We start from the raw sequence: 144,179 nt of genomic DNA on the forward strand, positions 1-144,179 counted from the left end.
TAGTTTTCCCAACCCCCTCCCCTAGTTTTCCCCTCACCTCCCTCCTTTCTTTTAAGGTTTGAGGGATAAATTAATGGGGGTCTACCCCTACTATATATGCTCATGTACTTCTTGAAAAACAAAAAACTTTCCTACACTTATGTGACTCCATTAGTTAACCATACTGAATTTCCCATTTTCATCGTTACATTGATCCCTTTGATCCTCTAGTTTCTTTAACATATCTTCAAATTCTTGTGCATGCCTTTGCAAGAGAGGCACAAAAGTTAAGAATCCTTTAATCAAGATATATTGGATATTCTTTGTTCAATTTTTGCATTTTTTATCAACGACATTTTAGCACTTGTAGCATTGACTTCCTTTGATCTCACTTAACAAACAGTTGCAAGTTGTGCTTCCAATTCATATACCCTATCTTCTAATTTTCCATTGGTGTTTCCCTCAACTATGGTTGCTATAATTGATAGTATAATGGCCTTGGATTGGAGCTAATGGGTGTTGAGATCACAAGCTCAATACATATGAATATTGATGATGGACCACCTGGTTAGATGGGTCCGCATGTCTACACTTAGTATGTTGGTGGTCATTACGATCCTCACATGGCTGTTGACTTATCACTTATTATATTTGGCTACTTACACCTACCTACAGCTAGCATAGTTATAGCGTTAGTCAATTAGTATAGTTAGTTATGCATTGTTTTGTTTAGTAGGTCACTTTCCGTTATATTTTATATTATCTATACTTTGTATACATTGCATTATCTAAGAAAGAAAAAAGAAAACTAGTAAGAAAATGTTTTGACCTCCATTTCTCTCCTTGTGTTCCTAAGTGAGCTTTCTCTTATGTGTATTGTGTGTGTTCAAGGTAGCACCAAACAAGCTCCCCGTCATGGGATTCTTGACATGGTATTAGAGAGATGCCACTGAGAGAGGCTAGTTTTGAAGACTAAAGTGAAGGATAAGGAGCAAGGATTCAAGCAAGCAAGCAATCAATAAGAATCTCTCCCATTCTCTCTCTATTTTTCCCTCAAATAATGCATGTCGAGGTATCGAAAGCAAGGAAGAGCAAAAATCTTAGATTATTGTGAGATTTAGTATGCAAAAAAAAGGCAGTTATACATTTTATAGATAAACCCTTTAGGACATACTCACTATATTTTTAGCCATTTTAGGCCATTTCAGGCCTCATTTTAGCTCTAGAGGGTTGTGGACATTAGCTTCAAGGAATAATGTATTTTCCATTGTTTCAACCATTCACTGGTACATAGGTTACAAATTTCAAATTTATAAGTTCTAATGTGTTTGTAAAGAAGCAAACACAAGTTTTATCTATAACCACATTGCAGATTGTATGTATTATTGAGCAATCAATGAAAAAGGTTGCTCAATTTATTGTTATTTACATTTTGTGAAAGAGTATACAAGACTTGCTTGCTAGCTAATACTCAGTTTTATCATAATGGTTGAGAACAATAGAAATCCTATCATCAAGAAGCTAGATAAAAACAATTACCTATCATGGAAGTTCCATTTGATGAACTTATTGAAAAAGGCCTCTACAATTTTGTTTTAGGTAAAGAAAAGGATCCAGAGCTAAATAATCTTGTGAGACTGCAAAAGAATTAAAGGCATGGAAAAAATGGAATGCAAAAAATAAAAAGGCAATGTATTGATACTAAAAATATTCCCTAAAAAAATAGAGGCATTGTAATTTTTTTTGCAAAATGATCTCCAAACTTGTCAGAGATTGCATTTTTAAAACCTACTTTTAAATAGCTTTCCATTGATATGTGGGTTGTTAGGGTTTAGATGTGGGACAATAAAGTTATACCTCAATTTCCTTTTTTCTTGTTCAAATATTCATTTTGTATAATTTCATTGCCCCATTTCCAAACCCTAACAACCCATATATCAACAAAAAGCTTTGGAACAATGAGTTCTAAAAATGCAATCTTCGACAAGTTTGGAATTCATTTGCAAAAAAAATTCTATGTTTCCCATTTTTTTGAAGGAATATTTTGGTTAAATTCCCTTACAATACCATTTTTTGACCTCATATTTCCCCTAATAGATTGCTTGGCACAGTGCACTGTACCACCACATATTGCACACATAGTAATATACACTCACACTACATTACCGTCTCCCAATGCACCATAATAGGGCATTCATTGCACTTTATCCTGCTGCACTACGCCTAGTGAAGTATCACACTCTTGCACACTAACCCTCGTGCACCAGCGCACTACACTAGTGCACATGTACATATATACAACCTAATGTAGAGCACACAACATAGTGCACTAACCCACCCTAGTGCACTACCTAGTTCATTATCCCATATATTGTACATTGCATCCTAGTGCACCACAAAGTGCACTAGCTTCATCCTTGCACACTAGCTCAATCCCCTAATGTAGCAATAACATTATTGCAGTATACCTACCTGCACTATGCACTAGCCTAGTGCACTAGCATACTCCATTAGTGCATACGAACATGCATCTTTCCCATCTTAGTGCACCATCCTAGTGTACTATACCTTGTACACATCCTCGCACCACCATAGTGCACACACAACTACACCCCACTTGCATACCATCTTGCACATAGCTTTGCACCCAAGCACACACATCTCATTGCTAGGTCAACTCCACCATAGTATATTAAGCACTAGTGCATGTGTATTGTGCACCCATTATGCACTAATGAGCCCTAGTGCACATGCACTATGCACAACTCTTTGTACATAGACTAACACATGTGTACACTCATTATTCTCTCTCTCTCTCTCTCTCTCTCTCTCTCTCTCTCTCTCTCACCTTGACACCCACTTTGTTCACAAAGGAGGGTCAAGTAGAAGGAGGAAAGAGGAAGGTGACAACTTGCCATATGCTTGTTCACTATCCCATAATCCATTGTAGATCCACCACACATAACCCTTGCATATAGAGAATATTGCACTAGTACACTATTCTAGTGTACATACTATATGTGTTAACCCCACCCTAGAGCACTACACCTAGTGCGCTAGACCCCTATATACCCACATGTACCATGCACTAAACTAGTGCACCAGTGCATCTTAGCACACATACCCACTATGCATTGACCCCACCCTAGTGCAATGCACCTAGTGAACTACACCACCCACATGCACCATAAAGTCACCAACATTGCCAAGAGGGTCTTATAGTTGTTCTAGGAGTTGTTTGTGGCTTTTATATGTCTACTTGTGTATCTAAAAAGCCCTTTTCAACTAGCATTGAGGTTAAACTTAGGCCTTTTACTTGGAGGGTATTTTTGGATAGATTTTGATATCTAGCTAGACAAAAAGGTCTATGTTGATGACTAAGAGTGTTCTATGACACATGCAAGTACTGCCACTCAAGTTTTGGTTTACACACACTGACCTTCCTTTCCCCATGACATTGTTTATCAACTCAAGTTCTATCTTTTTCATGACCAATTAACCCTTTAGTTGAACCCAAGCTACCAATGTATTAATTGATAGGAGATTCCTTCAAAAGTTAGTAATTACCACTTTCACCTCTTTCCATGTTTTAACTTTGGGTAATGATCACATAGGGCTCCGGAATCTCTATATGGTACTTTTACATTTTTAAGCTAGTGAGATCTAGTTTTATCTCTTGCTAAGAGGTAACTTGGGATTATGTTAAGATGGTTTTTAATTGGTTTCAAGGAATTTATATGGAACTTTTGGGTTTGCCCTCAAGTATGTCTCCCAATAGTAATTAACATTTTATTGAATCCTATCTGCCAATTTATTCATTGATAGAAGATAGATTTAAAAGTTAGTTTAATCCAGTATCACACCTTGCCAATCGGCGCCTTTGGGGGTCACATTTGGATGGTTTTCTTACTACGTTGAAGGTCCATGCAAAGGTAGAACTACAAGGATATAACTACAACAATGGGTACATTTGAGGCTTGATTGCACAGAAAATTCCAATCAAATCACGAATAGAAACAACTCCTCAAGTGGAGACTTTAAGTAGTTCTCATTTGTCTTAAGGGCCTTAGCAATTTCCTCAATTGTGGGATGGCCTATAGATTAAGCCCAAGTTAGTAAGAGGAGAGAGGGTAGAATATGCTTTCACCTAGAGATGTTTGCATCCAATTTCAAGTTTTTTCACTTTTCTTGAGGTAAAACCCAAGTTTTTACCTAAGGGGTTCTTTTATGAGTGGTCTTTCCTTACAATTCACTAAATTGTGCAATGCACACCTTGACAACTCATGCATCACACTTCTTGATGACATTATGCACACACATGCAAGATTTATGTGTGTTAAGATCAAATCCTTATAAGAGTCACTTATGTAAAGATTGAACTTTCTCCATAATGATCTTGAGGATTTGTATTTTTGGGGTTTTTATATAGTCAAACACGCAATGTATGCAAAATGACTGCTATTGAACTCATCAAAGTGGGTAATTTTTAAGCACCAGGCCTTTCAAACATGAAAATATATCATATTAAAGAATATAGCTAATTAGAAAACATGAACCCTATGTAAGAAGCCTTAGCACTATTGCTAGTTCCTTTTTGCTAATTTCCCCCCAAGTACCAAATATGCTAAGAAGCCATTCCACCTTGGGCAAAATGCTATCCCACTTGATCTCAAGATCCAAGCTTGCAGACATGATACTATTCATGGCTTCCCATAAGGCTTCCGTGATGAAGATAAAGTCTCATTTTGGTTTTCCTTGATTTTGCTACCATGTCAACCTTTATCTTCCTCCTTCTTAAGGCATGACATAGCTATAGGTGGCATGTACCTCTCTGCACCTCCTTTCTTCTATAAAAACCTTCCCATTGACCATCCCAAGTCTTTTGCAGGTCAGTGCTCCATTTGAGTACAGGAAGATAAAACCTCACATTTGCATAGAAAATAAAGATTTGCAAGATTTGAAGTTTGAAATATAAGAGCCAAGACGTGGTGTTCCAATCATTTTTCTTCTTCCAGACTTTTTCCAACATCCAATTGGTCCTACAAGCTTCAATTATCTCGATTCAAATAGGATACCCAATGTGTCTAAAGAGATGGCTTTTGTTAATCACTTGTCCTTTCCATCCTAACCCAACCATGATGTCCTATGTGACACTGATCATGTAGGATTTGAGCATATTAATATTTAAGCCAATAGCCTTCTCATACTAGCTTAGGACCTCCATGGCATTGTCCACATTGTCTTTACATGCATTCAAGCTCATAAAAAGGCCATCAACATGACCCTGAACTAAGAGCTATTTGCCATAGTATTGTAGCATGTGAAGCTTTCCTTTCTTTGCAAGAGAATGAATCTATCATGTAGAAGAAAGGATGTGTACCAATGGAAAAAACCATTCGACTAAGTGGGAAACCTTGCCTCACCCCTCTTCATCTAACCACCGACTTAGTAATTGCACCATTAAACTGATATTCTAGCATTGCCAAGTGTTAAAGGAAGATTTGAAATATTGTTGTCAAATTCAATCTGCAACATAACTCACCTGAGATAATCCCAACTTACCTAGTCAAAGGCTTTTTCAATGCCCATCTTCAAAAATATGAATTGTTGATGGGATTTTCCAAGATGGTGTTCAATACATTCTCAATCAAATATCTCTATTTTAGGAACCCATATTGACATCAATTAATAATTCCTTGCATAATTAGGCCCAAACTCAAAGCTAGGGCTTTAGTGAATATTTTATAAGCAACACCTAACAAAGAAATTGCTCTCCAATGTGAGAGCTCCATACATTGATTTTTCTAAGTTGGGTAGCAAAGAAATTATGCTCTCCTTCCATGAGGCAAGTTAGTGACCTTTATCCTAGCATTCTTTGATCATCTTCATCATGGCTCCTTTCAAGTTATCACCAGAATGTGAGTGTCATTTCATTTATGATGCATCATGCCCCAAGGATTTCCGCTTGCCTAAGCAAGTTAGAGCCTTGGTAAGCTCTTCAATGGAGAATTCTTAGAGCAAAGATTCATTAATATCCAGGGTAATGACTCTATCAACTAGAGACTAAAGAAGCTCTATGGTGCATCATCACATGAGTGTGATTCACTATAAATTTTCTCAAAATACGACTTGTAAAGTGAATGAATATTTGATTGTTCTATAATCCATCCTTCATTGGTGCTAAGTGCAAATAGACCTTCTTCCATCTTTTTCCTCTTTACGCTTTGTATATGAATTCTAGGGAAGTACATTTGGGGTGTAACATAACCCTCCTACTAAATTATAGACTGATCTTTTCAAGCTCTTTGAGACCTGATGCTTCCTTGACCGATTGAGCTCTTTGTATCAACCTTACTTCCTCCATATCCAAGTGTCTGACCATTACTAGCTTAGAAGTTCTTACCATGATCTTGTCTGCTCAATTCAAATCAGCATGCTCCTGTTCACAAAGCTAAACTCCTTGAAGTGTTATGCAATGTTGGATTTTTGGATGAAGGTCCCCCATGGATCCTCTTTCCTTTTTTGATGATTTTCTTCAAGCATTGCTATAGCACCTTCAACCATGTATTGAAATCCAACCTAATTAAAGTGTCGAGCATTGGCAGTGCATATGCAATACAATTGGGAGATAATCAGATAACAAACATGCATGGTCTCACCTTTAGTTCTACCACAGCAAGCAGCCAAATACCATCCTTTGAACTATACCATGTATCCAATCTTGCCCAATATTTGGCAAGAGAACAATTATAACCACAATGAACATAATATTGAAAGGGATGGTACCTTCGAGAGAGATTATGGTGTAACATGAGAGTAGATTATTGTTTTTTTAATAAGGAGGTAAAAGAGAGAGAAAGACAGAGGATAGTTTCATCCTTAAAAAACTATGATAGTCAATAAACTTTGATTTTAAGAAACATTATAAAAGTAAGTTATTGAAAAGTTTCTTGAAATTTATAAGAATTAGGGGTTCCTTATATCCATTGCTAGCATATTAAAAGTACTATATTTAATTTAGATTGAAATGTGTATGGTGAGGGGTTACGTAAGATTGGAGATGAGAAACAAGAGTGCTACTATTGCTCGAATCATGTTTTGTAAGAGACAATGTAGAAATTAAGTATATGTGGGGTAGAAAAAACTCTTAGGAGTTAGTGTTTTGATGGGTTAGGGTTACAGGCCTTCACTATATTTAGAAGAAGCATAGTACTAGTAACCAAGTGCTCTTCATACCCTATGATCCTTAACTTATATTTTCCTTTTGATGGCTTGCTAGGCTGTTGATCCCATAATAGAAATCCCATCATAACATACATGCTAATGTCTTCAAAGATGGTTAAGCACTCTTTTTTCACAAATGTATTATGTGTTACATCCTACATAAATGATTACATTGCACATGTATTATGATAGGCTAAGTATATGTTAGGCGCCTTGAGCTATAGGTCAAATATGTGGGATCATAGTGTAGGTTGGGAAAAAAAGGATGGTAGTTATAGTTAAGGAGGTTCCTACATCTATGTAACCTATGGTGTATATGCCCTTTTTGTGTAGTATTTCTTTCATTGGAGTTTTCGGATGAGTAGGCAATTATGTAGTATTGTGTAATATGCAACTTCTATGCAAGTTAGTCATTGAATTCTTTAGGCATTTACGGTTGTTAAACAATCAAAGTCTTGAGAAAAAAACCTCTCACTACAAGGCAATCCTTGCTCCAATATTAACTTGCGCATTAGTACTAGTGGGTTTTTGAAACCAACAAGTACTCACATGTTAGGGATGACCCTTGAGCTAATCCAAATACCAAAGTGGGATATCAGACATGAAACCCCTCAAGGGATGGAATGCTAGTACAAATCAAGAGCCTCAAGGTTTAAATATTAGTATAATTCTTGACTTGAGTGTTACCTTGGAGACATGAGGTAAAAATGTCCATGCATCAACTATCTACAACAAGAAATCTTTACACAACATTCAATGTGCAATAAATGAAAAACAAAATGTGCCTAGATCCTACTTGAAATTGATGTTTTCATCGTTTTTTTTTTCAATTTATATTTCCTAATGTACGAATCTCTACATACTCCTAATCTTTCCATAATGGTTTTCAAGATAGTGTGATCCCAATGTTGAATGGTAGACTGCTCAATCCAACATTAGAAATCACATCACATCCTAGCCCTCCAAAATGCTGGGGATTTAAATCACATTGAGTGCATAGATTTCCATCACTTTTGGAATTGGAACCAAAATGGTCGCTCTTTTAAGATCAACAGAGGGGACATTAATGGACTTCCTTTTTTTAAAAGAGACTTTTACACTATGCTCAACTAACCTCCTTGTCACTTATGTTGCTCTACTACCCATTCCCTTACTCTCATTTCCTACATCATTCCAAACCAAAAATACCATCAAACAAACACTGAGTTGAGGAAAAGATGCATAGACTATGTGTAAAGCCTCGATATCCTTCACTATATCTCACTTTATGGAAGAGAAGCCCCCCTGGGTCTTTTTAATCACTGATGTATAAACTAATAGATCTCTTGATCTTTTCGCTCTTGATCCAACCATCAAACTCCTACAAGAAAGAAAGACCAAAGAAGATCAATAAAGAAGGCTAAAGTGGCAAGAGGAGAAGTTCACTCTATGATACTCTCATGCTCTAGAACACTCATTCACATACGTAAGCTTACTTTCACTCAAGGTTTAGCTAAATAGAAGAAGCAAGGAGAAGAAAATAGCGAGAACTTGCTCCACAAATTTGGATACATCACAATGTTTTCTTCAATTTCTTTGAAGTTTAAATACGTGGGTTTTATGTGGACTTCCACCCTTCAAACCTTTTCCTTGTGTCATATTCATTGTAATGGCTAGCTCACATCATAGGCTTATCAAACATGCCCATGGAACCTTATAACTTACACTTGCATTTAGCCTTATCTTTTTTTTTTGTGCTCTTCTCTTTTCTTGCATCTTGTTTCTTACTATCCTACCTTTTAGGTTTCATAAATAGGTGTCAATTCAATGTTTGTCTAGACGCTTATTTTCTTGGTTTGGAGCAAACACTAATGAAGAGATGGAATGTAGAGAAACCTACATGAGAAGTACAAATGGCAAGGATAATGTGGAACCTCATGAAACCATAAGAGGTCCATTGAGTATCTCCTATTGTAGAATGTGATGCAAGCTACAAGACAAGCTTGAGGCACCCATAAAATGCCTTCACTAGTTTGTATAGCTTTGATTCATATTTTTTATTCAAATATCACTGAAAGAATAAAGAATGAAGGGACAGTGATGGTCGCCCGTTGATTGTAGTGTGCAGGTGTGGATACTGTCAGTGTAGTAATACACGGGCAGCTAGGCATAGGCACCTTTACCCCCAACAACCTCCCACTTAAAAGAAAATGTGCCTCGAGTGAAGAGGAAATAAGAAAAAAAAACAAATTACAATGTGTACGTAGAATACAATAGGATAAGGAATAGAGGTCATCTCATCCAACACCCATCAACTCCCAAGGAAGGAAAAATGCTTTGGTGAGAGACTTTTCGTGAGCAGATCTGCAAGATTTTGGTTAGTTGAGATATTGTGACAAGGTCAATAAACTTGTTCTCCATGATCTCTTTGATAAAGTGGTACCACAGCTCAATGTGCTTTCGTCTTCACATGAAAGATCAGATTCTTGGCTAATTGAATAACACTCATAAAATCCAAATGCAATGTAGGAACCATGTTAGTCATACCAAGGTCTGCCACCACTAGAGGTCCTAACTAGAGAGCCTCCTTGCAAGCCTCAATGGGGCTGCAACATACTCGGCCTCTGTTAGTAGTAGAGAGTGCCGTGCATTTCTACACCCTAGACATCCAAGAAACAACACCCCCAACAAAGGTAAACACATAGCTAGAGGTGGATTTTCTATTGTCTGCATGTCTTGCATAATCAGAGTCAATATATCCCATGACTCATGTATCCTAGCCACCATAACATATGCACATATCTGATGTTTCCTTCACGTACCTCATGATACCATTGATGGCATCCCAATGCTACCTGCCAGGTATAGCCATATAGCGTGCCACAACTCCCATTACAAAAGCTATGTCAAGACGAGTGGCTATCATGGCATACATTAAACTACCTACTACGAATGCATAAGGAATCTTAGCCATCTCGGTCTTTTGCTCATCAGATTGTGGACAATCGGCTTGGCTCACCTTCACATGAGAAGGCAAAGGACATCCAATAAGCTCAACATCTTGCATATGAAACCGCTTAAGGACCTTCTGGATATACTTCTTTTGTGACAAGTAAAGAAGCCCCTAAGAGTAGTCACGCGTGATGCACATCCCAAGAATATATGAGGCATGTCCCATGTCTTTCATTTCAAAGTTGTTCTTGAGTTGAATTTTCAGAGTATACAACTCATCATGAGCTCACCTAACAATAAATATGTCATCCACATAGAGTGCCAAAATCAAAAGGCTGCCTCCACCACAAGCCTTCTTCTGTATAAACATGGATCCATAGCACTCCATGTATAGCCATGTGAATGCATAAAAGCATCAAACTTGTGGTACCATTCCCTAGGTTCTTGCTTAAGGTTATAAATGCTCTTTCTCAATCTGGACACTAGGTGTTTCCTACATTTTTCCTCAAAAGCCCTTAGGCTACTACATATAAATCTCCTCATGCAAGTCCCCATATAAGAAAGCTTTCTTAACATCCATTTGATAAAGATCCAAATCTAAGTGAGCAACCAATACTAGTACCATGAATAGAGTAGCCATCTTGACTATAGGAGAAAAGACTTTCTCGAAGTCAACACCATGCTCCTGTTTAAAACCCTTAGCAACCAAACTAGTCTTATAGGTAGGCTTGGGGCATCCAGGGGTGCTCTTCAACTTGTGCATCCACTTGCATGGGAATGCATACTTTCCACTAGACAAAGGAGCAAACTTTCATGTATGATTTTTCTGTAAAGAGTCAAACTGTGACTATCATGGCCCTCTCCCAAGAGTGACTATTACCATAGCACATGGCCTCATCATAAGTGAAAAGCTCACCTGCATCTGTCACCATCACATAATCAACAGAGGACTCAAACCACTCAGGAGGACGTTTAGCACTAGTAGAGTGTCTCAGGTTGAGGAGCTTGCACATTATGTCTAACATTATGGTCACGTTCAATTGGAGCATTAGCTGCTACTGTAGGTTATCTAGCTGACTATATGAGAGCAAGAGGCTTTTCCTGAAATATAACCCTACGCATCTCAACTATCTGCTTAGGTTGCTTGTGTATCTTTTCCTCATGGAAAACTACATCATGGTTATGGATGACTTTTCGAGCCTGCGGATCCCATAGGCAATAGCCCATCTTACCTACATCCCCATAACCAAGAAAGATGCATTTCATGGACTTAGGATCCAGCTTTATGCACTTTTCCTTCAATACATGGCAAAAAGTCTCACAACCAAATACACAAATAATCGGCCTAGTTTGAGGTTTTTGCACCAAAACTTGTCGAAATTGGGTCTTCCAATAGTCATAATTGCTCCCATCCAACTTTTCAATGTTGAAGATGGACTATCATTTGAATTACCAGTCATACTGCAAGAAAAAGAGGCATAGTACAAACAAAATAGACTGTTGTAATATTTGCAAACAACCCCAAAACCATTGCCAAACCAAGCTAAAAATAAGAGATATGGACCAAATAATGAGCTGCTCACAAATTATGACCAAAATAGCATCAAATGAAGGAGACTGCCCTCATAAATAATACAATAGTCTACAATTATAGCATGTTGAAAATGAGGTACAACATACTCAAGCTCATTGCAAATAAAATCGAAAGCTCAATGTAACATCCAAGTGTCAAGTAAGCAACACCCATCCACTGGAACAAAAGTTAGATGCCACGACGAGCAAACAAAGCTCAAATCCTCCTACGAGTGGTATCCAAGCATCTAAGATACATCAAATACATAGCCAAGAGCATAAGACCCAATAAAAGCTTCAAGGCCATAAGGTCATAAACCTCTGAAGCATCGAATGAAGTGACGAACAACAAATGTCAAATGCCGTAAGATCAAATCAAAGCTCAAATGCATTCAATAGCATAACCAAGCATAGAGCTTCAATGTCATGCACCAATACATTTGATAAAATGTCCAAATAGCATGAAAGAGCATTAGACATAGACTTTCCATGTTAAAAGCTTGATGTCCACTATATGTACAATAGTAAAATGGCAGTCAAGACTGAGCAAAAGTGAGCTCAATGGAAGCTCAAAAGAATTCTGAGAGCATGTCCAAGCATGTGGCATAAACCATAGACATCAATGTATCATCTCAAGTAGCCGGGAAGCATCAACAACAAGCAATAGACAAATGCTTTCACTGATAAAATAACCTTCAACCCTACTTATTATAGCAATAAAAATGATAGTTAAATTGAGACAAATATGGGCTCAAATAAATCCAAAAGCATTCCAATACATTGGCCAACCATTCTCCAAGTGTCCAACATCAAATGAACGTCTCGAAAGCATCACATAAGCCAAAAGCATGATATTTTTCAAATAAATAACATTTATCCCTGTTATGACAGCAATGATATCTATGAGAAAATTGTGCTAAAAGAGTCCTCTAATCGGTCTAATAGTATCTCAAACCAATGACATCCGAAACCCCAAGCATCCGATAACAGAACATAGGTATATGGGCATCTCGAGAAGCATATACGAGCTCGAAACATTGAAGATATGGCTATCCCTATTTTATGACAACATGATGCCCTATTTGCACAATTAATAGTTGAAGCTCAATGACTCAAAACCAATACTCAATGGTAATGGTTAATGTCGGAAGAAGTAGTAAACAATGCCAAAGCCTTTGTCTAATGCCAAGGAGTGCTTGAAAGTGGCCACAATTGAAAAAACGTATTTGTATTTTTAGCCCTGAAAATTGAGCTGAATACTTCCTAAAATAAGCTCAATGTAGGCTCAAGATTGGCCTAACATTGGCCCAATAGGTCTTTGAGAAGTCCTAGAGCAATGAGAGCTTAATATGGACCTCAAGAGGTGAAGCTATGGCTGCTAATAATGAAATCATGTTATAGGTAACTCGAATGAGAGTTGAAGCAATGTCAAATTGAGCTTAAGCTCATGGAGAACATGGCTTTGATACCAATTGAAGAGAGAAGCCCAAGTGAAAGCATAAGCAAGCAGAAGTAAGAGATGTGTGAGCTATGGCAGATGGAGAGAGAGAGACTCAAGATGTGAAAACTTCAATAGTCACAATGCAAATGTGTGAGCTATGGCAAATGGAGAGAGAGAGACTCAAGATGTGGAAACTTCAATATTCACAATGTATGACCGACCTCATTATTCAAATGTCACTGAAAGAATAAAGAATGAAGTAACAATGATAGACACCCATTGCCTGTTGTGTGCAGGTGTGGATATTGTTAGTGTAGTAATACACAAGCAACTAAGCACAAGCACCTTTACCCCCAATATTTCCACAAAAAAAGTAACAAGAGAAATGCCATAAACAAATTAAGCATCCTCCCCTCTCCAAAAAAAACAACAAAGAACGTATAGATAGGTCACATAAAAAGAAATCCAACAATGATGGTCATTGCTCCACCATATTCAAGAAAAACCATTATGATTCAAAGTTCACATTATTCTCTTCAGAACCTTGTAATCACATGGAAGTGTTCTCCACTTGGAGAAAATCTTTTAATGTTTAATTACAAGAAAATGACTCGTTTGCTAGAGTAGATAAACATATAGCTAAGTACACCAATCTTTTCATTGTTCATTTGTATCTTACATGGCCCTCTTTGGGCTCGCTTAAGGGCTATTGCAATCCATTATATAATAATAATACTCACAATTGGTGTGATAAGTACTAAATGTAAGACCACTTTCCACTCCCAATGTCTTCTTCATTCACAACATTCATGCCAACCATGTCCAACTACAAAGGCTAGGTGTTATTTGTGGATATCAACAAATCATCTAGAAAGACTAGGTGTTATTCATGGATATAATAATAATACTCACAATTGGTATGATAAGTACTAAATGTAAGACTAACTCCCACTTCCAATGCCTTCTTCATTCGCAACATCCATGTCTGCCATGTCCAATTAGAAAGGCTAGGTGTTATTCTTGGATATCAACATGATGTTTCACCATAGATACATCGAGCACATATACCTATTTCATAAATAAAAAAGCTGTTGATACTTGCTAGCAATTCAATTTTCCATCATAATACATGGGCATGATGACACTATGGTCTTATTCACTTGGCTAGGTGATTCTCCACTTGTACCAATGGTAAGATACTCGCTTGCAATCAATGACATGATAAACACATGCCAAGTATTCAAGTACTTGTCATGGAATCCACATTCCGCAATAGCTTCAGTGTCACTTTCAGTTGCTACAAGCTTGTAAGAGACCCATGCCATAGCACTAACCAAATCTAAGTATTTATGATTAAAATAATATCTCAAGTTTCCCTAAAAAGTGATTGTCTACAACCACATTACTAGCATCTCCAATCCAAATTTGACAAGAGTGATACTAGACATTTTTAAAAGTCAAAAGTACAAGTGTCTTTAACTCGTAAAATGTACAATAATTGTATGCATATCCAAGCACCCATTAAAGTTGAGAAAATCTAAGTGTCTTAAATTAAAACCATTCACATTGACCCACCATGTAACCCTCAACAAATCATGGTTAGCATATCTTCATGATTTTGCCATCCACTCACATGACGCATAATCCAAAGGCTAGTAAACAGTAATCTGCTCTCCAACAATAAGAACAAATGGAAAGTTTGAAAGTGATGTGACAAAACAGATCAACACTTAACATAAGATTTTCAGGAGTTGTATCCAAAATAGGTTTTTTGTATTAGATGCACATACTTAAAGATTCATTGAACTATTCTAGGGAAAAAAACTACAAGGCCTACTTTTATACAAAAATACACAACACAACAAATAGAATTTAAGCAAGAAATAGAGTGTAGAGCAAATACTAAAAAAATAAAAATCTTTTTAATTCCAAATAAACTAATGAAAAGATAACTCTATCCATCCATGTGCTTCCACTATGAAGCTTAGATAGTGATGTAAATAAATGATAAGTAAAATGCTTAAGCTAACTTAAAAAACTCAAGCTAGCTAGGTAAAAGATATCAATGATGGCTTTGAAAGGGCATTTTTTTATTGGCCAAGAAGACAATCAAGTCAAGATATGAGCCTTTCCTAGTCGACCAAGGAAAAGTCATCAACTAAGAAATGTTACATTTACCATTGGGTTCCACTACACAATGCAATGTGGCTCAAATTGCTATCAACATAATTACTCTAACCCAAAGGTTAGACCCATAAAAGTCACCTTTTTGCCATCTGATCACATAGACCTCATCTGACATGCAAGTTAAAACACAAGCCAAGTTCGAGTCTCACATGGCTTCTCATAATGGAAGCCTTACAACTTTGAGCAAGATGGATCACTAGTGGCATCTTACGAGGGTGGGACATTGAGCATATCTAACCTATTACACCTACTGATGGATGAAGCTAAAGATCTACCTCTTGACAAGTAGTTGGAGCGTAGGAGAGAAGGAAAGCAAAGCTACAAAAGATGGCATATACAAGACTAATGTTTTAAAACTAGTGTAGGGGATGTTGGATCACTAAAGTGGGACATTGTATAGGTTCTTATTAATTTGTGACCCAAGCTATATGTTTTTTAATATGAAAATTTTCCATAAGCTTTAAAGCTGATTGAAATCCCATTAACTTTAAATAATGTAGTAGATAATGATAAATCATATATAACAAATGTTGTGTGTTAGAGCATGCATATCATTTCATTGTATCTTGAATTGGCCTTTCTCCATAACTAGTAGCAACACAATTCAAGAGATTTCCTTGCTTTGAAAGAATTGAGAACAGTTGGCATGAAACCATTAATTATTTTGATTTGACATTGTGAATCACGAACTTTTGTCTAATAATCCCTACATTAACAATTCTGTACAGGACTCATTAAATGGTAACATCACTGCATGAAGTTTTTCAAATTTTAAGTTTTATTAGTTCTAAAACCTTAACAAAAACCTTCCCAAAGAGAAAAGAAATGTGTAGAATAATGTCTTACAGAAGGAAATGCACAGACACCATGGAGCCTTCAGTGTTGGTACACATGCTGTCTCCTTAACAAGCACTCTTATTTAAATGAGTCTCTTGCATAGACCAACACTGGGTAATCTATGCATAACCTTATGACTATATTCAGAAAGGCAGTTATGATTCTATTCAGAAAGCCATTCACAATTTCATTGCAGGAATTATTTCCTTCAAGCTTTTTTCTTTCAAAACAAAAGTTTTAAAAACCTGAAAAACCAAGAAATTTTCCATCAAGAACTGAGTTTAACTCCACATTTAGTGTGAAATGTCTCTTTCTGAAACAGATGCACAAGTTTCTGGTATAACTTTTTCCACTTCATAAATGCATTCAACTTTAGTGTTGTCTTTTTGACTCAGAAATATAAGGTGCTGAATTGGCATCTTTAATGGATACAAAGCTGTCAACTTGGTGTCTCTTCTCATCTTGGCTTCAAAATTTGTTTTTAGTAATATATCTGAGCATCCTTTGCTCACAAATTGCATTGCCAACTATGGCTGCACTGCTGCCAGGAGCTTTTCATAAACTTCTCGTACGGTTAGATCTTCAACCTGGATGATGAATAGATCACTCACACGCACGAAGTCCAAAACACATGAAATTTACAAGTCAGAACCAGTTGTGTGAGCCCAAAAGAATATAGATTCAAAAAACATGGACAAACATAGAAATGTGTACTGATGCAGGGGAAATAATAAAATTGAAAACAATGCTTGCTACTTACGTAAGGAGACCAAGAATGCCCTTGGTGATTCCTATACTCTTGCCTTTTCGGCCATTGGAGTGTCATCTTCATGCTGGTGATAGAGTGAGTGAGCAAACATCAAAATATTGTACTCAATATCAGAGCAATCAAATTAGTGGGTTTGACCATAAACTCGATGTATCAACTCGAGTTTAAATGCAGCAAGTCACAGCAGCAATTGCTTCAGTCTACACATCCTTTCTAGAACTTCTCAAGAATCTCATTCAAGACGGCTCAAAACACAGACTTTGGGTGTAATGAGAGGTAGAGAAAAGTTTCATATGTTTGCCACTTCAAAGCACTTAGCTTACTTCTTGCAGCCAGCTTGAGCTGATTTTTGCTATTAAAGAAGTCACTTCTTTATCCCTTTGAACTTCAAGAAACAGTTGGACAGTGGACCCCTTTCTACTTTCTTCATCAGCTGGTACTCTTTCCGAGATTTCCTGCTGCTGGCCTGTGTTGACACTATACAGACCTAATACAGCTAGTTATCAACACTTCGAAAATTTTGTCCATTGCTCTTTTTTTTTTGGGAGTGCATATATTCTGAGCAGCTCTGTTGTTTGCAGCACTGAATTGCATGAGAACATCTCTCTCATACTCTGAGCTTTGGCAATTGTACTACTTTAAACCATTTGTGCCTCTCTATGAATCTTAAGCACATTGTTGTACCCATTCACCATATTAAGGATTCTCCCTTGCAATTCATCTTGTACACACTCTCTTTGATTACTTGTGGATCCAAAAAATCAGTCAATTCTTAGTATTATGAAAGGTGTCATTACCTCAAAAATGATATTAGAGCCAATCTATTGTGAGCATTCTTATTCAGGTTGCGCTTGATCTCCAGTTCTTTATGCATCTTAATCTCGCTATGCCTAGCTTAATGCAGTATACAGCCTTCAGAGGGGAGGTAGAGTCTGGCGGACTACAAATTTTCTCTACTTCCTAAAGCAGCACAGCAAGGGGTTCATCCCGGCAGCATTTGCACAAGGAAACCTCATATTGTTGGAGGCAACTCACTCTTTTACAAAGCTAGTTACATTCTTCATGCTTAATCATGGGAAATCAGCTTGGGGGTGTGGTTGGTTGTGTGTGTGTGTGTGTGTGTGTGTGTGTGTGTGTGTGTGTGTGAAGAAAGAAAGAAAGAAAGAAGTATTAACATCTTGTAAGGCCGAAAATCAGCCTATGAGACAAAACCGTATACAATGTTGATCATCACTAGACATCCAAGTGTGACGTGCTAAAAGATGGTCAGTGCTGTACTATGAAACTATGAAAAGAAGCTAAGCTGATGTACAAGACAAAATAGTGCCCATGTAGGGATACAATAGGAGAATCAAGCAACACATGTCTAGCTACATGGCTGAATGAGAGACAGATATCTAGTTCCACCCAGTCAAGATTGGTAGGTATAGTGTGTCATACATCCCCAATAAAATAGTACAAGGACGGATGGCATCTGAATTGATCCCCCAACTCTATCATGTGCCGCTCATGTTGCAGACAAATCTCCCTCACCTTTCTCTAGTGTAGCCTCTGTGTTTGGTACCCATGTGTCCGTGGTCAGAGTGCTACTCTGATCTATTGAGAAACCACTTCTTTAGTTTACATTCATTTAGGGTTTCACATTGACAGCCCCAAAAAGGGCCAGTGTCCACATTTTGGCCACTTTTTCAGTGGGTGCCCACACAATAATGCCCCACCCTAGACAACTTATGCCTATAAATAAACAATCACTTCATTCATTCTTTACACTCCTACCGCTCTCTCTTCAATCATTCTTCACCGAAGATCACCACCACTACCACTTCCCTTCTCTCACCAACCCCTTCCATTGCCCTCACACCCCTTCCAGAGGATATTGTGGTTAGTTGCTTGTGGTTGCCTTCACCCTTCCTCTTTTGCTTCAGGCAAATTGTTCCAACATCAAGCCTTGCATTTGGAGCATCTTCCACCTAGCGTCACCATCATCTGCTTGGCGTCAACACCCTTTTCCATCAAGCTCCACTTTCACCTGCATTTTTTAGTGTGGTGATCTTCCCCTTGCCTAGCGTCATCATCTCTAGCTTGGCATCAGCATCCTAGCCTTTGGTGACACTCTACATCACTGAGTGTCAATTATTTTATCAATCATCTATTATAGGGGTTGTTGGGACCTGCGTTCTTGCAGCCTGGCTTCTCCATCACCTGGTGTCACTCGTCTGACATAGAGGCTGTTAGGACCTACGTTTTTGCAGCCGGGCTCATCCTTCATCATTTGGCATCATCATTAATCACCTAGCGTCATCATCTGGCTTGCTCTCCCTGTCACTAGGTGCTGATACTCTTTACAGTTGCTTTCCTTATTTACTTATATAAATATTTTTCTTTTCTTTTCTTCGGAGTTCTCTTGGAATAAGCCGGGATCTTTCCATGGCCAGAAGAGGCAACCATTGGGACAAATTGGACTAATGGTTTGTCTAAGCCTTAGGACCGATTTCATGATTGAAGAATACAATGACAGTGGTTTGGGACTATGTGCTTAGCAACTGGAGATGGTGCAGGACAATGAGTCCAGCCAAGATAAAAGATGCACACGTGAGAATGCTCACGAAATGAAAGTCATTGTAATTGAGTCACATTACACTTTTTGATGTGGTTGCAATGATAAAAGTTGCTCAGAATAACTCGAGGAATGCAAGGGTCACCATTCCTAAAATTTAGGGAGTTACTATTTTTGGACCCTAGAATTTGTTCGCATCATTATCTTCATTTTTGCACGAGGATTAATTCTCTAGCTTGTGCCTAGATCAAATTTCACACCGATCATGGAAAAATTTAGACCGGAAGGTTTAAACTGAAAAATTGTTACATGTATGCCATGTGGCACAAATTCCCAAAAGAGAGAGAGAGCATTAAAAAAAACGTAGTAGACATAAGGCGCAAATCTAAGAATAAAGTTTTGAGGAGCTGAAGACAGATTGCTGCATTTTCATAAGCTATGGAGAGCACTTCTTCGTCTCTGACTCATGTACGAAGGTAGAGCTTTCTCCCTCGGGTCAACTCTCTCTCTATTCTCAAAGGAAATGCTCTGCATGATGGGTTGATTCCATCAAAGGTATAGTTCTCTATTTTCTTTGTACATTGGCTAAGGCAAGAGCCTCACTGTCCACGTTCAGGAGCAGTTGTTAGCTTCTCCAATGCAAGAACTAAAGGAAGTAATGACCATGCCACACAGGAATAGGGTTTTTCAGCTCTGATTTAGTGTTGTTCTGGAGATGCTGGACAATAAGAACAGTGTATTCAAAGATCTACAGACATTGAGTTTTGGTCACAGAAAATGCTTTCCTAAAAGGGATATTCTGGACGTGCTGGACAGTAAGAACTATCACGGGGACGTGAAATTTTGAGATGCTTTAATCTTGGTAATAACATTTGATTAAGTTATTAATAAAATGTGCAAGTTTGTTTAGCACATGTGATGCAAATGGCAGTTATTTCATGGGAACGGGCCAAGGATACTGAGGATGCAGTGGGTGTTAAAGGCAAAAGTTATGTTAAGTTATGCCAACTGGGTTTTGGTGGTCAATTGGTACCAGGTTGGACCCTAGGACAATTGTTTGGCCATTAAGTGTCAGTGGTGACACTAGGGACTAGCATTAATTAATTAATTAATGCGTCTAAGGGTCAACAGAGGTTGGAAACCACTCCAAGTTGCAAATGGCCTAGCCAATTTCATTATAGTTGGGCATGCTTAGTTTTGGGCAAAGTCAAAAAGACTGAAATTAATTTTCAGAATTAATTAATTCTGAAAATTTAATTTAATGGCTGAAAATGCATTAGGAAGGCTGCCACTTGGCAAAACTTTCCCATGCAACTAGGGAGAAGGCTGTTGGAGGGTGGTGGAAGCTGAATTGCAGCCGTTCCGAGCTTGGTAGAGGGAGAGGAGGTGATCAGATTTGGCTCTGAGAGGCGACGACGACTGACCGCGCGCCATGACATGACAGGGGCAGCAGGATTTCTCTGCCGCCTCAAGAGAGGCGGCAGTAGAAGAGGAGGGCTCGCCAGTTGAGCTTTTGTTTAACCCCCCTTTTGAAGATGTTGGTACCATCAGATTTGTCATCAGAGCTACGAATCAAAAGATACATTTTAGTTGATTTTCTCTCTTTCTACAGCATTCTCTCATCTCCTCCAGTCCATGCTCAAGCATTCTCAGCAATTCTCAGCCATTGGTAGCAGAGTAGCCAAATTTGGTGGACAACAAAGAGTTTACTGCTGTAAATCCTAAATTACAGCAGTAATTAGGGTTTAGCAACCACCTTGGGACCTATGCCATCTGTCAAAGGCATTGTACACTGAAATCAGCACCAGAAATTTATGGAATTGTGAGGATTTCAAATGCCAGCCCATCTATTGTGAATTTGGGGCAGCATTTGACCAGTTGGGGTTCCATTAGAGCAAGACCTAGGTGAAAATCGAGGGGCAATTTGCCCGAATGCTTTGTTGATTATTGGAACAGCAAGGGGCTTTTGAATCAACCAAGGAGATCGTGAAAATCTTGGCTTGTAATTTATCCATCAGCAATTGAAATTAAAGAAATATCGAAAGGGGCGCTAGTTTTGGAGCCAACAGGGTATCCACTGCCCAAGTTTATGAAGATAAAGTGAGCATTTCAGTTTATGTTCATTTGCTAATTGATGTAATTAAGTGCTTAATCAGGTTAAACCACCCTATCCGAGAAGGAAGGCTAGTTTCATGGTTCCATTGCCGGGACAATCACTCAATCTCTTGATTTGATGAGCTGGAGGCACTTGATTGCAAGCCAAAGCTTTGTGCTAGTGCTGATTTTTGTGCTCATCTGAGAAATTACAGCAACATGTTTTCATACAGTGAGATGAAATCAAGCAATGATGATGCTTCTCAGTATGAACATTCTCATGGGAATGAAGGAAATGCAATGCCTAATCTTGGACAAGGCTCTCATGATGGACAACAAGCTGAAAATGTTGCTGTTAGGCAAGATGCAGGGCCTTCGAGCTGTCGTGAGGTAGATGGCCAGCAAAGTGAAGAGGAATTTGATGATCAGCTCAAGAATCGGATGAGGACAGCAGCAAACATCTTTGCTGAATTGACAAAGGATCCTCAGTTCACCCGATTTTTAAATGCTCCGAAGAAGGACAGCAAGGGCAAGAAGAAGAAGTCAACTTCTACACCTTCGGGACAACAAGGTGCACCAAAGGTAGTGCCAAATCCTTCACTTGAAGCTCCTAAAGAAGCCAATGAAGCTAAACAGTCGGTACCTATGGAGCAAGGAATGCAAATGCAAGGCCATTATGGAAGTGCCAATCCAATGGATTTTGGGCAGCCGGGCATGCATGCTATGATGGGGCAGCCAAGACACTTTGGTGGTAGCACGATTTTTCATGCAATGGTTGGCCAAGGGCCAAATACGGGAATGCATGGCACAAATCCCTATGGTATGCAACAGCCAATGCATGGTATGCAAGGCCCATTGTTTTTGGGTATGGCTGGAAATGTGCAAAACCCTATGTATGGTAGCATTGGCTTGATGCTTGGGGCACAAAGTGAAATGTTTGGCAATGCATCTACACCCCCGAATGCTGATGGGGATCAAGGAATGACTGTTGGTCATCCAAATGTTTCATTTGGGCTTGGTCATGATATAAATACAGCAAATGCACCCTTTTTGCAGTAGCCAGTGTGTAACAACTTGACTCCCAAAGGGAAAGCAAAAGACTATGATGAGGGTGGAAAAGCAGTGAAGTTTGAATCCTTCAATGGTGCACAAGATAGGCTGAAAGCTTTGACCTTCATTCAGCACTTTAATGCAGCCTATTCAAGGGGAAACTTCACCGAATCCTCTAAGATTCGAAAGGCAGCCACTTTCTTGAAGGGGAATGCATTGCAGTGGTGGTCCACACTCTTGATGCAAGGTAGAGCACCGTCAACATGGGTATAATTCAAGCAAATGTTTGCATCGAATTGGTTGACTAGTACCTTTGAGGTGGACATCATGAAAGCTTGGAACAAGCTTGATGCAAAGGAATGCAAGAATTTAGAGCAATACAATAAGAAGTTTTGGGATGCATTGCTGCCCGTCACTTCTTATCGTACCGTACCCATTCATGAGCAAGTGGAAAAATATGTATGTGGGCTGCCCAAAGGAATCAGGGAATTTTGCATAAAATCCACTGTGTCTAGCATGTCTTAGCTCATAGAGACTGCTGCTACAGCCGATGCTTTGCTGCGTGGAAAGGATTCAGGCTTCCAAGAGAGCAGGGAGAAGCTGAATAAAAAGTTGTTTAAGACTGAGAAAAGGGGCACATCTGAAAACCAGTCTGAAAAGAGGCCAAAACAGCAAAGAAATGGCTCAAAAACATTGGCACAACATAGGGAATTGATGGCTGTAAATAAATGCTTTATTTGTGAACAGGAGAGTCATATTGCCAAGAACTGTCCCAATAGGCAGTAAGCTGCAAAATCAGAAAATCAAGGAGATCCTACGGGTAAAAGGCCCAAAACATCAGTGGGATTGGTGCCCGATGTTGTTAGCGATTAGCCCAATGATGATGCTACTGAGTTGTACAGAGCATGGGACAAAATTGGGGATCAGCATGCTTTGATCTTCTTTGATAATGGCGCATGAGCCAACTTCATTTCTACTGACATGGCAGCCCGTCTAGGCATCAAAGAGGATGAGATGGGAGCCATGGGGGAAGTTGGAATGGCATGTAAGGGTCATGCAGAACCTGTCACACCACTCATTCGAAAGCTTTGGTTGCACATACAAGGATATGTGGACAGCGAAGAGTTTTACATTGCTCTACTTGAGGGTTGTGATGTGTTGCTTGGTATGCCATGGTGCCACCGTATGCATACAGTGATTGATTCATATGCAAAAGAGATCACTATTCCATATAAGGGAAAGACACTCACACGTGATGTAAAGTTGAAAGGGGAATCTGTCTCTGTTGTATCCGCAACTACTATTTCCAAAGTAACGAAAAATCATCTTTCAGCGTATTTAGTTTTTGCTAAGGATAAGGATGATAGTGAGAATGTTGGGAATATGTCTAAATTAGAGAAGAATCGCATGTCATTTCTGAAAATGTATACTGATTGCTTCTCTCAGTCACTTCCAAGGCAGCTACCACCTCAAAGACCCAAAGATCATGGCATAAACCTTATCCTTGGAAGTATCCCTCCTAATAAACCACCCTATAGAGTCAGTGCAGCCCAACAAGAGAAGATTATGAGTTAGGTAAATGAGCTGTTAGAAAAAAGGTTGATTCAGCCCATCTCATCTCCTTTCTGTTCTCCAATGCTTTTGGTGCAAAAAAAGGATGGTTCATAGCATATGTGCATTGACTATCGTGCTCTGAACAAGATCACAATAAAGAACCGCTTTCCGATCCCTCGGATCGATGATGTTATGGATAGATTGCAAGGGGCAGCAATATTCAGCCGTATAGATTTGAAAAGTGGGTATCATCAGATACGCATTAGACCGGAGGTTGTGCCTAAGACAGCTTTCAGGACATCTTTTGGCTTATATGAATTTCTTGTCGTGTCTTTTGGACTTACGAATGCTCCTGTCACTTTTAATTGGATGATGGATGGCATCTTTCGGCCACATAGAGCATTTGTGGATACTTTCTTTGATGACATGATTGTCTATTCAAAGAATGGGACGGAGCATAGAAAGCACTTGGACATTGTTTTCAACGAGCTACGTAAGCATGGGCTGGTTATCAATGACAAGAAAAGTGAATTCTTTTTGCATGAAATCCACTTCTTGGGACATATTGTATCGGCTGATGGTATTCGTATAGACCCTGCTAAGATTGAAGCAATACATTCATGGCCAGCTTTGAAGAATGTTCATGAGATCTGCAACTTCTTGGCTTTATGTTCTTACTATAGGAAGTATGTACACGGGTTTGCTAAAATTGCATCTCCATTGCATGCTTTGCAAAAGAAAGATGTGCCATTTAAATGGACAGCAGTGAAAATTTCACTATTTGAAAAGTTGAAGAAAAAGATGACTTCAAATCCTATGCTTGTGTTGCCTGATCTAAGGAAGTCATTTGTGGTTCAGTGTGATGCATGTGGTAACAGCATTGGGGCTGTCCTTATGCAAGATGGCCGAGTTGTGGCTTATGAGAGCCGAATTCTCCACGGTGCAGAGAGGAATTTACAGGTTTATGAGAAAGAGCTCTTGGCTGTAATTCATGCACTGTCTATGTGGAAACATTATTTGTTGGGGACTAATTTTACAGTGTAGACAAATCATTAGACTTTGAGGTACTTTCTGGCGCAAACAAAGTTGTCAGAGAAGCATATGAGATGGGCAAATTTTCTCTCTATGTTTCATTTTCAGATTATACACATTGATGGTAAAAAGAATGTTGTGGCTGATGCACTGTCACGTAAGCCACAAATTTCAGTCGTCACTATGGTTTATCACACTGAGTTGGATGCTATGAAAGAGCAATATGCTGTTGATTCGGACTTTGCTAATATTTATGATCAGCTTTGCAATGGCCAAAGGCATGAGCATTTTATGCTAAGAGATGGATTTCTAATAATACATGGACGATTGTGTGTCACAAAGCAATTGAGGCCTAGAGTGATCATTGAAAGTCATGCTCCTCCGTATACAGGAGACAGAGGTATTGTTGCCACAATCAAGGCAGTGGAGCATTTCTTTTATTGGCCAGCTTTGAGGCATGATGTAGAGCAGTATGTTAGGGCATGCATCATATATCAGAAGGTAAACCATGATAGGCAAAAGATGCCGGGCTTATTGCAACCCTTGCCTATTCCAGATAGGCCTTGGCAAAGCATTGCTATGGACTTTATCTTTGAGCTTTCTAGGACACCTACATGGAATGATGGGATATGGACTATTATCTACAGATTTAGCAAATAAATCCATTTCATTCCGGTGAGGAAGAAGATAAAGGCTAATCATATGGCACGATTATTTATGCAATACATTTTCAAGTATCATGGTATGCCCGAGTCGATCATCAGTGATTGAGACCCTTGGATGACCAGCCTATTCTGGAAGGGATTGTTTGAAAATATGGGTATCACGCTGAAATTCTCATCATCATTCCATCCGCAGGTAGATGGTCACTCTGAGGAAGCAAATTCCACAATGTTGGATCTTTTGAGATGCTATGTTTCAAACCACAAGACACAGTGGAAGCAGTATTTGCCATTGGTTGAGTTTGCATACAACAATATGGTGCATAGTTCCACTGGCAAGGCTCCATTTGAGGTGGTTGAGGATGGCAAGAAGATTCCACCTATTTTGCACACTAAGGATAAGATCTTTGAGGCTGATCGCTTTGTGGAAAGCTTAGATGCAGCCTATGCAAAGATAAAGTATGCACTTCAGAGATCACAGGACAAGAAAAAGCGGACAGCTGATCGCCATAGACATGCTTTGCATTTTGCAGAGGGGAATTATGTATTGCTGCATTTCGAAAAGGCAAGGCTGAAAAAGATGAAGGGAAGAGAGAGGTTGTATCTGAAGTTAAGCATGACATACTATGGGCCCTTTCAAGTGTTGGAAAATATCAGTGATGTTGCATATCGGCTGAAATTACCTCCACATTGGCGGATACACAATGCCTTTCATGTCAATTTGTTGAGACCTTTTCGTGGTGATGTGCCAGAAGATATATCTGCTGAAATTCAGCCAGAGGTTGAGGAACTAGATGAGATTTTGGTACCCAAGCAGATTTTGGCACATAAAGAAAGGAAGGTCAAAGATAAAGTTTCCAAAAGATATTTGGTGAAGTTTCAAAACTATTCACCAATGGATGCAAAATGGATGAAAGAGGATGACTTGGCAGACCATCCTCAGTTGTTGCAACTTTATCTCGATGCCTTTCAGTTAGAGCCCCGGGCTTACTCAGGTTCAGCAGAACAAGGATCCAAAGCATTGCCTGATGCTCAAGGGGGAGGTAGCACTTCCACTCCACCAGTTTTGGACAGCTCTCGTATGTAGTGGATCTCAGATGTATTCAGCATGCATCCAAGGTACTGTGCTAACAATATGTCTGCCATGAGGTCACTACTCGTTGTACTAGTCACTATGAGATACATGTATATGAGTATAGTTGTCACCACGGCTCTGAGACTATACTTATGCATGAGTTTTTGGATGAGTTTGGCATGATTTTTTGCCTCAGTTTTGAGATCAATTTCTGATTGGTTTCAGCTCAATTTTTTATCAGTTTGAGAACCGTTTATGATCACTTTGGGATCAGCTTTGCATCAGTTTTTGCATCAGTTTCCGATCAATTTTTTTTACCATTAGCTTGTGATTAGTTTTGAGTCACATTTGCAGCCATTTGTGATCAGTTCTCATATCAGTCCATGATCAGTTTATGATCAGGTCATGCTCAGTTTTTAATGGTTTACAGCTGATTCCATGGACAGCCGCATGTAAACGAATGTCATTGACAGTTTCAGCCATGGTTGAAAGGAAGGATCTCAAATGGCAATGGACTGACAAAGAGAAATCAGCATTTAGATGTTTGAAGGGAAAAATGACTACAGATCCAATACTTATTTTGTCAGATCTGTCTAAGCCATTCGTAGTGCAATGTGATGCATGTGGAAATAGCATTGATGTTGTATTAATGCAAAATGGCCGATTTGTGGCATACGAGAGTAAAGTACTTTCTGTCGTTGAAAGAACTTACCAAATTTATGAGAAAGAGTTATTGGCTGTGATCCATGCACTTTCTAGTTGGAAACACTATTTGCTTGGTGCTGATTTTGTAGTGCAAACGGATCATCAAACACTTAGATACTTTCTCACACATGCTAAATTGTCAGAGAAACACATGCGCTGGGCAAATTTCCTATCTATGTTTCATTTTCAAATAGTGCATGTGGAAGGCAAGAAAAATGTAGTTGCAGATACTTTATCTCACAAACTACAGGTGTCAACTATTTCAATTTCTTATCACCATGAATTGGATGAGATGAAAGAGCAGTATGCTGATGACAAAGATTTCTCTGAAATCTATGAATAGTTGAACAAAGGCCAACATCATGATCATTATGTGTTCAAAGAAGCCTTTATCATGATGCATAGAAGACTATGCATTACAAAAAAGTTAAGGCCAAAACACACATGGTAAAGATATTTATGCATAATATTTGCATGTACCATGGAATGTCACGATCAATTGACAATGATAGAGACCCAAGAATGACTAACTTGTTTTGGAAAGAATTGGTTGAAAACATGGGCACTATGCTGAAATTTTCATCTTCTTTCTATCCACAAACTGATGGACAGTCTGAAGAAGAAAATTCAACTGTTTTAGATCTATTGAAGTGTTTTGTTTCAGATCATAAGACTTCTTGGGAACACTTACTTGTCATTGGTTGAGTATGCATACAATAATACAGTGCATTCATCTATTGGCAAAGCACCTTTTGAGATTATGGAAGGTGGAAAGAAAATTGCCTCCCGCTTTGCAGACAAAAGATAACATTTTTTAAGTAGATCGTTATGTAAAAGATTAGGAAGAAGCATATAAAAAGGTCAAGTATGCCTTAGTAAAGTCACAAGCTAAACAAAAAAGAACTGCTGATAGTCATCATCGGGAACTCTTGTTCAAAAATGATGATTGGATCTTGTTGCGTTTTGAAAAGGTACGTTTGAGAAAACAGAAGGGCAAGGAACGTTTGTTTCCAAAGCTGAGTATGGGTTACTATGGCCCTTTTCAAGTCTCAGAGAAGATCAATGACGTGGCATATAGACTGAAATTGCCAGAAAATTGAAAAATTCATAATGCATTCCATGTGAGCCTATTGAGGCCTTTTATTCGTGAAGTGCCAGAAGATATGGTTCAAGAGGAATAGCCTAAAGTAGAGGAATTAGATGAGATTCTAGTTCCTGAGCACATCCTAGCACATAATGATAGGAAAGTGAAAGGTAGAGTTATAAGAAGATTTTTGGTGAAGTTCAAGAACTATTTACCAATGGATGCCAAATGGATGGAAGAGGCTGAATTGGCAGATTCGCCTCAGTTATTGCAACTGTACCACAAAGCTTTCTTGCTGGAATCTACAGTGACTTAAAATGCTTTTTGAAGAAATGTACATTCTCTATTGTACAGTTGAATATTGCATCTCATTGAATAATGCACAATGTATGGTTTACACTTACCATTAACATGTGTATCATTGAATGAAATCTCAGTGCTTTGAAGTTGTATTTGTTACACTTCAGTTGAATGATCATACATGTTGTGACACTAATAGTTTGGGATACATGCTATTACCCTATGTTGCATCCAGAAACATGTATATTAGAAAGGCTCCTAGTAATCATAGTTGGATACAGAATGTGATCCTCCACATATGTAAAACTTGAACTTGCAATGACACAAATGGTAGTGGAAAAAACTCCTACCATTGCCTCGTGCCATCTGTTAGCAAGTGATACATGCGATGGCACTAATAATATGGAGAATCTTCTTATCATCATGTGTCATCCGTTAGCATGTGCGGCATGCAATCGAGGTCGCTTGCTTCTTTCAGAAGGAGCATATGTCACCAGGTGGTGATACTTTTTGCAGTTGCTTTCCTTATTTACTTATATAAATATTTTATTTTTCTTTTCTTTAGTTGATGTTGCTTTTTACCCCCAAAGTTCTCTTGGAATAAGCCGGGATCTTTGCATGGCTAGAAGAGGCACCCATTGAGACAAATTGGACTAATGGATTGTTTGAGCCTTAGGACCGGTTTCATGATTGAAGAATAGAATGCCAGTGGTTTGGAACTGTGTGCTTAGCCGCTGGAGATGGTGCAAGACAATGAGTCCGGCCAAGACAGAAGATGCACATATGAGAATGCTCACGGAATAAAAGTCATTGTAACTGAGCCACATTACACTTTTTGATGTGGTTGCAATGATAAAAGTTGCTCAAAACAACTCAAGAAATGCAGGGATCACTATCCCTAAAATTTAGAAAGTTACTATTTTTGGACCCTAGAATTTGTTTGTGTCATTATCTTCATGTTTGCACGTGGATTAATTCTCTAGTCTGTACCGAGGTCAAATTTTGCACCGATCATGGAGAATTTTAGACCGGAAGATTTAAATGGGAAAATTGTTACATGTATGCCATGTGGCACAAATTCCCAAAAGAGAGAGAGAGAGAGAGAGAGAGAGAGAGAGAGAGAGAGAGAGCATTTAAAAAAAACGTAATAGACATAAGGGGCAGATCCGAGAATGAAATTTTGAGAAGCTAAGGGCGAATTGTTACAGTTTCATCAACTATGGAGAGTACTTCTTCGTCTCTGACTAATGTACAGAGATAGAGCTTTCTCCCTCTGGTCAACTCTCTCTCTATTCTCAAAGGAAATGCTCTGTATGATAGGCTGATTCCATCAAAGGTACAATTCTCTGTTTTCTTTGCACTTTGGCTGAGGCAAGAGTCTCACTGTCCACGTCCAAGAGCAGCTGTTGGCTTCTCCAATGTAGGAACTAAAGGAAGCAATGACCATGCCACACAGGAACAAGGCTTTTCGGCTCTGATTTAGTGATGTTCTAGAGATGCTGGACAGTAAGAACAGTGAATTCAGAGATCTGCAGACATTGAGTTTTGGTCACAGAAAATGCTTTCCTAAAAGGGATGTTGTTCTGGACATGCTGGACAGTAAGAACAGTGAATTCAGAGATCTGCAAACTGCAATTTTGCACATGAATTGAGTTTTGGTCACAGAAAATGCTTTCCTAAAAGGGATGTTATTCTGAAAACGCTTTCCTGAAAGGGATGTTGTTCTAAACATGCTGGACAGTAAGAACAATGAGTTCAGAGATCTGCAAACTGCAATTCTGGACATAAATCATTGAGACTTGAGTTATGGTTACAAAAATGCTTTCCTAAAAGGGATGTTGTTTTGGTCATGATGTATTGTCCTTGTGCAGTTGGGATTTACTCAAAAAAGATGAAAACCAACGGTTCTCAGGTTATGTATTTTGGAACATTTCATTTTGTAACTTTTCATCTTTTAATTGATAAAGAAATATTGAGAGGGGCACCAATCTTCAGGGCCAATCTGGTGTTGAGTGAGGGAGTGAGGTCTCTGTTTTTGTGTGTATGTGAAAAGGCTAGGTGTTAATTGAAGGAACTACCAGTTTATGTGAGTCATAGACCGGTTTCACTCCCTACATTTGATAGCTCTGGCACTCTGAGATTTCTGTTTTGCTGTCCAAGTCACTCCCTTGTATTAGAGGATTGCGGTTTGCTCCCTCAACGTGATCATCTCCAACATCTCTGATAGCATCGAAGGACTGTGGTTTCACTCTATCAACAACTATCCTTCATCTTCCAGTGATTCCTTCAATAGCCCGTTGCCTAGAGGACTACATTTCACTCCCTTCACAGTGCAGAATTTCCACAAGTACTGCCGTCTGATTGAAATAGGGCAATGCATCCCCGAATGTTTGCTAGCAAAATGGCAACTTGAATCTCCTAAGATTGCCCCAATTTCAAATGACTAAAATCCAAGTCTCTAGGCCTTCAATTTCTAACCACACTTCTCAAAGTGGTTGTCAAACCCTAGCTTCTATTGGAAATTAGGGTTTACACATAGATTCACCAAAATCTCCACCTCTAATGGCTAAATCTGTTAGTAATTTCGGAGAAAGGATGAGAATAGGTTGGAGCACGAGAGAGAATGTTGAGGAGAGAAAAATTCAAACTTCCATCGTAAGAACATGGAAGAAATCAACTACTCCCCTGTCTATATAACCGTAAAAGTTGTCTTCATTGATGTAATACATTAAATATGATCTTGCTTGGCTGACACAACTCTCAAACTGCTGTCACCTATTGCTATAGTCTCTTCTCGACATGCTACCAACTCCTGGGGAGTCTTCTGTTGGTTGAAAATGGTGTGCCAACTGTTGCAACAGCAATGGCAACCTCTCTCTCTCTCTCTCTCTCTCTCTCTCTCTCTCTCTCTCTCTCTCTCTCTCTCTCACATAGCTTACACAAGGCTGGAATGACTCTCAACCTCCAAAAACGTTTTCCCACTTGCATGGGTAAGGTTTACCAAGTGGCAACCTTGCAAAACAATTTTCAACATTGTCTAACTTCATTACATTAATTCTGAAAACTAATTTAATAATTATTTATAGCTCAATGAAATAATCTAACCAACCAACAATTAAAATGGCTAGACAAATTTATCACCCAAGTGATTCTAAGCACTCATTACATCGGAACTGGCATTAATTAATTAATTAATTGTCAATTCTCTAGTGTCAATACCGACACTTGGGACCAAGTAAATGGTCTAGGACAAATTCTGACACCAGATATTACCTAGTACCTATGCAATATATCTTATTACAACTTTTACCTTTGGCACTTACCAATATTTCAATGTCCTAGGTCCCATATTGTGAAATAACTAACGAGCACCTCACATGTGCAAGTCACATTTACACATTTGATGAACTCTTTAATCAAATGCTAAGCAAAGCATCAAAATTTCACGTCCCCTTGATAGACTTCCAACTTAAAATCCTTGCGATCTTCCTCAATTGCACTGCAATCTACCAAAGCAAGACATATTGCACTAGAATTTCCCAAAATGCATCATAGTCAAAACAACATCAGCCACTGCTATCTAACCATGCAACAAAACCATAACGTAAAACTCCTTAGAGTCCAAATCTGCTACCAAAGACCCATAGAATGCATTTCTCATTAGCATATCTCAATTGTTCTAGCCAAACAACCATAGCAAAGCTGAAACTAAGCCGAAACCATTGCAATCATAAAACACATTGAAGTTCACAAAACTAGCTAAATACCATTGATTAACTGATAATTATCCATTGAAAACCAGCAAGTGGTAATCAATCTTTGATGATTATACCCTGATGCATAGTTATGCAAGTGTATAGTTTCAGAGTTGTCGGTGAAAAACCATACCATATACATACCAAACTCTAGTGACTAGTACATTGAATAGTGACCTCACAACAAACATATTGTCAGCTCAATACCTTGGATGCATATTGAATACATCTGAGATCCAATATACGTGAGAACTTTCCATTGCTAGAGGAGTGGAAGTACTACCTCCCCCTTGAGCATCAAGCAATGCTCCAGACCCATTGCTTTGCTCAACCTAACTGCTTGCAATCCAAAGTTGGCTCTAACTTAAAAGCCTCCAAGTAAAACTGGAACAACTAAGGATGTTCTACCACGTCATCCTCTTCCATCCACTTACCATCCATTGGTGAATTATTCTGAAACTTCACCAAAAACCTTTTGGAAACTTTATCTCTGATCTTTCCCTCTTTATGTGCCAAAATTTGCTCGGATACTAATATCTCATTCAACTCCTCAACCTCTAGTTGAATTTCAGCAAATACAACCTCACACACATCAGCATGAAAAGGCCTCAACAAGCTCACATGAAAGACATTGTGTATCTGCTAGTGTGAAGGCAATTTGAGCTTATAAGCAACATTGCTGCTCCTCTCCAACACCTAGAAAGGCCCATATTCTCATACCCAACTTTGAATACAATCTCTCTCTAATTTTCATCTTTTTAAGCCTTGCCTTTTCAAAGCACAGCAACACATAATCGCCCTCTGCAAACTGCAAAGCACATCTTTGGTGATCAGCTACCTCCATTTACTTCTCTTGAGACCTCTGAAGAGCATACTTAATCTTTGCATAGGCTGCATCCATGTTTTCCACATATCAATCAACATCAAAGGTCTTGTCATTTGTGTGTATTATGTAAAATAGTGTGCACTTTCTTGCAACCTTGCACAACCTCAAATAGAGCTTTGCTAGTGGAACTATGCACTCTATTATCATATGCAAACTCTACTAAAGGCAAATATTGCTATACGCTACTTTCCCCTTGCATACTCTAAGTTTGCCCCTAAAGAGGCATCCCCGTATAAACCACTATATGAGGACAAATGAGATTTATGAGTGTTGGGGATGTTTTACTAGCAGGAGACTTTAATGCATGCACAAGAAGCAACCAATCTGCTTTCTTTGACATTAGTAATGAGATGTTCAGAGATATTGCACTAGATGAATTGGGATTAGTCAGATCAACCCAAGATAGAGAGAGAACAGAATATGGAACACACCTACTAGCATTGGGAAGTGCACATGGTTTAGCCATCCTTAATGGGCTGCCATAGTGGCCACGATCTAATGGTTTCACATGCTAGAATAACAAGAAAGGGTCAAGCATAGTGGACTACTTGATTGGATCACCCAACTTGCTACTTGACATAAAAAGCTTTGAAATCTCAGACAGACCAATTGAATTAGCAACAGACCATGCTATTCTAGCTTTCACAAGGCAATATGGGCATATACATGTGGCATAATCACACATACCAAAATTACCATGCTATGATTTTGCAAAAGCAACCTTGCTCATATGCAGCACTATTGTGCAAGATGCATTGACATAGGCCTCTCTAGATGAGAGAAAGATAGCTGACCAGTATAATACATACTTCAATAGCCTATGCTTTCCCACACACTACACCGTCAAATAAGCCTCCACGAGGTAATGCCCCACAAAATGGCTAGTATGATGATGAGTGCAAAGAGACACGAGCACGTTTTCAACGAGAGATACACTTGGCATATGTATACACAAGCATGCTTGGACACTCTTTAGACGATTGGTATGCAAAAAAAAGCGGGAATACCTAAGTAGGCTAGAAACAAAAATGTATTCCAAGTTCTTGGAACAAGACAATAAGAGAGCATAGAAAAGGATGCATGAGAGCCAGCCACCTATACAAATTACTAGACTGAATGATTGGCATGAATATGCTTGCACACTTTATGATGTTCATGGCCAAGAGCCTATGCCACTCCCCTCAACCCCAAGGCAAGAAAATTGCAAGTTTTTCACATTTAAAAAAGTGAGGAATGCCATATGAAAACTAAAAAATGAAAAAGCCCAAGATTATGATGGTTTAGTAGCAAAACACTTCACATATGCCTGTGATATCTTGGCACCAGTGCTAGTTCTCATCTTTAATAGGGCAGTTTGTGAAGGATTTCCAACTAGCTGGTCAGACCATACTATTGTGCCGCTCTTTAAAAATGGAGACCCCATGCTAGTTAGTAACTATTGAACCATCATGATTGGACATATGTTGGCCAAAATATATGGCTCTATTGTGGAACAAGCATTGAGTGAATGGGCTGAGATGCAGGGCCTAAGATCAAAAGGCTAGGCTGGCTTCAAGAGGAGATATACAACTCTAGACCATATCTTTACATTGAGGGCAATCATCGAAGAAGGCAAGGCATTCAAGAAAAAGATCTACTGCTGTTTGGTGGACTTTTGCAATGCCTTGAACATAGTGCCACGTGCTAGACTCATGAGAAGAATGCAAGATATTGATGAGCCCAGAGAGATACAATGGAGTATCTATGCCTTATATGAGACTGTGACAGGTAGAGTATGAACACCTGAGGGCATCTCAGATATAGTCAATGGCACCATTAGGGTGAAACAAGACTGTCCACTTTCACTAACACTATTTGGGCTATACATAGACCCACATGAGATTATCAAAGCTGAGTTGGGAGCATTACCCATGGTGGTTGAAGCCTTGGTCCAAGCAGTAACTTTCGTACATAGATTATAGGGTCTCCCCCAAGATAGATACCCATAGCTAGCCCTAGCCTCTTCTAGACAGCTAGCAACAAATGGTGACAAACATTGTTGGTATGCTCAGATGAGTACATGCATGAGTTTACATGGACTACAGATTAACAAATTACCCCCCTTTGGCTATAGACTAGACTGCCCTACACTTGACCTAAGCTGATCAAAGCTGAACCATGTGATCAGAGCAAACATACTGAGGTTAGATACGAAGAAAACTTGAATTCGGTCCCCTGTCCCCCCATGGCAAAAGGATGGCACACTACTAGACCCACTTCCTTCAGGTATCTGAGGATGGTTTCATCACCTGACCCAGTTACATGGGTACACAACTGCCTCATGTATTGCACACAATTATTGGTCACATCCGCACCTCATCCCACCACTTGAGGATTGAGACAAGCGGATGGGAGGGCATGCAGACAGAGGAACGCATATGCCCACTATGAGACAGAGAGCCAAATACAAAGGAACACTACATATGCCGATGTATGGTATATTATGATATACAAGACAAATACCACTATCTGTTTCAAGAGGGTTTTGGATCCTTGCGACGAATAATGCAATCTGAGAATCAAAAATGCTTGGATTTCTTCCTCTTGGAGCTATAGAGGCATAGAGCAACTATTCTACAAAGTAGGAGGCCCCCACAGCTCGGCTCACATAGACAGAGAGCGATCACTCACTGTTTTAGTGCTACACAACTGAGTATGGCACATACCACTACTACTATCACACAGCCTACAAGAGTACATCACCATTGGACCTCATCTTCTATAGGTGTCCCCTTGGATAGAGCAATGGCAATCAGCCGGTCCAGGTGCCCACGTCCACCTAGACGAAGGCCTAGCCATCCACACCACAGACAAATTACAGCCATCATTGAGCGTCACAGGAGATAGATGCCAAGACGTCTCAGCCATGCAAAGATATATCTTCCTAGAGGACACGTATCTCATTGATGGAGAGTTTTCTTTTTCTACTTTTACTTTAGATCATCGACATGTTTTCCTTTTATAGGACACTATTTCCCTTTTTAGTCTTTTAGGCATGTTTTTCATCTTTTCTCAATCCAAATGAGGAGCACGCCATCATTATATATATTGCTTCGGTCTCATAGGCCACATTGGCCTTTTAGAGACGTTAATATGCTACTCTCTCTCTCTCTCTCTCTCTCTCTCTCTCTCTCTCTCTCTCTCTCTCACATAGGCCACGCCATGGTCACATTGGATAGAGCCATTTCCCTTTGTCGAGCACGACCACCCCATCTACCAAGACCACGTTCGAGGAGGCCACACTACAGTTGGATTAGAGCCATTATCACGAGACACCGAAGACTCACCACCAAGCATATCAGTGAAGCAGCTAGGGACCGCATCATAGGTGAGATCATGTGCAGATCTTGAGATCAGCTACAACCCATAATCTCCACCACACTTTTGTACATGGCTCTGTCAAATCTGGTTCTCCTTTCCTTTCCTTTTCTTTTCTATCAATGGAACAACACTACACATGGTTCAACCCTAGTATAGTCCCATCGTATAGTTATTTTCAGTATTGTTTCATAGGCCACCCACTTATTTGTAATGTTATATTTACCTTACTGATGAGATGACATTAGACATGGATGTACTCTGGATTCTGTCTCATAGGCAACATTGGCCTTATGTAGACGTTAATATATCTTTCTTTCTTTCTTTCTTCTCTCCCTACAAACACACACACATATATATACATGCACGTGTACACACACAAAGTGCATACATACATACATATATTTGGCTCATAGGCCAATTTGGCCTTTTGTAGACATCAATACAACTTTGTTTCTTTCTCTCTACCCACCCCCCCTCCCCAAGGCCCAAAAATGCTCACCTCCACACCTTGCCTACCCCATTGCAAAGTATTGAGAATCGGGTCTACACAATCTATAACATTGGAACTAGCAAAAATAATTGATGTAAATGTAACACACAATGGAACTTAGTGTGCAATGACTTTCAGCTTACCACCAACAACTTTGATTTATTATTCCATCCTCTTTGAAGTGTCATTTGTGTCAATCTCAAACCTAGCACCTGCAACCACAAGGAGATAGTAGAGAGTTCAAAATATTGCAACACCCAAGATACTCCAAAAATCAATGTTATTTTACCTTTCCCATGTATTCCAAAAGCTCATTATTGGCTTCCCCCCGAGCTGCTGGTGCTGCAACTGTAACTCGAACATCATCTGCATTGACTCCTATATATACACAAATGATCATTGTTAAGACACTTCCTATGAGCTTTAATACAATTGTACTTGATATATTAACTATCACAAACATTTATACACCCTAAATCCTTATTACACAATCTAGCTGAAAATTGATTATTGAACCCATAAAAGGCTTTACCTATTGAAAACCATGTCAAAATTTCCAAGTGTTAACCCCATTAGAAGCAAACAGAGAAGCAAGAGAGTGCCCAACAAAAGGAAGGATTCAATTTTTTGTCCACATCAATTAATGTTTGTTTAAGTTGGATAATGTAATTAGTAAAAATCGAGAGTCGAGCTCACTCTCGTGCAACTTGTAATATTTTTGTGAAGTAGAGCCCCACTTAGCTTCTATACTTTTGTATTGGGAAAATCCATCATACAGCCACTTGAATGGGCTACGTGCCCAAGAGACCAAAAAAGGTGGAAACCCACAAAAGAATATACAAAAGGGAGGAAAGATAATAGAACAATTCATTTGAGTGTGTGTCAACTTCTTGTGAGCTTTCTTTCCCTAAGTTCTGTCTATTGCTTTATGCTCTCCTATGCTATTTTGAGTGAGAGAGAGAGAGAGAGAGAGAGAGAGCATAGAAACAAGGAACGGCCGTTCCGGCGTGTAGGAACGGCCTAACGCATTTCAAACCCTCCAAGGAGGTGAAACGGTCAGGGAACGTTCCCTACCGTTCCCCCTGCCGTTCCCTACCGTTCCCTGCCGTTCCCTGTTTGGAACGGCCATTCTAGGCCTGTTTACTGAAAATTGACGTTTTTTCTTGTTTTTTTTTTTAAACTTGGGTCATAGTCCTTCTACCACATATTCACCCATCTCCATTGTTTAATGTGCACACACTAATCTCTCTCTCTCTCTCTCGGGTTGAAGATTCAAAGTGTCAAGACAACCCACAATCTAATTAGGAGTCCATGCAAAGTTCAAATTTGATACATTATCAACTCTTGCAAATCAGAATCAAATTTCAGCCGATCCTCAATTCCAAGGTATTCATCCATTTGTATTGTCTAATTTCAAGGGAAATTGGGATAATTGGGGCAATTCAAGGCAATTTGGAGCTATGGGGGTAATCGAGTCAATGTTGGGACATTTGGGTCAATTTCATGCATTGACGGGTATTGGGGCAATTAGAGAGACATTCTTTGGGGCAGTTTGGGTCATGCAGGGCATATTTGGGGCACTTAAGACATGTGCCATTCCCCCCGTTCCCGTTCCCCGACCTTGGACGTTCCCCCCGTTCCAAGGGGTCCCGTTCCCGTTCCCATTCCCCATTCCAGGTAACTATGAGAGAGAGAGAGAGAGAGAGATTGTGTGTGTGAGAGAGAGAGAGAAGAGAGAGCGTGAGAGAGAGAGAGAGCAGGAACGATGACGGACGCGATGGCGGAGAGAGAGACGACGACCTGCCGTGACCCTTCTGCTGCAACCGACTAACTTCGCCTGCTTCTGCACGTCGACCTGCCCTGCACCTGCACCGCCCGTCTGCCCCCTCTGACCCGTCGCGTGACCTATCCATCATGCCCGCCATCAGGTACGCTCGTCGGTCCTGTTCCCTATCAGACCCGCCATCGCCTGCCACACGCTGTCGCCTGTTCGTCCTATCCGCCATCGCCTGTCAAACGCCGCCCTCGCCTATCAGACGCCGCCCTGATCTGCCCGTTTTGCCACCAAGGGGAAGCAGCCCGTTACACCCACGTTGCCACACAGCGAGCGTGACAACATGAGCCAACAAAGGGGACGAGCCCTTCTCGGCCTGTGGACGTGCCCTCTCTGCACAGCGGCCGTCTGTTTCTGCGCACGCGATTCCTAAGCCCCTTCGCCAGTCCAGCCGGGTCCGTTTTGCCTGAGAGAGAGAGAGAGAGAGAGAGAGAGAGGCCTGCGCGTTTCTGCCTCCCATGAGATCTTCACTCGGCCTCTGACCGGCATACACAGTGATACAATATGGCTGGTCTGGATCTGGCTTTTATAGACCAAACGGTGGCAGCTCTTAGTCCGGATTCTGATACCGAGGAACCCAAGGATATGGTTCCATGCACAGAAGAGATGCCCCCTGGTCCTGACTTCCAGCCTGCGGGCAAACGCACCAAGCATACCTCAAAAGAGATAGTGGATCATCTTGATCGTTCCTATGCTCAGGTTGCTTCTGATTCTGTGGACTCTCAGGAAGTTGACTGGGAGCATTTGCTGGAGTTTGCCAACACTCTGCTTGGTGATTACGTTCAACATAATCAGGAAGTTTTTCTGACTCTGCAACTGAAGATGTCCTGCGCTCCTTTTCAGTGTTTTATGAACGCGTTCTGATACTCTTCTTCACTGGTAGAATCCCACAGCTTTCCTGTATTCACCAGTGGCTGCACAGTCTGCTGCAAGAGGAATGTGTTGAAGAGATTTTTGTTGGGCCCCAAGGCTTTTTGGAGGTGCTGTTGAAATCTGAGACGCACCGTGCTGCTCTCCTGTCTAAACTGCCTTTGTTCTTTGATCGCCGTTTGGTCCATGTTGTGCCATGGCACCCAATGGCAGATTTTCAGCGCCTGCTGCAACGTGAATGCCCTAAGTGGGTTGAAGTGGAAAATTGCCCGCATGTCTATAGGCCAATGTTGAAGGACACCATGGCCGCTGTGGGCACTGTTCTGGTCCTCCAAGTCTAAGGGCCGTGAATCGTAACCGGTTGTGTATGTTATGGGACACTGCTAGGAAAAGGCCTGCTTGGTTACGTCTCAATTGCTCTGGCATGCATTCTTTACACTTTCGCTTGAAATGGGGCAATTTTGCAAGACATTGCTTTTCGTATGGAAAATTAGGGCATTTTATGGCCGAATGCCTAAAGCAGCACCACACTTCAGATGCTGAGCATGTTGCGTTGCCCATGGAAGATATGGTGTGTGATGCTCCGTCGCAGGATGCTACCCACCCACCTAAAGTTCTGGATAAAGGTAAACAACAGGTTTTGGGTTTGGATTCCCGTGGCACTGATTGAGTCGAAGTATGCGCAAAAAAAGGTAACAGGATTGTTGCTGGCATGGAGGATACTGTGCCTTCTGCCTCAAAAGATTCCATGCGTACTTATATGCGCAGGAAAGAAATGTTGTCTTTCGAGCACGCTGCTCCTGCTATGGTTTCCTCTAATCCCCGTCCACAGCCCACTAGGAGAGTGTATTCGGATCGTCCAAAGGGTCCACCTGCTAAGCTGGCTTTTGATACCAGAGGCAACGTCATTACCCCATGGGATCGTCGTTATCCCCGTTCCATCCCCAAGACAGCGGATATGCCGTCTACCTCCAAATCTGGTCGTCAAAACTCTTTTGCCGTGTTGGCTGATTTCTTGGACGAGGGAGTCCTGGACATTCTCGTAAAAAAGGTCAAATCGAGGCAAGCTGTGCCTCGTACCTGATTTTTCTTTGAATACACATGAAAATAGCCACGTGGAACGTGCGAGGAATTTGTTCTCGCCACAAGCAACATGCCATGTGGACGGTATTGCATGAGAATCAGTGGAATGTCTTGTGTGTTATTGAGCACAAGAGTCACGGTGAAGCAAGAAAAGTTGTGGATTGCCATGGCTTTCGTTTGTTCTATGCAGGGACACATGCCATGCATTATTCTGGTGTGCTCATGATTGTACATGAAAAATATCAACCTGTTCTTATTAAAAATGATGTACATAGCCGCTTTGTGGTGATTGAAATTTTATTCGAAGGAGAGATCTTATGGTTACTTGGCCTCTATGCTCCGAATGATCCTTTATCTCACCGGGAGCTTTGGCATACTTTGTAGACTTCCTTGTCACTTGGCAGACGGGGCTTTTTTATGGGGGATTTCAATATGTGTGTTGATTCTTCGCAGTCCACATCAGAGCATTCGGTAATGGACGCGCCGAAAAGTCGTATGTGGCATGAGTTGGCTCTTGCGGTTCTTAAGCAAGATCTCTGGTCTTGGCTACACCCGTCTTCTACAGGGTTTACTTTCCATTCTGCCCAGTATGCAACAACATGGTCGCGGTTGGACCGCATATACATCATGCAGAATGATGATTTCCTTCCTGAGATGCTCGAAATGAAAGTTTTGTAGCAATATGCCTTGTCGGACCATTTCCCTCTACAACTTGAGCTGCTTGCACAACCCATTGCACCTTTTCAGCAATTTCTGGAGAGACTCCCTTTGCATTTCAACTCGTCTTATTTGAAGCATGCAATCTTTCAGGGCTATATGCAGCAATTGATTGATAGATTCTTATCGGACTTCTCCTCTCTGGGCATTGCTTTGTTTGAACGATTGCTCTCTAATGTGCAGCGGGTTGCTCGGCAATATGGGATCCATCATGCCTCTCTTTGTCGGCGGCGTCGACAAGCAGCGGAGAACCTACTGGCTTTGGTTCGTTCTCTGCTGGTGGACACTCCAGATGATGAATTTCTGCTGTCACTGGCAATGCGTGTGGCTGATCTTATTAAAGAGTTTCAGTTGAAATCTTATCAGCATGCCAAATTGCAACATCTGACGCAGACTTTGCAAGATAGTGCGTGTCAGACTCATAAGTTCTTTCGAGCTCTCCATGCCTCTCCTGCTCGAGAGAATATGACTAGACTCCAGGATGCAGAAGGTCACATGGTCCTTGATCCGCAGACTATTGTGCATATGTGTAGGAATTATTTCCTCGACCTTCTTGGTTCCACTTCTCCACCTTCAGGCCAAACTACTCAAGCCCGTTCAATTTTTTATGACCAAGGATAAAAGTCCTGGCTGGGATGGTCTCACCAATGAGTTCTTTGAGGTTTTTGCTACCCAATTGGCGAAACCATTGACGGCCTTGTTTCAGCAGGTGTGGGAAACGGGGATCATGCCTTCCTCTTGGAAAGGACTTATTAAATTGCTTCCAAAAGTTCCTTCGCCGTCTATGTTGAAACATTGGCGCCCAATTTCTTTGATGGGTTCTATGTATAAAATATTTTCCAAAGTAATGGCGAATCGGCTCCATAAGCATCTTCCTGCTATTGTGCATCCTCTCCAATATGGTTTCATTAAGGGCCAAAACATTCTGCACAATGTATTAAATGTGCAACTGGCGACTGATTATGCAAGGCATTCTAATCAGGAGGTCGTATTGATTCAAATGGACCTAGAAAAGGCTTTTGACTATCTGGACTGGTCTTTCGTGCAGAACTTATGTCTACTATGGGCTTTGGTGCTCGGACGTCTCGTCTGATCTACACCATCGGTGCTGCGGCGTCATCGCGAGTCATGCTGAATGGAGGCATTACCAAGCCATTTGTCCTTGCCCGCTCTATCAGACAGGGGTGCCCTTTGAGCCCTCTCTTCTTTGCCCTTGCGACTCATCCAGTTCTTTCGATGTTATCTCATATGGCAGCTTCTACTCAATTGGCTGGATTGTCGCTTCCTTCTGGACAGCACTTCATTAGCCAATCCTTGGCTGATGACAGCTTTATGATTCTGCGTGCGGACAAGGATAACCTTAGCAAAGCATTAGATGTTTGGGCTCTCTTTGGTCAAGCTTCCGGTCTTCGCATCAATGCTTTGAAATCAGCCATTCTCAGCTGCACGGAGTCAGATTTGCAGTCATTGGACTGGCAGGGTATGGTTGTTCCCCGTGGCTCCATTGTCACACATCTTGGGTACCCTTTGGGTGTTGATGTTCCCCCAAAGCAACTTCTACAGTGGATTTCTCAAAAACTGGCGGCTAAATTTCTGTATTGAAAGTCTCAGGCCTGGCCCTTCCATGTTCGCCTCAAAGTAGCCCAGACAATTATGTTGCCAATGCTCACATATTTCTTGCCATTGCTGCCCTAGACTACTATGACACTGAATGCTCTTACTCAGTCTATTCATTTCATGCTATGGAAAAAGGATTCCTTGCACGCAAGCATTTCCTAGATTTCTTGGTCGCATGCATGCACCCCCAAACGCATGGGTGGAGGGGCTATTTTGGATGCACAAACTCACATGCTGGCACTCCGTTGGTCTCTTTTCCGCGCCATGTGCTCGGATCATCATCCCTGGGTCGTTATCGCCCGTTATTTCCTTGAGGATCACGGGCTTCTGCATGGTAATATCCAAATCCGAAGTTCTTGGTGGCATGTTCTTAATGCTGATTCTCGGTTCTCCAGTTCTTCATCTTTGCTGGCCCATTTGGTATGGTCCTGGAGACTGGTCCTCGGAAAGGCTCAGTGGCATCCAGCGGAGGACGGCTTAGCTACTAATTCTTTTCAATTGGAATTGCTGGCAATCTCGCAGTTACTTTCATGGGAAGGGAAACACGAGCGACCAAAATTCGACCGCACGGCACGTTTGGGCTTAACTTCAGTCACCGCGGATGCCACCCTTGCCAGTCGCAATGTGGTAATATCGTTTCGTACAGCCAGGAGGCTTTTCAGGATCCCTCGTGGATACAGGCATTTATGGGAACAGCTTCTGAAGGTACTTCAGAGCAAACAACCCTTTCCTGCCCTTGATTCGGATGGCCCCTGGCAGGATTGGGACTTTGAAGGCCGGCTGAATTTAGGCAAAGCTTCAGCTAACCAGGTGTATCATCTTCTAATTAAAGATCATCAATGGCTAGTTACTAAAGCTAATACTCTATGGGGATTGCGTACATCCCGGTCATGGTAGAGGGCAAATGTGATGGAGGGTTGGTTGAACAAGACACCCTTCAAATATAAGGTCTTTCTTTGGAGGGTGATGATTGGTGGTCTTCCGCTTGCTTCAGCTCTTTCCAAGCAACGAATCTCCAACGGCAACTGTTTCTTTTGCACCACCAATGTGGAATCCGCCCGTCACCGATTTATTTCTTGCCCCATCGCTAAGAAAATCTGGTCATTCTTGTCAGCCGTTTGGCGAGCGGTGGTTGGCTTCTCGCTACGCCCCTTTGATTGGGATTTTGTGCAGCCCAAATACCCCACACCGACACAGCCACATATGAAGATCGTGTTTCACTTTCTTCGATATTGTGGCTGCTGGCATAACTAGACCATTCGGAATGCTTTTCTTTTTTATTCCGCCTATAATGTTCAGCGGCATATTGCTCGGCTTAAGGGACTCTTGTATTGGGAGCTAGATCTTCTCCGGCATTCTGACATGCTCTCTCGGGAGGACTTATGTCCCTGGCATATGGCAATTTCCTCTGCGTCTTTGCCATGACTTTGTAACTCTTTGGTCGTCTGGTTCTTGTAGAGAGACAGTGTGTGCTTTACACATGATGGGATAGAGCCATCGTGTATCTTGTAATCATGTAAACTTGTACCCTTTTTTCGTAATCAATACAATTACCTTTTACGAAAAAAAAGAGAGAGAGATTGTGTGTGTGTGAGGGAGAGAGTGCAACAATAAGTGAAGGGACATGGCGTGAAGCATATGGTCGTTCTTTGCTCTTTCCTTGTCCCTAAATCCTCCTCACAATGGCAACTCAAGGCTCATGGTAGCGTGCATATCTAGATTGAGAGCTTGCTAAAAAAGATGCACACACGAGGATCGTGAGATACCCTTCAACTTGCAAGAGACTACAAGGTCGAGCAAACTCAAGGTGTGTCTACTACAATCTTGGTACTATTGGTGGTTGTTACTATTTGTAAGGGTAGCCAGCGGTTACGAGAGAGAGGTGAGAGACTAGGTGAGGGCTCACTTGCATCAGATGGTCGAATGCCTAACACAACAAGAGCTCCGCACTTGTCACACCATCAAGTGCAGCTGTGACTCAACATTTTGGTTCCAGCAACAAAACCACGGCATCAACCATCCGAAGCATTCGCTTCTCTCCCATGCATAGAAATAAGAAGCATGTTGTGAAGAGTGAGCAAGAGATAGGTGGGTGATCGATTTCTGCTCGCACATCCCTTGCTTCCAAAACATTCATGGTTAGGGTTGAAGAAAAGAGAGGGAGTTGTGTTTATGTTTTTCTATTTGCATTTGATTGAATCTAGCACCCAAATCAAATCTTGATTGCGAATGGAATAGGTTTAGAGAAATAGGATACACCTTGAATGTTAGATTGAGGGATCCAAGAGAACATAATAGGTCGGAAAGGTGATCCTGAGAGGATGGGAAATTTTCTTCTGGATAGAACTTGAAGGTAGCATTTGAGTAAAAACCATTATATATATATATATATATATATATATATATATATATATATATATATATATATATATATATATATATATATATATATATATATATATGGGAAAGCCAAGTATCACAAAGTTAGTCTAAGATGGAAGGTATATTACTATAACCACCTCGAGACAGAGGAACTACCTTGCCAAAGAGTAACTGAAGGCATAACTTTTGTCATGAGAGCATGAATTAAGGTGGGGGACCAGTAGAACCAGCACCCCTCAAAAAGAAAAACATGAACGGCTATTTAATGTGGGCACTCGGATAGAACAAAAGAAGAAGCGATTGGAATGGTACATTTGGACACACTCTCAAATGCTACCGTCTAAACTCACCCTAGGAGGTAATGTTCCAATAGGGGACATCCGTCAATGTCGAGAAGAAGGAATGGGCAAGAGAGAAGCTTGGGGAGAAGACTCTAGAACAAAAAATAAATAAATATAAGAATAAAAACAAAAGCACACCTATGACAGAGCCGTCCACCTTGCGGAGAACAGGAGAAGCGTAGCAAAGCCAGGAGGAGACTCGAAGGCTATTAAAAGATAGGATAGAAGGATAGAACATGGAGTTGAATCATCAAATTGGAATCACGCGAGCGAAGAACAAAGCAGCACCAACATTAAAGCGCATGCTTGTTTGAATCAAATGTGAACAATCGAATGCTGATTGAACGATTGATGCTTGGAACAATAGAACCGAACGCCTTGCGAGACCCAATAGAACCAAACGCCTTGTGTTTTCCGTCGAACGCCTTGTGTTTGGATTGAATGCTTATCTTGCTTTTTGGAATGCTTAGCCTCATGCTCAAATTGAATGCTTGGCCTCACGCTTTCCATCGGATGCCGCGTCTTTATCGAACACTTGGCTTCCACTACCTTGCGATCAAACGCCCTGTATATACGCCTTCTGCTCATAATCAAACGTATGTGGAACAATCAATCGCTTGCAGGGGATCGAACGTCACCATGCATAAGGCGGCATCCGTCATCAAGTATAAGGTGAGCTTCAGCAAAGGAAGAAAATAGCACCAATTCTTTTTTTTATGAAGTGTACAAGTTCAAAGGAGTGCAATCGAATAAAAGTGGGCGAATTGAATATCCATCTTGCAAGCTCTTGAATCTAAGGTAGCATTGAATCACTCAGCAAAGGCAATCGTATCACAAGTCGCCTTGTAGCTAGAAGACCCCCAAAGGAGGGCAAGGAGATAGGCAAGTGTTGAAGAGAGATGGCCAAGCACTGAGAGGTGGACGAAGATGGTAGGTGGCTAGAGCATTAGAGCACCTTGCTGCTTGGATAACAAAAGCCAAGGTTTTGCCCTTTGAAGAGAGTGTTGGAGTCTAAAACAACAACGCAAATCCTTTGGGGGCATCCAAACAACAGAAGAAATTTGCCTCTTCTCAAATCATTAGAAGGACTTCGGGCATCTTTGAAAGCATCGCACCAACACAAAGAGCCATGCTCATTAGCAAGGCATGTGTTTCAGTCATCCATTTTGGTACTAGAATTTAGATCATTCAATCGAAAGCCAATCGTTTGTGAAGAAATGTTGTAAATGCAGAAAACACAAAAGCCATCGTACGATTAGAGTAACTCAGAGACAGTGAACACAATGAATAATAAAGTGAATAACTAATGAATCTACAAGGCTCATGCAGCAAACATACTATGCAGTGAATATTGAACCTCGAACTCTCATATCTCTGGGATCAAGGCAAAGGTTATGAGCCGAAGAGTGTGTCGTACTCCAAAACGCATCCCGAAAATGCAACAAGGCAACCTCCATGTGTCGAACATCAGCAAACGTAGCCAAAGAGAGCTGGATTTGATACAGACAAGCGAAAAACCAAAAACATAGGTACCTAAGGAGAAAGAAAAAAAGAAATATCTATTAACGTCTCTAGCACGCCAGAATGGCCTATGAGACCATAACTAATACAATTGTTATCATCGTCTCTCATCAAAGAAGAAAACAAAATTATGTCTAGGTCTACATGATAAATTGAAATGGAAAATGAAAAACATGAAAAACTGAAAAGAGTATAGAATATCTCCCTCCCAGTGTATGGAATCCAACAAGACTTTGCAAGCTACAACCGATTAAGTTGTCGTGGAAATCTTCATCTATAACGAGCAATTGTGACACGAATGTGTCGCATATGAGTATACCTATGTTGCCGAGCAGGTACCCTAAGGTGTTGTGCTCTACATAATGTTGTAGCTCTGTCTACTGTGATGCCACCCGATGATGTCCCTTGATGGCGCCTATCAATAGGAGATGTAGTGTCTAAGGTGGCACTGACCGGGGGGTTAGCTATACTGAAAAAGTCTATAACTGCTCTCTGGAGGGGTGGATGTGGCTGGGGTTGCCTCTAATCCCGTAACAATGTTGCTCTACGTTGTTCGAGCTCCAATAAGAAATGCCCAAACATCTCTAGTCCTCATAGTCCATCACCCGTCTCAATGGTCCAAAGTCCTTAAAGAAGCAATGGTAGCAGCCTCAAATACCATAGTATACAATGCATCTACAAATGTAGTGTTCCTCCATATCTGGCTCCCATCCACAAGCAAGCACATCCTCTCATTTGCTACAACATGGCTCCATCGACCTATCTCAATCATCAACTGATGTGAAGAGATGCGAACCTGTCTAATAGCAACTCAAAGCCCGTGAGAAAGTTGAGTATCCATATATCTCGGCCTCACTACAAAACCATCATGGAAAAACTGCAAGAAGTGACATTAGCATTGTACCATCTTCGTGCCTAATGGGAAAGGGGGCTTGGAACAAGTCCTCTCTATCTCCACTTTAGAGAGAGAAAAAACTAGCAACTGTGCAGAACAGGTAAATACAAGCTAAGTGTGTAAAGCAACAGGTGAAAACTTATGGCGACTAGCTGGAGGAGAGAGATTGATTGAAAACGCAAGTAAGATGATGTTGGGAACAACTCCTACTCATGGCAACTGGATGCAGATGATGGTGACTAACCTTGGCAGCAGCAAATGTAAGTTTCCTGATAATGGCAACAGCTCCAAGATGTAGGGGACATGTACAGAAGCTGAAATCAAGCGCCATATGATAGCATATTGCGAACGAAGGCTCTGATCATGATGTCCTTCGTAAATGGGATATGGGCAATAGAGATCTGGCTTCTAAAACCTACAAGAATGAGATTAGGGGAGAGTGGTGGGCTACATGCCTATTTATAGAAAGCTTGGGACACCCAAATTAGGGTTTTGTATGTGAGACACAATAACTCTCTAGGATCGCGTTTCTTTTTAAGATAAGAAGATTTCTTTATTAATTAAGTGTATTTTGGGGTTGCTTAAGTCACGCTAATGCAATTTTATCTTAATAACCCCTCTCAATCCCAAAACTGAGCCATGAGAAATAAGCCCTTGTGTTTATTTTTCTTTTACCCCAAGGCGTCCCACCCCAAAGGAACCAGGGCATCCGGCAAAGGGTGCATGTGGACTACCAAGTGACCTACCAAAACTATAGAGGCGATATTTATTTTATCAAGGGAGCCCAAGTGATCAACCCAAAGAGGCCAAGGTATCAGACTAAGGGTGCTCAAGAGCCTACCAAGTCCTACAAAGGGGGATGGAATCAACAATTGACTCTTTTTTTTTTAGAAGTTTGTGTTAATTTTTTCACAGGATTTAGCAGTAAGGGTTTCAAATTAGTGTTCATCCCATCGAGTCACTGTGCCCCGAAGCACAAAAAATAAGGATGGATAGCCCCACTACATTCAAAAAACAAGCAAATTTCTACACACTACCAGGATAATGTTTAGGGATGCTTAAGGGTGTGTGTGTGTATGTATCAATCTTATGAATAATATGTGGAGAGATAAGCATGATGACGTGTTGAACAAGAAAGATAAACAAAGCCAACATGCAAGCAAAGAGAAAATTTGCCGTTAGGAGATTGCCATGTGCAATGCCACGAGTATAGTGGATCCAAAGCCAACCACTCCAAGGGTGAGTAAAAAGGGATAAATGCGCACAAATGCATGTTTACATGAATAGAATACCAATGAATGGGGTAATGCAAAGGGAGATGCGCGTTTTCATGAAGTCAACTACTCCAAGGGTGACTAAAAAGGGAGAAATGCGTACAGATACATATTTACATTAATAGAATACCAATGCATGAGAAACATAGAGTGTGCCATATTCATGATTGTCCAATTTCTACGCTCTACGACTCCATTCTGTGCAAGCGAGTTGATAGAGGTGAATTGGCGTACAATGCCTTGGTCCTATAGAAACTCAAAAAACTCATGGAAGCCAAACTCTCTACCAAAATCACTCTTCACAGTACCCATACAACGGCCATTCTAGTTATGAACCAACAACACCCAAGCACTAAAATAAGTGAAGGCATTTGGCTTGTGCTTTAGGAAGCATACCCACATGTATCTAGAGAAATCATCCACTATTAAAAAAAAAATAGAGCGCACCATTTAAGGCAGCAGTGGATGTGGGACCACAAAGATCTACATGAATGAGCCTAAGGGGTTCCGCACCAGCACGAGTGATAGACTACTGAGGGAAGAGTGTACAATGCTACCTAGCTAGCTAACATGCTTTACAAAGCTCTCGAGATGGTTTTAGGCATGGAAGGCCCTCAACCATCCCCTCACGCGACAACTCATAAAGAGAGTCATAGCCAAAATATCCTAAGCAACTCAATCAATCAGTATCCCTCGTGTATATGTAGATGGCTAGGGTTATGACTGTGTTGAAGTCTTCTGGATCTCCCTTTTGAAGAAATCTGTGAGCTCCCTCTAAGTAGGGCCTCAATGTCCTATAACTACTATACTCCTAAGAAGGGTGTCTCAAAGTCATCATATCTCAAGGAGAAAGAGGCCAACGCACCAGCGATCAAGGAAACCCACAACTCTAGCTACGGGGCCAAAGCCACCTCAAACAAGCAGTAGAATCGACCTCAGATCTCATAGTATGCTGGACAGTGGCATATATAGTGCTCCTCTATCTCTAGCTCAAGCTGATATAGCTAGCATACGCACTCCTCTATTGGTATGGATCTATATCTGCTAGTCTCAATCTCTAACTGGTGTGAAGACATATGCGGTAGCTGACCAATAACACATCGAATCCCATGTGAGAGATGGGTGTCCATGTACCTCAGACAGACAATAAATCCATCATATGTGGTGTGTAGAAGATGCTCTCTATAGAAGGCCTTCTTCATGCCTAGCTCTTGCACTGAGATTATCCATGTCCTCCACATGTCTAGTTGATTAAGGTCCATCCTAGTAATCTTGCCAATCTCTCAATGGCTCGGAGTAAGAGACGATGCATCAAGGGAATAATGGAAGGGGGGTAGCATGTCCATGCTAAAGCCATGTAGCTCAAACCATTCTAACATCTATGCATATGAACAAGAAGTGTCACCCTCTCTAGCAAGCTATCAAGATGACTCAAGACAAAGCCATGCACATCTATGTTTGGGCAGATCCCATAGGCTATGTACATATATGACTAATTGGGTAAGAACCTCTACTACAATCGGTGGATGCTAGATCAACTCTAATGATCTCATGTTGGACCAAGGCCTTACGTATGATCAACCTAGAGATCATGGATACAAGGGCTGCTCTATCGACCTCCATCCATCAACTTGATCAGCCACAATGATCAAGACTAGGTCCCACACCTACACTCCATAGATTAGTGTGGACATAACTAGTGTATCAAAGAGCCACATCTCACTACAATGCTCCTGAAAATGTACTTGTGAGCACATACTCTCCAACCCACCTAGTGTTGTGTATCCTTGAGTCAGTCTAGTGCCTACTACCTCTCTCATAGAGAAGGTGGGGCTTATAAATAATACTTCCAAGTACGTGTAGGGATCTACATACTCCAGCTCCTCCTGTCCATATGTGAGTTTAGATATTGATCTCTTGACCCACTATGGTGTAGTGTTAAACACCATTACCTTGGTTTCACCAAGGTTCACTAAGAGCCCACTATCCAATGCATAAGAGTACAATGCATCCAAATGTCTTTATAGCCCCTATGGAGAATCAGCTATCAATACAATAGCCTCTACATATAGTAGGAGAGGTATCCAAGTGCCAGCTAGTGGAGCTCCTCTATCTCCTCCCAATGATATCTAATCAATAATCCTATCAATGTATAAGTCAAATAGTGTTAGGGAGACCAGATATCCTTGCTTCACTCCAATGGTGGAGTGAACGGGTGTTGAAAGGCCCTCAAGTGTCCGCACTCTGCCAACAACCCTCTTACACAATGCCAAAATCCCCTGATTGAGCTCCTTAGGCCCCCCACTCGCATGTAGTCTATGTATCAATCTATCTCTTGGTACTATGCAAAGGCTTTGTAGAAATCCACAAAGCAACAATAGATCCACTAGCCATGAGCTCTACCCTCCTCAATGATTGCTCTGAGCGTGAGGATGTGGTCCAATGTAGAAAATCCTCTCCTAAAGCTAGCTTGTCCTTGTGCTCTGAGACCCCACATCTCTGCCCACCTGCTCAACTCATGCTCAAGAATAAATGCATATAATTTAGCTAATGTATGTCCAACCATAATATTCCAGGTAAGGTAGGGTTGCCTGACTTGAGGATAGGCACAATAGTGTTTGTGCTCCACCTCTCTAGGAGAACTTCACACATGGTTGTGTTAAACATATAAGCTAGGAACTCTCTTACCAAGTCCCTAGCATGATTCAAATGCTCGACAACCAATCCATTGTGATCATGTGCCTTGCCTCTGCAAAGTCTGTCAATAGCATCACAAACCCAACTCTCTGTTAAAAAAGAGGTCGTCTATGGGCGGGGCTCTCATGGATCCAACGACTATGTAAAGATTGGTTGTATACTGCTAGGAACTCTCTTACCAAGTCCCTAGCATGATTCAAATGCTCAACAACCAATCCATTGTGATCATGTGCCTTGCCTCTGCAAAGTCTGTCAATAGCAACGCAAACCCTACTCTTTGTTAAAAAGGTGGTCGTCTATGGGCGGGGCTCTCATGGATCCAAGAGAGGAGGCTGATCTGCGACGACTATGTAAAGACATGTTATATACTGCTCCCATATCTCAGGGATGTAATGGGTGTGGCTAGACAATGCTCTCTAAAAAGCCTCCATGCCTCTCTAGAATCTTGGCTTAAGAACAACCGGTATAGGTCTCTCTCCAACTGGGATAGGAATGCTCTCTTCTTTCATCTTATGAGGCATTTGATGAGTCATTGTGCTCGCTTATGTGTAGTGGATCCAAGGTTGCATTCTATGCATGCATGGAATGTTCCATACGGTACCGTACCGTGCGAACATTCCATACAGTTCCATGCAGTGATGTGTGTGTTCTTGCAAACACCCAATGGATCTAACTGTTGTAGAGTCCAGTCATTGCACGAATTCAAATTTCTATCCATTTTTTGTAGCTGTTGCACATGAACATTGGCTAATGGGCTCTTTCTAAGTTCTAACTTCTCCTCTTTCTACCTTCTCCTCTCCTCTCCCTCACCTCAACCCACTATAAAGGGCAGCCCCCCTTTCTCACCTCTTCACCCAAAAATCAGCCTCCTCCTTCAATCTTCCCCTCTTGAGCTCAAGCTTGAAGCACCTGCAATACTTTCTCCTCCTCTTGAGTCTTCTCCCCCTCTCCTATCCCTATCCCTCTTCCTCTTGCTCTCTCTTTCCCTATCCCTTCCCATCACCTCCTCTTCCTCTCCTCTCCCTCTCTCTTTCCGTCTCTCTTCATTTCATCCATCATCCTCCTCTCCCTCTCCCTATCCATAATGCCAAAGCCTCTTTATGAAGCTTTTGGTCTCTACACCACAAATCTTATGAAGGCCTCGGGCAATGCAAATTGCTACCATTGGACTTGCAAGTTTTGTGGGAAGACGATGACTAGAGCGTGACAAGGCTCATCATCCACTTGACCAAGTTGGGTGGTCAATGCAGCCCATGTCCTTCAATCCCTCAATCCATAGTAGATAAGATCATGAAGAAGTACTCTCCCCTCTCCTATCAAAGTGGCCATGTGTCATCAAGCATGGAAAAAGCTCAAGAGGAGCTGGTTCCCCCCATCATGGAAGTGGATGATTTCAAAACGCCTTCTTCTGCATCTACTCCTACACCTTCTCCTAGCCCACACGCCTCAACGGCCTCAAGCTCCGCCAGCACCGTTGGAAGAAAAAGGCCGTGTAGGCCAGCCTTACTACAAGAAGCTATGGGTATGGTATTTCCAGTTCTTTGTCTTTCCTTAAAGAGATGCAAAGGAATGGCGAGATAGAGATTGCATGCACTGTCACTGAACACAATCTCCCATTCCACTTGCTTCAAGTGGACAAGTGGAAGAGAATAGTCAAAGCCATTGCAACGTTTGATCCATGTAAGGGGTGGGTATGATATCGCCTACAATGACATGCAGAGCAAGAAGCTCAATGAGGAGAGAGAGAGAGAGAGAATCAATAAACCTCTCATGCCCATGCGTGTCAGATGGGCAAAGTATGGTTGCACTATACCTTCTGATCCCTAGAGCAATCAAGAAAAATGAGACATCATCAACATCCTTATTTCTTCACCTCTTGGCACATTCTTCTTGCGGGCCGTGGATGCATGGCACAGAGCACGAAGAACTATAGGCGCATTCATATACTCACATATTCACCAAGCTATCATTGAGGTAATCTGTTTTCGGTTTATAATTCAATGATTCTCTACTCATTTATATTTCAATATTCATAAATCATAGTTTATTTTACCTCTTCATTCTCCATGATATATGATTCCATCATAACTCAAACCTATCCCCTCTTTCACTTGTGCCATGTAGGTTGGTGCAACCAATGTGGTGCAACAAGTTGGAGCATTTCCTATAGGGAATGTTTGTGAAAATATACTAGGTTTTGCACAGAGAAAACATAGAATGTACGAACATGACTAAAACACAATAACTGAGACCAAAAAGTAAAAACACAAGATGCAAAATGTAAATTTTAAAAAACACAAACGGGGAAGAAAGATAACTCTGAAGTGAAAGAATGGATGCTATAAATTAACAAAAGAGTGTACAAGATGTTTAAAGGCAAAGTGGTCCAACAACCAATGACTTTCGAGGGAGAAAGCTAAGAGTGGAGTTAGATGGTGACGGTTAAGATATACAACGGTGTAGAGAGACAATAGCGTTTGCGGGGAGAAACACAATGTGTGTATGGCAAACACTAAGAGAGAAGAGAAACTTAGAAATACAAGAAGAACACAATGATGATGCACTAAAACATGCTATGAGAAGAAAAGCTAATACCGCAAAGCCGAAGCTCAAAAGATGACTGCACCGTCCTATCTAAATTAAGCTGCAACACTTGTGGAGAATCTACACAGTGAAGGGAGCGAACCATAGTCTTCAAATGCCAAGGAGTGAGCCAAGATGCAAAACATAAATGTCAGATGCCTCATAACTGCCAAATGCAATGGTGGATAATGACGTTAGCTGGTGGAGACTGACGCTTGGGTGAGGAAAGTTAACACTTGATGCCCTTAAACAGCAAACGCAAGTTGTGGATGTGTCACCAAGTAGCAATAATGTCGCCAAGTATTGAAAACACTTGCAAGCTGCAAAACGCAAGATACAGATGATGCCTAATGGGTGGAGGATGTCGCCAACTGCAGAAGACTGATGCCAAATGATAGGGGAGATGTCACCAACAAGGGAAGCATGTCAACAGCTATAGAAGACCTCCCAACACAAACCTAATGGTAAGGGAACAAGGTGCATGAAGAAGAAAAGGAGGGTGACCATGAACTATGATATCCTCCAATAAGGGTATGGATAGTAGTGGAGTGGAGAGGAAAGAGTGTCAAAGTGACGAAAGAAGAGCGGTGAAGAATGATTGAAGAGGTATGGAATGAATGAATGGACAGCCTATCTATAGGCCTCAACTATCCAGGGCAGTGCACCACTTTGTGGGCACCCACTGAAAAAGTGACCAAAATGTGAACACCATTCCTTTTTAGGGGTATCAGTGTGAAACCCTAAATGAAGTGTAGAAACTAAAAAAGTGGTTTCTCAATAAGGACATCCACCAGAGATGAATCCCAAGGGTTGTAACCACCAATCGTACCTGAGATGATGCTAAAAATGAAAGGGTGGCAACATGGAAATCAAAATACAACAATGTGGAGGGCTGTCAAAACACAACAGTCTAGAGGGCTAAAGTTGGTAAATGCAGCAATATACTGCCTGAAAGAGCATGCAGCCAGCCACATGCAGCAGTATGCAATTGAGCGAAAATTGTCAAAAGGTAGTTGGATGCTAGGTGAATTCCTTATTTGCAAGCACAAAAATAAATGTAAATAATAGTATAATGATTCTCTTGCAAGATCATTTTGCAAGATCATTATGAGATGGCAAGCATACTTGCATTTGTATGTGGTACAGAGCATTTGTATGGTACAATCCATATAATATAGTGTGAGACAGAACAGGATCGAAGCTCAGCACAGAAAACCTATAGACAGTGTGAGAGTAAAGCACAACACCCAATGCAATAGACTGAAGGAGTGTAAGTTGAAAGTACAAGGTACAACCCTTAAATCTTAGGGTTGTAGGGGGTGTTCACACCCGAACAAGGTAAGTGCCCGTAAGTGTGTGTCATAAGCACATACAAAATAATACCATAAGTCTAGGGGAAAAAACCTCTCCTACCGAGAGTAAAAAGTGCCCCACTGTCCTACTAATCATCGACACTCCTATGTGAGAGTAGGCGTAAGTGAGGCGTGAGTGAAATACCAAACAAATCTCCCTGGAGTGAAGAGTGATCAAGAGTACAAGGATCATCCGCCACCAAAGGAGATCAAATTTAAAGCATGGCGAAATGCTTCAACTTTTTCACGAGGAAAAGCTTTGGTGAAGATGTCTACCACATTACTGGTGGTAGGACAATAGACAAGGCTGATATCACCTGCATGTAGCCTCTTTGACAAAGTGATAATGTATCTAAATGTGTTTTGCGCATGCATGAAACACTGGGTTCCGTGCCACTGCAATGGCACTTTGACTGTCAATGAACAAAGCAGTAGGCTCCATACCAGATACATCAAGATCAACTAGCAAGCGGACAATCCATACGCATTCAACAATGGTAGTGAAAGCTGCCTTGTATTCAGCTTCACATGACGATGTGGCAACAGTGGACTATTTCTTGCTAAGCCAAGATATGCAAGACAAGCCAAGAAAGAAACAATTGCCACTAGTGAAGTGACGTGAATCATAATCACCAGCCCAATCACAATCACTGTAAGCATGTAACTGCAGAGGTCTCCCCTTGGCATAAAGCAATCCAAGAGATCTAGTATCCTGCAAAGTAACGGAAGACACGCTTAACAGCTTGCCAATGTGACATGCGTGGCTAATTCATATATCTGCTTAGGGCTGAAACTGCAAACTGTATGTCGGGCCTAGTGTTGCATAAGTAAATAAGACATCCAACTGCTGGAGCATATATGTGTATATCAAACAAATCATTATCATCATGTAATGACAGCTTTAGTCCAAGTTCCATTGGTGCACAAACTGGCACGCAATAATTGTAAGCCAAACTTCTCAATAAGTTTACCAATGTGTCTTGACTATGACAACCCAATACCTCTAACATCATGTATGAACTGAATGCCCAAGTAATAATGCAAAGACCCCAAGTCTGGCATGTCAAAAGTTTGTTGCAAATTTTGTTTAAATGCTGAAATCTCATCAGCATCTGTCCCTGTAAGCACGAGATCATCAATATAAAGACAAATTATCAGCATGGATCCCCCCTCTTTACATACATAAAGGGTAGACTCAGATGAGCTATTTATGAACCCTTGGCTAAGCAAGAAAGCATCTATCTTTGCATACCAAGCTCTAGGGGCTTCTTTTAAACCATATAAAGCTTTTTTCAACTTGCAGATCAAGTGTTCCAAACCGTCAACTGCAAAACCAATGGGCTACTATACATATACTTCCTCATGAAGTTCCCCATGTAAAAATACAACTTTAATATCCAACTGATGCAGAGTCCATCCATAATGAGCAGCCAAAGCAACCATAGACCTCATGGTCATCATGCGGGAAGTAGGAGCAAATGTCTCCTCATAGTCTATGCCTTTCTTCTATGCATAGCCTTTGGCTACAAGCCTTGCCTTGTATTTTTCAATGGATCCATTTGCATTCCGTTTCAGCTTGTAGACCCATTTTGTTCCAAGGGCTTTCTTCCCAAATGGCAAAGTCACCAAATCCCATGTTTGATGCTTAGTGATAGAATCCAATTCAGCTTTCATTGCTGTCATCCAATGCACACTCTATTGTGCATCCTGAAAACATTCAGGCTCCTCATCATCAAGGGTGCTTACTGCCATAACGAACTCCATGGTATGTGCAATATCATGTATATGAGCTTGCCTTCTAGTACGACCAGCCATGGGTGCATCCAGATGACTATCTTTCATAGTCTGTAAATACCATCTAGGCATTTGTCTAGCCTCCAGACTGTACATAAACTCTTGCTGGATTTCAATTTCAGCACTTTGCTGAATATTCAGATCAGCCAATGGCTCATTTTCTGCATTTTCCAAAGGAGTAGCTGGCTGAACATTGAGTTCACTTGCTAAAACTCCATCTGAATCACCAAATGTAATGGGCAGTAACCCTTCAAATACATCACGGACAGCCTCATATGTGTCTAAACCAGCCAGGGACAATTTTGATTTTTCATCAAATAGTACATTCCTAGTGACAAACACCTTTTTAGAAACAGGATCATAAGAGTCTGTAGCCTTTGCTCTCACTCTTATATCCCACAAAAATGCATTTAACAACCTTGTTATCCAACTTTTTTCTGAGTACCTTTGGAATATGTGTATATGCAAGGCACCCAAAGGTACGAAAGTGTCCAACAGAAGATTTCCGGCTCTTCCAAGCCTCAAAAGGTGTAATTTTCTTCAAAGCTTTGGTGGGGCATCTGTTCAAAACATGGCAATCACACATAACTACTTCCATCCAAAAACTGTGAGACAAGCTCTTTGCCTTCAGCATACATCTAGCCATCTCCATGAGTGACCGATTCTTCCTCTCTGCAACCCCATTCTGCTGTGGAGTATAAGCAGTAGTGTACTAATGGACAATGCTCTTCTGCTTCAAAAAAGAATTCAGCATAGAGGACATGTATTCCCCCCCTCGGTACGAACGGAGAGTCTTAATTTTACAACCAGACTAGTTTTCAACAAGTACAATAAAAGCCAAGAATGCATCAAATACTTCTGACTTTTTGACCAAAGAGTAGACCCAACAAAATCGAGTAAAATCATCAATAAAAGTCACAAAATAGTAACATCCTCCCAATGACTTTATCTGCATAGGCCCACATACATATGAATGCACTAACTGCAATCTGGCTGTTACTCTAAATGCAACATCACGGGAAAATGAAAAACGATGCATTTTTCCCAAAATACATCCTTCACACAAGTGCTCAGGAGGTCTCTCCAGTAGAGGTAATCCATCTAGCATCTACGTACGTTGTAAGAGCATCAAGCTACCAAAGTTCACATGTCCCATCCTAGCATGCCATAACTCTGCCTGTATCATAGCAGGAGTAAAAGTGGAGGTCAAATACGCTGACTGATCAACTGAAAGAGCATCCAACTCGTATAACCCATGACATAAAGTGCCTGTCAAGACCAAAGTCATGTGTTCTTTGTCTCTCACCATGCATCTGTTATCATCAAATGTGACCTGCAATCCACAGCGTGCCAAAGAAGAGATAGAGAGCAAATTCTTCTTTATGCCTGGCAAAAATAAAACATTCGGTAGGCAAAGAATAGAGCCATCAATGGCTGTGAACACAATCTCCCCAACACCTCAAACAGGGTACGATGCATTGTTGGCACACTATACAAACTTGCCAACTGGAGCTGCACTAACAAGAGAAAATAAATCTCTTCGATATGTAATATGCCTAGAAACACCACTGTTAAAAAACCAAGTGTATGCATCCTCAGTAGAGCTAAATGCTCAATCTGCCCAAGAGGTGTCATAACTGCATGTGTAAAAACAATAGTTCCTGTTTGCAACAAAGAACGCAAACTCAGTAGCAGTGGAAGGAGCATCAGAAACAGACATTCCTGACTCATTTTTCTTCTCTTTGGTAATGCACTTTCTGTACTCAGTGATGTAGTGGCGTGGCTTCTTGCAATAATGGCATTTGCCCTTTTTGGCTTGCGTGTCCCCTTGTTTTCTGTTTGCCTGTAATGTGCCAGAAGTCCCAAAACTCTGCGGGCATTTTTCACTTGGCTGCCTTTGCCCTTCTGTCTAGCCATAAAAGCCTCCTCACAGGCAATAGCATCCACACCACTATTCCTCCGTGTTTGCTCCTCCTCTAGAAGCAAACTGACTAACTGAAGAAAAGTCATTGGCTGCGCGGCAATCCTCATGGTGAGGTTTAAGGCCGTATGAAAAGCTAAGTACTGAGGAGGTAATCAGTTCAAAGTGGTAGATATTATCTATGCATCCGAATAGTACTCCTCAACATGAAAAGCTGAGGTGTCCATTGTGCACGTCCTCCTGGAGGAGGAGTAGCTGGAGCCACAACTCCGGGTCTAGCTTCTTCTCCACTGACATACTCCCAAAGATTTTTGGCCATAAGTACATTTTTCATCATGAAGGACCAAAGTGAATAGTTATTTCCATCCAATCTGTCCTCTTTGGATACATAGGTGAAAACATCTCCTCCTTGATTTTCCATGATTTTCAATTACCAAAAAAAGATGCAAAAGAGCAATGTCGAAGCAGGACTACACTGAAAAGCTGAAAATTTTCAAAAATTGCAGGAAATAACTTTTTGCAATTAGTATACAGAGGTGCACTCTGTCAAAATTATCTTTAATGCACACAATTCAATGTGCATTTAGTGTTCAACAACACTGAACCAACAAAATCCCCAAAATTTCTTGCCTCGGATTTGTCAAAACAGTCTTTCAGTGACTGTAACTACAGTGTGTATGCCAATGTTCCCAGAAAACATAAAAGCCTTTTAAAAAAATTATGAATGTGTCCAGAAATTGCATTCAATGTGTCCCAGACACATTTCTGAATGCTGCTTCTTCCAGAAAATGCAGCTGGAATTTAAAAAAACATTTAAAAAATTTTACCAAAAAAATGGGATGACTGGCGCAGAGATGTCACGCGGGTTGACTGGCGGCGCTTCAAACGGGATGTTGCTGACGGGTTTGGCCGTTGCAGTAGGTTCCTTATGATGCAGTCGGTAAGTCAGACGAGTTGCGAGCTGCAGATCAGAGACTGTGTGAGGGCATAGGCGACTGCAGATGGGCGTGACGACTGGTGACAAACATTTGGCGGGGTGTGCAGTAGCTGGCGGGCGACGTGGCGGCTGCAAACTGACGTAGTGAAGGGAGTGTCGCAGTAGGACTGGTGGCGGGGCACTAATAAGGCACAGGTATGATGGCCAGAGAGTAGGCGGGGCAGTGGTGCTTGGCGAGGAGCTGAAGGAGACGGGCAGCACTAGTGCTAGCGGGCAAGGTAAGGGCAAGAGCTGCCGCAAAGACTAAACAGAGCCAAAGCAAAGTTGGACTGAGCAAGAAACTCTCGGAGGCTGAGCAGGGCAAAACCTAAGCTGAGTAAAGCAGAGCCAATGCTCTAATACCAAATGTGAGAGAGGATAGAATCGAAGCTTAGCACAGAAAACCAATAGACAGTGTGAGAGTAAAGCATGACACCCAATGCAATAGACTGAAAGAGTGTAAGCTGAAAGTATAAGGTACAACCCTTAAACCTTAGGGTTGTAGGGGATGTTTACACCCGAACACGGTAAGTGCCCGTAAGTGTGTGTCATAAGCACATACGAAATAATACCATAAGTCTGGGGGAAAAAACCTCTCCTACCGAGAGTAAACAGTGCCCCAGTGTCCTACTAATCACCGACACTCCTATGTGAGCGTAGACGTAAGTGAGGCATGAGTGAAATACCCAACATACAGTACGTATCCATACAATGTAGAATAAAAAATTTGGCCAATTTTCTCCATAACTTTTTTAGTAAGAAAATTGCCTCAATTTAGTATGGAAAAAATGCCCATGCCCCTTTTGTATGTAAGTTGTAGCACATGTTGCGCATGTGGCCTATGCCATACAAGCTTTCGCTCATTATCCTCATATATTCATCTTGGATACTCTAATAGCATTGCTATTTTGGATTTAAATATGTGTTCTATCATCTGTGATCCAAAATAATCAAGTTCTTTTTTTTGCTACTAATACCATATCATACCTTTTAAGTTACCATTTAGTACCATATTTTATTGTACCGTACTATATCATACCTTTTATATCTGACAACTATGGAAACTTGTACCTTTCAGCCTAATCTTCTATTTGCTCACTTGACTGAGGCTTCACATCAGTCTAAAATATTGTCAAGAAACCTTCAAAGAATTCCCAGCCAAGTTGAGACACAATGATAACAATTTATGAGCCAATACACCTTGGTAATAGTTGATATATAAAAGATTAGTTACATTCCTCCCTCTTAAAATTCATCTTATTCTCAAAATGTTGCTTGAAGTACTTCTAGTCCTACAACTTTTGACATCCATTTAGAATCTAAATGTGAGTAATTTTTAAATTTCGAAGGAACTTTTTGGAAATGTTTCTTCCTCCTTTCTTGATCATATGAAAAACTATTAGCTCTAGTTGAAGCATCTTTTCTTGTTCATCTACTTCATATAGATCATCCATTACAAGTTTCAATGATGGAGACTCTTCATAAGATATCAAGAGTGAATATGAAAAACATTGTGAATTCTCTAATGCTCTAGAAGTTGTAACCTATAAAAAGCATCATTAATCCTTCACTAACTTGAAATGGACCATAATTTCTTGCTACCAACCCAATAACTTGCAATGAATGCTTGTTACAAATTCTTAGACGATCTTTGTCAAATTTCGGCCACCCAATCTAATTACAAGCATACTAGCCCATCAGTCCGCATCTTTTTGTATAGATCGTAACACTTTCTTAACTCAACCTCACTTAGATCCCCTTAAACGCTTAAGTTTTCTCACACTCAGTCAATATGAAGATAAATATTGTGTCAATATATGTAAAATAAAGCTTGCATGCATATAGTGAATGAAAGGTACATAAGCATTATTAATGTGGAAATCAATATGGGTATACTGCAAATAATCTTTTAATATTTTCTCATGAATATATCCTAGCGATATACGGTGTTGCTACACAAACTCACGGGCATTGAGTATCCCAACTCATGCTGCCCTCGCGTAAATAGATACCACATGAATGTCATATATTATATGCATTAGAATTTAATCCATTTTAATATATTTATTAGAATATTAACCACTTGTGACACTCGGAATAAAATGAACAGTGACACTAGGACCAACCCCATGCTAGTGAAATGCTTGTTTTGCATATAAAAACTATAGTTTTTGCTACAATGAGCTAAGGGATATTCCTCCTAGTTTGGTTGTGCATACTATTCCTCTGAAAAAAGATAACCATCCTATAAAAAAGTGAGGCGTATGCCTTTTGAGCTAAGGGACGGACTATTTGAGGAGCTACAAAAATTGCGTAAGGCTGGCTCTCTTACTTTGTTTTGAGAGTAGGGAATGAGAGTGGTTTTTCATATATGATCTTAAAGGATGCTTTACTTGTAGAAGTATGAATTGTGTTGCTATAGGCATACTCTACCAAAGGCAAATATTTTTCCATTGTTGGTTGGCTTCATAACAATAGCACTTTAGCATATCCAATATGATGAGATTGGCTATCTCATTTTGACCATCTGTTTGCAGATGATCGAGGAAAAAAAAGTAAGCTTCATACCCAAATTTTCAAAGAGAGCTCACCAAAAGAGACTAGTGACAACATAACAACATGTTCATGTCATTCCATCATTGGTATGTACAGCACAGACCAAGGATTTATTACAAACATGAATACACCTTGGTGGGGATCTCTTGAAAAAAGCAATCACACATTTATTTAGCTGTACAAATACAAAAGCCCCTTGCAGGTTTCCATGTTCGAGCAAAAATTCACATTAGAATCACAACAAAGGTGGCCCAAAAATCCATCCTTAGTAACGCCAGCAACTCTATTGTAGCTGCTGAAGAACGATGTAAAGAGGGTAAAACATCAGTCCAGCATATTTTCGTAAATTCCCTAGTTAGTGAACTCCAACCATCCTCAACAATGGCCCTCATGCTCTCTCACGCCCAAAAACAATAAAAGAACATCAGTCCTGCTGGAGAGCATTTTGTGATTACCAAGTATGGATCTTTCACCCCAATGATAAGGAAGTAAAATAGCATTTAGCATTATCATTATTCTCTACAAAACAGCTCGTTTTACCCAACTTTTTAATAAGGTTAAAAGCATTACTTTTAAATCAGCTATTTCTTTACTTTCCAAATGTTTATTATGAGTATCCTACAGTATGTAAAAAATACCACAGTATGTCAAAAAAACCATACCATAGACCTCAATAATGCACACATTTTAGTAGTCGGCACAGAAAAGTAACACAAGTATCATATCTCAGCTTGATTTGGCGGACATTGGTCTAACTATCATTATGCTCCCGAAGCATTAACGATGGGAGTTTCCTTTCAAAAAAGAACACAAAAACACCACTGAGTCGAAGCATCCAATTTCTACAGGGATTAAGGAAGTTACAAATCACCACAAGCAACCTACTTGTGATTGCAGAGCGCTGTGCTCGATCTTCTACTTCAATTGCAACTTGTACCAAACCACCTTCCAATTGTGATATACATGGTGGAACAGGAGCATCCTGTGTGATTACACTCTTAAATAGGCTCCTTTGTTTTGTAAAGCTAGAGGTAAGAATACATTATATGTTCTTCAAGTGTCAACTCACAAGAAACTCACAAAAAGACACATCACATGTCCGGTTTTTTTGTCTACCTGGGGATTCGTTTCTGCTGCTACTGAGCTTAAAGCACCATCTACAACATACAGAAAAGGTGATGTTTCCAGATCTTCCTCTGTTCTATAGCACACGAAAAGTTCACAGCCAGTACATTTCATTCGAAATTGTCGCTCCACTTTGCCTTCTCCCCTGCAAAAAATGCACAAAGATTTGCAAAAAGCAAGCACACAACAAGATTAGCTTTTTACATTGCCGATTTGAAAGTTGCATCTAGATTATACATGAGTACCGTCTCACAACTCCCTGCACCAATACTGACTGATGCTGTACATTTAGCACAACGTTTAAAAATTCATGGCCCACAAGACAGAGCACAAACAACAATTCAACTTCATAATATCATCAAAAAAACAAAGCACAACCAAATGCTTAGAACTAGCAAGGATTACAAAATTTCACATGCAACCATCAGTGATTTCATTAAACTGATATTATTGCATAGAAAATCACTTCTAGGTTTTTTCACATCATGGGTGTTATACCTAGACCAGGTCGAGAAATCACAAACAAAGACCTGCAACTTTTTTTTCCCTGGGTGGCAGGGCTGGGAGGCGGATATATGTCTATTTATACTCATATTCATATTTATTTGTAGAGACGCACAGCATGCACACACACGTGCACATGCACACACGTGTATGGATGTATATTACTCTCATCATAGAGCATACGAAAAACAGTAAATGGTACTGTAAAAATACTATGACTAGAAAAGGAAATGAATAAAGGAAGCCGCTTATGGTAGGTAATCCTGCTGCCAAATATATATAAACATGCTGAATGTCTAACGTAGTATCTCTCTTCCTAATCTCTCCCATAGGGTGTTCCAATGAGTACTCAAACATAGAGGACCTAAAGTGTCTCAACAGACACCCTTTGTAGCAAGTTGGTCTCAAGACATCTATAGTATGGTTTGAAGATGTATATATGCCCCTCAAGTGTGTTTCCCTATGGCAGCTAAGCTCAACTAAAAAGAGGCCCAGACACCTCTGTTCTCAAAAAAATGACTTGACGTAATGCAAAAGCTGTCCAAAAGATTAGTGTTTCACTCGAAGATCTCATAGTATACTAAGCAGCATGTACAATACTCCTCCAACTCCACCTCTAGAAAGAAAGAAAGAAAGACATATTAACATTTACATAAGGCCAATGTAGCCTATGAGACAAAATCCAGAGTACATCCATGTCTAATGTCATCTCATCAGTAAGGTAAAGATAACATTACAAATAAGTTGGTGGCCTATGAAACAATACTGAAAATAACTATACGATGGGACTATACTAGGGTTGAACCATGTGTAGTGTTGTTCCATCGATAGAAAAGAAAAGGAAAGGAAAGCAGAACCAGATCTGATAGAACCATGTACAAAAGTGTGGTGGAGACTATGGGTTGTAGCTGATCTCAAGATCTGCACATGATCTTAGCTATGATGCAATCCCTAGCTGCTTTGCTGATATGCCTGGTGGTGAGTCTTCGATGTCTCATGATAATGGCTCTAATCCAGCTATGGTGTGGCCTCCTCGAACGTGGTCTTGGTAGACGGGATCGTCGTGCTCGACAAAGGGAAATGGCTCTATCCAATGTGACTCCACGGTGTGGCCTATAAGGTGTCTGGCGGGGTGGCTCTGTCTCTGATAGGCTAGTAGTGTCAGTAGGGCCGGCTCTATAGAAGAAGTCTGTCATTGCTCTCTGTGTGTGTCCCTCTAGGTGAGCTAGCCTCCTATCTTGCAGTAGTGCAGTTTGGCACCTCTCGAGCTCCAAGAGGAAAAGACCTAGGCATCTCTGATCCTCGTACTCCATGACGCGACGAATAGAGAGACTGACATGTGCACTTGTGACTCATTTGGGGTCATCCCTTGTATCTCTCCATAAAGCTAGATGTTACAAAACATGGTTGAGCAAGAAGATAAGATGAGCTATGGGGGGCAAAAGAAGAACAAGAATGAAACCATGATAGCATGAAAGAGACTTGATAAATTGATAATGAAGCAAGTACATTGTTTCATAGTTTCTCAACTATGCTACTCTTTCCTCTCTTTGCTTATGGGATGCATTCCATGCATATGTGTGTGACCTCTTTGACTACCACCTCATTCATCCTTATCCATCCACATCTCGGACCTAGTTCCCATACACGTCAAATATGCTAACAAAGCCCCCTCAATGCGTGGTTAGTCATTACCGATTGCCATTGTTATCACAGATGTGATTGCAAAATAAAATTGTGCTCCCCCCCCCCCCCCAAAAAAAAAAAAAAATCCCCTAGCATACCCATAAGTATGCGGTGTGACATAATCAAAATACCACCCATAGCCAAGTGGGACACCCTCTATTGATGGCTCAAGTACTAGGGGGTACCAACACTTTGCCAATCCTAGACATGACATCAAGCAAAAGGGGCCAATACAAGGCTAGGCATTCCTCCACTTCCACCCAAACCGGACATTCTTCCTTTATCAATTCTATGAAGTCTGCCATGGCCTGCCATGGAACAACATGCACCAATTTGTAATAATAAAACAATGGCAGCTTACTTAAGAGAGCCTCATGCTAATGATGGGATTGGAGCAAGATCTCATAAAACCCCCTTATATCCACAAAGATGTCCTCCACACGGCCTTCTTGCACTACACTCATCAACCATGAGCATACCAAAGACGTTGTAGGAATTCTAGCAGTAAAGAACAAAATGATAGCTATTTCATGGAAGGAGGAGAACGAATGCAACATCTTTTTTGTTTCTTTCTCTCTCCTCTCTCTCTCGGCCCCGCCCCTCAATCCTCAACCCTATCCTGCCCTCTACACCGCCCTTGCCCCTGGCCCTACTCCTCCTTGCTCCCCCGCCTTGTCTTGTCCCGACCCTACCCCCACCACCCGAGTCTATCTATCCAATCAGGCTCACTTATGCAAGGTCTAAGCCTCCAGGGTGTATCGAAGCAGGAAGCCATGCCTCTGCAGATCTAAGAGACAAAGACAAACCAAAGACCATCAACACCACCAACACATGGTGAGCAAGATCCAGAAAATAATTCTTGCACATATAGGCAATGGTCTGCGGATCAGTGACCATGCGACCTTCTAAATCCTGGAGTCTAGTCATATTTTCTCGAGCAGGAGAAGCATGCAAGGCGCGAAAGAACTTATGAGTCTGACAAGCACTATCTTGCAATGTGTTAGTCAAGTTGTGCAGTTTGGCCTGCTGATAAGATTTCAACTGAAATACTTGAATAAGATCAGCCAAACACATCGCCAATGACAGCAGAAATTCATCATCTAGGGTGTCCACCAGCAGCGAACGAACCAAAAATAGAGGCATGATGGATCCCATACTGCCGAGCAACCCGCTGCACATTAGAGAGCAGCCGTGCAAAGGAAGCCAAGCCCTCAGAGGCGAAGTCCAATAGAAACCTCTCAATCAATTGCTACATATAGCCTTGAAAGATTGGATGCTTCAAATAAGACGAGTTGAAAGATTGGTTGCGCAAGCATCTCAAGCTGGAGAGGGAAATGGTCCGACAAGGCATATTGCTGTAAGACTTTCATTTCCAGCATCTCGGGAAGAAAATCATCCCCCCGCATGATATACATTCAATCCAACCGCGACCATGTAGTTGCATATTGTGCGGAATGAAAAGTAAACCCTGAAGAAGAAGGGTGGAGCCACGACTAGAGATCTTGCTTAAGTACCTGAAGAGCAAAGGCATTCCACACCCGACTTTCCGGAGCATCCATCACCGAATGCCCTGAAGTGGACTGAGAAGAGTCAACACACATATTGAAATCCCCATCAAAAAACCCCTTTTGCCAAGTGACATGGAGCTTTGCAAAGTCTTCCAAAGATCCTGTTGGGATGCAGGGTCATTCGGAGCATAGAGACCCAGCAACCATAAGATCTCTCCTTCAAATAAAACTTGGATTACCATAAAGCGGCCTTGTACATCATTTTTAATAAGAACAGGCTGGTATTTCTCATGGACAATCATAAGCACGCCAGAATAGTGCATAGCATATGTCCCTGCATAAAACAGGCGAAACCCATGGCAATCCACAACTTTTCCTACTTCACCGTGACTCTTGTGCTCAACCGCACACAAGACATCCCACTGGTTCTCATGCAAGACAATCCACATGGCATGTTGTTTATGCCGAGAACAAATGCCTCGCACATTCCACCTGGCTATCTTCATATATCTTCAAAAATGAGAATCAAAGAATCAGGAACGAGGCACCTGTTGCCTCGATTTCACCTTTTCCGCAAGAACGTCCAGGACACCTTCATCCAGAAAATCAGCTAACACTGTAAAAGAATTCTGGCGGCCCACTTTAGAGGTAGAGGAAATATCCACTGCCTTGGAAGTGAAACGGGGATAACGACGATCCCAGGGTATAATCACATTACCTCTAGTATCAAAGGCCAGCTTAGCAGGTGGGCCCTTTGGACCTTCTGTATATACTTTCCTTGTAGACTGATTACGGGGGGCAGAAGGAACCAAATCTTCTGCCTCTTCTTCTTCCTCTATGTCTTCATGCTCTTGAATTATATTCAAGTCTTCTAGCTCATATGTTGAACTTTCTCTTCGTTTGAAGAGCTTGATTCTTTTTCCAGCTATGGGTATCTTCATGCTTGTTCCATCCAATTCAGCCAATGAATATATGGCATTGTCATGAACGACCTTTACCACATATAGGCCAAACCAATGCTTTACCATCTTCCTAGAAGCATTGTATTGATTGTTTAGGCTGCTGTCATAGACAAGCACCCAATCATTTTCTTAAATTGCTCTTGGCCGAAGTCGATGTCGCTTATCAAATCTTCTTTTGTTCTTTAGTCTTGCTGTCTTTAGCTTCTCAATAGCTGCTTGAACATCTTCAGGCCTTCTTTCTAGCTGTCATATGCACAAAGTAAGCAACTCTTCTCTACTGATGCCTTCCTCCCAAGGTAGAAGACTCCATGTGATATATATTCTTCAATTGGCATAATTGGTTGTTGTCCATGCATAAGTTCAACTGGCATATAGCCAATCACTGTATTGTGAGTAGTCTGGTCAACCTATAATGCAAAAGGTAGCATTTTAGGTCATTCTTTGATCTTTCCTCTACAAGACTTCGCTAGAGCTTTGAGAATAGGCTAGTGCTCTCTCTCACTTTTCCCATTGCCTTCAGGGTTGTAGGCTGATGTTAAAGACAACTTAATACCCAATTGAGCAAAGAAGTTGCGTGCCTCATCAACATCCAACTCTCCTCTATCTGCAGTTACTTTACCCACACAACCATATCTACAACACACTTCTTCAAGCAAAAAACGACAAACAACTTAAGTGGATTTGGTTATTAAGGCTTTGCCCTCAACTTAATTGGTTAGATCCTCTCTTGCAAGCACTGAATATCGCATATTCCATATTCCTGTAGGCATGGTTACAAGATCAATAACCCATCTATAATGTATAGACAAGGAATAAGTTGGTTGTAACCCATCTCGATACTTGACCATAGAATACATCTGACACACATAACATGTTTCAACAAAATGTGCTATGTCTCGATACATGTTTTGCCACCAATATTTTTCTTTGACTTTAATAAAGGTTCCCCATATGCCTCTATGTCCTGCCCACAAGCTTTCATGAAATTCCTTCATTGTCTATTGTTGTAACCATTTGTTACCTACAGCTCGGACAGGTGCTCCTTTCTTCTTCTTTGCATAGTTCTATATATGTCCTTCTTTAAGAAAAAAACCATAAGCTTTCCTCTTGATATGGTTAAACTCCTCATTAGTCCAAGTCTCCTTCTTCTTCATTGTACTCAAATATTGGCCAATCTTCAACCAATCTTCTTCATAATCTTCTTCAAGGAAATAAACTAGAACTTGAGCAATGCAATGAGTATGTTGGCTTCTAGTTGACCACCCTGTTGTTTTCAGCTTTGGACCAGTATATGCTGTAACTGAAAAGATATTTTCAGTAGCCATGAAATGAAATTCAGCAAGTATAGATTCTTCAGCTTCATTGTCATATATTGCACGTGATAGCATGTCAACAACTGGATTCATAAAGATCCATTTTACTTGGGCACAGTAAACCATCGGTTTAAGTAAGGTGCTGAAGAAGGTTCCAAAATCTTCATTCTGATATTTTCATTTAAAAGTTCCAGTAATTTGGGCAAATACGCCCTTGGAACAGGAATAGATTTGAGATTTCAAGGTACATGTGGAACTGTAAAAATGACCATAGGAGCCACAATATTTGGATCCACACAGCCTATTTCACTTGGCTGAAATACAAAAGCTTTTCCATGTTTCATTAGAATTTGCATAAAAGAGTGTTTTTCAACCGGCGAAAGGAAAGAATTTTCATCTATTTTAAGCTCTTTTATACTTTCAGATGTGAACTTGTGACCAATGTTGGAAGAATCACGAAGACTTGGCTGATTTGTTACCCTATCAGCCAACCCTTCACTTTCAGGAGGCACTGGGACTGTTACAGGCTTGACTTTCATATCCACCGTCTTGTATTTTGTCTCCACTTGCACTTCAACCTTGTTAAGTAAACCAATGTCTTCTTGCTCAATAAATTCTTGAATTGTTTGATAAAAATCCAATGTACGTATTTCTATGGACTGATTTTCAACCTGATTTTCTGTATGAGCAGCTGTATATATTTCAACCAATGTGTTAATAGTAATTAGTCCAAAAAAAAAGCCCGAAATATCTTCATTTTAAGCCATCATGTCATAAGTTTTTAGCTCCCTTTTTACATGACATAAGTGTTTTCTTTCAGCTTGGGTCATGGCTGGAAGAGACTTATAACAACCCATACTATTGGCTGTACATACATACAGATTTGCTAGAGACACAGTTTCTGTAGCATAAGGAGGTTCAATCTTTTTACATAACGCACTACCATAGCCTCCTAGTGTAGCCCGAAAACCCTTGAATTCTCGAGCATTAGAAGGCACAGGATAATCACGCAGTCAATCTCAGTTTCGATGATGGTTAACACACATAGCAAGAAATTGGACAGCTTGTTCATTATCCTTGCTTTGGATTCGAGCATAGAAAGAATCATCATCGAAAGCTTTTGTTTCCAAGCGGGCTTCAGAAATGTAAGGTTGCCCAAGAATGATAGGGTAACTACAAGAGTCTTGAACAAAAAAGTGAAAATTATCTTTTATGTCTCCAATAGTTACCTGCACATTAGGACATGCAGCATATAACTCTCTAGAAGAGTTGTTTGCAGCTCTCATTCGCCATCTTGGATCAACATCTATGGGCCATCCGCCACTTTCATAGAAACTCCTTGCCATGACGTTTATCTCCAAGCCATGCTCTAAAAGTGCAATACATGGTGTTTCTTTTTCTCCAATTTTGACGACTGTCTCCGTTGTTACTCTTGCCCAATGCGTACAGGAGTAGTGACTGCTTGGAATGAACTGAGCCTCTTCCTCCTCATGCATGTGCTGTAGACGGCCTTCTTTTTGAGAGGTGGGCTACCCAACTGGTTTGGACCAACCAACCATTACATTTTCAACTTTCACTTCTTTAATTTTTCCATTCATGCTTTCTTTATCTTCAGCTTCAATTACTCCAATTAATTCTTTAACTGCTTCAAGATTAATTCCTTGTGAAGTTAGCTTCTCTTCATCATGAACAAAAACTCGAAAAACTTGCAAAAAAGCATGCACTGTTTCTTCAGCTTCATCACCAACATATTGTCTTTTCCTTTTGATTACATTAATAATTACATCATGGAATTCACGTTTGGCAATTCCAAGAATTTCGCCTAAGGTGAATTCAATTTTGCTTCCTAGAATTCCTTCTTCTAGGACTCGTTTGAGATTGGTTGCAGATTCTATGTCAGACTGTTTGTGGCGCATCTTCCATCTCTTGATCTGGGGTTATATTTTCAACAAGCCTTGGTTGTTCAAGCGTTCTTCTAGTTACTTGTTTTGGAGGGCCAGAAGAGGAAGGCCTTGGTTCATCTTCTCTTCTTCTCTTTTCTTCAATCAAGACTTCTTTATGATTGACGTCAACTAAATGTGCAAAGGCGGAAAAAGAATCTACCAGTTCTTTCCAACCAGTTATTCTTCGAATGCACTGACTGGCGTTAGCCAAATCTTCTTTGGCTACTTTACCACGTTCCATTTGATCTAGTGCTTGCATCCATACTTTAGATTACACATTAGCTTTACATGCTTTCAAACTTGATTTAGTTGGCTCAATTTACAGCCCATAGGTAGCTACGTCAATTGCTGCGTAGGCATTCATTACAGCTAAATTTTCTAATCTTTTCTTCATTCCACCATTGTCAAAATTTGCCTCCAATGGAAGACCAGTTTCAACTGCATGAATTTTTCCGTCTTTCCAAAAGACAAGCTTCTGTGCTTCAGCCTCACGGAAAGCAGAACACTCCCTCTTGTCATGTTGTTGGCTGTCGCACCAAATACAGTGCCTCTTAAAGCCTTCTCTCATGGGTCTTTGAGTTGATGATCATCCTCATTCTTCAACTTTGACATCCATCTTCTCCACCTTGGAACTAATTTCTGTAAGATTCAGATGAAGATCATGCATGCTTTTAATGAGTTCATCCATTACATCTGTGGGAGCTTTCGCTCAACCGCCAAGACCCACGGACCGCTTATTGTTTCAAGCGTTCCAAGCCGAGCACTAATGGCTACCTCTCACATAGCTTACGCGCCATCCATATCTACGGGTGTAGTGAGCTTACCTCCATATGCTGATTGAGTTACATCCTCTCCCGCGCACTCCGATAGCTCCACGATCCAAGTGCAAGCTCCAAGCAAACTCCATCCTCAAGCTCCATGCTCCAAGCTCCATAGCCGCAAGCAAGACAAGACAAGAGAAGATAAGATAAGAAGAGAGGGGAAGATGGAGAGCTTCTCTTCCCTGGTCCCTCACCCTCACACACTCACTCCCTCACACTCTCACACTCCCTCTCTCAAGCACAAGCTCAAGCAAGCAAGAAGAAGAAGGAGAAGAAGAGGAGACCCACTTTTGGCCACACACAAGAATGAGCTTCTCATTTACTTTTCAACTTTATATACAAAACCCTAAATCTCTTTTGAGCGGTCATCCCCTTATCCCCTTTTTTACATGATTGGCCGTGGCCTAGGCCCTTTTTCCCATTGTCCTTCTATCTTCCTAGCTTCCTTTCCACCGCCTGTCTACATTTACAAATTGCACGGGTGAGAGTCCGGCACTCCTTAAATTAAATCATGATGTGCTTGCACTCTTTTACAAAAGTATTAACTTGCACTTTTCCTTGTGTGCCTTTTTCCCTTATTTAGGACTTTTCTACGCTTCTTGTGTTTCTAAATTTTTCTTGGTGTGCCTTCGTCTTCCATTTCACTTTGCCTTGGCCTTTGTCTTCTACTTTAGCTTTTTCAGATTTTCAACCTTGTTCGTCTAATGGTTAACATTACCCCCCTTCTAGACGAGTGCCAATCCCATAGCACTCACCATCGTAGGTAGTAGGCTTTGGCTTGCACTGAAGACGTGGGTGGAAGGGACATCGGTGGTTGCCGTAGAGGAGTGTTGGTGGTGGTGTGGAGGAAAGTCGTTGGGGGCACGTTGGTGGCCTAGGTGACTGGTGGTAGGGTTATTGGAGTTGGTAGTAGGGTTGTTCTTTGTTAGGGATTGCACTGATGGCTAACACAAGTGTTGGTTTGTTGGGGATTCTACACATGATGATTCTTGGCGGGCTTGTAGGATGATAAGAATTTAGAGTTGGGTGTTGATGAAAAGCGAACGACACTTTCGTTGGAGTCTTCAATACCTGCAATTAAAAACCTCTCATAGGTGGTCTCTCCCTAGGGGTAGTGCTAGTCTTCTCTATCGTGCATAAGACATAGTTCAATCAGTTTGGGAGACAGGTCAAACTCTAAGCAAGCTGAGAGTATTGTCTTGCACTTGAGGACCTAAACTGTGTATATATTTCGGTGCAGATATTATATGAATGCTTGTACATACTTAAATATTACGTAATTAGAAGACCGCGGGCTGGTTTCTCGTAACAATGTGTGGATGAAGCAAAGTTGTCCATGTTGAGAAGAAGTACACGTGAAGGTGTATGAGACATCCTTTGCGTTGTGATTGTACGACGTAGCATAATTGAACACAGGGACACCACACTTTCGATAGCCGGGAGCTATTGGACTTGCTTGATGAGGACGATGTACTTTTCATGGCCATTCGTGCGGTGCTTACCACAATTGATTGCAATGATATTAAGGCAGAGTGCAAGAGAGAATCGTGCAAATGGATCAGGGTGACAGGTCTAACCATAGGCGAGACAAGCTCTTTAGGTATGTCCTGCCCTTGATGTGCCCTGAACAATTGTGGATAATGCTTAAGGACTAGGGGACTAGAGACGGAGCGAACCGACCAAGGTCACTGGACGTACCTAATTTAAGGACCCCTAGGTGCTGTGCTATGATCGTGGGTGCTTCATATCTTTTCATTCTTTTCTTTTCTTTTTTCCTTTTTCGTTTTCTTTTTCGTTTCTTTTTCTTGTGCTTTTTTCTTTCTTTCTTTTTTTCTCTTTTTTTTTCTTTTTTTTTTAAACTTGCCTGAGTACAATCATTACAATATGTTAAGGCTATTAGCCTTTCAATGGGTTGGAAAATGTCAAGCTTCGAAGGCTCAGGAAATGGATATTACAGTGATGATTATGTCCTAGCCTCATTGTTAGAAAAGCAGTTGTTGAAATGGGAAGATACACTTGAGATATTGCAACCCTCTTTGAAACGTGCGATGTGGGTACAATTGAGGTAACAACTGCCGTGAGTGCCCAGCATAGAGTGTAACCCAGAAAGAGGAAGTGGTTAAGATCATGCTTTGGGCTATGAGACATCGGCAATCGCAAGGGTGATTTTCGCTTTCGGTATCGTGGCTTTGTCGCGGCTCTTTGTGAGATTGGTGGTCTTGCGGTGATTTGGGCATTGAACACGTTCGCACGAAAACCTGCGTCGTCCGGCATCCACTTGTCACTTCATGAGAGTATATGCAAGTCGCATACATCAAGTACAACGAACAGATGCAATTATATCAAGATATTACTTTATCAAAATCCTATGATGCTGATTGCAATGCATATTCCGGTGCTTGATAAAGACGTGGCATATATTAGCAATAGGTAAGGAAAGTGTATACAGGTGGAAAGCCTGCCCCTTTAACCATTTAAAGACAAAAAGTTATGGCAAGATGACCTTTGTTAAGCTGCTTATATATCATAGGGGCTACTCTATTTGCACGAGGCGGAGCGATTCCGAGTGGTCGGGTGACTGAGACTGTGCCAATGAGAGGCTCCTGTAAGGCTGGGCGGGAAAGATGTCGGCTGGGACCCGGATGGTGTAGTCTCTAGCCGCAACTATTTCCAGAATGCTTTTAAACAATGAGTCAAATTCCTGCTTGTCTCGAGTTGCCCTCTCCTCTTTCGAGCACCTGGTGCCCGAGCGTCTGGTGGAAGCTTGCACGGCTGGTGTTGCCACACCCCGTGTGCTACCTTGAGCCCTTGTCCTCTTGGCTTGGGGGGTTTTCGGCCTGCGTCCTGGGCGGTGTCGTTTAGGACCTCTTTTCGATGCGTACCTCTTTAGAGTAGGCACGTAGCGTTCTGGTGGAAGCACTAGTGCCTTATGCTCTTTCCGACGGCGGAGAGCTTCCTTGTATGCCAACTGCACTACATGGTCCATGGCTGCTACCGTAGGGGGACCTACAAAATGCGAACTTAGGATTAGGCCCTGAGGCAGGATAAAACTATTCGCATGGAAGAGATTATACAGTGGGTTATCAAGCGCATATGATGAGGAGGGGAGAGATGAGACATGCAGCATTTGTTATAGAGGGACAGTCACATGTTGATATTTGTTTTGCCTCCAACCATTAGCAGATCTTAGCTTACGCTAAGTTGCACAGAGTGGTTGTCATGAAGTGGAGCAGGACTCATCCCTGGAAGGATAGACCAAAAAAGGAAAAAGGTGTATAGAAAGGGACGGTGCCCCATCTACACCATTAGAGATGTTGGTCAAGGCTTCCTATGGCGATAATGAAGGTTGCATACCCTCCAATTGGAGGCGGGAATGGTCACACGACTTCTGAATGTGTGGTGAGAGGAGGACATGAGGAGCTTAGTCTGTCAAACCCAACTCTTCTCCCTGCGCTTGACTATCATTGCTTGTGTGTGTTGATATTATCTATACAAGGTCACAAAATTCATTGTTTATTTATGTACATGTTTACGAATCCATGTTACTTCACAAGGATAAAAACCAATTGTAGAACTCAAGATTGTACTGGAGTGTGGCACACGCATCCAATACTCCTGGGCAGCCTTCTTAATAACATCAGGTATTTTGCAACGTCAAGTATCACGGTACCTTGTCCGAGTTTACTTGCAACATGTAGCTTCTCCTCAGTGAGAATCTTATCAGCCAAAGAGTTCTCTTGGCTAGTTCCAGCTAAGTCTATACCCCGAATGGCAGTTAGCACTCAAAAGAAAGCTAACGCCACATAGGTTGGGTCTCTTTGAGACCGCCATCTGGCCAATCGCTCTCCTGAGACTGTCATGATTTGGGCTCCTTGTTCGGCCATTGCAACACGGTTTTCAAACCAACGTTTCTCAAATTGACTTTGACCCTCCGATTGTCGCTTTAGTTGCTCTATCCCTAAGAGATTTGGTTGGCAGAGCACATCATTGAATGTTACAGTTAAGCATAGTTCGTCGGCTTCCTTGTCAGAGGTGAGTCGCATGCGTTTAATCAGGAGCTTGTCATTGTGCTCGTAAAGATGTTCTTGCTCTTCCCAAGATAGGGGAAATGGCAAGTATTCTTCAAGCTGCTCCTTAGGGAATGCGCCCATGTCTGCTAGGACATAGACACGTACGAATACTTTGAGCTTAGCATCCAACTCAGTTAAGCATTCTGCAACACTTCAATGTTCAACAAGGGCTTGTTCGGTTGCTATCTCATGCAAGGTTCTAGGAGTTTCCCTAGGCTTTAGCATAGCTAGGACTCAGGCCTAGATGAGCAAGATTGGTCAACGCTAGGGTTGCTTATGCTCTCGGGGTTTCCATGTTTCCCCTGAGGCTTTGTTATTGTGTCATGGTTCTCCTTAGATGTGACTGGTATAAATTTGTCACCTTGTTCTGACAGTGTTGTATCCACTCTTGATTGGTCAATGCGAGTTTTGTTGTCGATGGATTGAGTGTTGCAAGCAATCGTTGATGGTAACGGCTTTGATTTTTCAGAACACACGGATGTGTCTGAGGTTTCACCGCTAGTAGGAGAGACATCAATGGGTTCATTGGTGGATAGTCTCGATGCTTTATTCCTCAGCTCTTCGACACTCTTGGTTTCAATCTTCTTGGGGTCTACAACCACTTGCAACTGCCGTTGTTGTTTTCTTTTTTTTCTCTTCTTTTTCTTAGGCAATCGAGGTGTATCCCTTGAAGACTCCAGACCTTGAACTAGGTCAGTCGTTGATGTGCTTGGCTGGGCCTCAGCATTCTCTTTCTCTAGTGTGTCCTCATGGGGCATCACCGTGGCCTGTTGAATAGCCTCGCTAGGTTGTGAGGATACAACTGCCTCTCTTTTTGGAGAGTCTAGCTCTTCAGCCAATTCCCTTCTGTTTAACTCCTCCAGCCTAGGCTTTAAGCACTTTGAAAGTACTGGAGTTGTCAAGGATACTGGTTGTGGCACCTCCTCCACTGGTGAACTGCTAAGGACACGTTCCACAAGGGGCGTTGTCACGACCAGGGGTTGTGACTGCTGTGATCCCTAATTGAAAGTAGTAGCAGCTATTTCAATGAACTAGCTATTGTTAGTAGATTGCAGTGTCAAGTCTCTAGGGCGATCGGAAGTGGTCGTGTCTTTTGTTGCCCTTTGAGCATTCACTTGTGTAGATCGAGCATGAGTTGATCTAGTCACATTAGGTTGTACAGGCATATCCTTGGGCCGAGAGCTACGGATGGTGTCATGTCTCACCTCTTGGACATTTGGAAGCTTAGATGGAGATAGAGATTGGGATTGAGCAGCTACACTTTATGACTGCTATTGTGCTTCCTGTGTCCGTTTAGGAAAAGAGGGTGCAGGAGACTTGAGACTCCTAAGTGGCTCCGACATTGGCTGGAAGATTTACTCGTGGCTGTTAGATGATTTTACAATTTGCTTTGTTGAGCATTTAACCTTGCCATGAGCAATGTTGTGCCTATGATGCCTCTTGTCCTCTTGAGGAATCAAAGGCTCCTTGGGCACTAGTGGTTTTTGTGTATCCTCAACGATTACATCTGATATCTGCTTGTCAAGCACGCTAGGCTGAGGATCTACCCTCCGATTAGTCCTATTTGGTTTCTTAATTTCGACCATGAGGGGCTCAATCACTCCAATGTTTTTGACTCGAGACTTGGTCTTTCGTTTAGATCTCCTTCTACGCTTCTTTGCTCTTGATACGATTTGGCCTTCAATCGACAGAGGAGGTTTAGCAGGGGGTTTTAGCACCTAAATCCATCGGTTACATGCGTAATACCCTTGAGCACATAGCAACGCTTTGGATATCCATCGTGGTGTTGTACTGACCCTCCATCGATGCCTTCGTCTATAAGGCTTGGGCTTATTTTGGAGTCTTCTACGATATTTGTAAGTCCAAAGCTCATCCTTGGCATTGTCTCCTGACCTTCTTGATTCAAGCATGGCCTCACTCACCAGTTCTTGTTGTTCAACCTGTGCTTGTATCAACTCTTCCAACAAGTCCTTGCTCTCGTTAGCAGGCTTGATTGTTATGTCAGCACCTTCCTTGTCTTTCCCTCGAGGTTTGATAAGGTCACCCTTGCTAAAGATTGTGACTATCCTCACACCCGGTAGTATCAAGTGTATCCTCTGTGCTACATAGTTGGCCTCACACTTGTTTGCCCTTTTGAAGGGTCTTCCTAGGAGGGTTTCCTTTCCGCAATTAGCACTATTTGGAGGGACATAAAATAGGATAGGTAAGCTTTCAGTTTCAATTGTCGTAAGGATTTTACACTTCCCTATGAGTGCTTGTGGGTGTCTCCCGTAAGGGCTAAGAGTTGCATTAGTCAGTGTGAGCTCTGGTTGGCCTAGTAGGGTCCATGCTTCATAGGTCAAGATATTAAAATCTGCTCCTTCATCAATCAGAGCATCGATAGTGTGTTCTCTTTTCCCAGTGAGTTTGACCCTAAGATAAGCAGGCGGTACTATGTCTTCATCTTCTGGGTCTTGGCTTATAAATTTAAGCCTTCTAACAAATGCCCTTAAGTCCCCAACTGCACGACCAGATGTGGATTCTCCACTGATGTCTTGGATCGTCTGTGCAGTGCTATTCAAGGTGCATCTATCGTCAGGACTGTCATATCTAGTCATCCTCGTAGTTGTAGCTTGATGTTGTTGATTTCCGCTTTGACTAGATGCAGTCCCAATGTAACACGTACGTGTTTTTGCAGTGTGGCCTTTTTGCCCTCGTTGGCTAGATTGGCCCATTGATGTTCTAGGATCTCTGTTTGTCTCTGTTCGGGTATGGGCTTTTGGTTGCTCTTTTGCAAGTGAGAATCCATGCTCATGTAGAGCCATTACTACACTAGGGTCTAATTTGGAGAACCTGTCACGGCTCGCATTTTCTCTCCAACATACTTGGGGAAGATGCAGAGGGAGCCCCCTTTGCGGGGGTCCGGGAGGGGCAATTCCCCCCGTCCCACAAGGCTATTACGGTAAATGCCATACGTGATTTGAAAGACCGTTTATAGCCAAATTTTGAACTACTTGCTCTAAGTTTTAGCCCAATGATCAATCTATGATACGGTTTCGGCTCTATATGGTCTCTCGGTCAGTTTCACTGTCTTCAGGTTAAAATTTGAAAAAATCTAAATTCAGCCCAACAAGTCCGAATTGTAGGGGCCGAGTGTCCGATTCGGCCCGTCCGAGGGCCGAGTAGAAAGGGCCGAATGTAACTGGCCCGAATGTCAAATTCTGCCAATCTGAATCTAGTTGTCCGAGGGCCGAGTGGCCGAGTGACCGAGTGCAGAGTCAAGTGGGCCGAGTCAGATGGGCTGAGTCGGCACGGCCGAGGGCCGAATGGCCGAGTGGTTCGAGGACCGATTCTGGGACTTGGCCCAAAATCGCGATCACTCTGACGGGCCAAATGCGACGTGTTTTTTCGCCGGACTTTAAAAAATTCGTCCCACCGAGCGATGGAGACCGTCCTACTGGTCGAGCAGCTCCAGATCCAACCTACTCATGCAGTGGAAGGTGTGAAATTACCTGGGCTGGGCAAATAACCCCCGGATGGCCAGATCAAATGGATCCACTCAACGAAGCTTTCTTCCTCTCTCCTGCTCTCCTGAAACCCTGCAATGCACAATGTGGCCTTTCTTACCACTCTTGGCCCCTTATCACCTTATCCAGGCCTGCACTCACCTTAATCTTAATTCCCTTACTAACATTTAACCCAAAATTTTATTTCTTGCCCTTCTTTTCCCTGTTTCAGCCTATTATACAACAAGAGAAAACCCTGTTGTTTGCTCCAACGTTTTTTTCCTATCATTTTCAAATGCAAGAAAAAACTATAAGAAAAATACCTACACTATTCCATCATGCTTTCCCAAGTCCAAAACAACAAAAACCTACTTGCTAAGGAGATCAAATACCTCTTCGAACTCCCTCGCTTCCTGCCTATCTACCTCAAGCACCGGTTCGGGGAAAACCCTACTTCAATGCTCGATTCGAAGCGCCCAAGCGCTTAAGGCTTGAATCCATTGGTCCCGGCAACGGAACCAAAATGTGAGAGCTTTCGCTCAACCGCCAAGACCCACGGACCGCTTATTGTTTCAAGCGTTCCAAGCCGAGCACTAATGACTACCTCTCACATAGCCGATACGCCATCCATATCTACGGGTGTAGTGAGCTTACCTCCATGCCGATCGAGTTACCTCCTCTCCCGCGCACTCCGGTAGCTCCACAATCCAAGTGCAAGCTTCAAGCAAGCTCCATCCTCAAGCTCCACACTCCAAGCTCCGTAGCCGCGAGCAAGACAAAACAAGAAAAGAGAAGAGAAGAAGAGTGGGGAAGATGGAGAGCTTCTTCTTCCCGGTTCCCCACCCTCACACACTCACTCCCTCACACTCTCACACTCCCTCTCTCAAGCACAAGCTCAAGCAAGCAACAAGAAAAAGAATAAGAAAAAAATGAGACCCACTTTTAGCCACACACAAGAATGAGCTTCTCATTCACTTTTCAACTTTATATACAAAACCCTAAATCTCTTTTGGGCGGTCATCCCCTTATCCCCTTTTTTACATGGCCGGCCTTTTTTCCCATTGTCCTTCTATCTTCCTAGCTTCCTTTCCACTGCCCATCTACATTTACAAATTGCACGGGTGAGAACCCGGTGCTCCTTAAATTAAATCATAATGCGCTTGCACTCTTTTACAAAAGTATTGACTTGCACTTTTCCTTGTGCTCCTTTTTTCCTTATTTAGGACTTTTCTGCGCTTCTTGTGTTTCTAGATTTTTCTTGGCGCGCCTTCGTCTTCCGTTTCACTTTGCCTTGGCCTTTGTCTTCTGCTTTAGCTTTTCCAAATTTTCCACCTTGTTCATCTGACGGTTAACAACATCATTTTTAGAAGGAACAGAAAAAAAATGAGTTGGTTGATTGGTCAAAGAAATAGGAGATTTTGAAAATGGAACAAGCTCCATCAATGAAGTTGTTGAAGTTGAAGTAGAGCCCAATCTTAGTCGCATCCGCTCTCTTCGAGCAATCATGTTAACTACATCAGTAATATTTGTCCATACAGTCTTGACTCCTAATTCGGAGGTAGCATCTTCTAGCCGATCAGCAAGCTTTTCTTGCAAAATGGGATCTGCAGCCTTAAGGAATAATTCAATCTTCTGACCTTCCATACTTTGTTGGTCTTCAGCATCAAGTTGTCCAAATTTACTTTCAAACTCATGGTATAAAGCAGTTGCAACTAAACCTTTGTTGAGTTTCTCAACCCAATTTTTGAATGCAGCCCACCAATCCGCATCTTGCTGAAAAAGACCATGGATTCTTTCTTGAAGACCATGCTTGGCTAGTCTGGCAAAATAACGGCTCCATGCATGTTGTGGTACACCAAAGAAGAGCATTTTTTCAACATATAAGCGAACAAAAACACAGACATTTTGACCAATTCACGCCCAACTTCCTCTAGGGCCTTGATAGTTGTAGAATCAAATTTCTCTGCGTCTTGCCTTTGTTGTTGTTGTTGTAACATTTGGATTTGTTGTTGCTGAGTCTGCTGCAGTATGCTCATCAATTGTTGTAGAGTATCTCTTGAAGAATCCCTCATCTTGGAGTTCTCTCACACCAACCTTCACGTCAGGTTCACCAATGTCGCAGCGCGCGTAGGGTTGAAGGTCACCACAGGGGTTTGGCAAGAGAAGAATATATGGGGATTCAAGAGTTTTTACTCCGAAGATGGAAAAGATAAGAAAAGGGTTGAAGATTTCAAGCCAAGTTCTTGAAGATAAGAGAGCAAGGTGAAGGTAGATTTAGGGAGAGGAGTAGACGGACGAGAAGGGGTTCGAAGAGATTGAAGATGTAGAAAAATACTTCCAAAAAGAATTAGAAAATATAGAATAATACTAACAGAGATGAAGCCTGTTAGTTTCTTTTAGCATTATGAGAAAATATAACTCTAATAGACCAAAACGTATGCAAAATAATACCTTCCTCTGTGCTGCTCAAATCGCCAATCTGATGCCTCCATTAGCTCTGAAAGGCGGGTTAAATACCAAGACACCTGGCCAAAATTCAGCCAAATCACTCCTTCGTCTCCCACTTCAAAGTATTCTTCACTACTTCAAAACAACGATTGCGCATTGCGCGATTTCATCAATCTCTCTTTTTACATAAAATCCTCTCAAATTGGCTGAAAGCTACATGCTTTCTTTTACATGTCATCCTAATCTAGAAGTTGTCTATAGTTTTTATGGATTTTTACAAGAGATAATATCTAGAATATCAAAAATTAACTAAAAACTTGTCGAACAAAATCTAATATTTTGAACCATGGAGACTAACACTAATGCCTAAAGTGGCAAGCATTGGCTCTCTAAATCTAAAAGAAAGCCACACCCTACATTTTTTTACACAGTGTGTGCATAGCGGCACGACAACGGTCTGTTGTTCACAATGCAAGCAAGCAGTCCTAGATAGTGATACATTCCCCCTCCATGGCTTATTTCCCCCCATACCCCTAGACCACCTTTAGAGGCTTGTACATTTGATTGTTTTGTGATTTTGAATCAACTCCAACTAGACTATCGAACACGTACTTCTTTGTAAAATTCTTCCAACTAATATAATTAGCCATATTTTTTACCTTCAAAAAAAAGCCTACATTCCAACTTTTAGTTTCTTGTGGACCTTTACATTTTGGAAAAGGAAGACATCATTTGATATCAAATTCACTACAATTCTGTGATCCTAGAGATGGGTGCATCTATGTAGAGACTACCAAAAACAATACATCTTTATGTTGAACAAGTGACCTACAGAATGAACTTTTTCCAAAAAACTAGAAGTAAATCCTCAAGTGGATACTTTGCAACTTGCAAATCCTAGTCAAACCAACTTAGCCATCACTAATCAAAATTTGTGTATAATTTAGGATTACGATTGTAATATGTTCCTCACCAATAATCCTAATTTTATACAAGAAAAATGTTCAAACAATATCCATGTCTCAAAAATGATACAAAGAAAAAGGTTAAGCAATATTCTTATTACAAATACCTAAATATGAATGTTTAACCCAACTAAGAGTTTCCCCTTCTTGTGACTTGGGTCTAATCTTTAAATGTATGGTTCTAAAATATTCTCCAATGAAAAATCATGTAAAAACAAGATCGCCTGCCAGTTTCAAGGTTTCTGCGTTCAGTCATCTGTGTAGAGTGAATGGTCCCTAAGGAACCCCGAAAGGGCAACACCTGATGGATACACAAAAGTAACGAAGTTACTTAGACTACTAAGCCATGCGTGTTAGTTAGACCTATAAATCGGATAATTGGTCAAGGGACTACATGTAAAATGGCGTTGTCTCTAATCAGGGTCTTAACTCCCGGGAAAAAACTTCATGGAATTGGGAAAGCAATTCAAAATCTAAGATATAAAATTAACCATACCCTAAACCAATCATCAATACTCATGTGAAAAAATAAATGCGAACATGTTAAATGCTAAAAATCTAAAGAATTTGAAAAACCTGTGGAAATCTCTCATTCATGCTCAACACCTGAATGCTGAATATGCACATTCAATCATTGATTATCACATGTTCATTGATCCCTAGGCCCCTTCATAATCAATCAACATCCTTTCAAAGAAAACCCATATACCAAAGCATACTATACTTCATGACATTATGCAACATGGTCTACCTACATAGGAACGTACCCATTACATCCCCCCTCATGAATGTGTTCATCATAGCCCATCTAAAGAACTGCCTAAAATATTTGACAAAGATAAGGTAATCTTATTCTCTTAAATTAGTATCAAAAAGACAATACACAAAATAATATAACTGTCTTGGAGCCACACGCTAACATCCTCCAATCTCTCATTCCAAAACTCAAAATTGTCACCCAAATACTTACATCAAACAAAGAACCAACACCATCCCCTCCACCTAGCCTTTGCAAAGCACATTGTCCTCACCATTGTCTTACCATACTATATAGTTTGATTTTAAACATTCTAGAGAGTAAGCTTGAACCACAACCACAAGTACACATAACTCCATTTTACTTCACAACGTTGAATTGGCCTCTATTCTATCGGTTCTATTCTTCTCTTCCACCATAACATATTCCATCGAATCATTCTAACTATCCTTCTAGGTCTTATAGACCCACGGGTCTACTTACTTTTTTTTCTCTCTTTAGATGGTGTTGAACACAAGTATATCAGCTTTATGATTGCACACAAACCTTGTAGAAGAAAAGTTTTTCTTAGCAAAATAATGAGGGCTGAGTAAGTTTAACAAGAGATGAAGGGTCATATACAAAAGCAAGCATGTAACTCAAATAACAAGGTGCAAACAAGTGTGCTATATATGAAATGGAAAAGTTGGGCACATGTGCCATTGTTCAAGCATGCATCTTAAATATGTCTTTTTAGAATCACTCAACTCACAATTATTAGTAAAAGTGATAGAAAAGGTTTTGAGCCAAAAACCGTTTTAGAAGTTGTTTTCCTGCCTCCAAAACATGTAGCCTTGATAGGTGCTTCTCTCTATCAAGTACGTATGCTTTATCTGTTTTTCGTCGTGGCATTCTTTGCAATTGAGTATCTGCTCATTTGAACAAGTACAACATTATAACTCTCGAAAAAAGACAAATATGAACACTAATGGCTAAAGCCTCAAAACAATATTCATTATCATTTTCAACATCAACTATTAAATTTAGAGTCCACTTAAGAAGCCATCAATTGTTGAATGAGTATATAGATTGAAAATAATAAAATTCTTCAATCATTTAACAATTGTAAGAGACTCTTAAAAATTCAAAATGGACTAAACTAAAAAAAACTTTTTTTCTTCATGTGCAATGCATGCCCTCTAGGCTTTAGAAGCAGTGTGGTGTTTGTTATGATGGCAAGTTATATGAAGTATATTGGATCAACACACCTATTGACATTCAACAATGATGATGACCATGACACTTAAATCAAAGCTTTGAGATCCAAACTTTCGATTTTTTGGTTTATATTCTTAATAGCATGATATGATGGATTACACAAAAAGCCACGTGGCATAGGAGACTCACAATAAGTCATTTAATATGAATACTTGGTTAAAATTATGTTGAATTTGACATGTCTATGTTGGTGTTTGTGTTTACATCCTTAGACATTGTAGATGGGTATCCATTGTCGAAAGTGGATGCAACAGTGGAAGCATGAGAATCTATTGTAATAGACTACACAACACAAGAGAGGAGAGAGGGTACAAACAAAGAGAAGAACACTATGAAGAGAATTTAGAAGAATGCTCAAGAAATGGAATCCATATACCAAGACATCAGACAATGAGATACAATAGTGAGTCACCGACTGAGTAGTCACTAGCACTAGCTCCCTCTCTCCAACAAGACCTATTGTAGGTGTATACACTAAGACAATTGAGGAAGCCCCATCCTATAAATAGGCCATATCCATGAAAAAGTTAGTCAACCCAAAATAATAATAAAATAATCAAGTTGGTCAACGAGCAATATATGCCAAAAAAATCTAGCCCCTAAAACATAAGCCAAATCACAACTAGAAAATATTATACCCAACCCACTAATACACACAGACTCACACATGAACTCACTAATCTCTAAAAACCTCGCTCGGATCATGGTGATCTGGTACAATACAATGTACAATGATAATGACCCATCATAGTACATACAACAATGACTATTAGAATGGGCCATGGATACCCAAGCAATGGGTGATCAAGCCACTATCAAGGTGCCTCAAAGAAAACCTAAAACCAATGTCCATCATACCAGCTCCTAATAATAAAAAGTAGTCATAATAGCTCTCTATGTCTATCTAGTATCAACAATGCCTCCAAACATACATAACCATCCTGTCAACTATGCCTCTAAACATACATGATCATGGATACTGCCAAAAAATCCCCTCATGTGAGCTCAAACTAGAAGCCAATTCCGCTCTCCATCAAGAAACAGCCCATCATGAACTTGGAAGTTGATTCCAACTCCAAGATTTCAAAACCTGCCAGACTTCAATTGATGTGGAAGGAACGCCCCTCTCAAAGTCCTTTGCACCTATATACATGTATAGATGAGACCCAACCTGTCACAAGTGGTGCAACAATGGAAGCATAAACATGTGCTGAAATAAACTGTTGAACACAAGACAAAATAGAAAAGAAAAGAAAGAAAGAACACAATACAGATAAGAACTTAGATGTATGCTTGGGAAATGGAATCCATATACCAAGACATGAGATAGTACATAAGCAATGTGAGTCATTGGCTGTAGGGGCACTGGCACATGCTCTCTCTCCCCAAGAAGTGTCAGGTGATGAATGAATGTGGAGGAGGGAGCCTGAGAATATATAGGCCAAATAAATGCCATAAAATATGACTAGTCAGCCAACATTTAATGCTGGTCGACTGGCTACAAATAATACCAAATCACAATAAATATTGATAAATGAAATGCCTAAAATATCTCTAGTGCCCAACCTACTATACCACATGCACAAACTCAATCATGAACTAACTAATCTGCTAACATCCTCTCTCAGATCATGGGTAATCTGATACAATACAATATATAATGATAATGTCTCATCATAGTACATACAACAATGTCCATGAGAGTAGAACAATGGATACCCAAGTAGTGGATGCGCAAGCCACCACCAAGGTGCCTCGGAGAGAACCTGATGTCGATATCAATCAAACCAACTCCTGAAAATAGAGAAGAATCATAGCAACTCTCATATCCATCAACAATGCCTTTGATGTAACACATGTGACCATCATGTCATCAATGCCGCATCGCATAAATGACCATGAACTCCCCTCCTTTGGCCAAACCGCCAGAGTGTCCCCTCATTTGAACTCCAAACAAAAGTCGCCCACTCTCTGTCAAATAACCAGCCCATCATGAACCTGGATGTCAATCCTAGCTCCAAGATTTGTACCTGCCAAACTTCGATCGATGCATCAAGGACATCCTTCTCTAGATCTTGTGCATCTGTATAGAAATATAGATAAGGTGTGGTTACCCCATCTCACCACCCTCTCACACTCTCTCTCTAGCATTGAAGAGTCGTAAGGGATGATTGCATCACCACCACTAGAAAGCAGCTAAGGAAGGGGCCACCAAGCCCTTCCCACGATCCAAAGAAGAGAATCCCTTCCATGCCTTGGACTTCACCTTGGCCGGAGGCTCTAAGTCAAAATTTGAGACAGATGAGGACTCATCGAAGGAGTTCGCATCCCGCTTTGTCTTCGGCTCCTTTTTCTTCCTGGAAGCCACTAACTCTTTGCAATCCTTCCACAAATGGCCCTTCTTGCCACAATGGTAACACTGGGCCTTCGACTTCTTCGTCTTCGAACCCCTCTCTAAAGCTGCAAGAGCCTCACCTGAACCTCCATAATGTGACGGAAGCCGCTCTTATAGTTGCAAAGTCGTCTCATGCTCAAGCAGCATCGAGGACATATGAAGAAAACTGACAAGAGTCGAAGATATCTACACCCATAAAGCATTCGTCACTCCATCAAACTCCAAAGGATGCTTGTAGAGTATCGTACAACAAGATATTCCTTTGATAGGGCAGACTACATAGTCCGAAGCTAGTCCTAGATCTAGGTAATTCGAAGTAGGAAGGGTTGGATCGTATCTTTGAGTTCAAACTTCAATTGTTAGAGTTGGTCATAGAGAGTAACGACCCTCATGGTGAAAGAAGCCTCATACATCAACTACAACTTCGACCATACATCTAAAGCTGTCATGCAATTGACTGCCAGTAGGACTTCTTTGGAAATACATAGAAGTAAGGCCGAGTAAGCACAGGCATCATCTGAATCCCATGTAAGCACTGCTTTCTCATGGTTGTCTTCATCAAAATCAACTAGAAAAGAAGAAGGCCAATGAGGACATGCAATAGCGCCGCAAACCACGTACCATAACCACTTCTAGATGAACCAAGCCTTCATCGCCGCACTCCACGTGTGATAATTAAGTCCATGGAGCTTGTCATCAATGGATGTGCATAGAGGAGCCATATGTAGAGGATTTAGAAGAGAAGTACACAAAAGAAGGGATTTGGAGAGGGAACACAGTCAAAACACAAGCACAAACAGCAAAAAACAAGAGTTCACATACAATATAACCCAAAATCTCACCAAAATAAGACAAAAGTTGCTGCAAAAAGTCAAAAAATTAGTCAAAAACAGCAAAAACGGCCTGATAATGCAAGTCCCCTAACCAAGAGGAGATGCAAAGGCACCAAAACACACACTAAAACGGACACGCAGGTTGTACGGATGCTGACGTCAGCAAAAAATGCATGTAAAACAGGTCACCTGGTTGGAGCAACAATCGCCTAATTAGCAAGGGTGAAAACACAGTCCTGAAATCAGCAACAATGTGAGGTCTTTCCACAATGACATGTGGAATATCCTCTACACTTCTCACAAAAGTTGTATCAGAGTCGGAAAATGACTTCAACTTCTTTCTCTTCCCTTTCTTCTGCTTGGCTTGTCTTGTACCTATAGATAAAGTCACATAAGCACAGTCACATGCACCGACCCCACAAGAATCTATTTTATTGTGAAGCACATCCTACTTAAGCACCAATGGGACCAACTCCTCCCAAATGAGAGTATCCCGGCTATGAGAAGTAAGAAGATTGGTGTAAAACACATCATATGTCAGAAAGATGTAAGATAAGTGTCACAGCCAGGTCCTCCGAAGAAATGTTCGTATCGAGAAATGAAAGCTCATCCTGAAGCTCCTTTATCTTGTGGATGTGATCCCTCATTATAGAGTGATTGCAACAGAAAGTGTAAAGAAATACTCTAACACGAAAACACAAATAACAATGGTACGACAAAGCATAAACTGATAAAAGAACTCAGTTAGGCTTAGGGTAACTCAAAGAAATTAACACAAAAAATAACTGAAGTGATATAGCTGCTAAATATACAATGCTCATGCGCCAAACACACTATGCAGTAAATGAATACTGAACCTCAAACTCTTGTATCTCAAGGTTCAGGGCAGGGGTAATGAGCTGGTGAGAGTGTCATACTCTGAATGGATCCCAAATCGCAACAAGGTAGCCTTCGGATGTCGAACACCAACAAACGCAACAATGAGAAGCTGGATCTAATGCAAACAACAGTGAGGAGAGAGACTAAAAACGCACGCAGGTTAGCCTGTAAGAGAGAGAAAGACTAAAAACACAGGCAGGACAGTGGCCTGCATAAGCTGAGCAATAGCTCTGGAGAAGAGAGAAAATTGTCAAACGCAAGCTGTAGATGACGTGGCAAGCAGTATGACAGCAGGTCTAGGCAAGAACAGCAGTCGCCTTTGGCTGGGATCAGCTCCAAACTACATGAAGAGGGCTGAAAATCAAACACCAATTGATATAGATAGCAAAAATGGACAGCTTCGACTGAAATGTCCTCCACGAACGGGGTGTGGACAACAAGTTAAAACACCTAAAATCTGCAAAAATGAGATTGTGAACTGAATGGAGGGCAGAATACGTATTTATAGAAAGTTTGGGCCCTCGCAAGTGGATTTGTGCTTATGGGACACAAACTCTCTAGGATCGTGTTTCTTTTAAATAAACAAAGTTTCTTTATTAATTAAGCAAGTTTTGGGGTTGTTTAAGTAAAGCTAATGCATTTTTAGCTCAACATCCCCTCTCACGCCCAAAAACGGTGCCACGAGAAAAATCTTTTGCCCCAAGGCGTCCCATCCCAAAGCAGCCAAAGCATCAGACAAAGGGTGCACGTCGGCTACCCAATGGCCTACTAAGACTACAGAGGCGACAGTTATCTTACCAAGGGAACCCAAGTGATCACCCTAGAGAGGACAGGGTATCAGACAAAGGGTGCACGTCGGCTTCCTAGTGGCCTACCAAGCCCTACAAAGGCAGATGGAATCAACTATTGACTCTTTTTTTTTAATTTGATAAATGTAGCATTTAGTAGGGGTTCAAATCAGTTTTCGTCCTATTGAGTATCCGTGTCTCAAACGGGAGAATGATAAGGATAGTCAAACCCAAGACCTTCACAAAATAAATGTACTATACCTACCATTATTGGGTGTCGATGAAGAAGAAAAATGATTGTGGATATAGCAAATATGGAAAGCAAGCAAGCTAAGGAAAAACTGCCTTGGAGATTGCCATGGGTAATGCTACGAATTTGGTGGATTCAAAGTCAACCACTCCAAAAGATCGAAAATGGATAAATGTGCACAGATGTATGTTTACATAAACAGAATGCCAATGCATGGAGTAATGCAAAGGGCGATGCAAGATATCATGCTCACGCAAGATGCAATGCAACGGTGCCACTTGGACAGTGCTCTCGCAGGAGAATTGTTTACTTGCCCAAGCGCCCTTTACAATCATGTCATCCTGATAGTGCGGATGAAGTTACAAATATCCATAATACAATAAATGAATGAATGTCTAAATTTTGTAAGCATCATCACTGTCACTATTAAGCATAGAAGCCGCCCCCTCTTAAACTGAAAGAAAAAGCAAGAGGGAAGCACCCTCTCCCCGTCAAGCTAAAGAAGTAGGGGAGGGTGTACTCAAACCAATCCTGGATAACAGGTACTGAAGAACCGGGTGGTTGGCCACTTTGCTCAAAAGATCTGCAAAATTATCAGATGTGGACACAAACTCTAAGCAAATAGTGCCTAGCTCAACCTACTCTCTGTTAGATATGATCAATGCCCCACCCTCATTAGGTGCTACCAATGATCCATGGTGCTCAAAGTTGTAAGGCCCCCATTATGAGGAGAAGCCAAATGTGAGCCCGGACATTGGTTGAGTCCTGACTTGTATATCAGATGAGGTCTATGTGACCGGATGGCAAAAAGGTGACTGTTGTGGGTCTAATCTTTGGGTTGGCTGGGGGGTCCCAGGGGGGCCAGCGGCCCCCCTGGCGGGGGTCCGGGGGCAGCGCCCGCGGCCCGATGGTAAAGGAAATATTCCTTGGAATATTCCCTGGCCGACTAGTGGAGGCTTATATGGTAAGTCGGTCAGGCCAACCTCACGGCCTTCGCAGGCTATAAAAGCTAAACCCCTTCACAGCCATCGATCACTCATCTTTCATCCAGTCAGAGTTGTTGTTCCAGCTAGCCTTAAGCTCTTCACCTATCTTCTGTCTAGATCGCCATCTAAGCTTCACACAGTGAAAGCGCACGGGTGGACAAAGCCATCTTTGTATCAGTTGTTTGGAGTTAAAGAATTTACTGATTCTTCTCTTATCTGTTGTGTACTCTCTATCTCTTTCTCAGATTCTGTTCGCTGCGCCGTGTAATATTTTACACTCTATAAAAATGGAAGTGGACTCTCACATGCCACATCTGTGGTGTAATGATCGGATTGCCCACAAGGACACTGGCACTCTGGTTGTCGCAATAGACAACGGTGGGAGAGTCGCATGGGAAATAAAGTGTCGTCAGTAAACTCCTCAGATAGATGGCCTCGGTGGTGCCATCGAAGAGAGCCCAATACTCAACCTTGGCCGTGGAAGCCGCCACCATCTCCTGCTTACGGCTTGACCAAAAAATAGGAGCCATGCCCAAGGTAAAGAGGTAACCGCCATGAGAATATCTGGTGTCGAGATCTCCTGCCCAATCTGAATCAATGTACCCCTACAAACATAAACCAGAATCATATGTTAGGCCATAAAAATAAATACGTCGTAAATACACGTAGACATGCAATCCAATGTGACATTCTAGGTGTTGTGAAATACTGACTGAGTAAGCTAAATCTAGCCTAGTGTGAATCAACCAAAGAAGTTTTACTACAACAGAGAGATAGGTATGTGCATCGAAGGGTTTTCCTAGGATATCCTTCAACAAGTGGATAGTAGGATCAAGAGGCGTGGCCATTGGCCGTGTCTAATCTGAAGTGTGATGTTCCACTAGCTAAAGTACGTACTTCTTCTATGACACAAAAATGCATTCCCCAGAACGAACTACCGCCATCTCCAAAAAATAAGACAACAAACCAAGGTCTGTCATCTCAAAAGTAGCACTAAGCTTTGCCTTGATGTCTACTAGGGCAGCAAAATCTGAGTCTGTGATGAGTAAGTCGTCAACATATAGCAGGATATACCTGACCCCCTTTGCAATAAATCAAACATATAAGGTCGAGTCATAATGGGTAGAATGGTATCCATGAGTTTGTAAAAACTCATCCATCCTATGGAACCAAGATCGCGGTGCTTACTTCAACCCATAAAGAGCTTTCTGTAAGCAGAATACCTTATCCCTTAGGTTCCCTAAAGGAAAGCCTGGTGGCTACTCCACATAGACTTCCTCCTCCAAATAACCATTCAGGAAGGCACTCTTGACATCCATTTGATATATCCGCCAACCGTGATGAGTGGCTATTGCAAGAAGCAACCGGAAAGATGTCAACCGCACAGTAGAAGCAAAGGTCTCTTCATAATCAATACCATGCTTCTATCAAAACCCTTGCACAACAAGGTGAGCCTTGTACTTATCTAAAGTCCCATCAGCTTTTAGCTTGGTTCTGAAAATCCACTTTGTCTCGATGACTTTCTTGTGGCTTGGACAATCCACCAATGTCCAAGTCTCATTTCGTTCAATACTCTCTAACTCCTTCTCCATGGCCTCTCGTCATTGAGGGTGCTAAAGAGCCTCATGCCATGTATCCGGCTCAGAGTGCGCTATGTAATCGGCTGTAAACAGCAACACAAATGAAGCCTGAGGAGCAAACCGGGTAAATCTTCTAGGTCCCTCTAGAGTGAAATCCAGTGGTGGAATCCCCGAATCCCACATGGTCTGCTGGTACCAGCGAAGTAACGGGTCTCATGGAGGGGACCTAGGAGATGAAGAATCTGCAGGAATATCAAGAGCGAGAAGTAGACTAGGCTCAGTAGGCATGATATCTGATGATGTGAAAGGAGGAATAAGATCAGAATCCTATGCAAAGGATTGCACGATATCCCTCTCGTCAAAAACGATGTCCCTCCTAACGATCGCCTTGTTTGTCCAAGGATCGAACAAACGATAGGCTTTTGCTTCAGAGGAATATCCAACAAAAATAAGAAGATCAGCTCGGGGAGTGAGCTTTTCTACTATCATCAAGCGTCTGTGTGTGTAGGCACGACACCCGAAGACTCTGAAGTGGAAAATGACAGGCTGAGAGCCAAAAAATATCTCATACAAGGTCTTCTTAGGAAGAGTCGTAGTCGGGCAGTGTACACCGAAGTGTTAACAGCCTCGACCCAAAGGCGCTCAGGAAGCTCTATTGCGAACAGCATAGAGCATGCCATTTCCATGATTGTCCGGTTCCTATGCTCTACGACTCCATTCTAAGAGAAGGAGTGAGCTGGCGAGAGATACCATGCTTTGGTAGAAACTTAGAAAACTCGTGGGAGATAAACTCACCACCAATATCACTTCTCATGCAACCAACACAACAATCGGTCTGGTTATGAACCAGCAATACCCAAGCAGAAAAATAAGTAAAAGCATCGGACTTATGCTTAAGGAAGTACGCCCACATGTATCTAGAATAATCATCCACTATCAAAAAGAAGTATAGCGCACCATTCAAGGAGGCAATGGATGTCGGCCCACAAAGATCGACATGAATCAATCTAAGAGGCTCCTCAGCACAATGTGTAGACTACTGAGAGAATGGGGTATGGTGCTACTTTCCGAGCTAACAAGCTTTACAGACATCAGGAGCTAGTTTTAGGCAGGGAAGACCCTCAACCAACTCCCGACGGGATAACTCATAAAGTATGCCCTAAGCGAAAGTGCCAAAGACGCTCATTGTTCGTAGGCTCTCGAGATGTGGCTAATGCCTAGAAGCTATGGAACATGGAGCCCTAGGCTGTCGGCTCGATCAGAAAGTGTGTCATGTGGTAAAGGCCATTAGATTGTGCCTCACCACAAGCAATAACTAAACCAGTGTAAGAGTCAAGGATCTCGACTATGGTCGCTGTAAAGAAAATTGCTCACTTCAACTGACAAAGCTGCTGAACAGATAACAAGTTCACCCCAAGCTGGGGGACATGGTATACATTGTCCACTAGTGAAGCGAGATCTGGACCCTTGTCACTAACAAAACTAACGCTACCTTGAGCCTGAATCTTGACCGAGAAGTTGTTTCCTATGCGGATCCACGCCCAACTGCAAGGGCTCGAATACTGAAAATGTTCTCTATAGAAGTCATATGATGTGTAGCTCCATTGTCCACAATTCAAACAGGAGTTGAAGTGCTCGGCTATGACGAATGGGCCTCTGTGGTAACCTTGTCAAGAGACAACTCACAAATGTGGACGAGACTCACATCTGATGTCTCTATGGTGATGACGTGGGCCTCTGCAAACCAGTCAGACAAGCCCTATGGCAGTATGAGTCTGGACCTTTAAACTGCCCCTTGCCATCACCCTGCCTCCCCTGCTGGGGGTTTCCCGACTGAGGAGCGGGGGTCTGAGACTTAGATTTGGGTGTTGTGCCTCTGGCCTTTGATCGACACTCGTCATCAGAATGACCAGTCTTTTGACAATGTTGACAATACCTATTCTTTTTAGGTACATTCTGCCACCCTTGTTTGAGTTGTGAGTGGGAGTTTCCTTACGATTCCACGGATGGATTTTGTTTTTGATTTTGAGTGGAGGTTTGATTTTGTTTGCCCTTCCCTTGTTGCCCCTTCTGAGAATGAGTAACAAGAGCCCCCTCTGAGGAAGAATTCATATGAAATCGATCGAACAACAGTGCGTAACGCAACAGCTGACACTCAAATTCATAGAAAGTAGACATGGTAGGCTTTGAAACTATACCTTCCACAAAATTGAAGTATTTCCTAGGGACTTTGTTCAGAAACAATACGACTTGATCATCAGAGGACTTGGGAGTCTCCATAGTGGAGAATTTGGCAAGAAGTCGCTGATACTCAACCAACTTGACTTTCAAGTCATCCCGGTCAGTGATTTTAAAGAGTTGGAGATCATGATCAAGATTTATACGATAGGTCCTATCCCGAGCCGCATAGCGGTCAATCAAGTGTGCCCATCGTTTTGATGCTAAGTCAAAATGTTGAAGCTGAGAGTGAAACTTAGGCAATAAGCCCTGCATCAGCTCAACAATAGTGGAGGCATTTCTAGCCTTTCATGAGCAAACAACCTCGTATGGAACAAGTGCGGGATAGGGTTGGGGTTCCAACCCCTACATAAGATCCCATAGATTCTGGGAGTCAAGGACATGTCTCATCAAGTTCAACCAAGTGGTAAAGTTTGACCCGTTAAAACAAGTATTATCATTGAAAGCATGCTTGGCAAAAGATGAGCTCGAACCATGAGGTGTCGGAAAAGTGGGACAAGATGGAGATGGAGGGTAAGATGGTGGTGGTAGGTGTGTCTGAAAGGAAGAATGAGGGAAAAAAGATGGATAGACAGAAATAGGTTGGGAGTGTCCAATGAGTGTCGATTGATGCGGAGGCACTGGAACATAAATGTTTCCATAAGGTGCCGATGGAGGTGAAGGCACTGGGACACGAAAGCCATGTCCAAAGCTCGGCTAGGGCATAAGAGAATGACTAGGAGGTCCACTAGGTAATGCTATAGAAGCAAGTTGTAGTACAACTGATCCACACTCGGAAGAGATTAAGGGGGATACCCAGGCTGGAATGATCCCGAAAGGGTATGAGAAGTAGGTGGAACACCACCCGATGGAGGAAAGGATGAGGTCCTAAAGGCGGTGTCTATGTTTCCATAACCCCCCGGTGCAGTGTGATGTGCAACATGAGGTGTTTGATAGGGGAATGTAAATGGTATAAAAGGAAGTGGAAAAGCAGCGGAAGAATATGGTGGGATGGGTGAGTTTTGAATTTGTGGTATGAAAGGTATAGATGCATTTTGTTTATTTTTACCATTTAATGATTGAAAATGAAATGATGATGATGCACCATGCAATGTAGAAATAGGAATACCAAATTCATTCTAATTTTGTGAAATAAATTGAAAAGAAGGAAGAATAGAAAAAGAGGTACCTGGCTTTTTCTTATAATCCCCACAACGTGCGACATATAAGAATTGGTCCTCAAGATAACCTTTTCCGTAGTCAATTGATTGTACACTATCTTCCTCATGATTTCTACCAGTATATTGCAAAGCAAAGGAGGTAAAAGACGAAGAAACAAAAGATGAATCTAAAGTACCTTGCACTAGAGTGGACAGAAGAGGATGAAAGAATGGAACATACTCCGAATCTCTTTCTCCAACAAGGGGGCCCATCCCTGAGAGAGGTCTTGACAGCCCTCCAATATCATTAGATTTATGAGCAACATCTAAAGAGAGAAATTCATACATACCTTCATTGAGTAGCTTCTCCTGAAGGGCAATCCTTCAATCTTCTTTCGTCTAAAGTCCATGATCACATGATATTCTTCAGTGGAAAGCTTGTATAGCCTTTCTTTGTGTTATCAGAAGTGTCTTTCACCATGTCGAAACTTTGTGGAGCAAGTTGTTCTGCCCACTCTCGGTCGGTTCTCGACATAGATTGTTTTGGAGACTGAATTGGTTTTGATGTGTTCGAAGTCAATTAAACCTATTGTTGTTCTTGCTTCTTGCGGAGAGCTTTCAAATCAAAGGCCTAGGTTTCTCAAAGAGTACCAGGCTCTGATACCATGTAAAGAAATACTCTGACACAGAAACACAAATAACAATCGTACAACAAAGCACAAACTGATAAAAGAACTCGGCTAGGGTTAGGGTAACTCAAAGACAATGAACACAGAAAATAACTAAAGTGATATAACTACCGAATATACAATGCTCATGCACCAAATACACTATGCAGTGAATGAATACTGAACCTCAAACTCTTATATCTCAAGGATCAGGGCAAGGGTAATGAGCTAGAGAGTATATTGTACTCTAAACGGATCTCGAATCGCAGCAAGGCAAACTCCAAATATCGAACACCAATAGACGCAACAGTGAGAAGCTGGATCTGATGTAAACAACAATGAGGAGAGAGAAAGACTAAAAAAGCAGGCTACAAGAGAAAGAAAGACAAAACACGAGTAGGACAGCCTGCAAGAGAGAGAAAATTGACAAACGCAGACAGGATAGCCTGCAGGAGAGAGAAAATTGCCAAACGCAAGTAGGACAGCCTGCAGGAGAGAAAATTGCTGGAACTTACAGAAGCTCGGCGACAACTGGAGGAGAGAGAAAACTGCCAAACGCAAGTAGGACAGCCTGCAGGAGAGAAAATTGCTGACAATATGGCAGCAGGTCTCTGCAAGAAAAGCAGTCGCCTGGCTGGGATCGGCTCCAAACTGCGTAAAGAGGGCTGAAAATCAAGCACCAACTGACGTAGACATAAATGGACAGCTTTGGCCAAGATATCCTCCGCGACAGGGTGTGGGCAACAAGCTGAAACACTTGAAATCTGCAAAAACAAGATTGTGGACTGAATGGAGGACAACATACATATTTATAGAAAGTTTGGGCCCTCCCAAGTGGGTTTGTGCTTATGGGACACAGAAATTATCTAGGATCGCATTTCTTTTAAATAAACAAGGTTTCTTCATTAATTAAGCAAGTTTTAGAGCTATTTAAGTAAAGCTAATGCATTTTTAGCTCAACAAAATGTTGTCATAGCTTCAACTCAAGAGATAAGCAATGCCCAAATGTTTGGATCCAAAAGAGAGATGCCAATCTTCTCCAAATTTCTATGGTGGTGCACATCTAATATACACGAGCACAAAATCTGTATGAGTTAAAAGGAGTAAAGAGCGGGCTCTAGCATTCCACTGATCTCATAAAGCTGCCAAATCCATAGTCACACCATCATGAGGATCCACATTAGGTCAGGGTAGGGAGGCAGCAATAAAACCCCGAAGGTCACAGTCATTAAGGAGACACTCCATGTGGCATGACCATAAAGGGTAGTTCATCCCATCCAGCTTGTCAAATGCGGAGAGAGAGGGTAGGACTGGCACCTACTCAAGAGATGCCATCAATGCCATTCAGGGACTAGAAACCCTAAAAGAATATAGCAAGAAAGAAAGACAGGATGGTGGTCAATCTAAAGTGTCCCGAACCACAATCCCCCATAGCATACACGTCGGCCATAGATGTCCTTCAATAAAGTACCTGCAAGAAAACAAAGATGTTGCCGAGCAAAAAGAGAGATTAGCAAAACGCAAAGTAAAAGAAGTCTTCAACCAGTAATTACAGCCAAATCCAGGGGCTGGTAATGTATTAGAGTGCTCGAAAATGATGTACCTGCAATAAACGCAAATCTGCCCTGCTATTGGCCTGAAAAAGAGACTGCCAAGCACCGAAAAGAAGTCGCCCTGGTAGAAAAGACCACGCAGTTGGAAACGTAGCAAAGAAAGGATGTTGTCCACCTGTAAGCAAGCTGCCTAGCAAAAGAGCTGCCACCAAGCAAAAGGGAGGCTGCCCAACAGCAAAACACAGATTCAAGGGGGGTTGCCTGTAGAAAACGTAGGCAATGTAGGGCATGTTCCTACAATAAGTGCCGGGGGCTGCCTGCATAAAAATGCAACTGATATAGGGGTATTCCAGCAAACCCAAAAACGTAGCAAACAACACAGGAGAAAGAAGAAACAATGTGACTACAATGGCTGAAGGTACAAAGCTGCAACAGTCAGCCCCAACATGCAGCTCTGCGCATTAGTATAGGCACCAAACTGTAGCAAGACCTGAATATAATAAGTAATGAGTCAGTGGCCATGTGAGATGCATAATGACCACCGACGTGCTAAGTGTAGACGTGTGGACCCATCTAACCAGGCAGTCCATCATCCATGTCCACATGTGTTGAGCTTGCCATCTCAACACTCCCCCTCAAGCTCAACTGCATCTTTGCAACTCCAAGTAAGCTTCGAAACTTTTGAAGCTTCTCTGTACCCAATGCCTTCGTGAAGATATCAGCTATCTGATCCTGTGTGCTGACATACACCAAGTCAATCTCACCTGCTAGTACCTTCTCTCTCACAAAGTGGTAGTGTACCTCAATATGTTTTGTCCTGGCATGGAACACAGGTTCCTAGCCAACTGTATACTGCTCATGTTGTCACAATAAATGACAATTGGACCTTCCACTTGCACATCCAAATCAGCCAATAGCTCTTGCAGCCATACTACCTCACATGCTGCAACAGCAGCACCTCTATACTCAGCCTCTGTACTCGACAAAGCAACTGTAGATTGCTTTTTGCTGCTCCATGCAACTGCTGCACTACCAAGAGAGAACATGTATCCGCTGGTAGATCTTCTATCAAACATACTACCAGCCCAATCTGCATCTGTGTATCCAAATACCTGTACATCTGTACCTGCCTCATAGAAAAGTCCATAATGTAATGTGGACTTCACATATCTCAATATGCGTCTGACTGCATCCAAATGTGGCTTTCTAGGTACTTGCATAAACTGACTCACAAGACCAACAGCGTAGCTCAAGTCTGGCATTGTAATGGTCATGTAGATCAAACTCCCCACTATCCTCCTGAACATAGTAGGGTCTTCTATCTCATCCCCAACATCAGCACTCAGCTTTACATTCTGCTTCAACGGGACTGAAAGTGGTTTGCATGCAGTCATACCATACTTGGACAACATATCCAAGCCATACTGTCTTTGGGACAGCCATATACCATCATCACATCCGATCACCTCAATGCCAAGGAAGTACCTTAGCTCACCTAAATCCTTCATCTCAAACTTCATCTTCAAACAGCCCTTGACTTCAGCAATCCCACTATCACTATCACCTGTAATAATCAAGTCATCCACATAGATGACTATGATGACCAAACCTGCATCTCCCTTTCTCACATAAAGTGAGTGATCAGCATCAGAAACATAAAAGCCAATATTGACAAGATATTCTCTATGTCAGACCATGCTCTAGGTGCTTGCTTGAGCCCATAGAGTGCCTTCTTCAACCTGCACACATACGTGGGATGCTCTAAATCTTCATAACCTGCTGGCTAATCCATATACACTTCTTCCTGCAAATCACCATGCAAGAAGGCATTCTTTACATCCATTTGCTGCAACCTCCAACCTTTGGCTGCTGCCAAAGCAATCACACATCTGACAGTTGTCATCCTAGCAACTGGACTGAAGGTTTCATCATAATCTATGCCATATGTCTGGGAATAGCCTTTTGCAACCAGCCTAGCTTTGTACCTGCTAATAGAACCATCTGCATTGTGCTTAATCTTATAAACCCACTTACATCCAATAGCTTTCTTTCCCTTCGGCAATGATATTAGATCCCAAGTCTTATTGGCCTCTAATGCAGCCATCTCCTTATCCATTGCTGCATCCCAATGAGCATGACCAACAGCCTCCTCAAAACATGTGGGCTCAACATCCTCAACTAGTTTCACCATATAAGCATAATGGTGAGCTGCATAACCTTCAAAACCAAATCTTTTAACAGGGTATCTCACCCTGCTAGACCTGCGTACCACTGGATCACTCAATGGAGTCTTTGCATTAACGCGTGCTCTCTGCACACCTGGAGTCCTCACTGAAGGAATGCCAAGCTCATCATCCAAGCTCTCTGAGCCACTGGAGTCTCCATCAAGAACTGCATCAATGCCTTCTGACACTTTACTCTTTCCTTTGTCTTTACATGTAGTGCTACTAGATGCACCTGAAGATGTAGAGCTACTCCTTAGTCTCCCAGACTAAGGACTACCAGATGATGTCTCTGGTCCGCTAAGAGTTCGTGATTCTTGCTTTTCAGCCTGCACATGAATGTCATAATCATCATCATCATCCAATGCATCACCACTAGATGCATACCAACTGCTCATTTCATCAAGGATGACATCCCTGCTCACTCTGAACTTACATGTGACAGGGTTGTAACAGCGATACCCTTTCTGCTCTAAAGAGTATCCAATAAAGACACACTTTTCAGCCTTTGGATCCAGTTTCTTCCGCAACTCATCTGGCACATGAACATATGCAATGCAGCCAAACACTTTCAAGTGTGAAACATCAGGCTTCTTACCTGTAAAACATTCTTCGGGGGTCATACCATGAACTGCAGCTGTGGGAGTTCTGTTCATAATATAAACAGCAGTATGAACACCCTCAGACCAAAAATGCTTAGGCACATTCTTTTCAACCCCATCAAGGCACGTGCAACTTCTGCAATATGCCTATTTTTCCTTTCTACAACCCCATTTTGCTGTGGGGTATACCTGCATGTGAACTGTCTCTTTATCCCATGAGATCTCAGAAAATCACTGAACTCATTTGAGAGGTACTCTCCCCCTCCATCTGACCTCAAGCACTTTACTTTCAAGCCTGTTTCTCTTTCAACTGCAGCCTTGAAAGTTCTAAAGTGCTCAAATGCTTCACTCTTTTCCTTCATAAAATATACCCACAGCTTTCTAGAACAATCATCAATGAATGTGACAAAGTATGAACTGCCTCCAAGAGATACATTTTGTGTAAGCCCCCAAATGTCTGTATGCACAACATCAAGGATATTTCTGCTTACATCTCTATCATGTGAAAAAGGTTGTCTTGCCTACTTACCAAACTGACATGCTTCACATACCTTCTGAAATTCTGCAACTCTAAATGTAGGCAAACCTGTAACCAACCCTTTGGACTACATTAATTTTAGCCTTTGTACATTTGCATGTCCAATGCGTTTGTGCCAAATTTCAATGTCTGCAACAACACCTTTTCCTTTGGCATACATAGCAGCATTCATAATAGGAATTCCAGCGTCCAGAGTAAACATACGTCCAACTCTACTTCCCTTTGCTACCAACCTGCACTTGTCATTGAAATCTTCTACAAAGCAGCCCTTTGCATTAAATCTGACTTGCAGCCCTTGCTCTACCATTTGACCGACTGACACCAAGTTCTTTGTAATAGATGGCACATGTAATACATCTGAAAGACTCTTTGTCTTACCATCATACAAGGACAAGGGAACTTTGTGTGAAATTGGGTGGCATGAGTCATCACCCGTCTGCACATAACCTGCATTCTGCAAATTCTGCATCTCTCCAAACCATTCTGCATGGCTGGTCATATGATTGGATGTACCTGAATCAACATACCAAACATCATCATGTGCTCCCTTTCCTGTAACAGCATTCAGCATATGCTGCATAACAAACAGACGTTCATTTTTGTCTTCATTCTGTCGTGAAGACGATGCATAGTTTCCTTGCTGCAACTTACCACTGCGGATATCATCTCTCTTAGCATAACATTGGGCTGCAATATGACCTGTTTTGCCACAGTAGTGGCACACAATACCAGAGTTGTTAGAACCTTTGTTCTGCCATCCACCTCTTTCTCTAAAGCTCCCCCTGCCTCTAAAGTTACCAGACCTCCTGAAACCTGCATATCGCTAAATTGCTGATTCAATCTATTTTGCTGGTTATCACTACCACGTCCTGTACCACGGCCTCTTGAAGAGAACCTGCCACGTCCCCTTCCTGAACTGGAGTAGAAAGCTTGGACCAGTTCACCGCTTCTTTCAGATGTCTCACTCTGCATGTTGATCTCTTCAGTGATCATAAGGGAGACCAACTCATCGAAATCTGGAAATGGCTTTCTAACATATACGGAAGTTACAAAAGACTTCCAAGCCTTTTCATTATTAAGTCCACCCAAGGTAGACGACACCAAATCATCATCATCGGGCATTGCATCAATTGCTGCCAAGACATCTGCAATGCTCCTTACCTTCAATGCATACTCATTGATAGACATCTTCCCTTTCTTCAATGTATTCAACTCTTGCTTGAGTTGAATCTTTCGTGCCTTTGTATTTACAGAAAACATACTTTCAAGTATGGTCCAAGCTGCATATGTATTCTCTGCATTTCTAATGTGTCCCAACATATTATTGTCAATTACTGCAGACAACCAATACATGACCTTCTTGTCTTTTGCATTCCATTCCTTTCGTGCCTTTGTCTCTTCTGCAGTTGGAGGATCACTCACCTCCGGCTCCTTTTCTTCACCTGAAACGAACTCGTAGAGGCCTTTTCCAATAAGAAAGTTCGTGACACGGAACTTCCATGAAGGGTAGTTGTTCTTGTCGAGCTTCTCAATGATGGGGCTTCCACTGTTCTCTGCCATTATCACAAAACTAATACCAAACAGCAAGCAAATCTTCTGCAACCCTTGACCTGTAGTGCACAGCAATATACCAGACACCTTTTTCACTGTCTGCTCAACAATACATGCAATCTGCAACCAGTTTGCAGATAAACCTTGTGTTTATTACTGGTAAACACCTTTGAACTTACAGATTTGAAATCTGTAACCTGCGCACCCACGTTCGATCAATACAGTCGAAGTCACAGTGTACCCCGAAACTGCTATCCGCAACCTTGCGGCTCTAAAACGGGCCCTGAAACGGCCTCAGATGCCCAAAATAAATGCGAGCAAGCCCTAAAGGGCTTATCTGCAGAATACACAGTGCTCTTCGCGCACACCAAATCTCACTGCAATCTGAGATTTTTGCTCTGCCCTGCTTCCGGTACCTCCATAGGCACTATCCAAGAGAAAGAGTTGAAGGATGGAAAAGCTTCTTACCCGTGGCTTGCTTGCTCGAACCTTGCTTCTTCTCCTTTGCTTCAACCTTCAAAATCAGTCTCTCTCAATGACACGGCTCTGATACCATATCAAGAATCGCGTGGTGGAGGGGGTTGCTCAAGATGCTGCGCCGAACACACATAGAATGCACAAGGAGAAGCTCACTCAAGAGACAAGAAGAGAGATGGAGGCCAAAACGTTTTCTTGATGGTTTCTTCTTCTTCTTCCACACACTTTACAATGTACACAAAGTATAGATAAGATACAACATAAAAGGAAAGTGGCCTACTAAGTCAAACAATGCATAACCGACTACACTAGTCGACTGGCGCTATAACTATGCCAGTTGTAAATAGGTGTAACGACCTGAATATAATAAGTAATGAGTCAGTGGCCATGTGAGATGCATAATGACCACCAACGTGCTAAGTGTAGACGTGTGGACCCATCTAACCACGCGGTCCATCATCCATGTCCACATGTATTGAGCTTGCCATCTCAACACACAAGCTCCCTCCAAGGTTCGATAGAGTGGCCAATGCTTTGAGGGCTCAAATGTCATTGACACCCATAAGTTTTCTACAAATGTCCTTGATATTGCCTAAGCATGAGATGCCTTTATAGTTATAGAAGAGTCTTCCATTGCAATTTGTTGGTTCCAATGAGGCCTTTACAACTTCAAAGAGGGGTGACAAGAAAAAGAAACAAAGACCAATGTTATCACTATGGTAAGAAGGGACATTTGCGCAAGGATTACAAAGAGTTAGCGGCTTCGTAGAAGAAGGGGAAGAAGAAGCACCAAGATATGGACTCCTCCACTGAGTCGTCCTCTTGCTCAGACTTTGACTCAAATCCTCCGGCCCATGCCAAGGCCAAGGCATAGAAAGGATCTTCTTCAAACCAAGGGAAGGGCTTGGTAGCTCCTCCTACTTTCTAGTGCAGGTGATGTAGCCACCCCTCACAACTCTCCAGTGCCAAAGAGTGACTGTACAAGTTCCAAAGAGGAACATCCCTAACACATCAACTAAAGTCCAATAGGTTCAAATCTTGAAGCCAAGATTAACATCGAGATTCATGATGGGCTGTTACTTGACAGAGTGCGTAGGATGGGCTCCTAGTCCAAGCTCACATGATGAGACACTTTGGTGGTCTTGGCCAAAGGCACGGAACTCATGATCATGTATGTTTAGAGACATTTTTGACAAGATAGTCTTGTATGGTACTGCAAGACATTGTTGATAGACACAAAGATCAACAATAACTCTTCTCTATTTTTCAAGTTCTAGTACAATCGACATCGACATCAAGTTCTCTCTGAGGTACCTTGGTGGCGGCTTAATCACCCACTGTTTGGGAATCCATGGTCCTATTTTGGTAGTCTTTGTTGTATGGACTATGATGAGTCTTTATTATTGTATCATTGTATTGTATCAGATCACGCATGATCTGAGAGAGGGTGTTAGCAATCTAGTTTTTCTATGGTCATTATGATGTGTATTTAGGCATTTATTGTTGGCTGATCTACTGCCATTTATGGCATATTTTTGTCCTAGTTATACTAGGCTTCCTCCTCAATCAATCATATCATTACCACCACAAGTTTTGTTGGAGAAAGGGAGCTAGTGCCAGTGCCTACGAGCTAGTGACGCACTGTTGTACGCGTCATTCTCATGTTTGGTATATGGATTCCATTTCTCAAGCATTCTTCTGAGTCCTCTTATTTGCAGTATTCTTTTGTGTTTTTCTCTTCTGTCCTTGTGTTCGGCTTTCCACTGTACATGACTAAAGCAAATAATTGGTCTTCTTTGGAATGAGAAAAAAGAACAAGCACATATACCCTACATAAAGAGAGGGAGAAGAGGGTTGCTCCGATCTGTGTGACCTATCAAGAGAGGGTGACCTATCAAGAGAGGGTTCCCATTCAGAACAGGGCCAGGACCTCTCATCTTCGTGATCTCAAAGAAGTGATGAGAGATCTCTTCACAGTCCATCAAAGCCATGAAACCACTAAATAAGACATTTCAACACCTGCAAACTCCCACAAAAATCTGTGTTTTATTGTAAATGGTCCCGAATGCTGGAAATCAGTCACACCTCTGCGATGGAAGAACTATAGATGGTCCGCCTAAGTCATATGGATTAGTAGAACACAAAAAAATCTATGTTTCTAGCAAGGGGCATATGGCTGAAAATTGGTGTTTTCAGCCCAAGGGGGTCTCATCTTGAAGAAGTAACTCCAGGTACTTGCTTAGGTGATGATAGCATGTGAGAGTGCGCAATGGAAGAGAACCATGAACACGAGGACACACACACACACACACATACACAATGAGAGATGAAGAAAAAATCCTGCACTAACAAAAAAAGAATGATGAATACAAAGGAGGGCATTGGATCAAAATGATGACAACAGCACTAGAAGTGACGGAGATGGTGAGAATGTCGAAGACAATGATAGAGATAGAGAATATCCAGCCTGCAATCCACGTTGGACATGGAGAAGACTACCACCACTTGTTGGAGCACCTATGGAGCAAAGGAGTGAATGATCTATCAAATAGTGGGCACAGCTATAAATAGCCTAAAATACTGGAAACTAACCGACCAGCAATAAATAGAACCATAAATCCTGTCCGCGACCTGCATTTTAAAAATCATGGCATGGCATCAAATTGTTGATGATTGCTAACGTGGCAATAATAAATGTTGACATGGCAATCCGCAGCCATTCGAGGGTGCACAAGTGCCAGATATCAACTGAAAGAATAAAATGCAAACTCTAGAATGGGCTGCTTTCTCTATCAAAGTACATGACATACATGGTAGAGCTCCTAATGTCCCCGTCTAACGCTCAAAGGCAAGAGATAACAATGCATAACAAAAATGACTGTTGAAGCTCACAGGCAAGAGATGACAATGCATGACAAACATGACCGCTAATAGATGTAAGTCGTCCCTCATGACTCCCAAGGCACAAAAGTGTTGATCTTCTACTATGAAGTGGAAGGGCATCGCAAACCCTTCCTCCACAACCATCTAGTGTTGGTGATGCAAGTCATCCTTCATGACTCTCCAATGCCAAAGAGGGAGTATGAGAGGGTAGTAGAGGTGGGGCAATTGAGCCTCATCCATATATTCAATACAAGCGCAAAGGACCCAAAGAGGAGCTTCCCTTACTTATCAACTGAAGTCTAACAAATTGAAATCCTAGAGTTGAGATTAACATCCAAGTTTATAATGGGTTGTTTTTTGACAAAGCAAGATTTGCTTCTAGTCTCACCTTACAAGAGGGGACACTTTGACACCATGGCCGAAGGCAGGGAATCCATGGTCACGCATGCTATTGCAAAGGCATTGTTTAACAAACACAAAACTACTATGACTACTTTCTATTTTTAGGAGTTGGTATGATCAATATCAACACCAAGTTTTCTCCGAGGCAACTTGGTGGTGGCTTGATCACCCATTGCTTCAAAGGAGTCAAGGATGTAATAATCTTCTTTGGGTAAGGAAGGAAAAATCGGCACCTGAACAAAGGGTACTATCATCGCAATGTGAAGGCCTGAAGGATAAGCCCGATGTGAACCATGGAGAGAACTAGGAGGGGGAGAATGCCTCTTTGATCTTTGAGACCTACCAGAATGAGATACTTCTACTCGTCTATCTTCATTGCATTCACTGCACCGATCTGACAGCTATGAATGCCTATCTTCAAAAGAATAGATAGAGTCCTAGTCTAAGTCATCAAAACCATTGAACCGATGGTACTCCACGGCTCTTATAGAGCTACAAATATACTTGATTCTACTGCATTGGAATGCCAAGAAGCCCAAACAAAGGGAGACAAAAGCTATACCTATAGAGGAACAATTGTAGATGGCCTACCTTTGTCAAAATTGCCCCAAACACAACAAAAAACCTACATTTTTTGCAATGGCACACTAAAATCTGCATTTTCACCTCAAGAAAAACCGTGAAACTTACATTTGGGATGCATTGGATAGATCGCTAAGTGTGATCTCCTCTGGATGTATCCTCTCCATTCTCAATCATGCAATGATAGCATATGAGAGAGCACATCGGAAGAGAAACACAAACATGAAGAGGAAAGAGAGGAGAGAGACTACAAGAAAGTAGAGAATGAAAGTGATAATTCTGCATTGAATCTGAATGGAAAGCTGAATACAATGATGGAATGATTAGTCCCTACACACAACCCAAAGCCATCAATGAGGACACTGGATCAAGCTGATGACAACCACAACATCAAGACAAAGGAAAGGCCAAAGATGAAGTGTGTTGTCCCCTTACAAGACAAAGTAATGACCAGCCAAAAGTAGGGATGGGCTATATATAGCCAAAAACATCCTATACTGGCTAACCAACTTGTAAAATGCATAAATCTGCTAGCAATCAATTGGAACACGCTGCTCATGATGGATGTAGGTTGCCAACCCTGCAGGCCCCACTGAAAAAGAAATGCAGACGCTGAAAACTACCCTCGGCTAGTGTGAATACTCCTCAATTGACTGAAAAAGTGCACAAAGAAATAATGGGCTGAAACAATCAAAGCTCCGCTCTCTCCGTCAAACTCTAACAGAGCTCACAACCAAGAGATGATAGACTAACAAAATACAAGCTAACAAAACCTTCCCATGCAAGGCTAGGAGAGGACTATTGGAGCTAGTTGAGGGTCATTCCAACCATTCAGAGGTTGGTGTAAGCTAAGAGAGACAAGGAAGAGGCTGCTACAGCAGGTGGTAGCAGGTCCAAGCTAATTTCAGCCAGCCACAAAGCCTCCCACAGTAGGTGACAGCTTCCAAGGTGTGGCCAACAGCCAGCAATAGCATTTTGGAGATCCCAAGCAGCATGCTGGTGACAACCATAATTGCTGTCCTATAGTAGGCGACAACAATTTGCCTTGTTTTGGCAAAAGACTTGAAAATTTTCTCTCTCCATGACTTCCTCTCTTATCTAATTATAAATCTCAACCGTTCTCAGCCATTTCCAGCACTGGGTGTAGAGCAATTGAAGAGATTCTTGTTGAAACCCTTATTTACAAGCAAAAATTAGAATTTCCTCAGCTTTCTTGGGATCCATGCCCAATTATTGAAGACCGGGTACTCAATGAAGCAAACAAAGGCAAGGAAATTTGTAGTTGATCAAGGGATAGCCCATTCCCAATTTATCATGGCCCACATGGAAGAGATTGAAGACCCAATTGTGCCAAGATTGTAGTGTATTCAAGGCACAAATTGATTTTTATGACGTGTTAGCCATTTTTTACAACAATTGTATTGAAGGAGATCAAACCATAACTCAATGTACTTCAACCTTCTAGTAATACAAGATAAAGTAATACTACAAGGGGCACCAATTGTTAGGGCCAATGTGGTGTTGATTATCTAAGATTAAGTGGTAAAGGTTGCATTTTCAGAACTTCTTATTTATTGCTTGCCATAGTTTGTGGCTAATCAGGTCATCTACCACCTTTTCCAAGAGGGAAGACTAGTTTCATCTGGATATTCAAGCATCATATGACCTGCAAGTTGAAACTTCAACATCTCTTTATTACAAATTCACCTATAGTAAAGAACCACATCAACAAGATGGAGGAAATGCCCTTGAGAAGACCGTGGCTTTGAAGACCTTGATGTGATGCCTTTGTCACATGTTACATCTCTCGTCCCCAAAGTATGATGTATTCTGCAACTATCTCCTCCCCTCTCATATGAGGGATAGTATTACTTGGAAGGAGCTAGTGCCAATGGTACTTGAGCACGATGCATCTCACAAGGAGACAAATTCTCGCAAAGCCGAAGCACAAAATCGTGATTTTGTAGGATCCTTTTTGGATAAAGGACAAACCAAACAAAAGAAAGCCGTGATTTTGTAGCATCCTCATTGGATAAAAGACAAGCCAAACAAAAGAAAGGAAAGAAGACCAAGAAATCGAAGTCATTTTCTAACTCTAATACAAATATAAAGGAGACGCACTGAGGATATCCCAAGTGTCTATAGTACAGGAAGACCTTGCACCGTGAGAACAAATACTAGAAGAAATATCTTCACTTTCGTCCAAGAGGAAAGGAAGGAGCTACATCCGATCTATCTCTAAAGAAATACTCATCTACATATAACAAACATAATCTTACAACAAAGCATAGACAAGTAGAAGAACTCAATAGAATTAGGGTCAAAGACACTAAACATAGATAAATGAAGAATAATGAATGAGTAGATATAATGCTTAATGAAACAAAGACACTATGCAAGGTGAATATTGAACCTTGACTCTTATGTCTTTGAATATGGAGGCAAAGAGTATAAGGTAGAGCCTATGTCATCCTCTGAAACAGAACCTGAAATATAGCAAGCAATCTCCAAAGGTGTTCAACAAACAGCAAACATAGATCTAGAGAGTCTCGATCAAGTTGAACATACACTGATAACTCTGAATAGTGGGCAGCAAGCAAGAGATAATCTATAGAATGAAGGCCATAGGAATTGGCTACAAAACACACTTGTCAACTACCCCTAGAGAAGTAGACAATTGCTAGAAACTGTCAAATGTAGCCTTCCACAAACATCGGTTGGAAGTACCTAACTGCAACAAATGCAACTGTTCAAAGCCTCTTTGACACTAGACGAAGGCTAGAAACAAGGCGAATAGACTTGAAAGCTACCACCTACAACAAACACAAGATGTAGAGGGCCAAGTGCTAAAGAAGACTGGTGACCACCACAATCCAAGGTATCCGCTATTGTGGAGAGGTGTAGATGACAATGGAGAAGTTGGCACCAACTACAATGAAACTATACCAATCTGCATACTAAACTACTGTGACTAGTACAATGAATAGTGATCTCATGGCAAAAATACTATCAGCCCAGCACCTTGGATGCATATTGAATACATCCGAGATCCACTATACACGAGAGTTGTCCGTCACTAGAGTGGAAGTGTTAGCTCCCCCTCGAGCTTTAGGCGATGCTTTGGACCCCTAGTTTGCTGAGCCTAGCTGAGCTCTCAACTCTAATTGAAAAGTCTCAACGTAAAGCTACAACAGCTGAGAATGGTCTACCAAGTCATCCTCTTCCATCCACTTAGCATCCATTGGTGAATAATTCTGAAATTTCATTGAATACCTTTTGAAAACTTTACCGTTGATCTTTATTCACAAAAATTGGCACATGCATGCGCACTAGTGTATGCTTACACATGCGATATTCTCATAGAAAATAAATTACACGCACCATAGGGACATGTTACAGCAATAATTACTGAGAAGAGAGAAGTGTTTCCATGAGTGCAATATTCCTGGAGCAAATCAATGTCTATATACATCAAACACTATCATATTTAGTTGGAATTGTTGAAAGGATGAACGTTATTGTCAGAATTTTAGCAACAATCTGGAACATAGCTCCTGGACAAAGTTGGGTTTTTTTGTTAGTTGCTACCAGGGAAGGGAGATGCACCTGTGATGAGGACATGGGAGCCACAGTGCTTGCAGTAGTAGACGTAGAGGTCCGACTCGGGGCCGTCTGGTGCCGCGTCTTCGCTGGAGTATGTGTGTGTGGTGCGCTTCGGCATTCTCTCTCTCGCTCGCTCGCTGCGAAGATTTAAATTTAAATCTCAAATTGGATCAAATCTGTATTTTGAGGTTCAGCCAGTCGTATTGATTATTTGCCCGATAAGCCGTAACCATTCAAAAGTGATCAAAAGGAAGCATCTCCCGGGAAAATAATCATCACTCCACAATTTATTTTCCACACATACCTACATTAGGAAGTCAAATTCTAGGACTTAGCTTTGGCCGCCTATACCATTTAGAGAGTGGAAGTTGGTCCTAGGGACAAGCATGCCATCTCACTCGGCCGCAAGGCCTAACATGTTCTCTCTTATGTTGGGGATCTTCGGAAAACATTGTCTGCCATGTTCACTCTCCTAGTACTCCTTGCCATATCATTGTGAGTAAGTGCAATAGAGCACATCCGCCCATTCTTCTTTGCATGAGTAACAAAAGGATTCCCACACCCTCTTGTTATTCTCCAAGATGGAGTATCACCATTCTAGTAGACTTGGTCGTGCTTCTCTTAGATTCATCTTGAGGTACGTATCCTTGCTTTCTTGTGCCGGGTAAGATTTTCAATAGACTATGATATCCAAGGGGCCTAGCCTGCTTCATTGTGATGTTTACAACTATTCATATAAGTAGTCGCATTGTGCGCAAGGGAAGCGACCTTTTGAATCCACTTTCATCATTCACTTTTAAATCGAAAGTACTGAGAGATGCTAGATTATTGTTTCTCCTGGTACCTCTACATAGTTTCCCTTGGATTCTCTTTATCTTCGTTCTATATGAGCTCATGGGGGATATTATTCTCAATCTTCTTCTGCAAACTATGCCCTTAAGGTTTGTATCATGGTAGTGTGTGCCTCCTTTTGCTCCAAATCAACCTCTCTCTTTTTTTTAATTGAGCACTCTTTTGATTCCCCTATGTCGAACTTTAATAGCTCTCACGTATCAATGGAGGTGTTTGGTGAGACTAAGGGTGGCTCTAAGGTGATGGGAGAGGTTGGTTGTGGTATTTTAGGTTGTACAAGACATGTTATCTTCAATTCATGCTCTTCACATCCTTTCTTCCTCGGGTGGCAGATTAAGTCTTCTTAAGTTAGCTCTTTATTCATTAAGTTGATCTCTTTGATTTGCTTCCTATTTTCCACGGTACCCAAGATCACAATCTTAGCTGGCCTTAATCTCTTCATCGTGATCTTCTATTTATGGGATGTGGGCTAATAATGTTGCTTCCCTAAGTAGTTCCTATTGTTTAGTTATGACAAATTTACAGGCTTCCGGTTGCACCTTATGCTAGCTCTCACAGTAGAGTGTTGCATCTAGGTCAATTTCATCAATGCTATTTCATACAATCTATGTATTTCACCTTCTACTTGACCAATAGTCCCTATTAGGCTAATAGGAATCATTTCTTATCACCCTATGCATGTGGCTTTCCATTGATCCTATGCTTGTAGATGAGTCTTTCATGCAAGTCTATTTTGGCTTTTTCTTAGGCCAAGTGGACAGAGGTCTTTGTCAATTTCAGATTCATTTTACAAAGTTGTTTGCATAGCTTATCCATCTCTTCATCCTTAACCTTGAGCACTGCATCCCTCTCTCAAAGCTTGTAGTCTTTTTTCTAAAGTCTTAAATCCTTTTCCTTAAGTTGAGTTTGGAGCTTTTACACTTAGTCTTCAAATTCCACAAGGAACTTCTTGTATTCTTCTTAGGTTTCATCCAATCATTTGTTGAGTTCTTCTTTTGTTGCTATAGCTTTATCTTTGTTCATCTTGCACTCTTCATATAGCCACCCTAGAGCTCCCACTCTACCTCTTGTGTTTTGGCCTTATATGGGTGGTTCATGTGTGCTCTTAGATGATTGCTTTGGACACAACCTATTATCTTGATTCATAGTCATGGCCTCTTTTGCCCTTGTGAGCGTTTTGATTTGCCTTCACACTTCCTAATTGAGTCATTAGTTCATGGAGGGTAGTGAACTTAGAGGACCGTGATTCATTTGTTGATTTTTTTATTTCCTTTGAAGGATTCTCCTTTTTTAGCTAGACTTTATACCACTTGTAAGAGATGGATTGATCCTTCTTGCATAGTACTTCCTCAATGGAAGATCTAATTGTTCTTGCATGCCCTTCGTGCATCCATGCTTCCAATTTCTTCCACTCTTTTTTCAATCTCTTTTTAGCAGCTTTAATGATTATGCATTGATTTTCTATCACTTTCTCATCACATTTTCTTGATGATGTTGGGCTTAGTTCAACTTCTTCCCTTTGCTTCTTTCTCCACTTATCTAACTCATCAATGGGACCATGTTTGGGACATATAGATAGATGACATGATTTCTCATAGAGGGATACTATGCTAGCAAAATTGACAATGCTATTACATGCCTCTGGGTAGTTTAACTTCAATGTTGTGTCCTTTGAGAGAACCTTATGTACTTTTGCTAAAGGATTTGTGACACACTTCAACCATAGGGGGATTTGGATCTTGATTAATTGTTTTGTTGTTATAATGTCCTCTAGTAGACATTTTGGGACTCTGGTAAGGATGATGATGGCCTTGTTGTAGGTAAAGAGATGGTGGGACATGTGCTGTGACATGAAGTTCTTCATTTTAGTGATGGTCTTCAATAGTACTCCTTCACTATTTATTATTGAGTTATACCATCTCTATGCAGCCTGAGGTGTTTTCTATATTATGTTGTATTTACCTATTCCAAACTTTATTCCAAGTTTCTTCTACTAACTTTGTACTAAGTTAAAAGTTCTCTCAAAAAATTGATCACCACTTTTAAAGCATAGAAGAGTTAGTTGGATATAGTGTCTAGGTGGCAATTTTTAATGAGATTTGAGTGCTTCATGAAGTAAACACTGGTTAACATGGTTGAGATGTAGTTAGCTATGCCACATTTGGCTATTTATAAGCTCTCTAGTTAAAATCCACCCTTTGCTATGTGCTTGCCCTCATTGAGAGGGTATATGATTAATATTAGGTGAGGGATGGCTAACATTGGAGGGACTTGTTGAGCTTCCATCTGCAAAAAAGGAGTAATGATCGTTGGAATTATCCCTGAATAAATAATGAAATATGATTCACTTACTACTTCTTTACCTACTTAACCTTTTCACCACAAAAAGTGACTATGGGCAATTTAGGGCCTCCTCCATGGTTATTTTTCCTTGTAAGGATGAGTTGGAAGATTGAGAGAATAGCTTGAAGCTCTCCCCTTATGCAAAAAATAATACAAGCTTTTGAGCTTGTGGACTCAAGTGCAATGTGTATAGAATTGTTAAGTTTTTAAATTAAAGGTTAAAATCTTATAGATATTTACACCAAGAATGGTTTTATTTATGTACAATAGGGGTTTTAGGGACCCACTAGACATAGAAACCCGAATTATGGGCATCTTAGTTTGTAGGGTGAACCATGAGGATACACATGGAGGAGGTAATGTCACTGAGCAATGAGAGTCTATTAAAATGACTGGTGATCTGGAACTTCTCTTTGGTTAGCAGGGTCTTATCCAACAGTGGACGATGTAGCAACTCTTTTGGTGCATCTAGTTTGCATGACTCGAGGATAGATCTTAAGGATATAGATTCACAATATGTGGGTTGTTTCTTAGCAAAATGAATACCTGCAATTACTCAACCAAGGTGAAAAAGCAGATGTCGTTAGTTGCCATGTCATGGTGCAATTGGTGCCAACTCCATGTGAAGTGACTAGAGGAGGTACATTGTCATTTAAGAACTTCTACATTGGATGGGTCTTTAACCTTTGTAACAATTTCATGCATGGAACTTTAAGCCTTGTACTTCTACATTGGATGGATAGGAAGAATGTGATATACATACAATTTTATACGTCCCATCCCATTTGTGTTCTAGCTTACCAGGAAATAACTCACAATGAACATCATAGTACAACACCAACTGACCCTTCACAAATTTATACTTCTTAGCCTGAAGATCATGAAATGCTTTCGTTCTCTTCTTCCTTACTTCTTGATATAATAAAGCCTGCAATTAAATTTCATCAAGATGTGCAAGAGCAATAAATATTTCCTACAATGCTTCTACCTCTCCCAATGAATGATTAAGAGTGAAACACATAGTGGGGAGCTCTATTTCCAATTGTAAAACACACTCTTCCCAATATACCAGCTTGAACGGGGTGTAGTCTATAGCTCTCTTAAATGTTGCGTTGTAGGCCCAAATTGCCACATACAATTTCTTATTCCAATCTCACTCACTTTCAAACACTATCTTGGATAAGATTCCAACAAGTTGTTGATTCATACTCTCAACTTGACCATTTGCTTATGGATTATATGGGGTAGTTTTATTGTGCTTAATCTTCAAAGCTTCCGTCAAGGCTACTATAACCTTATTCAAGAAGTGTGTTCCTCAATCAGACACTATCTCCTTAGGTGGACCAAAATGGCAAACAATTTTCTCCATAATGAAACTAGCCGTCTATTTAGCATTATCCTTCATCGTTGCTCGAGCTTTAGACCACTTTTTAAAGTAGTCCATTGCTACAATAATATAATGCTTATTAATTGTCAATGAAGGGTATCTCAGTCCCACAAAATCGATAGCCCATTTTTCAAAGGGTAACGTAATCAAAATAGGGTTTATAGGTCTCTTATGATTCTCCGTGGCATCATGTCTTTGGCAGACATCATAGCGCTTAGCATAACTAAAAGTAACTTGGAATATCAATGGCCACCACCAATATCTAGCATAGAGAGCTTTCTAGGCAATAAGCCATCCAACAAAATGTCCCCCACATGTTGAATTGTGGCATTCCTCAAGAATGAATGGTATCTCATCATCAGGTACTACACATCGACGATAGATATCATCTACACCTCTCCGATACAAGACACCTGCTATAATCGAAAAGCGTAATGCTTGTTGTTTAATCCTTCTCTTTGCTGACTTTGATAGAGCAGCCCCAAATCCTCCAGTGGATAAATAATACGTTACAGCTGCATACTAGGAAGGGATGGAAGTTGTATCGATCTTAAATAAACATTCAATGTCACTTCCTTCAGGTAGAATTTCATTTGGCTCCTCGAAATCCACAATACATTCCACAGTGCCCTACAGCTTTGGTGGCTTACGCCTAATCTCATGATCAAACTCCCGCAAAGTGATTAACCAATTTGCTAAATGGTCAGGCGGCTACAACTTGTTTATCAATAGTCTAACTCCCTCTGCCTTTGTAAAGAATATTACCTTCTCATAGAAGATATAGTGCCTAAATTTCTTCATCACAAAAAACCATTCCAAGGTACAATTTCTCCATGTAGGTATAGTTGACTTCAGATATCCCCAATTTCTTGCTAGCAAAGGCTATTGGATGTTACCATTTCTCCTCCCAAATCTAGGCTAAACATCAGCTAATACTATGCATTGTTGCTGCTGAAAACATATAGAAAACTTCACCTCTTTTGGGTGCTTTTAGGTTTGGCACTTTCGCTAATTCCTTCTTTATATCCTCAAAAGATACCTAACAAGCTTCACTCCAATTAAACAGACGAGTGAAAGATAACAAGTTTGTTAATGGCAATGCTCTTTCTACCAGTGCACTAATAAATCTCTTATAATATCCCACTCATGACAGAAAGCTGTGTACCTCTTTTGGAGTACGTAGTGGACTCATAGCCACTATAACCTTTATCTTTTCTAGGTTAGTCACGTAATACCAGCCGAGCTAACCACATGGCCTAGTAATAAAGTATCCCAACCCTTAATCAAGGCTTCAAAATGCATACAAATCCAATCTTAAGCTCCTTTGATGAATGCCCAAGGTTGCCTTGTATCTAAAACATACATGCATTTAGATCACTTGCAAGCTCTTCCAAATTGAGTGGACTATGGACTACCCTATTTATGATAGTTTTGAACAGTCCAAAACAGCCCATAGACTAACAAAAATCACTCCTTTGGCTGCCCCAAATGGTACACTAGTTCCCAACAACAAGATTTAAGCTTTTGGGCATCAAGAAAGCCCTGTGAATGGAGATGAAACAAGAAGAAGCCTTGCTGGTCATGGATACCATGTTCTTTCCTATTCAAGATAGCACCATAGCTCCTCTCTCTTTTTCCCAAAATGCATACAAGACACACCTTACCTTCCCCTCCTGTTAGAGCCCGTTTTTGAGTGGAACTCCCATTGCATGCCTTTGGTAACTCCACCTATGGTCTAGCTCTGCCCCTACAGCTCACGCTCATGATTTGTGGTGCAAATCATGGTGATCTCCTTGTTCATCCCCACACAACTCTCAGGTTTCACATAGTCACTCTTAAGATACCTAAGTCACTAACATGCATTATTCCATGTCCCGTGCTCAAACCTAGTTGGCTTGCTGAACTTACTGACTTCCAAACCAAAAATAAACTTAAAGAGTCTATGCATTCCATTGTGTGACCTATCTTGAAGCTCCTATAGACCAAGTATGTAGACCTACAGTATCCACCATAGCATCTCCATTTTTCACACTGTAAACATTGAATCCCATGACACCGTCCCTTATTTCAAAAGGCATATGCCTTACTTTCTGATGCACAGGTGGCTACTCTCCTTTAGAGGAATAGTATGAACCAGACTAGGAGAAATTCCTCTTAGCTCATCATATCTCCAAGCAAAGATGTCGCATAATTCTTGGATCAAGGACACGTAGTCCTTTCTTTCTTCCAAACTGAGCATGGACCCTAATTTGATTGGCCATGAATCATTCATTGTACAATTGGTGTTCGGCAAGTTTGCATGAGAATCGCTCTTGGTGGACAAGAATGCTTTTATGGAATAAATGCTCTTGCTCTTCCTACGTGGGGTGTCACTAGAATGTGAGCATAATCATGTTGTCATCAATCAAACCTAAATCTATTATGGTGAGAAGTTTCACAAAGGTACTATTAATAGTATTTTGTGAAGGCTAAAGTTAAAGAAGGTGAAAGCAAAGTCAAAGTGCAAGTATCATCTACTATTTTTTGAAAGGATTATAATTTTGTGGAGCTTCATTGAATTATTTTGGGCACTTGTGTATCATCGTTGTACTCATGGACATTAGATTATCATGGGTGCATTATTTTGTGAGAGTCTGTTGTGCACATTGTATTTGTCACCCATAGTTATATTTGTCACACCCGCAACTGTTGTGTGGGTTGTTGTGCCCATGTATTTGTGATTAGATTAGCATAGACTTGGTCTATTTAAACTAAGGTAGAACCAACAAAGGAGATAGGATGCCCAAAAGAGGATGCAAACCCTAATTCATAGTGGTGGAAACCCTAAAACGCAAGTGGGTGCAAACCCTAATTCATAGGGGCACAAACTCTAAAATGCAAAGTGGGGCACAAACCCTAACCCTAAAATAGTGTGATGTCCTAGAGAGGTGACCTAACCCTAACCCTAATTTGTGTCTATATAAGGGTGGGAGGTCTTTGTTGTATTTACCCTTTTGGTGCATCCATGTTGTGGAAGTTCTATTAGTGCAACTATTGAAGCTTTCTATTCTCTTCTATTCTATCATATTGTCCCTCTTGTTTAGAGTGAATGAGAAGGAGTGAGTGAGAGGTGTGTTGAGTGACGGACTAAGGAAAGGTGTAGCTCTTCATCGTCTTCTTGTTCTCTTTTTCTCTACTAGCTTCTCGACTTGTTGGTGGATGCAAAGGAGCAACAACATTGGATCGTGTTTCTTGGGTCATGGAACCATCTTTGAGCCTTCAAGCTTTTAGACTACAATGCAGGAAGGTAAGTTGGTGAGTTCACTACATCTTGAAGCTAGTCTTGTCTTCTTGCTTTCTTCTTTGGAGAGAAGGATGCTTGGTTAGTTAGAGTGGAGTGTTGAGAAACAAGGTGAGAGATTGTTGCCGAAGTGAGTTATAGATTTTGAAAGAATAGAAGTTTGTCCAAAGTCCTGATTATTGTGCACTTGGCTCAATAGGTACCAAAAGTGGAGTCTAGCTGTGAGAAGCATTCTGTGGGCAAAAGCTCATTTGAAGACTTGTGACAATTGATCCAGATGTGCCTAATAGACATAGTACCTTTGTACAAAAACTATAGTACATGAAATCTTATAGGCTAGGGTGTGGACTAAATATGTCATATTTATTTGCAAAAGCAAAAAAACACCCCTAAGTTCACACTACTTAGATGGGGTTTAGGTTTTTGTTTGCTTGTATGGTTGCTTGAGAGCTATGTGCACTTCACTGCACAATTGCTTTATGCACCACATGTGAGGGTCTTCTCCCTAGGTCTACAATTACAACCATGCTAAGGTTTGGGGACACTCACATTTCGTGACTTCATTGAGCATTAGCAAGGCATGAGGCCTGCTGTAACTATATATAGGTTTAGTTACACATACATTTAAGAGAGTATTCTCACTTTGCATGCACATTGAGGACAATCCATCAATCAATTAGGGACCCTAGGCTTAGGAAATGAGATAGATGGGTGAGTTTGAGGGTTGTATAGGATTGCAATGGTTATGAGGTTGGATTTCTAGTTATCATTAACTTGATATAGAGTGCTAGTTTGTAGGGGCCAAAATGGAGTTTATTTTCTCTTAGAATGAGGGGTGAGTTTGAGCATAACATGGCCTAATTCTAATCAATGAACCCTATGCGTTTTGCATAATTAATGTATGGAACACATCACCATAGTGCAAGCTAGGCACAATCTCTCAATGCAATACATATTTTCAAGTGTCGCATCATGTGTTTCAATTACCATAGCATGGATCCTTATAATGCATTCTTCTTCAAGGCATGAGTATTTGAGAACATTATTCTTCTTCAATGCAATACATCTTTTCAAGCACAGCATCATGTATGTGACAACGAGTTGTTGGAGAGTTATGGTGGAGGGTTTTTGTATGTTCAAGCAAGTTGCAGGCATGGAAAAGAGCCTCAGTTGTTGATATGGATAGAGTATTGTTGGAGATGATTACTTTTTGTTGAAGAGCTATAGATATCAATGTCCTTAAAAGAGAAATTGTAGGATAGAAAAGGTCATTTGTGAGCTGAAAGCCAAGGTAGCATCTCAAATAAAGGCTCGAGTAGGGCCAAATAGCAGCATCAATAGCAATCATATCTAGAGAGAAGGTGGTAGCTTCGACTTACTCTTAAGAGCGAACATTCTTTCACCTTTAGAATCATCATATCTAGAGAAGGTGGTATCTTCAACTTCCTCTCAAGAGCAAAGGATCTTTCATCTTTAGAACCATCATTCAAGGTTTGGATGTACCTATAGCACAAGAAATAATTCCACACAAGTTAACTTGTTATTGAAATCTTTTTGAGCGTGATAAGATGATTTAGGTGACTTTTTTGAGTCTTTGTGAATCGATTGAGCCTATTTGGTTGCTTTGACCCTTGAGGCACAGTCATTCTTTTTTCTCCATGCCATTGGTGGGTGTAAAATTGTTGTTATTGTGGTGAGAAGGCTTGTATATGGGATTGCATGTCCTTGTGTTAGCTTTTAGGTTTTCTTTGAAAATGAAAATGTTTGTTTGAGTGTGATTCAAATTGATGGGCTTTTTGACTATGTCGTGCGTTTTTGTGGAGTTTATGAGCTTGTTGATGAGATTGGAAATATCAGTGCACATCTTAAATGTTGATAAAAGGGTTCATGTGTTCCCTTCGTTTGGAAGGATAAAGGATTTAAGTTGCCATAGTTGTTAAGTGTATTTGTTGTGGGACTTATGCACATAGAAAAGAGAGGAAATTCGACACTCCTTGTTTGCTTTGAGGAAGAGATTCTTGGGCTTTGAATTTGTGATCATATTATACAGGAAAAAGAGATCCATAGTTTCTTAAGTTGATTGCGCCAACCTAGCTAGTTTTTTTTGTGTTTTCTTAAGTCCTACGTTCACATGATCCATGTTTTCCAAATGCTATTTCACATGATGTCTCAATTACAAATTGATGTCTATACTACGTCACATTGAGATTGTGGCTAAGTGAAACGTCAAATACAAAATTTCCATTTTGAGCCTAGGGGGAGCCTAGGTCAAGAAGGATTTAAATTTTAGGTGATCATCCATCCTAAAGCATTGATTGGGCTACATTAATGAGATAACTAGGTTAGAGCTATACACATGTATAATTTCAAGAAAATCATATTTGAAATGCAAACTCAATGACCCAACTACTTGGATATTCCAATGAGCATTCCTCGGGTTGTTCATGGGGTGTTTGCAATATGTAAACCCTCTATATCATGTGCATTCAAGGCCTATTAAAATTTTTGTAGCCATCCAATATAGACATCCAAGAACAACAAGTCCATGTCTACAATACACTATACTAACTTGGACTAGTTTCTTTTTCTATCGAACCAATTAGAAGCACTTGTACCTTTTGGTTTATTCAAATTGAGAGGTGTCGTATCTATAGTGCCACAACAATTTGGCAAATACGTGAACAACAAGAAGTGATCTTTCATTCTACTAGTTCTTTTAACATCTCTCGACCAATACACGAAGTAAGATCTATGTGTCAAAATAACATCAACTAACTTATACACTATCTTTGGCACAATGCATTTTCCAATTCCAAAGTATTCCCCAATCTTTATGTACCATGTCATGCTTGGGAGATGAAGGATTGCAATGGCCACCATATGTTGGGGGTAAAGGCACCTCCGCCTAGCCGCCCGTGTATTACTACACTGACAGTACCCGCCCCATTGCACACTGCAGGTGGTGGGCGCCTGTCAGAGTCACTTATTCTTTATTCTTTTAGTGACAGTTTGAATAAAGGAAGGCCCGGCCACACATTGTGGTTGTTGGAGTTCCCACTTTGAGTTTCACTCTCTCTCTTGCTCTTACTCTCCATCTGCCATAGCTCTCACCGCCAAGCTTCTTTCTCTTGGGTTCTACTTCCCTTTCAACTGGTATCAGAGCAAAGGCATTGGAGCTTGCCGGGCATTCTCTTCAGCCCAGATTTGAAGAGCTTTAACCCGAGCTTCAATGGTAGCCATGGCACCTTCATTTGCAGGTATGTTTTGATCTCCTGCCTCCTCCCCGAGCTTCCGAACCTTCATTGGCATCTTCCAAGACTGCATTGGAGCCCCCTCGACATTGCCAAGTGCTCCCGAGCATTGTTGAAGGCCTCCCAGCCCCAGGAATAGCCAGCACAAAATGCGGTGAATTTTTAGGGGGCTGGGTTGACTTGCTCCTGGCATTTCCCGCCTCTTCCCCGGCTTCTCAGCACTCTTGGCAACCTTCCCTTGGACTCCCCGACATTAGTACTTGGCTCCTGGTGATTGATTCGAGTGCTTCCCCCTTCAGCCCTTGCTGTATACACAGTCCCAGGATTGTCAAAACAAGGCAACACTTGACATTTACTGTTTGATGCTTCTTGGCATTGCCTTTTTGATGCCTATTGATACTCGGATGTTATGGGATGCTATGTCTATGCTTTGGGACTGATTCGGAGTAGATTTGAGCACTGTTTGAGCTTCATTTAACAGTAAATATGTTGATGTAATACAGTGGGCTGAAGCTCATTTACTTTACAAGGTGCTTACTGGAGGTTTGAATGATCATACTGATGTATTTGGAGATTGTCAAATGTTTCCTTTTGGTTCCAGAATTCTTTTGAGCTTGGATTAGGCTTCGACTTGGTCTTCCTTCACTGGCATTTGGCTTCAGTTGGCATACTTTGGACTGGTTTATGTCTATTGTCACTACTTGACATTTAGGATTCTTGCATTTATGCTTTGGTCAGATATAAATGCCACTTGGTTTGCCCATGCTTGACATTTACTTGGAGCTTCGTCTTCAGATGTATTTGAGCATTTTGGACCTATTGGGCATTTACATTTAGTTGTCAGTTACATGTCTTTGAATACTTTCAGGCTTATGCTTTACAGGTTTGAGATAGCTTGGGATTTATGCTCCGGATGTACCCTACTGGGATTTGGCATGTCTAATGCTATGTATTTGATGTATTGGAGCATTGCTTGCTCTTTTTGCATCTGACTTTACTTCCAGTGGGAGCCTCTTGGCATATTTGGATGTACACACAATTTTCCTTACACTCAAGCTTGAGCTTGTGGGATAGTTACATGCATTTGCTCTCTTGAGAGCTTTATGTCTGTAGTTAGTCTGTAGTGGACTGATTTGATACGCCTATCGGAGCATGCACCTATCTCTATCATAGGTTTGTCAATTTTGTATGCATCTTGGATGGTTATGTATTGAGCTTCTTGGTCTATCAGTTGTGCTTGTGCTTGGTCTCTTCTCTTACCCCAAGACCCATTACATACATAACTTCTAGACCTATGAGATGTCTCTTGCTTATTGGTTTGACAGTTCTTGGTACCTTCATGCCCTTGACACTCACTGTTGGATGTATCTTACTACCTGGCAGTTGCAGTGACATATGTATCAGTGATTGCTTCATTTTGGGACAGTTTTACATATTGCTGTCATTTATTATAGCAAGCTGAAATTTGCAGATTTTGAGCACTTCTATGAGGGTAATGCTTACTATTTGATGTTATCTTGGTCACATTTGGTGGATAGGTGCTTCTCCTGGCAATATTCACTCTTTTAGCCAATTTTAAGTAGTGGTTTTAGTGCATTTTCCGCTAATTACAACAACCTGCAATTTTGCCTTTTTGCATTGATTTGGGACAGTATGGCTGGTCATCTGAAAGACACGGCTCTCTTTAACATTGCCAAGTTGGATGGTACCAACTATGGGCATTGGAAGTCCCAGATATGGCAAGTTTTGGTGCAGAAGTTGCAGATTAAACCCTTGCGTTTCAAGGGTGCTAAACCCGAGGATATGGATGATGATGTTTGGATGGAAGTTGATGAGCTATGCAAGTCTACCATTATGTTGTCACTCTTAGAAGAGGTCCATCATAATGTTGTTGAAGATGAAAATCAGAGTGCATGGGATTTATGGGAGAAGATTCAGGAGCTCTATAGGCAGCAGAGTCTTGCGTCACATATGTATTGGATGAAGCAGTTAATGGACATTCACATGAAGGAGGGGACCTCCCTACCATCTCATTTCAGTCAGTTTCATGCTATCACGAAGAGTCTATTGTCACAGGGTATTGAGTTCAAAGACAACTTGCACCCATTGTTTCTGCTTGGCACCTTGCCTAAATCATGGGATGTCTTCCGTACTGCCATATACACGAACAAGCTTGACGGGATGAAAATCAAAGATGTTGAGAGTGCTTTATTGACTGAGGAAATCAACATGAGAAACAATGATGCTTCCCACTCTTCACATGCATTGACTGTTAGAGGTGGCAGACATGATAATGATCATAAGGGCAGGGACTCTTAGAAGTCCAGGTCCAAGTCACGTGGTTGACGCAGTAAGTCCCGTGGACGGAAGTCTGATCTTACCTACCATTATTGTGGGAAAGCAGGACATATTAGACCGTAGTGCCATAAAATGCGCGATGATACGCACAAGGAAAAGGGAAAAGAGAAAGTGCAAGAAAAGTCTTCTAAGCGCAGTATCGTACCTGCAAAGTCTAGTGTGAAGATAGAAGAGGTTAATGTCATGCAGGCCACTGATTCAAATGACGATTATATACTTGCAGCTTCTTCATGTGATGTCTTACAGGCTTCTGAGATACATTTTATGTATGCATAGTGTTGGCTCTTGGATTCAGGTGCATCATTTCATGTGACACCCTATCGAGATTGGTTTCATACCTATCGTACCATGTCTGGTTTTGTGCATCTTGATGATGACAGGTCTCTTGACATTGTGGGCATTGGAGATGTTAGGCTACAGTTTCCTTCTAGCAGTTCTTTTGTTTTGCATGATGTACGCCATGTACATGCGTTGACTCGTAGCCTGTCAGTTGGACATCTTGATGATACATGGTATTTTATGTCTTTTGGATACTTTGCATGGAAGATTACTCTTGGCAGGCTTGTGCTTGCAAGAGGTGCCAAGTCTGGTAGGCTCTATCCCTTACTTGTATCTGGAGCTACATTGGATCATGTTTTTTCTGTGGGTTCTATTCCCCATGTATCCCTTTGGCATGCTCATTCAGGGCATATGTCTCTTAAAGGAATGAAAATGCTCCGTGCTTTGTAGTATCTTCCGCCTTTTGACTCTTCACATTTTGATTCTTATGATCATTGTATGTATGGTAGGCAGACTAGAAATACGCATAAAAAGTTTGGTAAGAAATGCATGGGTGAGCCCTTGGCTCTTGTGCACTCAGATGTATGTGGGCCCATGCCTTGTCAGTCACTCGGTGGGGCAAAGTACTTTGTTACTTTCATAGATGAATACTCATGTAAGGTTTGGGCTTATCCCATAAAGAGAAAATCCGGTGTCTTAGGCACATTTCAACGTTGGCTTACATTGGCAGGGAACGAGTCTGGGAAAAGGCTAAAATGCCTAAGGTCAGATAATGGGGATGAGTATGTATCACATGCTTTTGAGCAGTTTTGTGATGAGCGATGTATTAAGCGTCAGTTGACCGCCCCTTATACCCCTCCCTAGAATGGTATGGCTGAATGCATGAGTAGGACCATTCAAGAAAGGGTCCGTAGAATTCTTAGCCAGGCTGGCTTATCGCATCACTTTTGGACTGAGGCAGTTACTACTGTAGTGCATCTCATTAACAGGTCACCTAGCAATGGCATTGACTTTCATGTTGTAGAGGAGGTATGGGCGGGCAAGCCCCCCTCTTATGATCATTTGCGTGTCTTTGGATGTGAGCATTCTACCATGTGCCTAAGGACAAACGCAATAAGCTGGATCCTAAAAGTGTCAAATGCATTTTCATTGTCTATGGAGATGTAGGAGAGATGGGTTACCATCTGTGGGATCTGTAGGGGTGGAAAGTGATCCACAGCCATGATGCCATCTTTAATGAGGCAAAAATGCATAAGCAGCCTGAGAAAGTGGTTGAGGTACGTAGAATTATCTTTCAGGAGGAGCCTCCTGCTCTCATTTAGCCTACTCCACGGCTAGCTAGACAGCATGTAGCATCACTTGATGCTCATGGCTTAGATGTTAGACATGCTGATGTTAGACATGATGTCTGTCAGGTAGTAGAGCCTGGGTTGAGGCGTTCTACTAGAGATAGACAACCTCCTGACCATTTTGTGCCCTCTATGGATTATGTATTGGTTACAGATGTAGGAGAGCCTCTCACTTATGATGAGGCTATGCACAAGGGTGATTGTCACTCTTGGGAGAGGGCTATGCAGTCTGAGCTTGACTCATTGCATAAGAATCAGACTTGGGATTTGGTTTCCTTACCTCAGGGTAAGAAGGCTTTGCTATGCAAGTGAGTATACAAGCTGAAAAGTATCCCTAGACACCCCAAGGTGGCATACAAGGCTCGATTGGTTGCTAAGGGCTTTAAGCAGGAGCATGGTGTTGACTTTGATGAAATCTTTTCTCCTATGGTCAAGATGACCACCCTATACTTAGTCTTGTCCTTGGTTGCACAGCTTGACCTGGACTTGTACCAAATGGATGTCAAGATGGCTTTTTTATATGGGGACCTGCATGATGAAATTTACATGGAGCAGCCTAAGGGATTTGCAGACCCTAGCAGGGAACACCTAGTGTGCAAGCTAAAGAAGAGCCTATATGGCTTGAAGCAGGCACCTAGGGAATGGTATCATAAGTTTGATACATTCATGCAGTCATAGGGCTACAGCCGTAGTGCTATGGATCCGTGCTTGTACAGAAGAAAGCATGTGACTGTTCTTTACTGATTTTGGTACTCTATGTGGATGACATGCTTTTAGTAGGGACATCTCATGAGGAGCTAGATGCTCTTAAGGCTTAGGTCAAGAAGAGCTTTGAGATGAAAGATCTGGGACATGCCTCTCATATACTTGGTATACGCATTATGCGCGATAGATATCAGGGACTACTCTATCTGTCGTCACAGAGGAAGTACATTCATAAAGTCCTTGATTACTTCTGTATGCAGGATGTTAAGCCTATTGGTTGTCCATTACCTTCTCATGTAAAGGTTTCATAGGCCGATTGTCCACAGACAAATGAGCATAGGGCCAACATGGCCAAGATTCCCTATGCTTCAACCGTGGGCAATCTTATGTATGCCATGATAGCCACCCATCTAGATATAGCTTTTGCAATTGGGGTTGTGGCACCTTATATGGCTACACCTGGTAGAAAACATTGGGATTCCGTGAAAGGTATCATGATGTATCTGAAGGGCACAGCAGATATGTGTCTTTGCTATGGTAGCCAGGATACAAGAGTCATGGGGTACACTGACTCTAATTATGCAGGACATGCAGATAGTAAGAAATCCAGTTCTGGCTATGTGTTCACTTATGTTGGAGGGGCTATCTCTTGGATGTCCAGGGTGTAGAAGTGTACGACCCTTTCTAATACAGAGGCCGAGTACATTGCAGCAAGAGTGGCTTGCAAAGAGGCTATCTGGTTAGGTCGTTTGATTGCAGACCTTGGTATCATAGATGTTATGCCTACACTACATTCGGATTCTATGAGTGTCATTCAGTTGGCCAAGAATCCGGTCTTCTGTGAAGACGAAACATATTGAGGTGAGGTATCACTTCATTCGCGAGGTCGTTGACGATAGGTCTATTAACCTTGTCAGGATTCTGACTGAGCAGAATCCTGTAGACTTGCTCATGAAGAGCCTCACTACAGAGCACTTTGCCTTCCTTAGGAGATTGATGGGCATTGGGTGAGATGATGTATTTTTTCCTCATCTTGTTGTACATGTGTACATGTTGTACTGTCTTTTCTTTTTTCTCTCTTACAGGGGTAGATTCGCCTTTAAGTGGGAGGTTGTTGGGGGTAAAGGCACCTCCACCTAACTGCCCATGTATTACTACACTGACAGTACCTGCCACTGCACACTACAAGTGGCGGGCACCCACATCACAGTCACTTATTCTTTATTATTTTAGTGACAGTTTCAATAAAGGAAGGCCCGGCCACACATTGTGGTTGTTGGAGTTTCCACTTTGAGTTTCACTCTCTCTCTTGCTCTTGCTCTCCATCCGCCATAGCTCTCACCGCCAAGCTTCTTCCTCTTGGGTTCCACTTCCCTTTCATCATATTCAAAATACTTTCATAAATGGTCATTAGAGAGTAGGAAATGGTACCTTGTTTAGTTAATTGTGTAGAAAATCAAAAAGCTTCAAGAGTAACCTTATTGGAAACCAAAAATTTTCTTGAAGCATGCATCATATCATCATGTTACATGAATGTAGAAATTCCATCAATCATTTAATTGAGACTACACATAGAAATTCGATGACCAAAAGTTTAAATATCTTCACATCATCACACCTTATTGCACTACCATGATAATGAGGAGGAAATATGCATGTAGAAGGATCTCTTCCATATGACAAAAGGTAATGGATGGTTGTAACATCATGCCATCAAATTCCTCTTCTCCAGATTCATCATTACAATGTATAGGCATCGTGTCTTTCGAGTACGTGTCCAACACAACCAAGCACAAGGAAATCATTTTTTAGAGTACCAAAAACATAAAATTTTTGCATTTTATGGCTCTTTCAATTTATCATACATCATGCATTTTTTTTTGCAACCATAGCATTTTATCAAAACGTGATTTGCATGGTGATAGCATGCACAAACGATCCATTCCTACACTTGCCCAAGTTTTTCATTTCAAATGATATACCCTTGTGCTCATTCCACTTGCATTGAGCCAATAAATTTCTGTTTGTGCAAGCCATAATTATAAGGATGTTGTAATTACAACAATTTCTATTACTATAATAGGAGCATGCCATAAGAAATAACAGTGAATCCAAATTTGAGCATTTTGTAAAAACATCACAAAACAACTCTAATGTGATATGTTTTACAGGCATGCATACCATCCCTTTAGATGTTCACAAATGAGTCATATATGCCACATATGTCATTTTCTTCTCACTATATTTTGCACTATCATTTCCCCTCATAAGCATGGGTATAGGAAATGTCCATAGAGTCAATGTCGTTTGGCATGATACAAGTTTTCGCTCTATTTGATTTTGATGGCATGGGTATAGGCAAGGGTAGGTAGTCAAGGTATTGTGCTAGTATAAATAATTGTCTTTGCATGCATCACCCCTCTATACAGGGGCCACTACTAACATGTCATGTGCTCATAGTAGGCGTATCTATGTATAAGAAGCATACACTAGGATAAATTGAATGTACTATTGAAGGTGTGTGGCAAAATTTACTAGTTAGAGGCCAATAGCTTTACCATCATATATAGCTCAATCAACATCAAGAAGTATTTTTAGTTGATACTCTAGGTTAGGATACTCAACTACTTTGGCAATACTTGAAATTTTGATGTTGGGTTCAATAGTTGCACTTTCAACACTAGACATTGTTGCATTTTCAAGAAACATTGTAAGTCTATTGCTTTTCAAAGCACTTTTGATTTCCAATCGCTTTTTTTTTTTGAGCTCCTTTTTTAATCACCAATTCATTAGCAATTGTAGGGCCAGGTATGTTGACTCCTCCTTTGTTGCTCTAAGCTCATGTAATAGCAACTAATAGAATTGGATGGTACCTTTGTTATTGAAGATCTCAAATTTGAAGAGACTTAACGCTACTAAAGGGAAATTTGCCTTATTTGTGCTTGGTTTCTACTAAGGGAAATCCTAGTACATATGTCTCATGGCATACTTGATGCATCTTTGATCAATTCTACTATGCCTAGGAGGTTTCTATTTTTGTGGACACTTCAATAACGCATGCCCATGCTGATTGCAATCCCAACACTTGACATGCTTATGTTTGAATCGTGCCTCTACCTTGAGAATGTTTTAACATCATCACTAGAATATGGTGGTAGTCTGAGAAGACTGCATTGTGTATTCTTCCTCTATTGGTTCTTTTACTCTATAAATAGGATCATCTTCTCATGTTTTAACAAATAGGACAATGCAGTCTTCTCATGTTTCAACAAATAGGACCATCTTCTCAATAGAGGCCTCTATAGAAGCCTCTCGCACCTACTCAAATTGCTCCATGAATCTATAGGACCATCTTCTACTCTATAAATTTCCACATTCTTAGCAATTAGAGGATTTTGGAAAAATCTTTGGTCCTAATTGTAATGTGCCTAGTCCTGTTAGCAAGGTATTGGCCATTTACAATCAGGCTTGTAGCATGCTTAAGTTATTTATCATCTTTGTACTAGGTTTGACAATAAACCAAATTATTGAGGGTGTTTGTACCTTGGACTTTAAAGGTATGTGGCCTTTGCCCTATGGCCTCTTAGATCATTTGGTTTAGATTGAAATCAGTCGCACATTAAAAATTGTCAAAGGACTTGTGTTGGTTCTCAATGTTAACAGCGAACCTTGTCGTGAATATTGTGCAGCTTGTATCGATACAGATGGACTGAAACCGATGGAACGATGTGATCGAGGTGTGCCTTTGTCGGTAGGGCTTGTTCCCGGTGGGGTTGAGTGCACCTCATGATGGGCTCTTGTTGACACGAAATGGTGGAATGCATGAGTGTTTCCATCGTCTTTCGACTCGACACGAGCTCAGAATGTGGCAAACAAGACAACGCGGAGCACACCTCGTGCATGGTGGTGGTGATAGCCAATGCACGACATCAGAAGGGGTATCCCCTAGGAGGACCCTAAAAGCACATTGGAAAATAATTTTTCATTGAATCTTCATGGCTTGAAGGCCTGGATGCGTCCATAATCAAGCATATCCGAAAATATAAGTGAACAAAGATTGATTATAGAAAGTTCTTTTCACCTTCCATACATTGTATCTTTGTTGGAAGAATATATATTATAGAGTAAACTATCAAATTTTAAAAGAAAAAAGGATGAATAATAACCATGGTAAATAAGGTAGCCAAACTCTACATGCATGAGGCTTAATATCCTTGTTAGTGACTTCAAGGTTTGCCACTCCACACTTCTTGACATGGCTTTATCTGCACAAAGTTCTCATATTTAGACCTAAATTTTACTTAAAATAATAACAATGCAAGTAACTGACATAATTATTACCTTACAATAAGGCAAAAAATATTATGAATGAAAGGCACCATATAAATACATTTTGTAGAATTTATAAGTTAAATGTTCACATACCTTTTCCATCATATAATTTGAAGCTAATAATCCATCCTTTCTTGTGAAAGGGTGACATTATTTCTTTTCTATTTATTCATCTTATGAGGATGTTTGTAAGAGGGAATCATTCTTGTACAATCTTGGGTCTTGTAGGTTGATGGACGGTATACATCATTCCATCTAGTATTTTGACTTGTGGATATTCATTCTATGGAGCTATATGGTTTCCTAGAAAAATCCATGGAAGAAGTTTGAGGTATTGAAAAGAAATGAGACACACAGAAACTAAAATGAAAATATTCTCAAAATTAGTTTACAAGATTAATGGAATGATAAAAACTAAAATAAGAAGACACACATTAGATATTAGCCTATGTTAAAAGGTAAATTTTGTTACTTATAGTAAGGTCAAAAGTATTGTTGCATAGAAGGTTCCAAGTCAAGATCCTTTCTAGATTACATGTGTTGAATATTTGTATGCTATTTATAGATCCATATAACTTGAATCCCATAATTCATCCTTTGCAATAGTGAAATCTTATATTTTTTCTTTTACATTTGTTAAATTTATGAGGACCTTTACAAAAGAAAAGCCTTATTATCTAATTGTGGACCTTGTAGGTTATTGAATATCATCCTATCTTGTATTGTAGCACTATATGCTTGTATAGAGTTAGATATTTTTTGAAAGAAGCAATGGAAGAAGAAGTCTCGAGTATAGACATGAAACTATATTAGAATAGAGTTGACAAGGAATGAGCTTTAAGTAGAGTAGAGGTAATGCAAAAAGGAGTTTGGAGGAGTTGAAGTGCAGAAATAATGAGAGTTATAAGAAATGTGATATAAAGGGCACGAGTTACAAAAACTTTTGAAACACATTTTAGATCAAGATAAAAGTTCTTCTAGTTTTTAAATTTTGAGGTGACTTAAAAACCCCACTTTTCAAATGTCACATCAAGATGCTAAAAGTAAGGAAATGATCCGAAAATGTCATTATCAAGGCTAGATTGTTTAGCTAGAATTGTGTTAACCTCAGCATAAGAAAAAATGAAAAAAGTGGAAAAGCGCAAGTTGGGAGTTGAAAGAGGCAGCCCAAAAGGAAATCGGACACAATGGAAGAAGCAGGAAAGGAAATGGTTGAAAGCGCAAGGGCAGCCACAAAAAGCTAAGTCAAAGGCAAAATCACATTTTTCAATGCAAGCCCCCCTAAAACTTTTGTAAAAGAGCGCCAGGCTCCCTCCCATGCAAATGTAAGGGTAGAGGGGCTGAAGAAAGGAAGCTAAGAAGATAGGAGGACAATAAGAAAGAGAGCCTAGGCCACGACCGGTCATGTAAAAAAGGGGATGACCGCCCAAAAGGGATTAGGGTTTTGTATATAAACTCAAAAAGTGAACGAAAAGATTATTCTTTGGTGTGTGGCAAACGTGATCTCTTATTCTTCTCTTCTTCTCTCCTTCTTGCTTGCTTATGTGTGCTTGAGAGAGGGAGTGTGAGAGTGTGAGGGTGAGGGATCGAGGAGGAGAAGCTCTCCATCATCTCCTCTCTTCTTCTCTTCTCTTCTCTTCTCTTGTCTCACACATGACTATGGAGGCTAGAGCTTGAAGGTGGAGGCTTGAGGTTGCTTGAGCTTGCATTTAGAATCGTGGAGCTATCGGGTTGCTTGAGGGAAGAGGCTACTTGTTCAGGCATCAAGGTAAGCTCAGTACATCCCCGTAGGATTGAAGACGTGTCGACTAGGTGAGAGATAGCCATTTGTGATTGCTTGAAATGCTTGAAAGAATAAGCAGTTTGTGGGTCTTGGCAGTTGAGCGTGAGCTCCCATTACATTTTGGTTTCGTTGCTCAGACCAACGGATTCAAGCTTGTCACTTACATGCCTCAAATGGAGCAACGAAGAAGTAAGGGTTTTATCCTCGTGAACCAAAGCTTAGCATAGGTAGGAGATTTGGGATTTTTAATCTTCAAAACAAGTAAGTATTTTAGTTTTTGAAGAGTAGACAAGTAGGAGGATTCATTTCAGTATTTGGTTTTGATTTTTGTTGCATTTAAAGTAGGATAGGATTAAGAAATCAAAGGAAAAAGCTTAAGGGTTTTTGCTGTAAAACAGACCAAAAAAAAGGCAAAATCGAGGAAAAAATGGGCTTGTAATCCATTGACAAGGCATGAGCATTAACGGGGCAGCACTTGGGCATTAGAACAAGGGCTTAAGACCCAAGGAAGGGGGTTGGAAGGCTCATTTTTTAGTTCTACAATACACATAGAGAGAGAGAGAGAGAAGAAAGAAAGAAAGAAAGCTATATTAACGTCTTCTAAAGACCAAAACTGGCCTATGAGACAAACTGTGATACAACTGATGAGGTCCAGCTATCCAAAATAAAAGTGTTGAATGAAAAGCTAAAAATTGGAAACTGAAAATACGGTGCTGTGAGTGTGATAAGTGTCGTGTATGTATATGTGCGTATGTAGCTCTGGTACTCCAGATAATGGCTACAAAAGGGGAACAAATGTCGGCTGTGATAGGGGAACAACTGTCGGCTGTGATAAAGTGGTGCGATGTGTATATGTAACAGATGCATGGAGATATACTATCCTGAGAGAGAGAGAGAGAGAAGAGAGAGAGAGAGAGAGAGAGAGAGAGAGAGAGAGAGAGAGAGAGAGAGAGAGAGAGAGAGAGAGAGAGAGAGAGAGAGAGAGAGAGAGAGAGAGAGAGAGAGAGAGAGAGAGCTTAAGAGTGAGAGTGAGACACTCCAAGATTCAGACGGCCACTTCGGGACAAGCCCTAGAATTGGCCCCTTGGTCGCTCACATTTGGCCCACTCAGCCTGAACCTACCCACTTGGCCATTCAACTTGGCCAATTCGGCCCACTTGGCCTTGACCACTTGGGCTATAGTTTTCATCCCGTCCGAATGAGACGATAGCCATTCGATCCACCTTGCCATGTGGCATTCGGATGTCTCTACGTTCGGTCCTTGGACACTTGGCCTCGAATTTGGCCTTGATATCATTTAGCCCTAGGTCACTTGGATGGGCCAAATTTGACACTCGGACCTTGCAATTCGGAGAGTCTATCAAATTTGACATCTATAGACCCTGAATGACCTGGATCATAGCCATACAAACCCCAAGAGCGATATAGGCAAATAGAATATGTTTTTGGCCCAAGAAACGAGAGAACCAATTAATTGCAGATCTAGCAATGATGCTAGCCAACTTGCTAGTTGTGCACCTCGCTAAGAGCGCCAAACTGAACCATAGACCCTGAGCTAGGACCTTGACTGAGCAAAAAGATGCAGCATAGACCCTAGAGACCATTAAGAGCACCCAGTGAGACCAAGCTTAAAGCCCTACTAGGTGGCCGAGAACACATACGGGTGTGTTGCATTTACCATTCTACATTGCACCCCATATTGTTTTTCGACACTTGAAGTGCACCTGAAGAAAAGGTGAAAGCCCGATTTCACATAGTGCACGGAGGAAAAGAGAGCGTGCACACACATGCACTTCATCAATGAAGCGATCACTCACCTCTTTGTCAAGATTGTGGGAGAGAAGGAAGGAGTCTCGCTTGAAGCTTTCTTGCTTGCACAATGGGGGAAGACACACAAGGGTGGAGGCTGAAAACAGTTTTCCTCTTCTTAGTTGTGTAAGCCAAAGAACTCACATACAAAGAAATAGAAGAACCCTATATATGGGTCTCAAACCAAACTCAACTAACTAAGGTGGCATACTAACTGAGCCACGAACTAGAGTAGATAAGGATAGCTATCATGTAGCTATTATTCATGGGAGGTGTACCAACCGCGTCTGCAACTGACAAGTCGGTGACATAAATACACAACGGTCACCCTGGCGTATCACGAGTGGAGCTCGATATCTCAACACTCCCCCTCGAGCTCAATCCCAATTCCTGCACACCAAGCAGGTCTCTGAACTTGCGCAGCTTCTCTGCGCCCAATGCCTTCGTGAATATGTCAGCTACCTGATCCTCTGTGCTGACATAAACTAGATCAATAAGACCTAGTAAAACCCTCTCTCGCACATAGTGAATATGCACCTCAATGTGCTTTGTTCTAGCATGATAGACTGGGTTATTTGCCAAGTGTATACTACTCATGTTGTCACAATAAATGACAACTGGCCCATCTGTAGACTGATGCATATCATAAAGTAGCTTATGTAACCAAGCTACCTCACATGCAGCCATTGCTGCACCCCTGTACTCAGCCTCTGTGCTCGACAAGGCAACTGTAGGCTGTTTCTTGCTGCTCCAAGTGACTGCAGCACTCCCAAAAGAGAACACATATCCACTGGTAGATCGTCTATCAGAAATGCTACCAGCCCAATCAGCATCAGTGTATCCATGCAACTGTATCTGAACCCCAGTCTCATAAAATAGTCCATACTGCAATGTGGATTTAACATACCTGAGTATGCGTCTAGCCGCATCCAAATGTGGTTTCCTTGGAGCCTGCATAAACTGACTTACCAATCCAACAGCATAGCTCAAATCTGGCCTGGTAATAGTCATATAAATCAAGCTTCCTACTATGCGTCTGTACATAGTAGGGTCTTCCAGAAGTTCACCTGCATCTGCGCTCAGCTTCACATTCTGCTCCAAAGGAACTGAAATAGGCTTACAGCCTGTCATCCCATATTTGGACAGCATGTCCAATCCATACTGCCTCTGCAAGAGCTGTATCCCACTTGGTGATCTAATCACCTGAATGCCCAAGAAATAACGCAGCTCTCCCAAATCCTTCATCTCAAACTTCTGCTTCAATAGCATTTTCACATGAAGGATATCTTCATCACTGTCACCTGTCATAATCAAATCATCAACATAAATGACAAGTAGCATAATACCTTTCTCTGTTTTTCTCACATAAAGTGAGAAATCTGCCTTGGAAATCTGAAAGCCAATAGTGACAAGATACTGTCCTATCTTGTCAGACCATGCTCTAGGTGCTTGCTTCAAGCCATACAAGGCTTTCTTCAACCTGCAAACAAACTCAGGATGAACAACATGCACATAACCTGGTGGCTGCTCCATATAGACCTCTTCTTGCAAATCACCATGCAAGAAGGCATTCTTTACATCCATCTGATGTAAAGACCATCCCTTTGATGCAGCCATAGCAATGACTGCTCTTACAGTTGCCATCCTTGCAACTGGACTGAATGTTTCTTCATAGTCAATGCCATATGTTTGTGCATACCCCTTGACTACTAATCTTGCCTTGTATCTGTTCACAGAACCATCTGCATTGTGCTTCACCTTATAAACCCACTTACAGCCAATTGCATTCTTACCTTTAGGCAAAGGTACTAACTCCCATGTAGCATTTGCTTCCAAGGCATCCATTTCTTCATCCATGGCTTTCTCCCATTTTTCTTTTCCCATGGCTTGCTCAAAAGATGTGGGTTCTGGTTCCTGTATCACTTTGACCATATATGCATAGTGAATGGCTGTAAATCCATCATATTTCAACCTATCCACAGGATACCTAGCTCTCGTAGACCTGCGCAAAGTAGGTTCACTCCCAGGTGCTCTCAAAACATCCCTGGTCTTCCTTACTCCAGGTGTAACAATAGAAGGAATACCCAACTCATCATCAATGCTTTGTTCTGAGCCACTGGATTCACCATCCACATAAGAGTGACCTGCATTCACATCAAACATGGACTGATCAACCTTCTCTTTTCCTTTTCGTGATACCTGCATACCACTATCTGCATTACTTTGAGAAGATTCTCCTGATCTCAATCTGCCTGTCCATGGTGAAGAATGTGAACCACTACTAGAGGACGCTCCAGGTCCACTAATATTTTGTGACAGCTGCTGTGAATTTTGTGCAGCATTACCATTTTGTGCATCTACATCATCAATCACATGTACTGGTTTATACCAGCTACTCATCTCATCAAAAACAACATCTCTGCTCACTGTAAACTTACGAGTAGAAGGGTTATAGCATCTATACCCTTTTTGCTGCAGAGAGTAACCAATAAAGATGCACTTCTCAGCTTTTGGATCCAACTTGGATCTCAACTCATCTGGCACATGTACATAGGCAATGCAACCAAAAATTTTCAAATGAGAAATATCTGGTTTCCTACCAGTATACCTCTCCTCTGGAGTCATTCCATGTATTGCTGCAGTGGGAGTCCTGTTCATTATGTAGACTGTTGTAGCAACTGCTTCAGCCCAATAAAAATCTGGCAGGTCTTTTTCATTGAGCATGGCACGAGACACCTCTCCAATATGTCTGTTTTTTCTTTCTGCAATTCCATTTTGTTGTGGGGTATGACTGCATGAATATTGCTGCTTTATGCCATGCTCCTGCAGGAACCTTGCAAACTCATTTGAGAGGTACTCTCCCCCTCCATCTGACCTTAGGCATTTTACTTGCAGACCTGTTTCTTTTGTCAACCATAGCTTTAAGAGTTTTGAAATGCCCAAAAACTTCACTTTTCTTTTTCATAAAATACACCCAAACTTTTCTGCTATAGTCATCGATAAAACTGACAAAATAATGACAGCCTCTAAAAGATGCAGCTTTAGTAGTCCACACATCAGAGTGGATTAATTCCAATGGCTTTTCACTCTCTTGAACATGTCTAGGAAATGGTTTCCTTGCCTGTTTTCCAAACTGACAGGCTTCACATACCTTATGCATTTCTGCAACCTTGAATTTTGGCAATCCTGCAACAATATTTTGGGCCTGCATTGATTTAAGTCGCTGTACATTAACATGACCAATGCGTTTATGCCAGATATCAATATCTGCAACTACACCGGTCCCATGTGCAAACATTGCTGCACTCAATTCAGACATGTCTGCATCCAACGTAAACATTCTGCCCTTCTTCTTTCCTTTTGCTATCAAGCGACCTTTATTTTTCATATCCTCAACAAAGCATCCATGAGGATTAAATCTGACCTGCAAGCCCTGTTCAACCATTTGACCAACAGAAACCAGATTCTTGGTGATATTCGGGACATGAAATACATCGGACAGGTATTTCTTTTTCCCATCCTGCATAGACAAGGGAATTTTTCCAATCTGCACAATAGGATGTGCAGTATCATCACCAGTCTCCACAAATCCTGGTTTTTCCATTTTCCTTGCATCCTCCATCCATTCTGCATGACCTGTCATGTGGTTTGATGCACCTGAGTCAACATACCATACATCATTGCTTTCTTCTGCACTTGTCACAGAATTGTTCATGTGCTGCACCACAAACAAATGCTCATTTCTGTCATCACCTTGTCTACTAGAAGATGCATAATTTCCTTGTTGCAGTTTTCCATTCATGATGTCATTCTGCTTTTTATAGCAGTCTTTAGCCATATGACCCATTTTACCACAATAGTAGCACTCAACATTACTATTTGCATTTTGACCTCTTTGCCATCCACCACGACCTCTTTGGCTCCCCCTGCCTCTAGAGTTACCACGTCCTCCTCCATAGGACTGGTTTTCTTGAGTTTGCTGCATATTCTGATTTCTACCACGGCCTCCAAATCGGCCTCCTCTACCTCTGCCTCTACCTCTTCCAGCATTTGAGTAGAAGACAGCTTCTTTTGAAGTTCCTCCTGAAGAAGATGCACCACCATTTCTCTGCTCCTCAGAAATTAGAAGAGCAATCAACTCCTCAAAATCAGGAAATCTTTCACGAACTGAGATGGATGTCCGAAACTGTGCATAATCCTTTCCTAGACCATTCAAGGTCACAGAAACTAAATCATTATCTTCCACTGGCGACCCAATGGAAGCAAGTGCATCTGCAATCTTCTTCACCTTCATGTGGTAGTCATTGATGCTCATATTTTCTCTTTGCACATTGTGCAACTCTTGCTTGAGCTGCATTTTCCTGGCTTGCGTATTTGTGCTATACATCTTTGACAGAGTATCCCATGCCTCCTTTGGCGTACTTGCATCTTGAATATGCACAATCATAGAGTCTGAAATGCTGATAGACAGCCAGTACATAACTTTCCTGGCTCTCTCATGCCATGCTTTGAATGCCTGCATTTGCTGTTGATTGGGAACATCAGGAAGAACTGGTTCTTCTTCATTTCCTGCAACAAATTCCCAATATCCTTTTCCCATAAGGAAATTCGTCATTCTAAACTTCCATGCTTGGAAGTTGTTCTTGTCAAGCTTTTCAGTTACAATCTGTGAAAGAGAATCAGATTCCATTACAGAACACTGCAAAAAATTCTGTCACTGCAAAAACTCAGCTTCACCCTCACAAGGGCAAATCTGCAAAACTGGCGAAAGTGGTATTTGACCACACAGTCACTTCCTAGTGACGATTTTGCATCAACAGGCAACAGGGATGATTCTGTAACTCCCAATGTCTCTGCGCACAAGCATACAATGCAATTTTTACAGTAACTATTCACCGACCTGTAGAACAGTGGCTGCACAGCATAAAACTGGGCCTTTTACTGAGTGCGTGCAGAAAACTTCCGCCTCCAAAACGGGCCCCGAAATGGCCTCAAATCAAAAAAATAAGGTCGCCGAGGGCTAAACCCCTCACTCCCGCAGCATATACTGCCCTCTTGCTTCACCGCGAAGGGCGTCTCAACCTGAGACAATGCACTCCTGCACTTTCCGGCTGTGCTACCTGCAGAGATCTGCTCCCAAAACAGAAAATGAAAGCAACACTGCTCCTCTTACCAGAACACCGCGAGCTTGGCTTGCTTTGTTGAGCTCCTTACCACGAACAAGGCTCTGATACCATGTCAAGATTGTGGGAGAGAAGGAAGGAGTCTCGCTTGAAGCTTTCTTGCTTGCACAATGGGGGAAGACACACAAGGGTGGAGGCTGAAAACAGTTTTCCTCTTCTTAGTTGTGTAAGCCAAAGAACTCACATACAAAGAAATAGAAGAACCCTATATATGGGTCTCAAACCAAACTCAACTAACTAAGGTGGCATACTAACTGAGCCACGAACTAGAGTAGATAAGGATAGCTATCATGTAGCTATTATTCATGGGAGGTGTACCAACCGCGTCTGCAACTGACAAGTCGGTGACATAAATACACAACGGTCACCCTGGCATATCACGAGTGGAGCTCGATATCTCAACACTCTTGTCCACCTTTTTGATAACCCACCAAAAATCCTCACTATACTACCCTCAAGTGAATGGCCAAGCTAAGTCCACAAACAAGATTCTAGTAAACGTCACGACCAAAGTAGTCTCTGGTTCGCTCAGTGATTGGGATAAACAACTGGCGGCAGCCTTGTGGGCCTATCAGACAGCCTACAAAATGGTTGTAGGACAGATTTCCTTCAGGTTGACCTACGGGATTGAAGCAATTCTACTCTTAGAATTGTATGTTTCGAGCTTAAGAATAACCCTTCAAGAGAGATGGGACGAAAGGGAGGCATGGACGAAGCACTTAATCGAGCTAGAATGCTTATCAGAGACTTTCGACTTCTAGCCACCCATGCGCTGATATGCAAGAAGGCATGACACAAGAGTTGGTTTGACAAGCATGTCAAACAACAACGGGATTTCGAAGTGGGAGACTTAGTACTGTTGTACTCAATCAAAGGTCATAAAGAGAAGATGAAGTTTAGAGAACTAGGACCTTTTAGAGTTCACACCATCAGCTGAACCAGTAATGTAGAACTTGAAACCCTAGAAGGTGAGGACATAGCCTTCTTCAACGGTAGCCACATAAAGAAGCACTATCCTCCCACACACCCACTATATGAGCCTCCATTGCTAGAATCCCCTATCAAGGTATGAGCAGCTACATGGAAATTGAAGATGAAGATGAGGAAGTCATAGCTCTGGGTTATCTGCGCATGACTGTCATTGCTAAGCAAACACATACGTTTGATGCATTGATTGATGAGGGTGTTGACTTTAACATCTTGACTCATGATCATTGGATCCAAACTGGCAGACCAAATTGCAACACACTAATGCCAAATTCAGCCCATATGGGGGTTGATCATACACAGTTTTGGGAAAGTGCAAGATTGCTATCTCTATCGAGTTTGAAAGCCTACCCATGATCTTGTTGGGGGTAAAGGCACCTCTGCCTAGCCCCCCGTGTATTACTACATTGACAATACCCGCATTTGCACACTGTAGGTAGTGGGGCACCCATCAGTGTCACTTCATTCTTTATTTTTCCAGTGACATTTGAATAAAGGGAAGGCTGATCAGACATTGTGACTGTTGGAGTTCCCACATTTGGAGTCTTTCTCTTTCTTGCTCTTGCTCCATCCACCATAGCTCTCACCTCCGTGCTCTCTTCCTCGATCCTTCTCACCTTTCTACTGGTATCAGAGCTTGGCTCTTCGAGGTCTTGAATGTGGTTGGGCACTTCTTTAACATTCATTTGAATACCTATACTCTTGGCAACCATAGCCACACCTTTCGAGCTTCCGATCAGTCTCATCCATCTCGGGCAAGCATTGGGCCTTGTTCGGCAACCTCAGGGCATTCATCTATAGGTATTGGAGCTCTCATTTCACTTTTTATTTTAGTCCACATGGTTTGAAGAATATGGCAGCCCTGGCTCAGCCCATGAAGGTTTGGAACTGAGCTCTCTCTCTTCTATGCCTATTGAGGCCTCTTGGGAAGCTTCTTTGGGAGCCATAGAAGCTCCCTAACCATCAAGTAGTGCCCAGCTCCCTCAACAACATTGTTAACCCCAACATGAAGAAAGCAAAAGGAAATAAAAAATACGCAGGCCAAAGACAGCAAAAAGGTAGCTTGACCGAAGGAAGAAGAGGAGAAAAGGCCAAAAGCACAAGGGCAACCTTAAAAAGCCCAAGGCAAATGAAAAAGGGGAAAGGTGCATGTTAAAATACAAAGGCACACCCTAAAATCTTGTAAAAGAGTGCTAAGCAGTGGAAAATCCGGAAAGCTAAAATAAAAGACAAAGACAAAGGCCAAGGCAAGAGAAATGGAAGACAAAGGCACACAAGGAAAAGCGCAAGACAAAACTTTTGTAAAAGAGC

The 144,179-nt window shown here is 41.3% G+C and overlaps 1 protein-coding gene across 2 annotated transcripts; it reads right to left on the minus strand.

Moving 5' to 3' along the window:
• Positions 1 to 16,427: 16,427 nt before the first annotated feature.
• On the minus strand, positions 16,428 to 113,216 carry LOC148020425 (UPF0235 protein At5g63440). 2 transcript variants are annotated; one of them, XM_087700726.1, is made up of 8 exons: positions 112,974 to 113,215; positions 86,338 to 86,452; positions 65,074 to 65,227; positions 64,843 to 64,939; positions 37,834 to 37,922; positions 37,688 to 37,756; positions 16,932 to 17,004; positions 16,428 to 16,758 (listed from the first exon to the last, which is right to left on the minus strand). In XM_087700726.1, the coding sequence occupies exons 1-7, from the start codon at positions 113,086 to 113,088 to the stop codon at positions 16,963 to 16,965; spliced, it is 681 nt and encodes a 226-aa protein (XP_087556852.1). In that variant the 5' UTR covers positions 113,089 to 113,215; the 3' UTR covers positions 16,428 to 16,758; positions 16,932 to 16,962. The 2 variants fall into 2 exon arrangements, with proteins under 2 accessions (XP_087556852.1, XP_087556851.1); XM_087700725.1 differs by lacking the exon at positions 16,932 to 17,004 and having other exon boundaries at positions 16,429 to 16,758; positions 112,974 to 113,216.
• Between the last annotated feature and the right edge of the window lie 30,963 nt (positions 113,217 to 144,179).

Source organism: Lygodium microphyllum, chromosome 19 (assembly GCF_053477565.2).
Source record: "Lygodium microphyllum isolate KBCC chromosome 19, Lygodium_microphyllum_v1.1.10, whole genome shotgun sequence".
Taxonomy (NCBI): Eukaryota; Viridiplantae; Streptophyta; class Polypodiopsida; order Schizaeales; family Lygodiaceae; genus Lygodium; species Lygodium microphyllum.

Coding starts and splice junctions, on each gene's coding strand:
- LOC148020425 (XM_087700725.1), bottom strand. CDS start 113,088: ATGCCGAAGCGCACCACACACACATACTCCAGCGAAGACGCGGCACCA. Junction 86,453..112,973: donor CTCCCATGTCCTCATCACAG/GTGCATCTCCCT, acceptor TCAAATGAGCAG/ATACTCAATTGCAAAGAATG. Junction 64,940..65,073: donor CAGCAGAAACGAATCCCCAG/GTAGACAAAAAA, acceptor GTAATCACACAG/GATGCTCCTGTTCCACCATG.